This window comes from Bufo gargarizans, chromosome 6, assembly GCF_014858855.1.
Source record: "Bufo gargarizans isolate SCDJY-AF-19 chromosome 6, ASM1485885v1, whole genome shotgun sequence".
Lineage (NCBI taxonomy): Eukaryota > Metazoa > Chordata > Amphibia > Anura > Bufonidae > Bufo > Bufo gargarizans.
In genome coordinates, this window is record NC_058085.1 from 237,698,153 (window position 1) to 237,842,331 (window position 144,179).

The 144,179-nt window shown below is 44.2% G+C and overlaps 1 protein-coding gene across 1 annotated transcript; it reads right to left on the minus strand.

The window, feature by feature from the left end:
- Window positions 1-18,494: 18,494 nt before the first annotated feature.
- On the minus strand, window positions 18,495-113,814 carry LOC122942102 (zinc finger protein 182-like). The gene is made up of 13 exons (XM_044299598.1): window positions 113,795-113,814; window positions 99,564-100,116; window positions 98,907-99,012; window positions 87,759-87,885; window positions 87,333-87,427; window positions 86,676-86,781; window positions 75,288-76,449; window positions 37,974-38,052; window positions 37,689-37,850; window positions 34,582-34,699; window positions 33,107-33,201; window positions 32,617-32,728; window positions 18,495-20,009 (listed from the first exon to the last, which is right to left on the minus strand). Exons 3-13 carry the CDS (start codon window positions 98,973-98,975, stop codon window positions 18,535-18,537), a joined length of 3,600 nt encoding a protein of 1,199 aa, XP_044155533.1. The 5' UTR covers window positions 98,976-99,012; window positions 99,564-100,116; window positions 113,795-113,814; the 3' UTR covers window positions 18,495-18,534.
- Between the last annotated feature and the right edge of the window lie 30,365 nt (window positions 113,815-144,179).

Consider the following 144,179-nt stretch of genomic DNA (forward strand, 5'->3'; position numbering starts at 1 on the left):
CTTGTTATCCAGTGCATGCACATGCATGCGATATCCTTTTGCAGCACAGCACTATCTGGCTCCCTCCTCAAGAGCGGCAGGTGTTTGAAAAAGGCGATTGTGCCGATACGTCACTCAAAGTGTTATTTTGCGCATTACAATAAATATCAAAGAACACCCAAGCAAATTTTGCTGGAGTTTGTCTTATCATATATACAGGGTGGGATCCTGACTCCACGCAGCACCACCTAGTGTGCCACACTGGTCTACTATATTATCAACCCATCCCTCTGCTGTCACCTGTACCACTACTACTCCCATCCTTCTGCTGTCACCAGTACCACTACTACTCCCAACCCTCTGCTGTCACCTGTATCACTACTACTCCCATCCCCCTGCTGTTACCTGTACACTACTACACCCATCCTGCTACTGTCACCTGTATCACTACTACTCCTACCCCCCTGATGTCACCTGTACCACTGCTACTCCCATCCCTGTGCTGTAACTACTACTCCCATCCCTCTGCTGTCATCTGTATCACTACTACTCCCATCCCCCGGATGTCACCAGTGTCACTACTACTCCCATCCCTCTGCTGTCACCTGTATCACTACTCCTCCCATCCCTCTGCTTTCACCTGTACCAATACTTCTACCATCCCATCATCCTTCTCACTCTTTTTCACAGACCTCTTCTGTCACCTGTACCACTACTACTCCCATCCCTCTGATGACACCTGTACCACTACTACTGCCATCCTTCAGCTGTCACCTGTACCACTACTACTGCCATCCCTCTGCTGCCACCTGTATTACTACTACTCCCATCCCCCTGCTGTCACCTGTACCACTACTACTCCCATCCGCCTGATGTAACCTGTACCACTACTACGCCCATCCCCCTGCTGTAACTACTCCTCCCATTTCTCTGCTGTCACCTGTGTCACTACTACTTCCATCCCTCTACTGTCATCTGTATCACTACTACTCCCATCCCTCTGATGTCACCTGTACAACTACTACTCCCATCCCTGTGCTGTAACTACTTCTCCCATTTCTCTGCTGTCACCTGTGTCACTACTACTCTCATCCCTCTGCTGTCATCTGTATCACTACTACTCTCATCCCCCTGATGTCACCTTTACCACTACACCTCGCATTCCTCTACTGTCACCTCTACCACTACTCCTCCCATCCCTCTTCTGTCACCTGTACCACTACTACTCCCATCCCTCTGCTATCACCTGTATCACTACTACTTCCATTCCCCTGCTGTCACTTGTACCACTACTCCTCTCATTCCTCTGCTGTCACCTGTACCACTACTTCTCCCATCCCCTTTCTGTCACCTGTACCACTACTACTCCCATCCTGCTACTGTCACCTGTATCACTACTATTCCCATCCCCCTGCTGTCACTACTCCTCCCATTCTTCTGCTGTCACCTGTACCACTACTTCTCCCATCCCTCTGCTGTCATCTGTATCAGGTAAGATGTAGGAAATGCCTCTGTCAGCGGGAAAGGGGTGGGAAGGAGAAAAGTGTTGCTGTCAGCGGTGGAGAAGTGGGAAGAAGGACAGTGCTGCTGTCAGTGTGGGAGGGGTGTGAGGGGGACAGTTCTGATGTCAGTGAGAAGGGGGTAAATTCTGATGTCAGTAGGGAAGGAGTGGGAAGGTAAAAAGATGCCAGTGGGAACAGGGAAATGGCCAATGGGAAGGGGAAAATGCTTCGGCCAATGGGGGAGGGGTGCAAAGGGTGAAATGCGCCGGATAATGGGGGAGGGGTGGGAAGGGTACACGCGCCGGCCAATTGGGGAGGGGTGGGAAAGGGGAAACGCGCCGGCCAATTGGGGAGGGGTGGGAAAGGGGAAACGCGCCGGCCAATTGGGGAGGGGTGAGAACGGTGAAACGCGCCGGCCAATTGGGGAGGGGTGGGAAGGGGGAAACGCGCCGGCCAATTGGGGAGGGGTGGGAAGGGGGAAACGCGCCGGCCAATTGGGGAGAGGAGGGAAGGGGGAAACGCGCCGGACAATGGGGGAGGGGTGGGAAGGGGGAAACGCGCCGGACAATGGGGGAGGGGTGGAAAGGGGGAAACGCGCCGGACAATGGGGGAGGGGTGGAAAGGGGGAAACGCTTCGGCCAATTGGGGAGGGGTGGGAAGGGGGAAACGCGCCGGACAATTGGGGAGAGGAGGGAAGGGGGAAACGCGCCGAACAATTGGGGAGAGGAGGGAAGGGGGAAACGCGCCGAACAATAGGGGAGAGGAGGGAAGGGGGAAACGCGCCGAACAATTGGGGAGAGGAGGGAAGGGGGAAACGCGCCGGACAATTGGGGAGAGGTGGGAAGGGGGAAACGCGCCGGACAATGGGGGAGGGGTGGAAAGGGGGAAACGCGCCGGACAATGGGGGAGGGGTGGAAAGGGGGAAACGCTTCGGCCAATGGGGGAGGGGTGGGAAGGTTGAAATGCTTCGACCAATGGGGGAGGGGTGGGAAGGGGGAAATGCTTCGGCCAATTGGGGAGGGGTGGGAAGGGGGAAATGCTTCGGCCAATTGGGGAGGGGTGGGAAGGGGGAAATGCTTCGGCCAATTGGGGAGGGGTGGGAAGGGGGAAATGCTTCGGCCAATTGGGGAGGGGTGGGAAGGGGGAAATGCTTCGGCCAATTGGGGAGGGGTGGGAAGGGGGAAATGCTTCGGCCAATTGGGGAGGGGTGGGAAGGGGGAAATGCGCCGGACAATGGGGGAGGGGTGGAAAGGGGGAAATGCTTTGGCCAATGGGGGAGGGGTGGGATGGGTGAAATGCTTCGGCCAATGGGGGAGGGGTGGGAAGGGGAAAATGCTTTGGCCAAAGCGGGAGGGGTGGGAAGGGGGAAATGCTTCAGCCAATGGGGGAGGGGTGGGAAGGGGGAAATGCTTCAGCCAATGGGGAGGGGTGGGAAATGCTTCGGCCAGTGGTGGACGGGTGGAAAGCGAGTAGCACTGCAGCTATCGATTTGTTTCATAATAAATTATTCTCAAGTCAGTCCACCACGCCATCAGTCTCCCCATGCCATAAGTTGCTAGTGCCATCAGCCCCCATGTTATCAGTCCCCCCATGCCATCAACCGTGCCATCTGTCCCTCCATAACATCCATCCCCATTGGCATCAGCCTTCCCATTCCATCTGTCCCCAGTGCCATCAATTCCCCCCATACCATCTGACCCCAGTGCCATCAGTTCCCCCCAGCTCCATTAATTCCCTCCATGCCATTAGTTTTCTCCATTTCCATCACTTCCCCCCATGTCATTATTTTGTCACAACTATGTGTCTGGTTGTGACTCTTTGTGTCGCATGCAGTTGTTGGCTGCTTGGGCTATTTAGCTCCTGCTGGATGCCTGTAGCTGAGGGGTACTCCAGCCATGCTCTATGCTGGAGTCATCCTCCTGGTCTTATATGCCATCTATCCAGTGAGGGCCACCCTTGTGGTCATAAAAAATATATGTATGATGTTAAGAAGATGTTTTTATGCTCTCTATGTTGTTTTGCAGCTATAGGTGTCCTGGATACCTGTGTGAGTTGTGTGTGTGTGCTGTGTCCTTAATGTTTGTGTGGACATCAGTACTTGTGCACAGGTTCCAGTCAGCGTGTCTGTGGCAGGTACGTGTGGTACTGGTTTAACTCACCTGCCATATCTATATGCTGTATATGTTTCCCCTTTCCTTGCTCCTTGGCCAGTGAGACTCCTGTTCGTCCGTGTCTAGGAGGAACAGGTCGTCTTACCCTGCTCCTAGTCCAGGGATTTCCTGAGGGCTAGTAGGGACCCTACGTTACGGAGTATGAGCCCTCCTACCCTCTGGGTTGGCTCATACGGTTAGGAGTCAGGGTCAGAATTAGGGACGCGCTAGGAGGTGACCTGCTCCCTGATCCATTCGTCCTGGCCAAGCAACTACCCTTATCCTATTGACATTGCACGGTTGAGGGTTTTCTCCATCCTCAGCCATGACATATTTCCCCCGGTAGGGGAGGGGGGAAAAAGCTTCGGCAAATAGGGGAGGGTCTGGAGGGAGTACAATGTTGCTGCACTGTGGTGTTTGGCACTTCTGGGGAGATATTCTGTACTGTAATGTGGTGTTTGTCCGGCACCAATGGGCAAGAATGTTGTGTTGCACCGTGGTATGTGTGCCAGGGCTGCATTTCAAGCCCACTCGGGCCCTAGATGTAATATGTGTACAGTGCCAACATCAGGACATCCACATAGCCACCTCATCTCGACCAGCTGTTGAGCCAGCACTGCCAACCTCCTCCCCGGTCACAATAGTGAGACAGCTCTTCAGAAATGGCCAGTACCAGAACCTGATGGCCGGCCTCAGCAGGGACTTCATCTGTACCGTGTTACTACACCCGCAGGACCTGGTCAAGATCTGCTTTACAGGTACAACCACAATGCTTATATGATCCATTACTGCCTCTATGTAATGTTTATGTACATATATAATGGGTATGCTGTGGGTTGTAGTACCCCTAACAATTTAATTATACCAAATGTAGCTTTTAAATATGCTTTGTAGTGACGTTCCTCACCATTTTCAAGATCTCTGCTCCTGTTAGTAAATTAAGGCAGAGACTTAGGGGCTTACCCCAAATCTGTGAGGTGGGGCTTTACTTCTTGTAAGAGAACATTACATGAAAACACTGATTTCTTTATATTCTCATCTGGTTGGAGAAAGGCAGGGGCTTCTGTCACCCAACTCCCACCTCAAGACAGGACTGGACTGAAGATGTGGTGACCAGTCATTACCGTATATGCCGGCGTATAAGACGACCCCCAACTTTTACACTGAAAATATAGAGTTTGGGATATACTCGCGGTATAAGACTGCCCCTTTTTCAACACACAGCAGTACATTACTGCATCCCACCACCATCCCTGGGTACCTCTGCCATCCCTGAATGGGCATGTATAAAGTTATTGGTTTGAAGGGGTTAATAACTTTATACATGCCCATTGCCAAGGTGCTTCCATTAACCCCTCCAAACCGAAAACTTGTATAAAGTTATTGGTTTGGAGGGGTTAATGGAAGCACCTTGACAATGGGCATGTATAAATTTATTGGTTTGGAGGGGTTAATAACTTTATACATGCCCATTGCCAAGGTGCTTCCATTAACCCCTCCAAACCAATAACTTGTATAAAGTTATTGGTTTGGAGGGGTTAATGGAAGCACCTTGGCAATGGGCATGTATAAAGGTTTTGGTTTGGAGGGGTTAATGAAAGCACCTTGGAGGTGCCTTCATTAACCCCTCTCTAAACCAATAACTTTATACATGCCAAGGTGGTGCCTCCATTAACCACTCTCCATCTGCGTTTCAATATCAATATACAGTGAGTGCCCCCGATTCCCCACTCCCCTGGTGTGCCTCTAGTGCTGTTAACTTAAATTACCTAATGGCACTGGCACTAGTGAGGAGGGCGCAGCCGCAGACACATGGAGACCGTCTTCATCCCAGCCTGCACTGGGACCTTATGTGATGTCACAGACACATCGTTAGCCAGCGTGCTGACGACGTATGTGGCAACTGCGCATTATGCAAAGTCCTGCCTGTAGGGCGGTGCCATCTCTTTGAACTCCGGAGGACACGGAAGCGGTGAGTGAGACACTTAATTTCACTCCTGCTCCATGATCACGTGATGTAAACGATTCCTCGATGCAGGGAAACTGCATCAAGGATTTTTTTTACTCGATTTAATCAAATTATTCGAAGAATCGTTTCAGCCCTAGTCCCGGCACTGCAGCGCCCGCCATACCCGGCGTTTAAGACGACCTCCCACTCTAGAAAATATTTTCTAGGGCTCAAAAGTCGTCTTATACGCCGGTATATACGGTAGATATAAATCTGATCTGCTGTTTAATTTGGCGGCCATTGCTGTTCCTACAGTAGATGATACTCATCTTTCCAAGGCTTCTGAAGATAAACTCATTTAGTTATTCAGCAGTACCAGATGGGATGGTTTGCAACAGTGCATGATGGTGACAACCTTGCTGGGTGCTATAAAAGTGGTCACATTGATTGTCAGCCTGCTTTCCCTCCATTGTACTGTAGTCATACATTTTGTAGTGCTATTACTATAAGAATCCCAGTAAAATAATGGAATAAAGCTTAAAGGGGTATTTCCATCATATACATTTATGGTGCGGGATCCCACTTCTGGCACGGACGAGCCGTGCCCCATGTTCACTGGATCATGGAGTTGGTACTCTCCATAACCTGGAATGGCCACCTTTCCATTGCCAGCTGCCTCTCCATTGTAGGCTGTGGGGAGCCTAGCCTCTGTGATCCATAACGTGGGCTGCTATATTCACTAGAGCGCAGCACCCCCTGCATTGTGTATTCAGACCGAGCGCCATACATACAGGGTGAGTGTGCCTCTTACTGCGCTATTTTATGGGTCAAATCGGTTCCATTGATGTGAGTAGATGAATGGAAGATATAAGTCTATCATGTGCAACAAATCTGCCACATGTGAATATACCTCAGGAGAACATGATGCAGGTGTAGTCCTGGTCCAGTTTTCACCTACGGCCACAGGGCAACAAGGTACAAGTGTTAACCACTGCACCGCCATACTTACACTGTTTAGAACATAATTGTTGTTCCTTGTGAGACTCATTTCTTGCATCATTTCTTTCATGCAGATACCTTAACCCTTTTTTACTTGTCTTGTTCCTCAGTACAATGCTGGTGTTAACCCTTCATGATGACAATAAAAGGACATGTTCCATGCTCTTACTACAATGCATGGGCAGGAAGAAATTCCTGCACAAGGTAATCAGTGTCTCTATAATGTCCTACAATCATCATAGATGTCAGGCTTTACCATCAGTAACCTTCATGTCTTATATCTGTAGGGTTTGTACCAGGCCTGCTGGGAACATCAGATGGAGCCCTGTAGTTCATGGCCTACAAGAAACTGAAAATGGACTTTACAAGCATTTCCATAGACCCAGTGACACAAAACCGGTAATAACCTGCATTTCTTATTCAGATAGACCTCAATATCTATGTGTTAGGTCTGATGTACATAGAAGAGGCATGATGGTAAGGGTCAGCCTACACGGTCAGACTGATGTGCCAGAACCAGCAGAGAGGAATGGGTTTATGTGTCTTCTGTCTTATAGGAAAGAAGAGTTCCATGGAGTCTACTAGAGCAATGTCTTCAGCATTATCCCAGTGACCTCCGCCGGCGGAATCACCTTAGTAGCTTCAATTCTACTTTCATTTTCCTGGAAGTGACCACAGTGCAGAAGTTCTGTAATAAAAGGAATAGAAACCCCTAGACAAGCCTGGTTCTGATAATCATTTATTACATGGGTGTTGATTTACACTAACAGGGTTCTCTGAGCTTTTCTGAAAATCCAGCAGCTTTCTGACCTGTGTAGGCAAGATGGGTTCCTCAGTACTTACCTCTCTGTCGCACCGCTGACACCACCGTCTGTTAGACTCACGTGACCACCTGGAGTTTTCGAGCAGAGTTTTCCTGTTCAACTGCATACTGTAATTGTGAGCACATTAGTTGGCACTGATCTATATGGACACTGATTATTAGGGGGCACTGTCTGTGGCAGTGTTATATTCAGGGGGGCCCATTGTGCTCAGTATGTGATGAGCTTGGTTCTGGTTCTGGTACTGGATCTATGTCAGGGATCAGCAACCTTCTGCACTCCAGCTGCTGTGAAACTACAACTCCCAGCATGCAAACATGTTTGGCTGTTTTTCTAACTCCAACAGAAGTGAATAAAGCATTCTGGGAGTTGCAGTTTCTGAACAGCTGGAGTGCCTGAGACTGCTGACCCCTGATCTATGTGTTCCTGAATCTTCCTGTTTAGCTGCATACTGTGAATGGGGGCTCATTATGTGGCACTTATTTATATGGGCACTATGTGTGACACTGATTTATGGGGCCCAGTATGTGATGAGCTTGGTTCTGGTGCTATATTTACGTGACTTGAATTCAATATTGTATTGGTGCAAAGAACATTAATCCTTTGTATTTTAGAGGTAAAAAAGGCACTCTGCACGTAAAGTAGGGAATCTGCTTTAACCCCTTAAGGACTCGGCCCTATTTCACCTTACGGACTTGGCCATTTTTTGCAAATCTGACCAGTGTCACTTTAAGTGCTGATAACTTTAAAACGCTTTGACTTATCCAGGCCATTCTGAGAAAGTTTTTTCGTCACATATTGTACTTCATGACACTGGTAAAATAAATTTTAAAAAAATCATTTTTATTTGTAAAAAAATATCAAATTTACCAAAAGTTTCAATTTCTCTACTTCTATAATACATAGTAATACCTCCAAAAAATAGTTATTACTTTACATTCCCCATATGTCTACTTCATGTTTGGATCATTTTGGGAATGATATTTTATTTTTTGGGGATGTTGCAAGGCTTAGAAGTTTAGAAGCAAATCTTGAAATTTTCAAAAACCCAATTTTTAGGGACCAGTTCAGGTCTGAAGTCACTTTGCGAAGTTTACATAATAGAAACCACCCAAAAATTACCCCATTCTATAAACTACCCCCCTCAAGGTATTTCAAACTGATTTTACAAACTTTGTTAACCCTTTAGGTGTTCCACAAGAATTAATGGAAAATAGAGATACAATTTCAAAATTTCACTTTTTGGGCAGATTTTCCATTTTAATAATTTTTTTCCAGTTACAAAGCAAGGGTTAACAACCAAATCAAACTCAATATTTATGGCCCTGATTCTGTAGTTTACAGAAACACCCCATATGTGGTTGTAAAGTACTGTACGGGCACATGGCAGGGCGCAGAAGGAAAGGAATACCATATGGTTTTTGGAAGGCAGATTTTGCTGGACTGTTTTTTTGACACAATGTCACATTTGAAGCCCCCTTGATGCACCCCTAGAGTAGAAACTGCAAAAATGTGGCCCCATTTTAGAAACTACGGGATAGTGTGGCAGTATTGTTGGTACTAGTTTAGGGTATATATGATTTTTGGTTGCTCTATATTACACTTTTTGTGAGGCAAGATAACAAGAAATAGCTGTTTGGCACCGTTTTTAATTTTTGTTATTTACAACATTCATCTGACAGGTTAGATCATGTGATAGTTTTATAGACCAGGTTGTCACGGATGTGGCGATACCTAATATGTATACTTTTTTTTATTTATGTAAGTTTTACACCATGATTTCTTTTTTGAAGAAAAAAAAAAATCATGTTTTAGTGTTTCCATAGTCTGAGAGCCATAATTTTTTCAGTTTTCGGGCGATTACCTTGGGTAAGGTATGATTTTTGCGGGATGAGATGACGGTTTTATTGGCACTATTTTGGGGTGCATGTGACTTTTTGATAGCTTCCTATTACACTTTTTGTGATGTAAGGTGACAAAAAATGGTTTATTTAGCACAGTTTTTATTTTTTCACGGTGTTCTTCTGAGGGTTTAGGTCATGTGATGTCATGTTTATAGAGCCGGTCAATAGAGCCGGACATAGCGATACCTAATATGTATACTTTTTTCCCCCCAATTTTTTACCAATTTCTTTTAACTTTATTTGGGGAAGATGACGTTTTTGTTTATTTTTACTTAAAACTTTTAATTTTTTTGGGGGAAAACTTTATTTTTTCAACTTTTTTTCACTTTATTTTTTGTCCCACTTTGGGACTTGAACTTTTGGGGGGTCTAATCCTTTACAATGCATTCCAATAGTTCTGTATTGGAATACATTGGCTGTATAAGTAATACTGTGTGTATTACTCATACAGCTTCCGGCCTGTGAGATCCAGGGGGCTGGATCTCACAGGCTCGTCACCGGAAGGCAGCGCCATGCCTTCCTCAGACATTGCGCTGCCTTCCATGCCATCAGGTCCCCCCCACAGCAGCATGGGGACCCGATGGCACCGCCCGTCGCCGCAACCGCAGGTAAAAGCCACAAACCACAGGTCTGAATTGACCTACGGTTTGCGGCGATTGCCGATATGAGGGGGGGGGGGGGTCACATGGCCCCCCGGCGTTGTGACAGGATGCCCGCTGAATAATTTCAGCGGGCATCCTGTTCCTATTAAGCCCTGCCGTGCCGCAATCTACTTTTAAATTAGGACGTACTGGTACGTCCTGAGTCCTTAAGGACTCGGCAAACATGGTGTACCGGTACGTCCTAAGTCCCTAAGGGGTTAAAAAAATGTTGAATCTCTCTCTCCTCCTGTATCCAAAGAATTCTTCTCACAGACAATATCATCACTTTAACTAGACTGTAAAAACAGTATAAAACAATGGAGCATTCTCCTGCAAAGGTAGAATTATTCACTCATATGGGACTCTCTCATACTACAAGGTTAATGAGGGTAAATCTCATGCCCTTCCCTTATGGCTTTCGAGCAGATCCTTGACACATTTAAAGAAACTATTTACCTTATATTGGCAGGAGTCTGAAGTGCAATACTTGGGATTTAAAGTAACCGCTACTCCCCAGAGTTTATATTAAGCTAATTTCCCTCCTTTCCTTCGGTCACTGGAAGCAGAGCTAGACAATATGGCTAAGACTGAAATGTCATGGATGGGACGCGTTGCTGCTTTCCAACAGCATACGCTCCCGAAGCTGTTGTACTTATTTAGGACAATACCCATACCGATCCCTCCTTTTTTAACGCAACCAATAGGATGTTAAACTAATTTGTCTGAAACAAAGGCAGACCACGGATAGCTAAAATCATTATGTGTAAATGTAAAAGGAATGGTGGTCTGAGTCTACCCAATATTTTTGATGACTATTTAGCCTCAAGAATAAACCAACTGAGGGACTGGTGGGTGGGTGAGACGGGCAAACAGTGGGTACACATTGAGCAGTCACAAGCCCCAGTGCGGAACCTGCAGGCACTTCTCATGGCCTGAGAATTGTATACACTGTATAGGCTGTGGCTCTTCACAGATATCTGTAAAGTGCACGTGTTGCGTCCACAACTAATATTTTGATTCCACCTCCATCATCTACTTTCTATGACACATATTATTATATAGGCTATACAATTCGGACCTCTTAACCCTTTCTCTACCAGCACCGTACATGTACGGCGCTGGAGCAATGTGTAAACATGGCGCCCGCTCGCTCGTGCAGCAGGCGCCATGGCCGGCAGATCTAACAGCAGAGACCTGTGGCTAATTACCGTGACCGGCATTAAGTAATTAAATGCTTTAGATGCCATGACCAAGTGAGATCACGGCATCTAAATGAGCAAAAATGTGGCCAAATGGGGCATCGGTACTTGCGCTGAACACTTTCAACCTCGCTGATGAGGCTGAAAGTGTTCATGCTGCAATTCTTATTTTGGCCACTCGAGTCAAAAAAATCGAGTTTAAATGGCATTTTAAAAATCCCTGATAGACCAAAATTAAAAAACATAATTTATAGGCTCATATATAAGCCACAAAATCATCACAAATTTAAAAATAAAATAAAAAAATATAAGTTTAAATCACCCCCCTTTCCTTATAATTAAAAAATATAAAAAATAAATACCTAAATGACAATAAATATAAAACATCATGGGTATCACCGCGACTGAAAACGACCATACTATTAAAATAGAAAAAAAAATATTCAATGCGGCGAATGGCATGATGGAAAAAGGGTCAAAATGGCCGATTTGCAATTTTTTCATTGCTTCTCTTACCCAAAATTTTTTATAAAAATAAGATCAAAAAGTCATGCACACTCTAAAATGGTATCAATAAAAACTACAGATTGTTCAGCAAAAAAAACAACATAAGTATAAAAAAGTTATGAGGGTCAGAATATGGTGATGTAAAAATAAATAAATAATGTATCAAAGTTAAAATGTATTTTTACACTATTTAGGCATAAAGAACCTATATATATGGGGTATCGTTGTAATCATACTGACCCAGAGAATAAAAAGCATGGGTCAGTTTTGCCATAAACAAAACGCTGTGGGAACAAAACCCATAAAACTGTGGAGGAATTGCGTTTTTTTTTCCAATTCAGCCCCCATACAGCTATGTGAAAAATAAAAAGGTGGTCACTAGGGGGAGAAGGTGCCCCCCCCCCCCCAGAGAGTACTGCTCTGTAAGAAGACAAAAGTGAAAAAAAGGGGCAGTGATGTGTTAAAACCTAGAGTTTATTAGGACAATTAATATCTCTAAATGGGAAGAGAAAGCCCCTACCAGACAAACTGTACAAACATCGGCAAGGGACCTAAGTTGATAGGTCACCTTCAGGTCAAGTCCACTTGTACGCTTCAGGTGGTGCGGAAGTGTGACTGACCAAAAAACATACACTGTGTTGAGACCACGGCGGTGTGCCAAAGGTCTAGTATTATGCCAATAGGCGAAAGTAAAAGGGTAGATCTTACCGGTGATGGACGCCAGGACCGTGTAGTCCAATGCACAAGGGGAGGAGATTCTCGAACTTGAATACGTCCTCCAATAGGTTGTACCTTGGTGCCTGAGGGCCACAGGGAAAAGTCTGTCCCTGTTGATGCCCTACTTGGCCTATTGTACCCTAAGGTAACCTCCTAACACGGGGTCCTATCCCCGCAAGGGGTGGCCCTGTCCAGAACCTGACACCAAATAACAAACCCTAGATGACCCCGTAAGGACAGGGGAAGTGGCCCTGTTAGGGGCTTGAACTACCAGGGTGTAAGGAACTACCGTATTTTCCGGCGTATAAGACGACTGAGCGTATAAGACAACCCCCAACTTTTCCAGTTGAAATATAGGGTTTGGGCTATACTCACCGTATAAGACTACCCCTCCAACAACATTTACTTTGGCATCAGGATCTGCAGGTAATTGTTGTGCAATTTTCGTCTTTTGCCTCAGTACCATACTATGCCTTTCCAAGAATCTAGTACACCAGGATGCAGTGGCCTTAAATCTGTTGCTGTGATCTGGGTTAGATTTGGCTCACTGAAGTGCAAACAAACTTATTTTATTTTGTGTCACTACATAACCGTTTTGGCGATGCTCATTCACCATGTCTGCTACATGTTTTTCGAGTTCTGGCCAATGTGGGGTGCCTCTCCTTAATGCACACTTACCCCTTGGCATACTCTTTAATGCTTTTAATTTGCTTTCCAGTCGCAAACCATCTTTTCTGTTACTCCATATTGTCTTGCAGCAGCGCAGTTATTATGTTACATGGCAAAGTTTACAACTTTAAGTTTGAAACTGGCTTCATATTTCTTTCTTCTTGCTGGTAGAGCCATGATGGGGTCTTGACCGTTAGCCATTTGTATACTGTACTGTATGTACTGGCGCTATACTGTATGAACCGATGCAGATACTGGTGCTGTACTGTATGTACAGGTACAGATACTGGTGTTGTACTGTATTCACCACCACATGTATCTGCTCCCCAGATAGACTCAGTTTTTTCACCACAGATAAGATGCACACCAAACTTCATTAGAGATCCGCCAACATTAGAATTGGTTGAAGTGCAGATGCTCCTGCTCCCCCCCTGCCTTCCCTCAGAATTGCCAATCCAACCCAGTATACAACAACCAGCCAATCACAGCAAGCGATGTACCGGTATTTTCTGTGCACACTGCATACAAAGCCTGCTTGGATTGGGTGGGTCAGCTCTCCCTGCCTGCCCAGCCCTCCCTGTCTTCAAGACGATCTGAGCGGTAGTACGCAATGTGATACTGCCGGCATGAGAAAACCACTGAGAGCAGGAAGAGGGGGCTGCTTCAGGAGCGGCTGGCCGGGATGCAGCACACGGTGGCTCAGCTAGAGGGCGCCTGTCCCTGAAGCTGGAGAAGGACAGCTTCTCCAGTCTTGCTAGGAAGTAAGTTTCAGCACGCTGTATACCGGCATATAAGACGACCCCCGACTTTTGAGAAAAAGTAGTCTTATACGCAGGAATATACCCCAAATCGAGGCGCAACGTTGCACAGAGCATAAATACAGTGGGATGCGAAAGTTTGGGCAACCTTGTTAATCGTCATGATTTTCCTGGATAAATCGTTGGTTGTTACAATAAAAAATGTCAGTTAAATATATTATATAGGAGACACACACAGTTATATTTGAGAAGTGAAATGAAGTTTATTGGATTTACAGAAAGTGAGCTATAATTGTTTAAACACAATTAGGCAGGTGCATAAATTTGGGCACCACAAAAAAGAAATGAAATCAATATTTAGTAGATCCTCCTTTTGCAGAAATTACAGCCTCTAAACCAGGGGTGCACAACCTGCGGCCCGGGGGCCACATGCGGCCCTTGATACCATTCTGTGCGGCCCCCAACCATCTGGTAACAGACATGTATGCCTGTGTCTTGTGGCTGCTTACATGTAATTTTCATTTATTTCTCCCATTAGATGGGAGTCCTGGAAGTGTAACTAGACATTAATGGTATATAATGTGTGTTCAATATGCCATAAGTACAAAATTTCAGTTGTTAATACACCTTTAAATTTTAATTTCGGCCCTCGTCATTGGTTCAGTCAGGCAATGTGGCCCCCAACCAGGAAACGTTGTGCACCCCTGCTCTAAACGCTTCCTGTAGGTTCCAATGAGAGTCTGGATTCTGGTTGAAGGTATTTTGGACCATTCCTCTTTACAAAACATCTTTATTTCATTCAGGATTGATGGCTTCCGAGCATGGATAGCTCTCTTTAAGTCACATCACAGATTTTTAATTACATTCAGGTCTGGGGACTGAGATGGCCATTCCAGAACGTTGTACTTCTTCTACATAAATGCCTTAGTGGATTTTGAGCAGTGTTTAGGGTCGTTATCTTGTTGAAAGATCCAGCCCCGGCGCAGCTTCAGCTTTGTTACCGATTATTGGACATCGGTCTCCAGAATCTGCTGATACTGAGTGGAATCCATGCGTTCCTCAACTTTGACAAGATTTCCAGTCCCTGCACTGGCCACACAGCCCCACAGCATGATGGAACTACCACCATATTTTACTGTAGGTAGCAGGTGTTTTTCTTGGAATGCAGTGTTCTTTTTCCTCCATGCATAACGTCCCTTGTAATGGCCAAATAACTCAATTTTAGCTTCATCAGTCCACAGCACCTTATTCCAAAACGAAGCTGGCTTGTCCAAATGTGCTTTAGCCCACCTCAAGCGGCACTTTTTGTGCTGTGGGCGGAGAAAAGGCTTCCTCTGCATCACTCTCGCATACAGCATCTCTTTGTGTAAAGTGCGCCGAATGGTTGAACGATGCACAGTGACTCCATCTGCAGCAAGATGATGTTGTAGGTCTTTGGTGCTGGTCTGTGGGTTGACTCTGACTGTTGTCACCATTTGTCGCTTCTGTCTATCCAAGATTTTTCTTGGTCTGCCACTTCGAGCCTTAACTTGAACTGAGCCTGTGGTCTTCCATTTCCTCAATATGTTCCTAACTGTGGAAACAGACAGCTGAAATCTCTGAGACAGCTTTCTGTATCCTTCACCTAAACCATGATGGTGAACAATCTTTGTCTTCAGGTCATTTGAGTTGTTTTGAGACCGCCATGTTGATACTCTTCAGAGAAAATAAAAAGAGGAGGGAAACTTACAATTGACCCCCTTAAACACTCTTTCTCATAATTGGATTCACCTGTGCATGTAGGTCAGGGTCCACTGAGCTTACCAAGCCAATTTGAGTTCCAATAATTAGTTCTAAAGGTTTTGGAATCAATAAAATGGCAACAGTGCCCAAATGTATGCACCTGCCTGTGTTTAAACAATTATAGCACACTTTCTGTAAATCCAATAAACTTCATTTCACTTCTCAAATATCACTGTGTGTGTCTCCTATATGATATATTTAACTGACATTTTTTATCGTAACAACCAACGATTTATACGAGAAAATCATGATGATTAACAAGGTTGCCCAAACTTTCGCATCCCACTGTAATAACATGAGGGGCTGAGAGGCATATGGTATGGAATCAATATCATATATTGGTTAGATTATTAAAAATATGAATGGACAAACTGGAATAGGGGCCAGTGGGACATTTGAAACAGAGGGTGTGTGTATAGAAAGAGGATAATATAAACGGGAGTCAAGGATATAGTAACCAAAAACCCGCGAATCCTCATAGATAACAACAAAACGCACAGGACCTATTTTGGTCTGATGAAAACGGCAGATAAATATGCGTGGATAAATATAAGAGGCAGGATAAATTAAACACTTAAGTAGTTACGCAGAGGTGTGTTCTCAGAGAAAGCAGGCGAAAGATATCTGTTCATTTAGGCCAGAGGGAGACACCGTTTTGAAACGGTGGATCCATTGAGCCTCTTTACGTAGAATTTGTTTGTCCCAGTCACCGCCGCGGGCGGATTTACGAACAACGAAAAACAATAGCTCTAGGGTCTCCCTGATGGAATTCAGTAACATGTCGAGCAATGGATTTATCCCATTTATGATTGATGTCACTCAAATGGTCGCCCACCTTTCATCGAAGTTCCCTTTTGGTCTTCCCAACATAGTTAAGGGGAAAAGTACATGTGCAGAGATAGACAACACCCTGTGTCTTACAATTTGCAAAGTCCCTAATTTGATAAATTTTATTGGTAGAGACACTGCAAAAAGTAGATGATTTGTGGATAAAAAGGACAGCAAATGCACCCTTTGCCACATTAAAAGGTGCTAATGGTTTTGCGGTCCAACCAAGTACCACTTGGGCGTGGTCTCACATAGTGGCTGTCCATGAGACAGTCACCAATCGATCTCCCTCTCCTGTATGTAATCAGTGGTCGTTGAGGGATGAGATCTCCAATATCAGGGTCCGATAGTAGAATCCCCCAATATCGTTTCAAAATGCCCTGTACCCGACAGTTTTGCTCATCAAATGTACCAATGATACATAAGTTATCATCCTCACATTTTACACTCGGGATGTTGTGCAACAGGGTGTGTTTATCTCTGTCCAGTGAAGGTTGAAAAGCGTCCCTAAGGGTTTCTGATGGATAACCACGTTGGGAAAAACGAGTCCGAAGGTCCCCTGCTTGTGTCTTAAAGGTTTGCAGAGAAGAACAATTCCTTCGTATACGAAGGTATTGTCCCTTCGGTAAGCCTTTTTTCAAACTCGGGGGGTGATAACTATCCCACCTTAAGAGGCTGTTAGTGGATGTCGGTTTTCGGTAAGTCTCAGTACATAATTCTCAATTTTTCTTAGTAATAAGAATATCAAGGAAGGCGATACATTGATTATTGATCTCGTGGGTGAACCTAAGGCCTATGTCATTGATATTAAGTTTCTCAAAAAATGCCTTAAGCAATTCGGCAGACCCATCCCACAAGATCAAAATATCATTGATGTATTTCTCCAAAAAAAGGATATGGGAAGTCCATTGTTCACACGGTTCATTGAAAACAATAGTGTCTTCCCACCAGCCCAGGAGGAGATTCGCATAGCTGGGCGCACAGGGGCTACCTATTGCGGTCCCCCTGAGCTGGTGGAAGAAACGGCCGTCGAACATGAAATAGTTATGTGATAATATGAATTCAAGAATTTCCAGTACATATTGGTTATGTGTTCTATGTTGAACACCTGTCTCCTCCTATTTATCCAAATGTATCTCTATGTATCCGGTTATTATTGTTAGAGGTACTTTTGGATTGATTACTAAATCACGCCTATCTAGGATTTTTCTTTATATCTGTAGTACAATGTAACTGCAACGCAGAACAGCAAATAATACAAACTTTTTATACTATTTAAAACACCCCAATAAAGTGTGTAGTACAATGTAACTTGATCGCAGAACGGCAAATAAGATGTACTTGTTTTTACACTTATACACCCCAAAAAAGGCCATAGTACAATGTAACTGCAAATAATGCGTACTTTTTAGACTATTAAAACACCCCCCAAAAAGTGTGTAGTACAATGTAACTGCACCACAGAGTTGCAAATAAGCAGTCCTTGTTTTTACACTAATACACCCCAAAATAAACTGTAGAACAATTTAAATGCACTGCAGAACGGTTAATATGATGTACTTATATTTCCTATAAATACACCCTGCAACACAGCACTTGCACCCCAATAACAAACAAGGTTTGCTGGAATTAGAGGTATCATCTAGTGCAAACCTAAAAGCAGCAGTATAATAGCAATTTGGATCCCCAATTAGTGCAGCAAGATGTAATAGAATCGCTCCTATTACCTATGCTGTACACTCTCCTATTGCACCCTGTTCTCCTTTTATAGCCTGGATGATACCTCCCTATGCTTTCCCTACACCTTGAATAATCTTTCCCTGAACTTGTAAATAGTTTTTTTCCTATCAGTGTCCCTAGCTCCTGCTGACGTCTCTCCCTGCATTAAGTACACTGGAAAATTGCAGAATCCAAAATGGCTCAGGGTATTTATAGAGCTGTGACATCACAGGGGCTGGCTGCTGATTAGCTGCATGCATGGCATTGTGGGTGATCCCTCGTCCCCAGAGTTCTTTGCTCCATGTCCTAACATGTGCAGCAGCCATTTGAAAAACTTGTGATAAACAAAAAGAAAAGAACTAATGATTTTTTTATTATTATTTTTTTTACCCAACATATTTCTCCAGAGCACTACATTTGAGATAAATCATTTACAGTCTGAACATTTAAATGGCTCTGCTTCTTATGCTTAGCAAGAGCTGCTCTATACTTATAGCAATTACCGCAGTCTGAACATGAATATGGTTTCACTCCCGAGTGGATTAACTGATGATGAACAGCATCAGACTTTTGACGAAAACATTTTCCACACTCTGAACAAGAAAATGGTTTCTCCCCTGTGTGAGTTCTCAGATGGTCAACAAGATTAGCTTTCCTGGTGAAACATTTTCCACACTCAGAACACGAAAACGGCTTCTCCCCTGTGTGAGTTCTCTGATGTTTAACAAGATATGACTTCTGGAAAAAACATTTCCCACAGTCTGAACATAAAAATGGTTTTTCCCCTGTGTGAGATTTCTGATGTTTAACAGCAACTGATTTGTGCATAAAAGATTTATCACATTCAGAACAAGAAAATGGTTTCTTTCCGGTGTGAATTCTCTGATGTTCAATAAGACTTGATCTCCTTGTAAAACATTTTTCACATTGTGAGCATGAATATGGCTTCTCCCCTGTGTGAGTTCTCTGATGTATAATTAGTTGTGAATTATGGTAAAAACTGCTCTCACATTCTGGACATGAAAATGGCTTTACTCCTGTGTGAACTTTCTGATGTTTAATAGCATCCCATCTCTGGATAAAACATTGTCCACATTCTGGACATGAATACGACTTCTCTCCGGTGTGAGTTCTTTGATGTTCAGTAAGATTTGATTTTCTGGTGAAACCTTTTCCACACTCAGAACATGAAAATGGCTTCTCCCCTGTGTGAGTTTTCTGATGTTTAATAAGATTTGACTTTTGGCCAAAACATTTCCCACATTCTGGACACAAAAATGGCTTCTCCCCTGTGTGAGATTTCTGATGTTTAACAGCATCTGATTTTTGGATAAAACATTTCTTACATTCAGAACATGAAAATGGCTTCTCTCCTGTGTGAATTTTCTGATGTTCAACAAGATTTGCTTTCCTAGTAAAATTTTTACCACATTCTGAACATGAAAAAGCCTTCTCCCCTTTGTGACTTCTCTGATGTACAATAAAATGGGATTTATGAGAAAAACGTTTTTGACATTCTGGACAAGAAAATGGCTTTTCCCCTCTGGGCCCTTTTTGATTCTCATATCTATGAATTCTTTTGTGCATAGAAATATTGGATTTCATTTTGAAAAGATGCTTACTTTCAGAATATGGAAATAGTTTACCCCCTGTATCACCTGCACTTTGTTTAATAATCTGTGATTGACCAGAAGAAGGTTCCTTGCGACTGGTGGGATAAGTAGACAGATCTCTGCTGTGAAGGATAAACAGCATGTTTGCGGTGAGAAGTGCTGAGGAATGTTCTCTATGATTGTCTTCTTTGGTATTGTTATTTTGTAGTTCAAAATCTGGAGATAAAAGGACATTAGGGACACTTTGCACAAAATCTTGGGTGCATGGATCTGCTGTAAATAGAAACAGATATTAGTCTGTCAAAAAAAAAAAAAATACTCTGGCAGATTTAAAGAGGCTCTGTTACCAGGATCAACCCTATTAAACCAGACATACTGGCTGGTAGGGCTCATCATGCTGATTAAAACTGTACTCTTCTTTTGTCCATATGATAAATAGCTGTAGATATTTGCATTTTTATTCATATGCAAATGAGAATTTCAAGCACTTGGAGGCGGGGCTGAATTGTCTGAGCACTGCTTTGTAACACCCCCTGTGCTCTGCACCCTTCCCCTCTGATTGATTGACAGGACTATCCATCAGGCTGAGGGCAGAAGCCTGTCCAAGAGCTGTGTGCTAGCGAGTACTGCAAATATCATATATTCTATACATTATAGCGTCAACACATTTAGATATGCACAGAAAGCTAATCTACATATTACTGTTTTATTCACAAGCACAATATATGATCATAAAGACACCAGTAATGTGTGTTAGCTCAAAAGCATAGGAAAAAATTAGATTTTTTGTACTCACCATAAAATCCTTTTCTCGTAGTAGGCATTGGGGGACACAGCACCATGGGTATATGTCCAACTACCACTAGGAGGCGACACTAGACATAAAAGTGTTGGCTCCTCCCCGTTGGACTATACCCTCTCCACAGGCACTAGGCAGATCAGTTTGTACCAAAAGCAGTAGGAGAGAGAAGAAAGGCAAGGAACCAACAACTCCCGTACCGGGGAAGATCAAGAGACCAGCCCAGAGAAGCGGAAGTAAAAAACAGGGAGGGATCTGTGTCTCCCAATGCCTACTACGAGAAAAGGATTTTACGGCGAGTACAATAAATCCAATTTTCTTGTGCATGGCATTGGGGGACACAGCACCATGGGACGTCCCAAAGCAACCCCGAGGGTGGGAAAAGAACAGCCATGCCACCGGTTGGGCATACAGGTGCGGGAGAAGGCAAGAAGCCTCATAACAAGGGAGAAACCCCAAAGAAACCACAGTAAAGACTGCCAGCACCCCAGGACAAATGCCTTGGAGAACAACCCAAATGCAAGAAGAAGGCAAAGGGGAACACCCAGCTCAGCCGAAGGCTGGAGAGAGAGTAGGACAGCACCGCGTATTGGAGCTACCTAACATCCTAATTGTCTCAGACGAAAGAACAAACACCCTGAGGCCAAACGAGTGAGGGAAGCCATAGCAAGGCTCACTGTGGAGGGAGTAGGGCTCCCCTAACCGCAAAGCAGGTGAAAAAAAGTTAAGCTCCCTATTGAAAGGAAGAAAATCCCAAAGGCGCTAAGGGAAACTGCCAACCCTTGGAAGGGGAGGGGGTTGTAAGTAAAAACCAGGAAAAGAGAAAAGATACGACCTGCACCCCCAAACCAGGAGACAAGGAACGAGCCCCCGAAAACAAAATATCGCTGAGAAGCGCAAGACCTGAGAAACTCCGGCCAAACGAAGTATCAGGCAAAAAAGGGGACCAGATGCAGGCCCAGGAAATCTCAGCAGGGGCACACTGGAGTGAGGGAAGCCATAGCAAGGCTCACATATGAAGGGAGCAGGTCTCCCCCCCCACCGTGAAGCAGGTCATGAAGTTAAGCGTCCTATTGAAAGGTGAAAACCCCAAAGGCGCTAAGGGAAACCGCCAACCCTGGAAAGGGAGGGGGTTGTAAGTAAAGGCCAGGAAAAAAAGATAAGATAAGACCTGCATCCCAAAACCAGGAGATGAGGAACGAGCCTCTGAAAACAAAATATCGCTGAGAAGCGCAAGACCGGAGAAACTCCGGCCAAAGTATCAGGGAGATGCAGGCCCAGGAAATCTCAGCAGGAATACACTGGACTGAGGGACATGGGAGGAGAAGGAGAGTACTCCCAACAGTCTAAGGAGGAAGGTTCTACAAACAAGAGGAAGTCCCTCCCGAAGGAGACCATAAGGTGGAAATGCAAACCGTAGCACTAAACCACTCAACACCAGGTACTTGACGTGGGAGGATGGGAAGATAGACACGAATCCCAAGAGGTCCACATGGCAATTGGAACCCACAAGGGGAACAATCAACCCAGGCCCCTCCCAAACAACGATTATCATACAGAATCTGTGTGGTCAAATGAACAGGGACAAGGAATCCAGAGAGGAGTACCCGCTATGGGCTCACAAGGAACCAGGAACTGAACCACCAGAGGAAAACAAAAAACAGAATATCCTCACCACAGGGGAAGGAATTGGCCAAGGACAACTAGCCATTCTAAGAATAGTGGCTAGCAATCTGCATACATTGTCCCGGGGAGGACAAGTACAGCGGCTTGGGTTGTACCACTAAAACAACAGACACCCATATTGTCATGCAAAAATATATAATCGTTTACTATATAAATTACCAAGAATATAAAACAATACAACTGCAAAACAAACGATGAAGTTACAAAGTAACACCCAAAATGTACCCCACGGTGTGCTAATACACCCCTATCTGATCAACACAGTATGATTTAATGATTTATGACAACCAGTGTCATACTTTTAACAAACTGACTCATATACCAAGAGAAACTTAGGATCTTCTGTTATCAAACAGGCTATAAATATAAAACACGGATTTACAGGAAAATGACTGTTATCCCTTGACTCTGTTTTCCTATGACCAATCAAAAATATACGATATTAATATGATAAAATATTCAGCTCGGCAATCAGACTAAGGAAAATAACTTTCCAAGGGTTTAGTCCTCTTTTCATATAATGTCAGATCTTCCATTAACAATATGCATCTTTGCTAAGAGAATAATCAGCATTATGGAGGCGCCTAAGACTATATATTCCCACAGTATGGGAACTCTTGGCTATATACCAAGAGAAATATCTTATTAATATCATGAGTAGTAAACAAAATATATGTTACCGGGTCAAAGGTAGACAGAGTTCAGATGGGACCAGTTCTGAAGAACTTTCCTAGTAATCCAAAAATAATAATCCAAGTTTCTTCTGATAAAGTTTTTTCTTTTTGATTGAATGAATGGATCAATGGATATATGGATCTTTTTTCCTCTCTCTTTAGCTCCTTTTGCTACCCCACACACGAGTAATTATTTCCCCCCTTATCTAAGAATCATCCCCTTTAGATTAGGGATTCCCAATCAGGTAAGGTGGGTGTACTTGCATGCTAATAACACCATGATGTCATATCAACTCCTAATATGGTATAGAACAAATAATGAAATAATATAATATTGTCCATCTGCCTCCAGATGGCACTGTGGTATTGTAAATGAACATCACAACTTTAAGCATTAAAATTAAATATCTAATAATACGTTCTCAGGACCTCGTTGACCTTTCTATATAAATCATTTACGAAGGTCTTTCCCTGACACTTTTAATTACCTATATCCTGGACTTGTTGGAGTTGACTGTCTTCTCCTATCTTTTTGAAATATAGGTTGACTTGATGAAAATTTTATATAGCGGTTTTGATGCTTGGCATCGGAACTTGTACATTTCACTTATCTACATCCATGAATAACTATTGTTTTGAAATGGCATTTACTCTTCCCAGAAATCCAATTAACATAAACGTACTTGTTTCTATACCTTCTACAATACCTTCTAAATGGTAAATACATGGTATGACATATATATAAATCGATACATTGCTACACATAGATAATACATTATATGAATTATTGATTAACATATGTTGTAAACTAAATATACCATGCAGAGATATATATATAATATAATTATGAATATATAAATTGAACCTCATACAGGTGTGCCTCAAGGATATGAGACCTTATCAAGTAACCTTGTTCCCTCCAGACAGACATGTCTTAGGGAGTTGACTTTCTCCTTACAGATGGTCCCATATCTTTAGCAATAACTTTTAAACACAATGTCCGTTTATGTTCACAATTATTTTTTTTAAAACTGAACTTGCCATGAACTCATGCCATGAACTCATCTTGGCTTCCTCAGCCACATAATAGAACTTTGGTTCAGGCTGATTTTATTCTTAAAGGCAATGAGATGAGCATACATTTTGATCATAATGTCCTTAGATAATATTGTATACGTATGAAAATGCACAACAATATGCATAAGGAATGGCGAAGTCGCTATAAAAGAAACGGATGTGACTACACGAAATGTAGAAACCAGCTGCAACTGACATATAGAAGACTCCCAGGGGGAGAAAGTACCTGACAGGCGCAGACAATAGCAAGGTCCAAGGGGACTGCCCTCTGTTAGATTGTATAGCTAAGCAGAGAATATAAGGGAACACCCGGACCCAGAAGGAACTACGGAACCCTGTCCAATGCCAGAGCAATCAGCAGAAAATACACCTGCCAGGCAGTTGTGTGGCGCTCAGTGGTTCTGTCCCTGACTCCTCAGGGAGGACGTCCAGCGAGGATAATGTCGGGGACCCCAGAAGGATTCCGTGTGGCGGAGGACATCCAGTGATGGCCGAAAACTGCTGCAGCTGCCGATGCTCACCAAGCTACGTACCCCAACAAGGAGAAGATCTAGTGGAGATCACTGTACTCCACCAGGAATGGTCCGCCCTGTAATAGAAAACAACGCGGATACTCCTTTATAATATGGTGAAAGCGGAGTGCAGCAGACAGCAGTATTTTATAGGGATGTAAATAGCAACCCTAGCACAAAAGCCAACAACCACCTGGCCATGGTGTAGGGAGTGTGGTTGTAAGTGGACCACCCATCAGATCAGAACAGATCAGCCATATACTGGGTACACCAGAAGTAGCACTACACAGACAGGGTGGAGGTGGGGGTTGGTCTGGCCCACCCTTGCCGGATATGGTTACCATGTACATGCTGAACCAGGGTGGCCGTTGTCGACAGTGCCTTGAGAAAGTACAAGGCGCACGACAGTAACGGAGTGGCAGATGTATGGAAGAACCAAAAAAGGGAAGTAACCAACATCCGCAGCACAGATTAGAGCCCGGGGAAGGAAGCACCCAGTAATACAGAAACTGTATGGGCCACAGATTGCACCATAGGGCCCAGCACGTGGGTACTAAAAATACACGCCTAAAACCGAGGTAAAGTGGCTGCATGTTGCACTCGAAGGAGAGTGGAAACAAAGCCACAGCATCCGGGAATGCGACCGCATTTGGAGGGAGCAGGTCCTTAACCTGTAAAGTAGAAATACGGCTGTGTAGGGTAGAGATACGACCAGACAGGTGCAATGGGTACAGCATCTGGAGATGGTAGCGGTACTAGATTTAATATTAGAGCGATGTGGCCGCATGGTGCACCCTAGGACCAGAGAAGTGCAATGGCTGCCACGTTAGCAATGGTACCTATATTCCGCTCAGGAAGGGGAAAATAGGGCTGCATGGTACCACAAGGAACGACAGGTGCACACCACAATTAAGTAAGTGCAATGGCAACTGAAGGAGGCCCTCTATTTTACCTGAAAAGAGGGAAACGGGTCCGCATAGTACACCATAGAGCCAGACAGGTGTAACGGCTGCAGCATCAGAGACGGTGCAGGAATTCTACTTAAGAAGGTAGTAAGATGGCTGGCTGTTTGGTGCACACTATGATGAGGTAGGTACAGTGGCCACGGCAATACAAGGTGGCCTCAATATCTCGTCCGGTAAGGGAGAAATAGTGCCGCAAGGTACACCATAAGGCCAGAGAGGAGCAACGACAACAGCCTCTGGAGATAGTGAAGGTACTCTACCTATGAAGGGAGCAAGGTGGCAGCCTGGTGCCCACTAGAACCAAACAGAGGCAATTGCTACAGCGATTGAGAGTGGCCTCTATATCTCGCCGGAAAGGGAGAAATAGTGCCGCACGGAACACAATAGAGACCGCCAGGGATATTGGGTACAGCATCAGGAGATGGTGTAGGTACTCTACCCATGAAGGGAGCAAGGTGGCTGGAAACAGACAGGTGCAATTGCTACGGCAATTGAAGGCGGCCTCTATATCTCGCCCGGTAGAGGGAAATAGTGCCGCATGGAACACCATAGAGCCAGCCAGGAGTAATGTCTACAGCATCTGGAGTAGGTGTAGGAACTCTACCTATGAAAGTAACAAGGCGGCTGGAAAAAAACTGATGTAATCGCCACAGCAATAAAAGCCGGCCTGTATTCTCTGGTGCAGGCACTACAAAAAAAACTTTAGAGGCCAAGAAGGGTTACCAACCCTACAAGAAGCGTTTGCCTAAATTATCAGCTTGCCTAGAACATAATCCCTGGATAGGGGAACCAGGAAGGTCTGTCGTGTACAGTCTACGAGGGTGTACGTACCAGAGACACCGTGTAGGTGTCCCAGTTGCTAAGCACGGTGACGGCTGCCTCACTTGTGCGGTAATTAGCTGTGCAGGCAGGAGAGCGCCATCCGAAAGTCCACTAGAGGGCACCAAACCTGGGTAGGGTAGGTACCACCATGCACGTTTGACTTGACCACACAGAGGGATTCTGCATGGTGGAAGATCGCCTGATGCTCTGTTCTGAGGGAATCGGTGCAGAGGTGTCCCCAGAGACAACTGACAGAGAAGGCTTCTTCACCAGCCTCAGGCCTATCCTGGGGCAACCTAAGGATGCCGAGGAGGGGTGGAAGCTCATTGAGACCAACCGAGGTTGGTCCGTGGGCTACTCCTTGAGTGACCCTGTATCTGAGCGTGAGCGTGGCCCATCTGCAGGGAGGAAGAGGAGACCGCAATTGGTAGGTAGCGCTCCAGCGACTCTGCCAGGGATTGGGAGAGTCAGGCAAGGTTCCCATGGTTCGATAGGGAGGGAGCACCTACACAAAATGGTGGGGGGGGGGGGACAAGGCTACCACATGGAAACCTCCGTAGACAACGGACGCACGTGAAATACGTGGCGATCCGATAGGGAGGCTGGGAGAGGAGGCCCTCATAGAGCAGCAGGGCTGTCCTATCTGTCCCCGATGCCACGTTCCCAAGAGGTGCTGCAGCAGCTATAGATCAGGTAGATGCAGGCCCAGGAAGGCAGGGCTGCAGGAGAATGCAGCAATTGAGAAGGGAGGGGGGGAAAAGGAGCCTGCAGAGCAATTCAGCCAGAGGCTGCCTACCAGACCCCAGGAGCTGTGCAGTGCGCCCCAAGCAGCAGAGCAGAAGATGGCGACCGGAGAGAGCAGGAGCCGACAGCCGGAGGAAGAACCGCCCCTCCGAGATCAGAGCAGGGAACCTGGAGCTGGATTGGCAGGCAGGAGAGGCCCCTCCCAGGCTCCCCCCACGGAGGGGAGGTGACGGAGCAAGCCCGGGAAAGTCAGAAAGTGGGCGGGGAGTTGCGGCCTAGTAGGCCCAAAAAGCCGGGGCCTAAATTAGTGGAGCGCGGCTGGGGACAAACGGCGGAAGTACGGGGGCCGGGTGGGGGAGAGACCTGAAGAAGTGACCCCCAGAGAGGGAAAACGGAAGGCCAGGGGGCCTCTGGGACCAGGATACAGCTGAGAGATGTAGTTATCCGGGAAGGAAGGAGAGGGGCGAACGCGCCTGTGCCCGGGGGGGGGGGTGACTGGGTGGCTGCCAGGTACCTGAGTACGCGCCCGCAGGGGGGCAACTGATGTGGAACACGATGGAGCCACCCCTGCCGCAGGCCGGAACCTGCAGAGAAGAAAAAAGAAAAAATTATTGAAGAAAAAAGAAAAAAGTAGCAGGATGACCTGCGCAAAAAGGGCAGGTCAGGTCTGCCTCTTAGGGACACTAGAACAAGACTGATCTGCCTAGTGGCTGTGGAGAGGGTATAGTCCAACGGGGAGGAGCCAACACTTTTTTATGTCTAGTGTCGCCTCCTAGTGGTAGTTGGACATATACCCATGGTGCTGTGTCCCCATGCCATGCCATGCCCAAGAAACATAAATCTCTATGAGGTAATATTATAGCTTGGTGGCTAAATGATTACAGCGATCCCAGGTTTGAATTTTGGGAGAGTAAAAAAAATAAAAATTTCTTCAGATATACAGTGGGATGCGAAAGTTTGGGCAACCTTGTTAATCGTCATGATTTTCCTGTATAAATCGTTGGTTGTTACGATAAAAAATGTCAGTTAAATATATCATATAGGAGACACACACAGTGATATTTGAGAAGTGAAATGAAGTTTATTGGATTTACAGAAAGTGTGCTATAATTGTTTAAACAAAATTAGGCAGGTGCATAAATTTGGGCACCACAAAAAAGAAATGTTATTTATTAGATCCTAAATCAATATTTAGTAGATCCTCCTTTGGCCGAAATTACAGCCTCTAAACGCTTCCTGTAGGTTCCAATGAGAGTCTGGATTCTGGTTGAAGGTATTTTGGACCATTCCTCTTTACAAAACATCTTTAGTTCATTCGGGTTTGATGGCTTCCAAGCATGGACAGCTCTCTTTAAGTCACACCACAGATTTTCAATTATATTTAGGTCTGGGGACTGAGATGGCCATTCCAGAACGTTATACTTGTTCCTCTGCATAAATGCCTTAGTGGATTTTGAGCAGTGTTTAGGGTCGTTATCTTGTTGAAAGATCCAGCGCCGGCGCAGCTTCAGCTTTGTCACTGATTCCTGGACATTGGTCTCCGGAATCTGCTGATACTGAGTGGAATCCATGCGTCCCTCAACTTTGACAAGATTCCCAGTCCCTGCACTGGCCACACAGCCCCACAGCATGATGGAACCACCACCATATTTTACTGAAGGTAGCAGGTGTTTTTCTTGGAATGCTGTGTTCTTTTTCCTCCATACATAACGCCCCTTGTTAGGGCCAAATAACTCAATTTTAGTTTCATCAGTCCACAGCACCGTATTCCAAAATGAAGCTGGCTTGTCCAAATGTGCTTTAGCCCACCTCAAGCGGCACTGTTTGTGCTGTGGGCGGAGAAAAGGCTTCCTCCGCATCACTCTCGCATACAGCATCTCCTTGTGTAAAGTGCGCTGAATGGTTGAACGATGCACAGTGATTCCATCTGCAGCAAGATGATGTTGTAGGTTTTTGGTGCTGGTCTGATGGTTGACACTGACTGTTCTCACCATTCGTCGCTTTTGTCTAGCCGAGATGTTTCTTGGTCTGCCACTTCGAGCCTTAACTTGAACTGAGCCTGTGGTCTTCCATTTCCTCAATATGTTCCTAACTGTGGAAATCTCTGAGACAGCTTTCTGTATCCTTCCCCTAAACCATGATGGTGAACAATCTTTGTCTTCAGGTCATTTGAGAGTTGTTTTGAGACCCCCATGTTGCTACTCTTCAGAGAAAATTAAAAGAGGAGGGAAACTTACAATTGACCCCCTTAAATACTCTTTCTCATAATTGGATTCACCTGTGTATGTAGGTCAGGGGTCACTGAGCTTACCAAGCCAATTTGAGTTCCAATAATTAGTTCTAAAGGTTTTGGAATCAATAAAATGACAACAGTGCCCAAATGTATGCACCTGCCTAATTTTGTTTAAACAATTATAGCACACTTTCTGTAAATCCAATAAACTTAATTTCACTTCTCAAATATCACTGTGTGTGTCTCCTGTATGATATATTTAACTGACATTTTTTATCGTAACAACCAACGATTTATACAGGAAAATCATAACAATTAACAAGGTTGCCCAAACTTTCGCATCCCACTGTATATATATTGCGATAAATACCCGTTTTAAAGAAAAAAACACAAGGAGACGTTATACTGTATGGGGGCAGCCACAAGGAGACGTTATACTGTATGGGGGCAGCCACAAGGAGACGTTATACTGTATGGGGGCAGCCACAAGGAGACGTTACACTGTATGGGGGGACCACAAGGAGACGTTACACTGTATGGGACACACACAAGGGGACGTTATACTGTATGGGACACACACAAGGGGACGTTATACTGTATGGGACACACACAAGGGGACGTTATACTGTATGGGACACACACAAGGGGACGTTATACTGTATGGGGGGGACACACAAGGGGACATACTGTATGGGTGGGGACACACAAGGGGACATACTGTATGGGTGGGGACACACAAGGGGACATACTGTATGGGGGGGACACACAAGGAGACGTTATAATGGACTATGGGGCAGCAGCCAGCAGGAGACATGATGATGAGAGCAGCAGCCACAAGGAGACATGATGATGAGAGCAGCAGCCACAAGGAGACACTACAGTATGGGGGCAGCAGCGCAGCCACAAGGAGACATTACAGTATGGGGTCAGCTGGCAGCAGCCACAAAAGGAGACATTACATACAGTATGGGGCTTGTGGGGGGCAGCAGCTGCCCCCATGTCTTATGGACACCTGTGTGACTGTGACTTGCCACCTGCCTGCCAGGCTGCCACCACCACCATAATTCCTCCTTGTTCATCATGTCATGGGGGAGGTACTGGAGGGACTCATGATGACTCACTGCGATTAGCATTGAGGCAGCAGCAGGCAGTGTAATAGGAGCCTACAGTGGAAGCTAGCCCCGCACCTCCCCGCCCTCCAACCAATCAGTCCCTGCCAGACTTCCTGCTCTGCGGCTCCCTGTCTCCCGACAAGTCCGTCCGGGGGAGTGTGTACAGGGTGCATGCAGCAGTGTAGCATGTAGCAGAGCAGGAAGTCTGGCAGGGACTCGGTGACACGTGTCTGACTTATTCGATTCTTTTAACTAATAAACTCTCAGACAATTCTCTGAGTCCCTGCAATAACTATACATTGTAAGTCCCTCCTGAACTTCGGTTCACTGGAGACTGAGCTGACTCAGCAGTCGCTGCTGTACTGCGCTGCTCAACTCAGCCTGGGGGCGTCACCTGATTCCGACGTGAGACGTCGGTCGGTGGGCGGAGACAGCACATTCGGAGCAAGCAGGAGGAGCCGCTGCTGGAAGAAACTGGTAGATAATGACGGGGGAGGGGGAGTTTTTAAAGCGATGACGTCACAAAATATACCGCGGTATTTAGGAAACAGCGATATCGCCGTTTTTTTAATGCCTCGGTATATCGTGATACCGGTATATCGCCCAACCCTAGTCTATGTCCTTATCACATTGAGAATATTGTTTTTTTTTTTCTTTAGAAAGCTAATAAATATTACTGGTTTCTATATAATCATTGTGTCTGTGAATAAACCAGTAATAGGTTTTAGCCTGAAAAAAAACACAAAATACTCAATATAGTAAGGCCTTTTTATTATCATATGTTATTTATTATAGTATAGCATTTCAATATGGTTTTGAATAAGAGAAAGAAAAAAGAAAAATAAGAACATTTACATCTCTTCTGAGACTTGAACCAAGGATACATACATACATTGTAAACCACTATACCACTAAGCTTTAGCATTACCACATAGATCTAGATGTATCCGTTTTTTCTATGCTTATAAGCTAACACATTACTGGTGTCTGTGTGATCATATATTACACAGCTCTGCCCTCAGCATGTCTAGCGCTGTCAATAAATGGGAGGGGGTGGATGTTGCCAACTATTTAGCTCAGAATATATGGAGAGGGTAATTTAAAATATACAGACTATGCAGTATTTTACCTATTATTATTCCCAAACAAGTCAGAGATGATTAGGTCAGCCATTTTCTGAAATTTTAGCTTTTCGCTACATTAATGTGATTACCTTAATAAAATATAGCCCAAAACTCATTTGTGATGTGCGTATAAGACCTGGGAGCAGGTATTCCAATCTGTTCACTACTATTTTGGACAAAACCTTCATATTAAAGTAAATCAAAGTTAAAAGTTTAATGTGAAGGCCATTCAGTAGAATATGTAATTCCTTTTAATATTTAGAAATAAATAAATAAATAAATCATTGACTTGGGAGAATATCATGAGTATGCTGTTTGTCTCATTTCAGCAAATAGCATTTATCATGTAGATAAAGTTAATACAAGGCACTTACTAATATATTGTGGTTGTTCACATTGTCTCCTTTACTGGTTTAATTCATTTTCCATCCCATTAGGCCTAGTTCACACTTCAGTGTTTGGTCAGTGATTTCCATCAGTGATTTGTGAGCCAAAACCAGAAGTGGAGCCTCCATAGACATTAGGTAGAAGGGAAAGATCTGCTCCTGTTCTATGTTTAGAGCTGCACCTGGTTTTGGCTCACAAATCACTGATGGAAATCACTGACCAAACACTGAAGTGTGAACGAGGCCTTATACACATCTTGTTTCCATGGTTACGACCACCCTGCAATCCAGCAGTGGTGGCCCTGCTTGCACACTATGTGTTAAGCATCGGCCACCTCGTATTTGCACTGCAGCGGTGGCCATAACCCCTGGATTCGAGCCGTGTATAATGTAATAGAAAAGTGAATCAAAGCAAAGAAGGGAATATGGACAAATGAGATCACTGTTAAGCTTGGCCCAACATACTGTACATAACAGAAGCCGAAACGTGACCAGTGTCACATATCCTTTTTAATTGGGTAAGGGGGTGAAAACACAAACAAAAGTTCCTGTATCACACCCAACGTCACAGCGAGAGATCACACTAACTAAATCAAACTATTAGGACTGTTCTGCCCAGAATATTAGCTCTAATATGATCACAGGATGATAACTTATATTCTGGGCTTCATGGCATTTTACATATGCACGTCACAGTGAAAGGATTATACAATGTTTTCCGATTCCCTTTAATGCTTATCACTCACCGATGCCAAATTCTTCAGATATTTCTTCCTCCTTGCACATCTGGGTCACAGTCGCACATCTCTCTTCCTGTTCTGTTATATCTTCAGGTTTTATATCGCTCACATTTGCAACCTAATTTACCATATATGGAACAAATAAATTACAACTAAGAAGATGAAAAAAAAAATAAAATGACCAACTATTATAAACTATTTGATGGCAGCAGTATATTTCTACACCAAGTATTATATAATAAATATATCTATCTCTATATATATATATATATATATATATATATATATATATATAGATACATACACACACACACACATACAGAATAATACTATAAATAAAATAATTTTCAAGGCTTCAGCTCATTTTAAAGTGCAATAGCTGGTCCTGGAAGTACTGTCCTGTGGGTAAGTTATCAATATCAGGAGCCCGACAAGACCCTTTGCTGACCTGAAATCTGACACCATATCATAGACAGTATTTGGTAATTCCATCTACCTGATCAAGCTTGGAGAGTTTCTGATTTCCCTCTGGATAAACCTCAGAATATAGATTGGGAGATATATGTGGTGTTTCTTCCTTACTGGATTCATCTGTAAAAGACACACCTATAGTGACTGAAACTATGGAGGGGATAGATCATGAGGGTAATATTTGAAGTCAGTTTTTGCATGGGTCAAAATGTATCAAACGTTGCCCGTTACACTTGGCACACTTTTGTCTAGAAATGCTACTCCATTTTTCCATGCTACCCCCCCATAGGAGTGAAATTGCCACTTTTAAGAAATGGTCAGTGGGGGAGATATATCAAGACAGGCGGATGGATCTCCCTGGGCTGGCGTGAGATGGGAGAAGCCTTTTAACAAATCAGGCTCATCTCAGCCCTGCCATGCGGCAGAAAGTGAAGTCTACGCCATGCGTAGACTTCAGCTGTGACTTCCACTACTTTCTGGCGAAAGTTATAGCAAATGCGGTGGCGACGCAAAGCCATGCTTCCTTTCCATAAGCCACACCCCCTTTTCTCGGCACTTGTGAAAAGTGTTGAGAAGCTCAAAAAGTTGCAAATTATGGTGCACATATGCCGTGCGCCATAATGTGTGACCTTTTTACGCCACAATTGTGGCATATAGGGCTTGATAAATGTCTCTGACTGTGATACATCTGGAGGCAAACTAATTAACTCTTTTCCTGCCAAAGGTGTGTCTCATATGTCATATGCAGGGTGGCAATTCGGTAGCCAGAGAAGGCATTTCCTTGCATCTGATGCCTGGATCTCAGGCTGTTTAACAAAACCTGACAATCATTTGAAACAAGCCCAAGATCGCAGGACTAGCTGCAATACTGCAATAAATCAGAGTTAGAGCCCTTAGTAAAGAGTCTCAGTAAAAGCTGCATATAGCTACAGCTTTCATTCCCATTCTGAGTTCTAAGAGATTGTCAGCTTTAAAACAAAACCAGAATGTTACTCAGCCCGAGACATGTCAGAAGAAAGAAATGGCTGAGATGTGAGCCAGCCAAGGAGGAGAGGAGGGCCAGTGGGGAGTGTGGTGAGAGGCTGCACAGTGAAGAGACATAGCTGGTCTCTCCCTGTGTACCTGTACCTGTCCCCAGGAGGAGGATAACATGGACTTCTGTGCAGGTTATAAACCCCCTTCACCAATCAGAGCGCATACTTGCTCTTTGCAGTACAGGCTGGTTCTAGCTTTGTTAGAAAGTATTGTCATGTATTATATCATGTCTGATTTTAATTTTTTACATCAATCATGGCATAACCCCTTCAAGCATCTATGAGACACTGAACAAGTGTCACGCACTGGTCATCTGCAAAATAACAGGACTCATGCACAGTACTTTCAGAGCATTGTACAACTGCCATGGAAACCACCCAAGGAGCAGCACTATCTGTCCCTGTGGGCCGCATATCAGAACTGGAGGTACACAGTATTTTAAGAACAAGGAAGGTCTCTTCTTACCTGGTGAAGCAAGGTGATTCCCCATCATAATATCCTTGTACAGACCTTTGTGTTCTTGTAAATACTCCCACTCCTCCATGGAGAAATAGACAGCGACATCCTGACACCTTATGGAAATCTGAAACATTACAGAGTGGAAAAAATGACACCCATAGTTTAGTGGTTTACTTCACACTGTTTTGTTAGGCCATATACTGTAAATACTACTGATCTACAAATGTACTGATAATACAATCAACTTCTGAATTACAGTTGCAAGGGATTATAGGAAGTAATCCTCTATCCACAGGATGGGGGAAAACTATTAGATCAGTGGGGGTATGACCACTGGGACCCCCACAATCACGAGAACAGTCTCTACTGCAGGGTGCATGCTCGACCAGCTACTCCATTCAGTTGACTGTTCTTGCAATCATGGAAGCAGGGGCGTACATACAGGGGTCGCAGGGGTCGCAGTTGCGACCGGGCCCGGCACTCCAGGGGGCCCGGCCGCCTGTGGACCCCTGGCCCCGCCCTGCAGAAGTGCTGTGCCTGCCTGTTTAACCCGGGCGGCCGACCCGGGGCCCGCCGCCCAGTGTTGCGTTTCTGCGCTGCAGTCAGTACCAGGCCAGCCCTACCCTCCTTGAGTCTCCACCCCCTGATTCTCCTCCCCGTGTGGGTGCGGCAAGCCTCTTCATTTCCTGTTACCGGACAAGACGCCGAGACGCAGCAGGGAGAAGGCACTTTCGGGAGAGCGCGAAGAAGCCGGTGCCAGTGCCTGTCCGGAAGTTAAGATAAGATTAGATATGTAAAAAAAAAAAAAAGGTCTTCCTAATTGCTCACCACATTTATGAGTGAGTGAGTTCAGAGTAGGGTCTGCTGCTGTAGCCTAACTCTGCTATATTTCTGTAGCCTGCAACCTCTAACTGCCCAGTTGGGCTGAAACTACTACACCCAACATGTTTTGGCAGTAATAGTAAATGGATACTGGTGCAATTCTGAGCTACTAGTCTATATAATACATATGTATTATATAGACTAATAGCTCAGAATTGCACCAATATCCATTTACTATTACTGCCAAAACATGTTGGGTGTAGTAGTTTCAGCCCAACTGGGCAGTTAGAGGTTGCAGGCTACAGAAATATAGCAGAGTTAGGCTACTTTCACACCTGCGTTAGGTGCGGATCCGTCTGGTACCTGCACAGACGGATCCGCACCTATAATGCAAATGCTTGTATCCGTTCAGAACGGATCCGTTTGGCTGCAAGCAGCGTTTTGGTGTCCGCCTCCAGAGCGGAATGGAGGCTGAACGGAGGCAAACTGATGCATTCTGAACGGATCCTTATCCATTCAGAATGCATTGGGGCTGAACTGATCCGTTTTGCACTGTTTGTGAGAGCCCTGAAACGGATCTCACAAGCGGACCCAGAAACGCCAGTCAAGCAGCCAAGCGGATCCGTTCTGAACGGATACAAGCATTTGCGGATCCGGTGCGGATCCGTCTGTGCAGATTCGTTTTGGTGTCCGCCTGGCGATGCAGAGCCAAACGGATCCGTCCTGACTTACAATGTAAGTCAATGGGGACGGATCCGTTTTCACTGACACAATATGGTGCAATTGAAAACGGATCTGCCTCCCATTGACTTTTAGTGTAAGTCAAAACGTTTGCATTATCTTTTTTTTTTTTTTTCGTGGTAATGCAAACGGATCCGTTCAGAACGGATACAAGCGTTTGCATTATAGGTGCGGATCCGTCTGTGCAGATGCCAGACGGATCCGCACCTAACGCAGGTGTGAAAGTAGCCTAACTCTGCTGCTGGTGGAGGGAGGTTGGGGGGGCGGCGACGGGGAGGGGGGCCCCATGATTCAGTTTTGCACCGGGGCCCCATGGAATGTGTGTACGCCACCGCCATGTCCTAGTGGTCGGACTGCATCCAATCTAGTTTATTCCCTATCCTGTGGCTAGGGGATAACTTCATATAATGCAATACCCCTTTATGGCTTCCTTCAAACATAGGTAGAGATTTACTAAGCCCGTAGATGACTTAAGCTTAGACAGGCTGTCTAGATCTGCACCAGATTTATCATAATGGCCCAGGCTGGATGGTAAATCTGGTGCAGGTATAGAGACTTTAAAAAAAAAACTCTTTGCCAGCTACTATATTGGCTTAATCAGAGACTGATGGTACAGAGAGTCAAATTTTAGGTCATGCCCCCTCCCTGTGAATTGCTTCTCCCCTTCCACCAAGCTGCACACCCTTTTCGAGCAAGTCAAAGTGTAGAAACCTCATTTGTGCTAAGTTGCTCTACTTTTTAGACAGATTCTAGGCGCAGACACATTCGTAAATCTGGGCCATAGTCTTTTTTGTGGCATTCTTTGGACTTGTGAAAAAAAATAAAAAATTTGTTACAAGTGATTTTTTTTGTCATACATTTTGACATGCCTTTCTTTTTCTTTTTGAGAAATCTATGGGAAATGCCTGAAAAAACACCATACCCAGGGACATGAAAAGCCATTGAATAAAATAAAACTATGGGTCCAAAAAAAAGGTAATGCAAGTGAAGAAAAATATCCCAAAAAAAGCCTGCACTGTTTGTACTGCATTTCATTATTTCCTATTGACCACACCTGTCCATGGGTTATGATTAGGGATGAGCAAATCGACTTTGGATGAAACATCCAAAGTCGATTCGCATAAAACTTCGGTCCAATACTGGAACCGAACCCAAGTTCGGGAATAGTTTATTTTTACAGTAAAAATTAATTGGTGAAGTTACACAAGACTTTGTGAAGTAATAATTTCTGCTCATCTGAGCCAATATATTCTAATTCTATACAGTATTGGACCGAAGTTTTATGCAAATCGACTTTGGATGTTTCATCTGAAGTCGATTCACTCATCCCTAGTTATGATGTTTGGTATTGCAGCTCAGCTCCACTGAAGTGAATGAGGCTCAGCTGCAATACCAAACACATCCTGTGGACAGATGCAACACTTTCCCTAATCTTGGCCCACCCTTTTAGGATGAGATAATCTCATGGCTTAGATAGGAAAAGCTCTTTAACTACCTCCACACGCACACAAAAAAAAAAAAAAAATAATCACTGTCCCAGAATTGCTCACCTCTCCAGTCAGCAGCTCTGTGATCTTGTTGGTGAGGTCCAGGATCTCCTGATAGTTGTTTCTCTTATGCATCAATAAAGGAGGTGGAGACATCATGATAGGATCCTGGTTCCTGCTCCATTCTTCACCCTCTTCAGTTACATTCTTTACTACTATGTAATCCTGCGCATGGAGAGAGACAATGATATCACTGTATACATTCACTTCACCTCTCCAGATATGTCCTTGGTTTATCTAGAAATACAAGACATTATATATGACATAATTTCCACCAGAATCCCTCACCTCTCCAGTCAGCAGGTAGATGATCTCTAGGGTGAGGTTTAATATTCTCTCAGACATCTGTTTTCTGTCCTTGTCCATCCTTCAACTAGAAAATATCTATTTTTGGCTTTAGAAAGCTGTAGGGCGAAGAAATAGAGTGAAAATAACACTTGGAGAAACATCCTATATGAATTAGAATATCCCACCAATCTTATAGAAGAACACATGCATAATAACTTGTACAAACTGGCGAAAAATAGAGCACCCCACCAAACATATTTGCAATGACATAATCTATGTTCAATGCTCCTCTTGAAAAAAACAAACAAAAACAAAAAACTAATTCTGTCCAGTGACCACCCTATATGAACAAGAGATCCTCCAGCTGTGCTTCGGCCCAATTGCAGCGGAGCGCATCACAGCGAGGGAGAAAAAAATGCTAATTTTCTCCCTAGCTGTGACATGCTCCACTGCAATTGGACCGTGGCACAGCCAGGGAGGAGATACCCAATGAGAAACCCTGGCATCTCCTCCTCCCTGTATCAATGCGCGAAAACTGCACAGCTGGTCAGGAGATTGGTATTTTGAAAAAAAAAAAACAAGGATGGCAGCATCAGCGGAGGGTACCCCACAAGTAAAGGTACTTAATTAAACAAAAAAAATTCCATGAAAGTTCCTCTTTACAGAGGGGAGACACTAAAATCTATGCCCAATTATTATTTATTATGACCTGATTTCAGTGCCGAAATTCATAGTCACCAATAAGGCTTTCATCTTTAAAGATGATTCTGTTCCATGCCACTGGTGACGCGGCTCCAACTCCTCATTTCTCCTTCTTCTCATTGGATGCTTATTTTCAGCTGCCTTTGAATTTAGGAAATATACTAGTATGAAAGGTTCTCATGTTATTTTCTATGTTTATTATAGGGTTTTCTGATCACTTGTGAATTCACATACTTTTAATAGCTTAAGGGCTTATTCAGACGGATTGTATTCCGCATTTTTACAGACCCATAGACTTTAATGGGGCCACATCCTGATTTTCACAGACAAGTATAAGACATGTTTTATTTGTTTTGTGGAGCCGTAAAACATGCCCCATCAAAGTGAATAGGTCTGCATCTGATCCGCAAAAAAAACAGATCCGCATTTTTGCGGACAGCATACGGCCATCTGAATGAGCTCTTAATGTGGAAGATTTATCAAAATGGATGCAAAGGTAAAGTGGGGTAGTTGCCCATGACAACCAAGATTCCATCTCTCATTTTTGAAGGTCCTTTGGAAAATAAAAGCAGCGCACTGATTGGTTACTATGGGCAACTCTGCTTTTTGCTTTGCACTAGGTTTGCTACATCTTATTAGGTCATATGGTCTGCAATGTAAATGCTGTTAGTCGAGTATACCCTTGTTCAGATGGACCTTTGGGTCTGCAGTAATGTTTGCTGGACACTTTACCTTATACCACCTTGTGGACGCCATACTTTATAAAAAATATTTTGCATCAAAAATATGTTTTACAACCCCTCCTAGTTAGTTCCCTTCTCTTAGAAAATGGTCAAAATTTGCAATGTAAAAGCATATCTTTTTGCATTCCTGTATACACCCACAAGCCAAATGTCTGAAGTATAATTCATTTTACTTCTCCACCCAAAACTGACTCCACAGCCCTGCCCATAAATACTGTACATTATCATATATCTTCAGTAAATACAGATAACTCACTAACATTTGATATAGCTATAGATATTCACAGTGTATGCATCTCTGGGCAGATACATATAATACACAGACACAGATATCTGAATTCCTAATATTAAACACCACCCTGTACTTTGTATGCACGCACACACTATACATCCACAAGATATATATACACCTACATTTTATAGGCATAGATGGGTATATTCTGTGCTATATACTACACATACCTCATTCACAGCTATTACCATATATGCCCAATAAGCCCAGTATATATTTACAATGAAAACAAGGAACACTTACCCGACCACTAATTCCGAGTGACTGCAGGACCTTTCATGATGTCACAGTCATGTGATCTACATGGGAGGAGTCAGGCGCAGGGTTGTGTGGCTCTTGTAGTTCTATGGTTTGTGCTTGTAGCAGTGCTATATACATGATGGCTGCGTTCAGAGAGCTATAATGCAGACACATTTTAGCATCCATATAACTGCTGCAAGACTCATGCCTTATTCACACAGTCAGTGTTTGGTCAGTGATTTCCAGAACCAGGTGTGGCTCTAAACACAGAACACTTGCAGATCTTTCCCTTAGGCCTCATGCACACAACCGTATGTATTTTGCGGTCCACAAAAAAACGGATCTGCAAAAAATATGGATGACGTCAGTGTGCATTCCGTATTTTGCAGAACAGTTGGCCCCTAATAGAACAGTCCTATCCTTGTCCGTAATGCGGAACGGACATACGGAAACGGACTACACTTGGAGTAACTTCAGGTTTTTTTTGCGGACCCATTGAAATGAATGGTTCTGTATATGGTCCACACAAAAAATTGACGCGGAAAGAAAATATGTTCGTGTGCATGAGGCCTTATACCTGATTTCTGTGTAGGCTTCAATCCTGGTTTTGGCAGCTTTCACACAAGCGTATTTAAATCCATCTGGATCTGGGTTAGGGCTCATTCACACGAAATGATACATCCATGTGAATAGCCCTATTAACAGTGGATTCCAGTACATTAAATCTGGCCCATAAACGAATTGCAAATACATTCGTGTGGAAGCCTTTGGCTGACAATCACGGATGTAAATTACTGACCCAACACTTACATGTGAATTAGGGCTCATGCACACAAACATTTTTGACTCCATGTGCATTCCATTTCCGTATGTCCGCATGGCCGTTCCACAAAAAAGATAGAACATATCCTATCCTTGTCCGTTTTGCAGACGAGGATAGGCATCATTACAATGAGTCCAAAAAACAAACAAACAGATGCAATCCAGATGTCACACGGACGTCATCTGCATTTTTTGCAGATCTGTGTTTTGTGGACTGCAATATCCATATAGGACTCCCTGTAGTTCAATTAAAGGGGTTGTCCGGGTTCAGAGCTGAACCCGGACATACCCTTATTTTCACCCCAGCAGCCCTCCTGAGCCTGGCATCGGAGCATCTCATGCTCCGATGCGCTCCCGTGCCCTGCGCTAGATCGCGCAGGGCACAGGCTCTTGTGTTTTCAATAACACACTGCCGGGCGGTAACTTCCGCCCAGCGGTGTGTTCGGTGACGTCACCGGCTCTGAGGGGCGGGCTTTAGCTCTGCCCTAGCCGTTTTACTGGCTAGGGCAGAGCCAAATCCCGCCCATCAGTGCCGGTGACGTCACCGGGCTGCCTGTCAGCCCTATAGAGAGCCCCGGTACGTCACCGGAACTCAGAAAAATGCCTTTGCCCTGCGCGATTTAGCGCAGGGCAAAGGAGAGCATCGGAGCATGAACTGCTCCGATGCTCATGTCAGGGGGGCTGCCGGGGTGAAAATGGAGGTATGTCCAGGTTCAGCTCTGAACCTGGACAACCCCTTTAATTGAACCTAGGACACCGTAGAATCTATGGTTTTTACACATTTTCTTATTCAAATGTTTTATTGGGTTTTGATATAGTTTTTTGACAAATAAAACAATCAGTTAATGATTAAGAAACCAGGCAGAGAGCCCGAATGGGTAAAGACTGCACCACATAATACACAATAATAGTAAAAGCAGTGGAGAAAGAGAGCGGAGAAAAAAAGGGGGGATAGAGAAGCGCAGGAAAAGGGAAGGGAGGGTGGGCAAAAGGTTAACAACTACAAAAACGAAACTTCTCAGAGGAACGAAAAGAGTTCTCAGAAATTGAGAAGAATCTGGGGGGGGGGGGGGGGGGGAGAACAATTAGTTCTTCCATCTGCTGGCATAGAGTGACCTCTTCAAACCATTCATCCAGTGTAGGTAGGGTATTTCCAATGTTGTGGAATGACTGCTTTTGCCGCTTGAATTAAATACTCAATAAGCAAGTTCTTATAGGCGGGGATGTTGAGATCAAACACATACAGTAGAAGAGATTCCAGAGTGTTTGGGATAGGGATGCCCATCACTTCACAAATTATCTTGTGCACAGAATCCCAAAAAGGGCGTAAAGCAGTACATTGCCACCAAGCATGTAGCAGTGTGCCTTCTTCCGTATTACATCTCCAACATCTGGAAACCACTTGTGGAGAAGTGATGGCACTTCGTGAGACAATCGTGCAACAGGTTTCTTGAAATTTAGTGGAGATCAAAGCTTTATGAGATAAAAAAAAAAACACTAGTTCCATTGAGATGGTGTAAGGTAGAGACCCAGGTCACGCTCCCAGGCCTAACAGAAGGAAGGGGGGAATGAGGAGCGTTGATGCAAGAGCAATTTATAAATGGATGATATGTCTAGAAACACAGCCAATAGAGCCAAACAAAACTGTTTAAAGGGAGACAAAGCTTGAGAGAAGGAATGGGTCAAGTGCAGAGAAGAGTAAATATGCTGAAGCTGCAAGTATTCGAAGGAGTGTTGTGCTGAAGGGTTAGTGATCCCTAACAACAAAGGAAAGAGTTTCAAGGAGGATTCCAAAAGGATGTGAAAGAACCTGAGTAGGTGCATTTTTGTGCCCTGAAGAAAAAAAAGGAAGAGGAGTTGATTGTTTTTTTACACTTTTTATCAGTATTTTTCATTAGCACAAGCCCAAAACAGAAATTGATGCAAAACACAGAAGAGACTCAGATATATATTCATACGTAGTCTGTTATCGTGAGATTTGAATAGCTAATTTTCTCCCTGGCTGTGAAATGGTCCGCTGCGGTACAATTCGCAATAATGCCCAATTATATTGTTTGCATGTATAACAGTGTGCCATATACTGTTTGTTTGTTGTCTGCATGTTAGCTTTAGAGCTCATGTGCACGTGGTTTTTGTCTCCATCCAAACCTCATTTTTTGCTGTTTGGATGCGGACTCATTCACCATGTGCTGTCCATCTGTATCTCTATTTCACGGCACCCGCAAAAAAATAGAATATGTCCTATTCTGTCTTTACAACAAAGGAAAGGACAGATCCATTATAGGGCATACAGCTGGTGTCCATGTTTTGCAGAATGCAAAACTGGAAAAGTCTGTGTTAGGGCTTGTAACGGACCGTTTCAGCAGACAAGGGGTTAAAATCAGTTTAGGCGATATGCCCCTTTCCGAGAGACAGGCACAGCTACTGCAGAACACCAACCTCCCGAACTGGATACAAAATAGCACTCCAAACTGGAACCTCGCAAATAGCTGTCAGCAGACGAACAGGAAAAGCGTACAGTCAGCTTACACTCCTGGCAATCAGTCTCTAACAGCATATAGGGAATCCCCTCAATAACGAGACAAGGCTCCGTCTTGAGGGTCAGCAGTGGTCTGACTGTACTTCAGGTACAGCCCCTTTTATTCATAAAAAACAAACATAGTACTGCCCACAGGGTTTTGAAATCCCACCAATCAATATCTTACAACACACAATGCAAGTACAGCAACCAATCGTTCCCGCCCCCTAGAGGACCAGAAGGGAGACTGCGACACAGAACAGATACAACACATCCCCACAATGCATCATGGTTTCCTCCTCTCTGTCCCAGAGACAACTGAAGGCAAACCAATTATCTCTCAGGACAAAGGGAGATCACCAATACACATGTGGAGACAACAGGACAGACCTCACCATTTAAACACACAATGGCACACCCCCACAGCAAACACAGACATTTAACATATCCCCAGATAGCTCAAGTCTGAGTGCATATCATTAGGTGAATGGCACTCAGAATACACGAATACAATAATATTAGCTATCTGGGTGCCCTCACATAACATACAATTTAACCGAACGCATAATAACATAAAATACAATTCTACAGACAGATTTAAGCTATGTGGCCGGTCTGTCTTCTCCTTTAAAGTTACTATGGGCCATAATCCTGAGGCAAGAGGCCTTCAAACAGCCCCCTCCAAAACCCAGTGGCGAGGTTGGTTTCGCCACACATCCCCCCCCCCCCCCCCCCCCCAGGGAAGACTAACCAGATACCTGACCTCACGCCGGTCGGTACCTGAGTTAGTCTGGCAGCCCACCCACAACCCAATACTGGACCTGTTGAATTTTTGGGCCTGGCTCTGTTCTGTAGGTCCCCAGCTGTTGAGTGTGCATCTGCTACTCCTTGCTTTGTGGTTCTCCAGCTTGGAGCTGTAGGTACTTGGTGGGCAGAGGCAGACTGTGCTCTGCCCAGATGCCAGCTCTTCCGCTGGGGTGAGGGGGGTACAAGCCAGTCCTGTAACAAGGGGGTTGGTGGAGCAGAGGCTAGCGGCTCTCTGCCCTAAAGCCAGCTCTTCCGCTGGGAAGGGATCAGTGGGTATTGCAGGCTCATTCCCTGCCACCAGAACTCGGTTGGGAAGTAGCTGGGAAGGGGAGGGCTTGCTTACCTCCTCCTCCTGGTATCCCTGCGGAGATGGCTGGAGATCTGGTTGTTTGAGGGGGATACCGACTGTCTCCTCTTTGGCTAAACAGCCCTGTTGCTGGGGGACAGGACCGACTGTCCCTACCCCCTGTGCTGTAAGTGCAGAGACCACGGTCCCATCTGCACAGTTGTGGGGCTTACTGTCTCCCCCTGGTGCGTTAAGCTGCCGCTGGGGAATGGAGACTCGGCTCCCAATTCCCTGTACATCACACAGCCGCTGGGGAATGGAGACTAGGCTCCCAATTCCCAAAAATCATGCTGCTGCTGGGGGGCAGGAACAACTACCTCTGCCCCCTGTAACTCAGCCTGCCGCTGGGGAGGGAGGCCGCTGCTCTCCCCTCCCTGCACTACACACTGCCGCTGGGGAATGGAGACTGGGCTCCCTCTGTCCCGCAACTGTAACTTCTGATGGAGGTCCACCCAACGTGGCAGCTGACCGTCACCTTCTGCCCGGTATAGTAGGGTCTTGAACACTAGACTCCTCACGAACTTCACGTATTTCTCAGCTGGATTGGGTCCGAAGAAGTTCAGCCGCAACCACATCATACGGTCAAATTCCTCCACAGAGTATCTGTACTCCACTGCTGGTTCCATCCTGGTGCTTTTAGGGTCGCTGTACTGAGACATGCGTTGCCCTTAAATTGTAGAATCCACAGAAATGGTGTCTCCTGTAGCTGTCTTCTGGCTGTAGGAACGATCCCGCTGCTTGCCACCAATGTAACGGACCGTTTCAGCAGACAAGGGGTTAAGATCCGTTTAGGCGATATGCCCCTTTCCGAGAGACAGGCACAGCTACTGCAGAACACCAACCTCCCGAACTGGATACAAAATAGCACTCCAAACTGGAACCTCGCAAATAGCTGTCAGCAGACGAACAGGAAAAGCGTACAGTCAGCAACCAATCATTCCCGCCCCCTAGAGGACCAGAAGGGAGACTGCGACACAGAACAGATACAACACATCCCCACAATGCATCATGGTTTCCTCCTCTCTGTCCCAGAGACAACTGAAGGCAATCCATTTATCTCTCAGGACAAAGGGAGATCACCAATACACATGTGGAGACAACAGGACAGACATCACCATTTAAACACACAATGGCACACCCCCCACAGCAAACACAGACATTTAACATATCCCCAGATAGCTCAAGTCTGAGTGCATATCATTAGGTGAATGGCACTCAGAATACACGAATACAATAATATTAGCTATCTGGGTGCCCTCACATAACATACAATTTAACCGAACGCATAATAACATAAAATACAATTCTACAGACAGATTTAAGCTGTGCGGCCGGTCTGTCTTCTCCTTTAAAGTTACTATGGGCCATAATCCTGAGGCAAGAGGCCTTCAAACAGCCCCCTCCAAAACCCAGTGGCGAGGTTGGTTTCGCCACAGGGCTTGTTCACATGAACGTGCCGTGTTTTGTTAGATATATTGAGCCGAAAAGGAATCAATATTAAGAAAAGCCTCTATACAGATTATATTTAAAGATGGGTATATGGACATTCTGGTAGCCATCTTGTCTGTTTTCTGAAAGGGCAGTATGATTTCAAGCTTTCTCAAGACAGAGAATCACTAATTAAAAAGATTAGGAATGCTTATATAAACAATTCTCAGGTCATAAATTGAATGGGGGAGGTAAGGATGTACCATAAAACATGCAGGCCCCTGCAAAACAATGGTCTAATTAATAGAAGGGGATCCATTTTATATTCATTGTATGGAGTATATAGCTATAAAGTGATTGTATTGTGTATTATATATTTTATCCTATATATATTGTACAAACCGGATTCCAAAAAAGTTGGGACACTAAACAAATTGTGAATAAAAACTGAATGCAATGATGTGGAGATGGCAAATGTCAATATTTTATTTGTAATAGAACGTAGATGACAGATCAAACGTTTAATCCGAGTAAATGTATCATTTTAAAGGAAAAATACGTTGATTCAAATTTTCACGGTGTCAACAAATCCCAAAAAAGTAGGCACAAGTAGCAATAAGAGGCTGGAAAAAGTAAATTTGAGCATAACGAAGAGCTGGAAGACCAATTAACACTAACTAGGTCAATTGGCAACATGATTGGGTATAAAAAGAGCTTCTCAGAGTGGCAGTGTCTCTCAGAAGCCAAGATGGGTAGAGGATCACCAATTCCCACAATGTTGCGCAGAAAGATAGTGGAGCAATATCAGAAAGGTGTTACCCAGCGAAAAATTGCAAAGACTTTGCATCTATCATCATCAACTGCGCATAACATCATCCGAAGATTCAGAGAATCTGGAACAATCTCTGTGCGTAAGGGTCAAGGCCGTAAAACCATACTGGATGCCCGTGATCTCCGGGCCCTTAAACGACACTGCACCACAAACAGGAATGCTACTGTAAAGGAAATCACAGAATGGGCTCAGGAATACTTCCAGAAACCATTGTCAGTGAACACAATCCACCGTGCCATCCGCCGTTGCCAGCTGAAACTCTACAGTGTAAAGAAGAAGCCATTTCTAAGCAAGATCCACAAGCTCAGGCGTTTTCACTGGGCCAGGGATCATTTAAAATGGAGTGTGGCAAAATGGAAGACTGTTCTGTGGTCAGACGATTCGAAGTTCTTTTTGGAAATCTGGGACGCCATGTCATCCGGACCAAAGAGGACAAGGACAACCCAAGTTGTTATCAACGCTCAGTTCAGAAGCCTGCATCTCTGATGGTATGGGGTTGCATGTGGCATGGGCAGCTTGCATGTCTGGAAAGGCACCATCAATGCAGAAAAATATATTCAGGTTCTAGAGCAACATATGTTCCCATCCAGACGTCATCTCTTTCAGGGAAGACAGTTAGAGGCCTGTATTAGACAAGAATGGGAGAGCATTCCTATTTCTAAACTTGAAAAACTGGTCTCCTCAGTCCCCAGACGTCTGTTGAGTGTTGTAAGAAGAAGGGGAGATGCCACACATTGGTGAAAATGGCCTTGTGCCAACTTTTTGGGGATTTGTTGACACTATGAAATTCTGATTCAACATATTTTTCCCTTAAAATTGTATATTTTCGCAGTTTAAACTTTTGTTCCGTGATTTATGTTCTATTCTGAATAAAATATTAGAAGTTGGCACCTCCACATCATTGAATTCAGTTTTTATTCACGATTTGTATAGTGTCCCAACTTTTTTGGAGTCCGGTTTGTATTCTAAGAAACTGAAATCAATTAGAATTAATTATTGGTAATCAAAATATATTCATGGAGTATAGAATTAGGTGAGGTTTCCAATGTAGACTTGTTATGTATGTGAACAGAATGGTTGAAGTTAATTACCACATGTCTGAAGAATGCACAGATAAGGAGATAAGTGCCCTGTGAAAGAGTTGTTTCAAATCGTATCTCGTTCTAGTAGACTGGCTGTCTGACAGTAGTAAGTCTAAATGCCATTCTTATCTATACTTATAACATGGTCCTAGATTTAGGTCAGAGGTTATCTTTAATGAAATTAGAAGAAAATAGAAGATTTGATTTGTAATTACACCAACTCTTACATAGAACGCAAGTGCCCTCTGGTGGTGGTAATAAGTGAGAAACAGCATTGAAAAAAAAAATACAGATGATGTCAATGGTCACGTGAAAATTCAGGTCAAGCCCCCTGTGACAGACCGCTTGGCCTCCACCAATCGATGCTTTCTAGTGCTCAACAAGTACTTCCAAGCACTCCACCGGACACCATCAGCACTGTTGTCCCCACTTCAAGTGTTACAGCTTGGCTTGGGTCTCGCTGTCCTCCACCCACCCTGGGCCCAAGACCAGGATCCAGCTTCCAGTGGGTATGACCATGTTGTAATCCCAGGGGAGTATAATACCGATAGCAATCCCCAGAGTAAATATAGCTGTTCCCCCCCACACATGAGACAAGGCTCTATATTGAGGGTAAAACAAGAACTGACTTTATTGAAGACCAACATAGTATATATACAGTTTAAGAAGTCTAACAACATAAATCAATCAACCATGAACAACATGCAAACAGACATTTCCCCCCCTCCCCCCAGTATCTTAATGAATGAATAGGGAGAGAGGAGACACATGTGATGGGATTATCTCCTGAGTGTATTATAGGGTAAGATACTCATCTATCTTAATCCCATCACTAACACAATCAGTGGGAGTCTCCGTGCAGAGTTGCTGGATTCACACACTGCACCTTTAGTGGGCAATAGGAAATATGTGGCATATAAATTCCACACATAAATCAGGGTTCATAGTTCCTTGTAACCCCAAAAGGTCTGAGGGGGTCTACATAGTTCTGGGTCCATAGTCTGTAGGAAGGAGGCTAGCCCTCAGGCCTCTCCAGCAGCCCCAGTGATGATTCATTCCATCATATTTCTCCCCTCCCAACAGTAGACTAACTAGGTACCTGACTTCCTGTTGGTCAGTGCTTGAGTTAGTCGAGTAGCCCATCCATAAACAAACACTGGTCCTGTTGAACTCTGGGGCCTGGCTCTGTTCTGTATGTCCCCAGCTGTTGAGTGGGCGTCTGCTACTCCTCGCTGCATTGTTGTTCTCTAGCTTGGCGCTGTGGGTACATGGTGGGCATAGGACAACTGCTCTCTGCCCGGATGCTAGCTTTTCCACTGGGATGGGGGTCAGTGGGTATTGCTGTCTCCTCCAATACCCCCAGGACCCAGTTGAGCAGCTGGTGCTGAGGTGTAGGACCAACTGTCCACCCTCCTAATACTTCCAGCTGCAGTTGGGTATCTGGGCCGGCTGCCCAGCATCCCTGAAGGGCCGGTAGGGAGACCTCGGTCCAATCTCCACCTGCCAGTTGGGGTTCTGTCCAGGACCAGTCTAGGAGGTTCCTCTGTAATTGAGAACAGGAATGAGCTGTCTCCTCTTCCGTGATTTCAGGCTGCCGCTGGGGAGTCAGACCGACTGTCTCACTCTCACTGATGCTTGTTGCTGTGGAGACGAGAGACCTACAATCTCCTCTCCCTGTGACGCTGACTGCCGCTGGGGAGAGAGACCGGTTGTCTGCTCTCCCAATAACATACTTGGCTGCTGGGGAGTAGTTACGACTGTCCCTACTCTCGGGAACTCTGGCTGTAGTTGGGGATCTGGGCCGGCTGCCCAGCATCCCTGAAGGGCTGGTAGAGAGACCTCGGTTTCATCTCCACCTGCTGACTGGGGACCAGTCTATGATGTCCCTGACCTCCGCAGCTGTTAGTGAAGCAGGGAATACCGCAGTCTGGTCTTCCCAGCTATAGGGTTTGTAGGTCTGGGATTGCCACCCAGCTCTCCTGCTGTGAATATTGGGCCGAATTGAGGTGAGGACGCATCGGTAATCCTGCTCCAGCTACCACTCCATTGTCACTAAAGATGCCAGGTCTTGTCTCACCTCTCTCGCTGTAGCCCAATCATGCATACCCTCCCTGTAGTCACTGATATCCCAGAACCGGGACTCTCCAGCATCTCCGAACTCTGGTTCTGCAAAGGCCTCAAACAACAGGCCAGGGCCGTCGTAATCCTCACCAGTGTTGGATTGGGGTGCCTAGGGCCCACCAGTAAAATTTATTTTGGGGGCCCGCCGTACAGATACATACAAATATTACCTGCTAACACAGCTTCAAGATGCTACCAGATGATTGAATATGGAGGTTCCTGCAGCAAATTTGAGAAGGTAGGTCCTGGGGATAAGAGAACACTGGTAGCTTTCCTCTATTCCTAGTAGTCATCTCAGCTCTGATTGTGTCTATAATAATAAACTGGGGAGTTTCTTGAATAATCTATCAAGTTTTTTATATGCACATAGGCTGGTTGAGGTACCATACATTATCTATATGTATGTAGTGCAGTAAGTCTACTATGTTTTGTGCCACTTGTGCAGGGGGTGGGAGACGAGGGGCCCTCTTTGCTTAAGGGCCCACCAGGGATTCACCTGTACCCCTGTGGTCCAGTCCGATCCTCACCTATCAGGCCTGTTGTGCTCAGCCATCCAGGGGGAGTGCCGAATCGAGTACCAGCAGAGTGCCTGGTTGGCGTTGTCTAGCCAAAGCTCCTTCCATACCAGGCTCTCAAGTTCTGTCACCCCCTCATCCAGGGGCTGCTCTCCCAGAAGGGGCATTCGCAGGGCCACTCACATCTGCAACAGATGCTTTTCACTGGGGAGACTCTCACCCCGCCGACGCTGTACATCTTCCAGGGCCTCGTGCCAGATGCCTTTCCGGACTGCATCCCTCCAGTCCGGGTCATCCTCCTCCTCGTAGTAAAACGCTGTTCGGGAACTAGCTGATTCCATACTGCTGTAGCCAGGGGCCCTGTACGGGTACTAGCATTGCCCCAAATATAAATCCATGAACAGTGTCTCCAGGATGCTTCTATACTCCTAGGAAGCCATTCCACTGCTGCTACCAATGTAACAGTCCGCTTGGCACCCGACTGGGTGCCTCCGCCAATCAATGCTTCCTAGTGCTCACCGAGTACTTCCAAGCACTCCACAGGACACCATCAGCACTGTAGTCCCCACTTACAGTGTTACAGCTTGGCTGGGGTCTCTCTGTCCTCCACCCACCCTGGACCCAAGACCAGGATCCAGGATCCAGATTCCAGTAGGTAAACCCGTGTTGTAAGCCCAGGGTAGTATAATACTGATAGCAATCCCCAGAGTAAATATAGCTTTTCCCCCCACACATGAGACAAAGCCTAATGTTGAGGGTAAAACAGGAACTGACTTTATTGAAGACTAACTCAGTATATATACAGTTCAAGAAGTCTAACAACATAAACCAATCAACCATAAACAACATGCAAATAGACATCACACCCCCTCCCCCCAGTATCTTAATGAATGAAAAGGGAGAGAGGAGACACATGTGATGGGATTATCTCCTGAGTGTATCATAGGGTGAGCTATTCATCTACACCGGAGTCACTAACACAATCAGTGGGAGTCTTAGTGCAGAGTTAACCCTTTTTGTGTTGCTGGATTCATACACTGCACCTTTAGTGGACAATAGGAAATATGTGGCATATAAATTCCACACATAAATCAGGGTTCATAGTTCCTTGTAACCCCAAAAGGTCTGAGGAGGTCTCCATAGTTCTGGGTCCATAGTCCATAGGAAAGAAGCTAGCCCTCAGGCCTCTCCAGCAGCCCCAGTGACGATGCAGTACATCACAGGGATAAAAGTTGGTAGGAGCCAGCAGACATCATCATATCAGATCGATCTATCCCTCAGATCAATCCAGGAAAGCCACAACCTTGAACTTTGAATTTATACATTGACACTGATTTAATCCAGACAGATTATCTGGTATAGTATACATTTTTGACTGTATATTAGACAACTAATTTCCATATGCATATTTATGCATATTGTTCATTGTAAGAGCTAGTAAATGATTTTCTAGAGGAACAAATTTCTTCTCCTTATAAAGCTTATGATGAAGATTATTGTCCTCTACTCCCATGTGTATAAATTGATGGTTGTGCCTATCACACCACCATAGGAGATGAAAGAAAACTAGTGGCAGGTATCAAAATTACTTGGACAGGTGAATTCCCAAATGTTTCTGTAGGTTACAGTATTGGTGCTAAAAGTAGCCAAGTGGCGGAATTAGCCGCTATATACAAAACACAATATTAAAGCATTTGTCATAGTCACGGATTCCAATTATGTACTGAACAGTTTTGTTGAGTTCATGCCTACTTGGAAACAAAATAACATGTTGCGGTCTAATAATAAACCTGTGAAACATGCCAAATTACTTTGTGCCATAGATGAGTTAGTCCAAGGTTTGACCATTTCTTGGAAGAAGACTAAAGGTCATTCTAAAACCCTGAACATGGATAAAGAAGGTAATGATCTAGTCTATAAGCTTGCCAGACAAGGTGCCATAAATGGTGATCATGTAAACATAGATCATTTACTAGAGATGATACCAATTGAAGCTGTCACTAGACGCCAAGCCAGGGAACAGTCTGCAAAGAATGTGGCTCAATGGAGTAAAAAAATCGACAAGTGAGGATCTAATTAAGAGCAAAAAGGAAGATCCTATACTTGGAATATTTTATAAACACATTGAAGATCCTAGTAGCAATCCCATATCGGAGGATGATGATACCCAAAGAGAAGACCTCCGATTACTAATGAAATCTAAATCTTAATTTAGTATTTGAGATGGTTTATTGATGAGGACCTCAAAGAATGGAATTCAACAATGGGTAGTTCCCACTACATTTAGAGGCCTAATGTTGCAACATGCTCATGATGCGCCTACAGCTGGTCACCGTGGGGAGAAAATTACCTATGAATCACTATGTGATTATGCTTATTGGCCTCATATGTTGAAAGATGTCCAAATTTACTGTCAAGATTGTCTGGTATGTGCTCAGTTCCAACTTCAAGGTCCCACACATCATGCCACACTTCAGAAAAAGGGTTTCTCATTGCCATGGTCTGATATACAAATTGACTTAGGTCCTGTCACAAGGTCATCCAGGGGAAACAAATACATGTTAACAGTCACATGTGTTTACCAAGTGGGTAGAGTGTTTACCGACTCGTAATAACACAGCCGAAACATGTGCCGCTTTACTTATTAACCATGTATTTTCCAGATTTGGGTTACCACTAAGGATCGATTCAGACCATGGATGGCACTTCATAAGTGAAGTAATTTCTAAAATGTGGAAGATCTTGGGTGTAAAACGAAAATTACATATTGCTTATCGTCCAGCATCTAGTGGATCCGTTGAGAGCTATAACCAGTCCATTGTCAACATCCTTAAGAAGTATGTTAAGGAATCAGGTAAAGACTGGGACATGAAGTTGACATTAGTGCTTATGGCTATTAGAGCCACTCCAGGTGCTGCTACTAAGATGTCACCCTTTGAGCTGACGACCAGTAGGAAAATGGTACTTCCACAACATCTGTTGTATTGCACATCAGATCATAATCTGATCAATGCAGCCACGACACATTAGTATGCGGAGAACCTTCGTCAGCATCTTCAACTGGCGTTTGCTTTCGCGCAAAAGAATCTCGAGAAAGCAGCTGTAAGTAATAAAACTTATTATGATCTGAAAACCACTAAGAAGGAGTATGAGATCGGTGATAAAGTGTATCTTTACAATTTTGCCCAGGATCGGGTAAAAGAAAATAAGTTTCTTCCATCATGGAAAGGTCCTTATGACATCATCGACAAAATCTCACCTAAGGTTTACAAAGTAAAAATTTATAAAAATGATGGCTTTGTAGAGAAATTGGTTCATATTAATCAGTTGCGTGTCTGTCATCCTACGTCACCATTGAGAATAGTGGCAGGTGAAGTCGAAGAAGAGACTTAATAAGTAACTTAAAATAATGTGACAAGGATTGAAATGATGATTTTTCTCTCACCTTACAGATATTCAAAATGAGTGCTTCTTTGCAAAATCATCTTAGGAATCGTGGCATCGTGGACGCTCGGGGTTGCTCCTGCTGTCTGCAATGCCATCATGTGTTGTAGCAGCAACTGGTTAGTCTCCTGCTGCTGTTTATTAGCCTCGCATTGCTGCAGGTTTGTTTCTCGCTGCTGAAGATTAGCCTCCATGAGGGCCTTCACAACAGCTTCCATTTTGTTGTAGTGCACTGGTTGTAATACAGCTGGTTTAATGTACGACATACACCTGTGCCTGAAAAATGCAGAAACCCAAATTATTGGCATTTCACACCAGCCTCACTGCTCATACCCAAATCCTCCACCAATTGTGGGGACTCGCCCTGGGAGACAGGATTAGCAGATGCAGTATAGAGGTAACAACAAGTTCTTTGGATCAAAAAGTTCAGTGTTTTATTAACACTTTAGGCAAGTGACAAAACAAGCAGTCGTATTTAATAAAAAGACACCTTGCAGTGTTGGTGGTAATTCACACCATGCAGCAATTCTGCCTCAAAGAGTCTTTGCTGATAGCAGCACAAACCTGTTTTCAAGCCAAATAGATAGCAAGCCTTAATCCATACACAAGACTCCCCGATCCCAACACAGAGACTTCGCTTTTGAGCCCAGCTGCCTATTTAGGACAGCCAGGTGCTGCCAAAACCCAGATCGGCACTTAAAATCCAGTCTGGTATTTGACCTCACCTGGTTGTAAATCAGCCCAGCAGCACATGCTGGGAGGAAAATGCCTGATTTCCCAGACCAAACCTCTCACTGTGTCACAGCCCCCACAGCAGTTTACCACTACATATGTGGTGTTGTTATATTCAGGAGAAAAAGGGTAACAAATTATAGGGTGCTCTTTCTCCTGTTACCCCTGGAGAAAATGAAAAATTTGGGGCTAAAGCAACATTTTATTGGAAGAAATGAAACTTCATTTTTGCAGCCAAGTGTTTCCAAATTCCGTGAAGCTCTCAGGGGGTTAAAGTGCTCAGGACACCCTTTAATATATTCTTTGAGGGGTGTAGTTTCCAAAATGGGATCAGGGTCTCTTCAAATACAAAATGATCCCCAAAAACCATTCTTGCAAAATCTGCCTCCAAAAACCATATGGCGCTCCTTTCCATCTGACCACTGCCATGTGCCTCGACAGCAGTTTACTACCACATATGAGGTATTTCTGTGAACTGCAGAATCAGAGTAATGTATATTGAGGTTTATTTTGCTGTTAATTCTTCCTGTGTTTCTGTGGAACACCTCAAAGGTTGACAAAGTTTGTAACATTAGTTTTGAATAATTTGAGGGGTGTAGTTTCTAAAATGGGGTTATTTATGGGTGGTTTCCATTATGTAAGCCCCTCAAAATCATTTTATAACTGAATTGGTGCTTAAAAAATAAAATGACATTTAAAAAATGATATACAGAAACAAAAAAAAAGACAAAAAACAGCTTCTCATGTGCAGTGTGCCTGAACTAAAAAAAATAGGAAATGGTGCGTATTGGCTTACCGGATCCTGTTGTGAGAGTCACAACAGCTATAGAAGCTATGCTGGTGTTTGCCCTCACCGGCTTAAGGGGATGCCTTGCTGCTGCCTGGTCCCATTCTGTCTCATCGCCACGGGCTTCAGGGGTAGTCGATTAGAAGGTTGAAGAAAATTAGGAACACTTTCCGGCGCTCTAGGCATATAGATTGATCCGCGCGATGGCTTGGATGTTTTTTCTTTTTATTTAATGATAATATAGCTGTCTGTCCTGAGGAAGAGGGCTGTAGGGGAATTTTGAAAACTGGCAGAATCCCCAGAAATTGAAACCCCCCCTTGAACCTGTGCATAGATGATAAGTTGTAATTGGACAACTCCTTTAAAGAAGTTAACAACACAGCATTTCAGGGAAGGAACGTGCGGTTCTTGTGGGGAGGTCAAACACTGAGAAGGTGTGGGGCCTGAGTAGGTAGGGAAGGTTATCTGACTCTTTAGGGTGCCTGCACACTCTGCAGATTTTGTTGCAGAATTTCCCTCAACTAAAAATCTGTTTCATTCACTGAATGTGGCTTGCAGAAATCCATGTGTCTGCTGCCCCATTCAAATGAATAGAGATGATTTTTCAGTCATGGATAATTCTGCAACAAAATCCGCCGTGTGTGGTGGCACCCTTATAACTGATGACCTATCCTCATGATAGGGTATCAGCATTTGATCGGTGGGGGTCGATCAAATATTACGAATATTCGAAAAAAGCGAAGTTATAGCAATATAGCGAATATTCGAAAAAAAAAACAAATATAGAGCAATTTAGCTAATATAGTGCTATAATATTCTTTGTCTAAAATTCACATTACGAAAATTTGCATATTACACGATCATTACCTTGCCGATTTTCCGAGTAAAAAAATTGTAGAATATAACGAATATTCAAATTTGCGAATATTCGACTAATATTCTACAAAATATTCGCGAAATATTGCGAATTCGAATATGACCCCTGCCGCTCATCCCTATTGAACACTAGATGTTTCCAAAAGGGACGTGGGCTAGGATGACATCATCAGTAGTAAACAAATCAGTCTTGTGTAACATCTTACACAGATGCTTTAAACACTAGATGTTTCCATACATAGCAGTTCAGATGTAAGTAAGGCAAGCTTATGGGAATCATATTGTCACAACCAGACAGCTGAGAAGCTCTGACAGAAGCCTTTCAGAACCTCCTCCTTGAGTTTTCTTTGTTTTGAATTTCAGTTCCTCATCTCGTTAGCCTCTCTCAGCTTTCATGTAGTTGGACTGATTGCATCCCTTTAAATTCCTCCCCATAATGCATTATTGTGCGGCTTATATAACTTCCTGGAGTGTGTGTGCATGCTGATCCTATTTTCCAGTCTTCTACAAGATAAGTGCTGTACATTTATTTGTGATTTTCTGTTTGCTGGATCCCAGGTGACCCTGACTCCCTCCGTGTCTAGTGTAGGGAGCCGGTGGTCGTGTACCCTCACTATTGTAGGGTGTTCAGGTGGTATATAGTCGAGGTATGAGGATATGCGATCATCTACCATTGGGATTTTTGCATAGGCTGAGCAGTCAGGGAGAGTGCCAGGTCTTATGCAGAGGTCTCCCTTTTGTTCCTTAGTTTTGGATCCAGTGAGTCATATATTCATTTTGCATTGTCTTGTTTCCTGTACACCTTCCGTGACATTATAAGCCTCCAAAACCGTCTCAAGCATGGATCCGGTTTCACTTTTGACTGAACGCTTCCAGGGTCTTTCATTGGAGGTAGCTGATCTCCGTAAGACTCTTTCTCAGTTTCTAGTGACCGGTTCAGCTTGCGTTCATGGAGTTTGTTCTGAGCCTAAGATCTCGCTCCCGGATACGTTCTCCGGGGGTAGTGAGAATTTTGTGCGTTTCAGAGAGGCTTGCAAACTCAATTTTCGCCTTCTTCCCCATTCCTCTGGTGATGAGGAACGGAGGGTGGGGATCATTATATCGCTGCTCAGGGGTAACGCTCAGTCGTGGGCCTTTTCGCTGCCGGTGGGGGCACGGCCCCTCTGTTCAGTGGATGATTTCTTTTTAGCCCTGGGTCAGATATATGATGATCCGGATCGTGTTGCTTTGGCTGAGTCTAGACTACGTCTGTTATGCCAGGGTAAACAATCCGCAGAGATATACTGCTCAGAATTTCGGAGATGGGCAGCTGATACTGGTTGGAATGATGCTGCACTCCGAAGTCAATTTTGCCATGGTCTTTCAGAGGGATTGAAAGATGCATTTGCCTTTCATGAGAGGCCTATCTCCTTGGACTGTGCTATGTCTCAGGCCGTTCGTATTGACAAGCGTCTTAGAGAGAGAGGAGAGCTCTCTCCTTCCTGTCATACTCAGTCCCAGGACAGTGCAGCGGTCTCATTCTGTGCGCAGGGGTCTCAGTCGCTGTCAGCCCCTTCTGAGCAGGAGCCCATGCAGCTAGGGTTGATTGCCTCTGACAATAGAAGATTCAGCCCGCATGGGAAGGTTTGTTTTTGTTGTGGAGGTATAAATCATTTGGCAAATGTTTGTCCCTCTAGGAGATTCAGGCAGTTTTCTGGGAGTAATAAAGAAACAAAAAGGAAAAAATCTTTTAAAAATGTTCCATCTGTTACTATTGGCAGGGTTGAGGCGGAAATTGAAGGTTTTCCGTTTGCTTGTAGTTCCTGTTTTGTCCTGCCTGAGACGCTAGAGAGCAAGAACATTTTTTGTGAGATTTTTGTAGATAGTGGAGCAGCTGTCAATCTCATTGATAATCATTTTGCGATAACTCATGGTTTCCAGGTGTGCACTTTGGGAAAGGATATTCCTGTTTTTGCTATTGATTCTGCTCCACTTTCTCAGAAATCATTAAAGGGCATAGTTCACAATATTCGTTTAATTGTGAGTGATGCTCATGTTGAGGATGTGTCATGTTTCGTCCTTAGCGGATTACCTACTCCTCTTGTGTTGGGGCTACCCTGGCTCACTAAACATAACCCCACCATTGATTGGCAAGTGAGGCAAATAAATGGTTGGAGTGACTTTTGCAGAGAGAATTGCCTCACGACATCTGTTTCTGAGGTTTCTACTAAGACTGTACCACCTTTTCTCTCTGGATTTTTGGATGTCTTCTCTGAGAGTGGAGTTCAGGATTTGCCCCCGCACAGGGAGTACGATTGCCCTATTAATCTCATCCCAGGCGCCAAGCTCCCTAAATCTCGTTTATACAATCTTTCCCAACCTGAAAGGGTCGCTATGCGTGCTTATATCTCGGAGAGTCTGAGAAAAGGACACATACGACCCTCGAAGTCACCTGTTGCCGCTGGTTTTTTCTTTGTTAAGAAAAAAGATGGTTCTTTAAGACCTTGTCTGGATTTCAGGGAGCTGAACAGTATCACTATTCGTGACCCTTATCCGCTTCCTCTGATCCCGTACCTGTTTAACCAGATTGTTGGGGCTAAAGTATTTTCCAAATTAGATCTAAGAGGGGCATACAACCTGGTCAGGGTCAGAGAAGGAGACGAATGGAAGACGGCCTTCAATACCCCTGAGGGCCATTTTGAGAATTTGGTTATGCCTTTTGGTTTGATGAATGCCCCATCTGTTTTTCAACATTTCGTGAACAGCATTTTTTATCATTTAATGGGAAAATTTGTATTAGTGTATTTGGATGACATTTAGATTTTTTTCTCCTGATTTCAAAACTCATAAGGAACACTTACGTCAGGTCTTGCTCATGCTGCGGGAGAATAAATTAGATGCGAAACTGGAAAAATGTGTGTTTGCAGTTCCAGAAATTCAATTTCTGGGGTTTCTTCTCTCCGCTTCTGGTTTTCGCATGGACCCCGAGAAGGTCCGCGCTGTGCTTGAGTGGGAGCTTCCTGAGAATCAGAAGGTGCTGATGCGTTTTTTGGGCTTTGCCAATTATTACAGGAAGTTTATTTTGAATTATTCCTCTATTGTTAAACCAGTCACTGATATGACCAGAAAGGGGCTAGATTTTTCTTCCTGGTCGGTAGAGGCGCGTAAGGCCTTTTCTAATATCAAGGAGAGTTTTGCTTCCGCTCCCATCTTGGTACAACCTGATATTTCTCTACCCTTCATAGTTGAGGTTGATGCTTCTGAGGTGGGTGCGGTCTTGTCTCAGGGTTCCTCTTCTGCCAAATGGCGACCGTGTGCCTTTTTCTCGAAGAAACTCTCCTCCGCAGAGAGAAATTATGATGTGGGAGATAGGGAATTGTTGGCCATCAAGTTGGCTTTTGAGGAATGGCGCCATTGGCTAGAGGGAGCCAGACACCCTATTACCGTGTTTACTGACTATAAAAATCTGGCCTACTTGGAGTCAGCCAAGCGTCTGAACCCGAGACAGGCCAGATGGTCTTTGTTCTTTTCAAGGTTTAATTTTGTTGTCATGTTCCGCCCTGGGGTTAAGAATGTGAAGGCAGATGCCCTGTCATGTTGTTTTCCGGGAGGTGGGAATTTTGAAGACCCGGGTCCCATTTTGGCTGAAGGTGTGGTGATCTCTGCTCTTTTTCCTGAATTGGAGGCAGAGGTGCAGGCAGCCCAGTCAGAGGCTCCTGATCTTTGTCCTCCTGGGAGGTTGTTTGTGCCTCTCGCTTTAAGACACAAGAGTTTTAAGGAACACCACGATACGGTCCTTGCTGGGCACCCGGGGGCAAGAGCCACAGTGGATCTCATCGCTCGGAGATTCTGGTGGCCTGCGCTTCGTAAGTCGGTTGAGGGTTTTGTGGCAGCCTGCGAGACTTGCGCTCGTGCCAAAGTCCCTCATTCAAGGCCATCAGGTCCTCTCCTTCCCTTACCCATTCCTTCCCGTCCTTGGACACATCTGTCCATGGACTTCATAACGGACCTGCCTCGTTCCTCGGGGAAGACTGTGATTCTGGTGGTGGTGGTGGACCGTTTTAGCAAAATGGTGCATTTCATCCCTTTTCCTGGTTTGCCCAATGCTAAGACGCTGGCGCATATTGTCAAATTGCATGGTATTCCTTCAGACATAGTCTCTGATAGGGGCACGCAGATTCTGGAAGGCTTTCTGTTCTCGCTTGGGGGTTCGGTTGTCATTTTCTTCTGCTTTCCACCCGCAGTCGAATGGCCAGACAGAGCGCGTCAATCAGAATCTGGAGACATATCTGCGCTGTTTTGTGGCGGAGAATCAGGAGGATTGGTGTTCTTTTTTGTCCCTTGCTGAGTTTGCTTTAAATAACCGTCGTCAGGAGTCCTCTGATAAGTCACCATTTTTTGGTGCATATGGGTTTCATCCGCAGTTTGGGACTTTCTCGGGAGAGGGGTCTTCTGGTTTACCTGATGAGGACAGATTCTCCTCGTCTTTGTCTTCTATTTGGCAAAAGATTCAGGATAATCTAAAGAGCATGAGTGAGAGATATAAGCGTGTGGCATATAAGAGACGCGTGCCTGGCCCGGACCTGAATGTTGGTGATCTGGTGTGGTTGTCTACCAAGAATATCAAATTGAAGGTTCCCTCCTGGAAGTTGGGTCCTAGGTTTATTGGGCCTTACAAAATCCTGTCTTTCATCAATCCTGTTGCCTACCATCTTGATCTTCCTCAGACTTGGAAGATCCATAATGTTTTTCATAAGTCCTTATTGAAACCTTATGTTCAACCCATTGTACCCTCGCCTTTGCCTCCTCCTCCGAATATGGTTGATGGGAATCTTGAATTTCAGGTCTCTAGAATTGTGCAGGGGTCTCCCTTTTGTTCCTTAGTTTTGGATCCAGTGAGTCATATATTCATTTTGCACTGTCTTGTTTCCTGTACACCTTCCGTGACACATATATTGTAAAGGAGCAAAGACTAATAGCAGTGCTCGGGTTTAAGCAATCAGTGGAGGCGCCCTCACTTAAGGGGAGAGATGTCATGATGACAAGGGAGCTTTTATGAAGGAAAAGATCTAAAATGAGGAAAAACTTTATAAAAAGGAGATCCAGTTACATAGTGAGGAGCGCTTCTAGTCGCAGCTAGAGGTGCTCAGAATAGAGGCATTTCTCCCTAAGCTAGGAAGTTGCCTAGGAGACGGAGATGCCGTGGCTTAGAGCGGGAGCGCTTGGTTGCAGAGCACTTCTGTTGGGGTTGTTAAGGATACGGGGGGGAGGGCAGCTATGGATGGGAGCGTTCGGTGGCTGAGCGCTTCTGTGTGGTTGTTGTCTATGAGATAGGGATGCTTGTGATTTGCATCACTTGTGATTCCTGCTTCAGTGGGGCAGTGTCTAGTTTCCGCCCCACTCGCCGAGTGTCTGTTTGTATGAGCATTGCCTGGTATACAGCTCCACTTTCTGAATACATCGATATACAGCTACAGAAATTCGTCATCACCCTACCTCATCATACCTAAAGGACTCTTCAAGCCTAATCATTTCTTTACACAATATCGTTAGGGCACCCATACCACTGGGCCAGCCTAGACTTCAGTGCCCTCTACTCCAATATACTGCAATCTTCAAAATGTATAACTGCAGTCCAATATTATCTAGATCTGGACACAGCGTCAAAATGTTTTATCTTAAATAGCATTGAATTAATTTAGAAACATAACTGTGACAAATACCACACCTCGTGCCCACTTGACGTCACCTACGTCGAGTTAACAAGATGCGGTAAAGTGACGGGTTACCAAAAACGTGCAGTCACGCCCTCCAGAGGAGCAGGTAAAGTCAGGTTGGTACAGTTTACACAGACACCTCCTGTCCACGCGGGCACAGAGAGGCAACAAGCTGAGAGAGCCTTTTTTTTTTACTGCCGCAGTGAAAGCAGCGCTGTCTCAGCCTGGGAAATCTACCACCAGCCTCTCATTTCATATAAGCCCGGTCTGCTAAAAGGATTATATAGGGTGAGAAACGAACCTGCGGTAGCTTATAGTTAGGCTTATAACACAAACGTGGGGATTACAGATACGGGTTATATGGATACAACAGGGTTAAGCAGAGTAAAAGTCAGTTACCGGGTAAATGGAAGTTCCTTTGGGTCATAAGGGTGGAATAGCCCTTGGCTGCAGTCACGTGGGGGCAGTGAGGTCAGTTGGCTCCTGGTCTCTCCAAACACATTGAAAAGTCCCGACGACGGAACTCTATGCCGGATCCGGACAACACAAGTGTGAAAGTATACCGCTCCCCCGCTCCCCGCTCCTACTATGGCAACCAGGACATTAATAGCATCCTGGGTGCCGTAGTAACACTGAACGCATTTTGAAGACGGCTCCGTCTTCAAATGCTTTCAGTACGCTTGCGTTTTTCCGGATCCGGCGTGTAATTCCGGCAAGTGGAGTACACGCCGGATCCAGACAACGCAAGTGTGAAAGGGCCCTAAGCTGGAATTGTTCATTCCAGCTTAGCTTCCCCTCTGTGGAGGTGTGGACAAGGAAGTTAGGGTGGAGTGTAGGGTGTGTGTGTTAGGAGCTCCCCGATATAGGGAACAAAGCCAGGATCTTGTCTCGGCTGAAACATTGATCACAACCCCCAGCCTGAGCTGACAAGACAGCAGACAATCTCCAGAGTTCTAGGACGACAGCATTCCCTGAGAATATATCTGTGAGTAAAGTTAAGAGACCCAGGAGAAGCCATATTCCTCCTCAGCTAGTCTGTCCCCATAAAGCAGAAGATAGGAAGAAAGTGCAGAAGCCAAATTCCTGCCACAGTTATAGAGCTACTAAGTAGACGTTCTTTCTTGCAAGCTCCAGATTTATAGAGCAGAAGATTCATTCCTGCCAACCATTGCCAAAGCCTGCTGGGACCCAAGACCATAGCTGTAAATTGCTTGGATGAAAGTTATCTTCAGTAAAGACAAGTTTGAACCTCACCTAAAGGTCTGGACATCAATTTCTGCTGCAAAATCCCTCTATTACTCCTATCACTACACTCACTTTATTGCAAGTGAGCCAGGAGCCAGGAGTCCATCCGTACCCAGGTAGGAGACACCGTTGACACCATTCTCATCACCATACAGAGACATTACATGTATAGGCCATTACACCACTCTGGCATTTCTAACCTGGAACGTGTGTTATAACACCTTGGGAGGACCCTGTGATAGTACCCTGCGCACGCTGCAATTGGCGTCACGAACAACTACAGATCATAGACTATCATCTATACCTGACCCAGTCATTGTATAATTTGGCATCAGCATGTATACCTGTATCCTGCTCATTGCACATAGGGAGTCTGCTGTGGTAGTGAAACAATACTGCGAGTCCGTATGACATGCAGATGACAGGCGTCACTCTTAGAATCACTGCATACTTCATTTATTTGGGCAGTCATGGGGCCAAAACTGACCAAATAAGTAAAGTATCAACTTAGCCTTACAGGTCAATGTTAGCATAAAAAAAATATGCAATCCTTTTACACCCACGTCAGCTGATTCCACATAGATGTTTACAGAACCCTATCTATTAAACGCTTATACAAGTAGAGCCCCCCTGACAGAGTGGAGAGGGTGTTAGCAGTAAGTTTGTGTTGACGTCACTGATTAATTTGCCCTTCCTCTGATCCGGCAGAACAATAACCCACATAAAATGGATCCTGCCTGTGGAGCATACGTCTTCACTCAGTCAGCATTTGCTAATGCCCAAAAAACACAAGAGTGAATCTAAAACAGAGATGACATGTGAATGGAATATTTGCATGTTTTCTGTGTTTTGTACTCACTCCTGCTTTTGGCTACCAAATCATAAGCCAATTCTGATGGGACCATACAGGCCTTACAGCTGCTACACAGACAGGATCCGTTGTGCGTCTAATTTTTCCTTCCTTCTGAAAGATAAGAAGAAAGGTAAAATAAATGATCATGTCAGCCAGGCCGAAAGCCAAAATAGTGGACCAGTCATGAAGTGGGGAGGGTGGCAGCAGCATGAGGAGGCCACAGAGTAGCACGAATACGAGAGATTGTGGAGGTGGCAGCAGCATGAGGAGGCCACAGAGTGGCATGACCACTAGAGATTGTGGAGGTGGCAGCAGCATGAGGAGGCGCCAGAGTAGAACGACGACAAGAGATTGTGGAGGTGGCAGCAGCTTGAGGAGGCCACAGAGTGGCACGACGAGAGATTGTGGAGGTGTCAGCAGCATGAGCAGACCACTTCAGCTCCGCATGATTTAATAATACACGTTCTCCGGCACAAAAGGCTTGGCAAATTGATTGTCGACAAGAGACTGTGAAGGTGGCAGCAGCATGAGGAGGCCAGAGTAGCATGACGACGAGAGGTTGTGGAGGTGTCAGCAGCATGAGGAGGCCACAGAGTGGCACAACGACAAGAGATTGTGGAGGTGTCAGCAGCATGAGGAGGCCACAAAGTAGCACAACGACGAAAGATTGTGCTAGTGGCAGCAGCATGAGGAGGCCACAGAGTGGCATGATAACGAGAGATTGTGGAGGTGGCAGCAGCATGAGGAGGCCACAGAGTGGCACAACAATGAGAGATTGTGGAGGTGTCAGCAGCATGAGGAGGCCACAAAGTAGCACAACGACGAAAGATTGTGCTAGTGGCAGCAGCATGAGGAGGCCACAGAGTGGCATGATGACGAGAGATTGTGGAGGTGGCAGCAGCATGAGGAGGCCACAGAGTAGCACGACGACGAGAGACTGTGAAGGTGGCAGCAGCATGAGGAGGCCAGAGTAGCATGACGACGAGAGGTTGTGGAGGTGTCAGCAGCATGAGGAGGCCACAGAGTGGCACGACGACGAGAGATTGTGGAGGTGGCAGCAGCATGAGGAGGCGACAGAGTAGAACGACAACAAGAGATTGTGGAGGTGGCAGCAGCATGAGGAGGCCACAGAGTAGCACAACGACGAGAGATTGTGGAGGTGGCAGCAGCATGAGGAGGCCACTTCAGCTCTGCATGATTTAATAATACACGTTCTCCGGCACAAAAGACTTGGCAAATTGATTTCCAGGAATTTCCATCGAAGATTGGGATAATATATTGGCGAATTTACATTTAGTTTCTTATAATTTTAATCAAATTTTGGTTCCATTTAATAATAAATATTTAATAAATGTAATAAAAAAAATTAAGTGTTGCCTAAGACAGGAGAGAATTGGCCTCTTAACGACTAGAGACTGTGAAGGTGGCAGCAGCATGAGGAGGCCAGAGTAGCATGACGACGAGAGGTTGTGGAGGTGTCAGCAGCATGAGGAGGCCACAGAGTGGCACAACGACGAGAGATTGTGGAGGTGGCAGCAGCATGAGGAGGCCAGAGTAGCATGACGATGAGAGATTGTAGAGGTGGCAGCAGCATGAGGAGGCCAGAGTAGCATGACGACGAGAGATTGTGGAGGTGTCAGCAGCATGAGGAGGCCACTTCAGCTCTGAACGATTTAAAAATGCACGTTCTCTGGCACAAAAGGCTTGGCAAATTGATTGTCCGGGAATTTCCATCGGAGATTGGGATAATATATTGGCGAATTTACATTTTGTTTCTTATATGTTTAATCAAGTTTTGGTTCCATTTAAGATTAAATATTTAATACATTTAATTAAAAAAGTGAAGTGTTGCTTAAGACAGAAGAGAATCGTCCAGTCTTCTAGTTATTCGACAACGTGGTTGCAATGGAGAAAACATTTCCAAAAACAATCTCTCTCCACCTGGTGACGAATCCTGTCAAGATTGATGCAAGTGCGGTATCGGCTGCTAATGGAGCCAGATACTTCAAGGGGAACCTGCCTGGCATGAAAAGGCCTCTAGTAGCTACAGACAATGAGAAGACAAAGCTTCAAGATTGCTTGGTGCCCGGATGATACACGAAGTTCATCAAGAGTCAAACCATAACTACCAGCCCCTTGTCTCTTCGTCAGGGAAAACATCACGAGTTCCCAGTAATCATGGATGGGAAGGAGGATATCCTGTGGTGCACGGAGATGGAGAGGTTCTTCGGATTCCCCACGCACTATATGGACGTCTCAGAAATGAACCGCTGCTCCCGACAGAAGCTCCTAGAAAGGTCATGGAGCGTCCCCGTCATCCGGCATCTATTCGCCCCGCTGAAGGATTATTTTGAAAGTGTGTAGAAGCCACACAGGGCCCCCACTCTGCAGATTTATCATGGAGACACCGGATTTTATAATATTACATTATTATATTAAGAACAAAATTTAAAAAATCAAGCCCCTTCGTCAATCGGCTCTCCCAAGTGCGATCAGCTACATCATCATCATAGAGTACTGTCTGCACGTCACTGATGTCCTCCTCAACTGTCTCTGGGTCAGGAGCCTTACAGCTCGCAACACCAGCTCCCACACCGCTCTCCTCATCACTACTTGGCCGCCTAGTGGAGGAAAAGACAGAGGCAGGTTGAGGACAGGTGAGGGCACAGGGCGGCTCCCAGGCCATTTCAACTAAGGGTTGTGTCTGACGAACCCACCATCTGTTGGCTGGGGGTGTCTGATGTCACTTGGGATGAAGTGGATCACAGAGTTAACCAGTCAAGAACCGCTGCTGGGTTGCAGGTCAAGACTGGACCGCTAAATTACACCGGGAGTCTGCCTGCGCCAGAAACATTTAGGCCTCTGCCACTTCTCTGTGCATGGCCTGGCACTTCTCTGTCTGACATACTTTTACCTGAACTAAATGAATTAAAAGCAAATGAAAACACCCCCTAAAAGTGACAAATATATTTTTCTTTCTGTACTGAAATAGGCCACTAAATGCTTTTGCCACAAAAAACTGCAACAGTGCAGCGTATATATATTTTTCTTTCTGTACTGAAATAGGCCACTAAACGCTTTCAACATAAATAACTGCATTAAGTGAACTGAGAATATATTTTTATTTTTGTACTAAAATAGGCCACTAAACGCTTTCACTACAAATAACTGCAACAGTGAAGTGCGTATATATTTTTCTTTCTGTACTGAAATAGGCTACTAAACGCTTTCAACACATATAACTGCAGAAGTGAACTGCGTACATATTTTTCTTTTTCTACTGAAATACGCCACTAAACGCTTTCAACACAAATAGCTGCAGAAGTGAACTGAGAATATATTTTTATTTTTGTACAGAAATACGCCACTAGGCACTTTCACCACATATAGCCGCAGAAGTGAACTGTGTATATATTTTTCTTTTTGTACTGAAATACAGAACCTAAATGCTTTTCAACATAGCTCTTGCACCCCAAGAACAAATTGCTGGAATGACAGAGCTGTGTAATGGATCCCCAAATAATCTTTCCCTGCACTTGTAAATCGCTTTTCTAGCACTGTCCCTAGTGTCTTCTGATGTCTCCCCCTGCACTAAGATGCTGTGATGATTTCTCCCTATCCTTTCCCTTTCATTTTTTATTTATTTTTGTCACAATGATGTTTTTCCTATTGCTGTCCCTAGTGCCTTCTCACGTCTGTCCCTGCACTCCGAACATTGGAAAATGTCTGAATCCAAGATGCCCACCGTATTTATAGGGCTGTGACATCACAAGGCTGGCTGGCTGCTGATTGGCTGTATGCATGGTATTATGGGTCATCCTGCCTTACCAGAGTTCCTTGCCCCATGTCCTCACATGTAGCTGCCATTTTAGCCGCCATTTTAAGAAAATATGTGATTCGTTACTGCATTCGTTGCAAATCGAATTTTTCCTGAAATTCGGATCGAATTCCACTTCGTCAGCTTCGATTTGCTCATCTCTAATTATAATAATTCCCATTCAAACATCCGAGGTATTCTGAACTGCCATTGGCATGTCCTATGCAATGACCCCACTCTAGCCAAATCACTACCAGTCAGACCAACACCAATATCAACCTAGAGAAGTGCAAAGAAATTTAAAAATATTTTAGCCAAGCATAGATCAAATGTCCGAAAGGCTTCCTGAAATATAGCATCTCAAGACATGCCGCCACCTCACATAACAAGGACTTCACCGGTTTTTCAGTAACACGAATAGAACATATTCCAGAAACTGAACACAGACGTTTAGAAAAATGAAAACGCTAACAAATGTACTGGATATACAAAATGAATACCCTTTATCCCATAGGTCTCAACAAGGCTCTCGAAAATGTATATGAGGTATTCTGAACTGCCATTGGCATTTCCTACTCAATGACCCTACTCTAGCGAAATCACTACCAGTCAGACTAACACCAATATCAACTAGAGAAGGGCTAAGAAATAGAAAAATATTTTAGCCCCAAGCAGACTACGTCAACCCAAAAGAGAACCAAAACGTCCTAACATTGAAGACACTGGCAGTCACAGATGCCAGAATAACCGCTGCAAATGCTGGGATACTATTACCCATAAAGGGAAAACTTTCAAAAGCCAATCAACACAAGAATGCTTCACAATCACCTCCTATATGAACTGTGCCACAACGCATGTAATTTACCTATTGGAATGTGGCCCATGTGGCATGCAATACGTGGGTCGACCCATCACCACATTGCACGAATGCCTAACCAAACATAGATCAAATGTCCAAAAGGCTTCCTGAAACATAGCATCTCAAGACATGCAGCCACCTCAAATAACAAGGACTTCACCGCTGACAAATGTACTAGATATACAAAATCAACACCCTTTATCCCATCGGTCTTAACAAGGCTCTCGAAAATGTATATGACTATGCCTTGCAAGGTCTCCATCTCACTAACAGTATGGTGACCACGTGTCCCGGATCGCCCACGACAGTCCTGCATTTGGAGAGTCTGTCCCGGGTCCCGGTCACCCTCATTCTGGGACAATGCAGTGTTCCGGAATGACCTGAGCCGCCGACCGCTGCTGTTGTGACAGTCACTTCTTTATACTATGCGATTTCCGAATCAGATCGGCATTGCATACTACTGTTCTGTGTGTGTGTGTCTCCTCCCTTGCCTTGCTGTGCGGCCGAGTAGCGTGACTGCGACATGATCTTAGACTCACGTGACGTCAGCCTGGCCGGGATCTCTACTGTGCCTGTAACTGTGCGGCCGTTATCAGCATTAAAGAGGAAAAAATGTAAGTTTAACTTTGCAATGAATAATGATGTCTGCCTCTTCTTTGGGTTTAGGGCAGCAAATATATATTTCTTAGAAAGTTGGATTGGATGTTGTGTGACTTGTAAAACGTGTAGTAAGTTAGTTACTACATGGAATTAGAGGCAGGAAATGGAATGTAAGTGCAAATTAAAAGATAAATGGAGAGGGGCTCAGGCAACATATACGCAATGGATAAATGTAGATGTTAGGGCATGCAAGTCTGGAATATTGTTTTTGACATTAGGAAAAAATAAAAGGTACTATGAACTGGACTCCTCCAGTGAAAATTTGTTTATCTAATGATTAAAATAACTGTTGTGGATGTGTATTTAATATATTGTGTATTGTCATCATGTCTCTCAGTGTCAGGGTAAACCATTGGCATGGATATCTTCCCGTGTGTTTCCTGTCACAGCTGCTGGGCGCAGAGGTCTCCGTCGGTGAATGGTCCATGTGCTAAGCACTGGGCTGTGGGCCGGGGGAGACTGATGTGTTCAGCAGAGCAGTGTTTTGTTGGCTCCTGTATGGACGCCGGCTAGGGCCCCCGCGCAAGACGCAGATTTATTGGCTTGGCGTGGATGCATTTGTTAAGAGAACAATATAATGAAAGGAACGTGCGTTTGTTGTCTCTGGTGCGCCTGATCAGCCGCTGGAGATAATGACGTTGTCCTGTAAATAAACATGCATGAGGATCATAGTAATTTTATCTGACATTGATCAATGAGCAAGGCTAAAATTAGCTCCAGTGGTAATGCATACATGTGTTTGTTGGCTAGGTTATTCTAAATGATGGTGTCTTGTCTTCCTATGTCATCACTTCCTGCATACTTGTTATGGGCCAGCCCCTTTTACACCTTTTGTGAGTAAATAAAAGAAACAGACTGGGCAGGGGGAAGGGAAGCTGCTCAGCAGAACTTAACATGAAAACACATTTGGTTGACTGCGGTTGAGATTTTTACCTTTCCGTACACAAAGTTTGATGCAAGCGGATTACAACTATTAATATTTATACAACATAACAAACATAAAAATACCACAGATTGGACATTTGACACACTGCCACCCCTACTATTTGTCTGATAATTCATTGATAGCTGTGATTTCCCACTCCCTGTAGCATGTAAGCTTATTGAGCAAGGCCCTCTATTCCTGTGCATCCATTTGTCTGGTTACAATTACATGTCTGTTAGTTGACCCATTGTACAGCGCTACGGAATTTGCTGGCGCTATATAAATAATAAAATAATAATAATTTTGCTGGCAGGGTACATGGCTGTAGTGTGTCTGGCTACAGTTTTTGGGGACAGACAGTTCCTTGGTTCCAAAAGCAGGACACCAGGGAACAAGTTCGGGATGATGGGACAGGAGCCTAAAATCTGGACTAGGATGTATGATGTTAGAGAGCCGGAAGTTCCTAAAGTATCTCTTCTGTTGTCTTTGTCTTCTGATCAGAAGTTCAGAACCAACTGCTACGTGAATCACGCAACTGGTGCTAAACCATTCCAAAATGGGTAGCAGCAGTGATGACCAGGGGCCTTCGACTTCTTCAGAAGCAGCAAAATCAAAAAAGATAAAAGCAAATGTGCCGATTCCGAGACTCATGGAAAACAACTTACACTTGCATAACCGCAGTGACTGGTAACAATCATAGAGCATATTGTACTCTGTGTAGGCAAGAGTTTGGAATCGGTCATGGTGGTGAAGGTGACATAAAAATTCACATGTCTAGTGAAAGTCACAAAAATGCTGATCGGGCTGCAAAACAAAGTGACATGCTTATCAAATTTATGATTCCCTCTAAGGATATGGCACTGCAAGAGGAAATAATAGTGGTTGAAATATCAATGGTTTACCATTCCGTGCACCGCAGTCACTCGTATAAATCTTTGGACTGCACCATGAAACTTCTCCCTGTTCTCTTTAAGGATTCTACAAAAGCCACAAAGATGTCATGTGGCCATACTAAAGCTGAAGCTATTGTAACAAATGTGCTGGCTCCTTACAGTGTAGAAATGATAGTTAATGACTTGAAAAACAGCTATGCTTATTTTAGTGTTGGATCAGATGCATCTAACCATGGAAACACCAAACTTTTCCCCTTAGTTCTGTGTTACTTTAAGCCCTCCAAAGGTGTGGTAAGAAGTTTGTTGGATTTTTATGAAGGTGATGAAAGCGCTGCTGCAATTTCAGAGTAATTTTACATGTGATAAGATCAAATGGCCTATCTGTGGATATGATGTCTGCATATTCTGCTGACAATGTGAGTGTGAACTTTGGTAAGCATAATGGTGTGTACCAGAAGCTTCATGCTATCAATGGTCTGATATTGCCAGCTGGCTGTCCAGCTCATATACTTCATAATACAGCTAAAAATGCTTCAGATGTCTTAAACTGTGACGTGGAAAGTCTAATTTTGAAGTTATATAATTACTTCTCAATATTAGCTAAGAGAGTTGCCACACTGAAAGAAATGTTTGACTTTGTTGACCTCGAATGGTCAGAACTTCTTCGACACGTACCAACAAGATGGTTGTCTCTTTATCCAGCAATCGAGAGAGTTTTAAAAAATTGGCCAGCTTATTGTGGATCAAGACGGCGAGACCACAGAACTGGACCTGTCATCAGTTCCTGAGTTATATCTTCAGTTTTTACACAACTGCCTGCCTATTTTTCAGACAGCCATATTAAAACTGGAGAAAAATAATCTGATTGCAGTTGATGTCTATGAGATCATGACGTCAGTGAGAGGCAAACCAATTATGACCTGCAAATGGTCTGAACCAGAATAATCCACTATAATATAAATTTCTTTATTTCTTTCTGTAATATCATATTATTTTATTTTTAATTTTGCATTGTTTTGTCACAATCTAACATTGTATTGATGTATTGAATTGCCATTTCATTCCATTTTCCCCAGTATTATCAGGGTTAATCAACCCTCTAGAGGCCCCTCCACTACCTATAATATATCCTCCTAGTTGCGCTTGTAGAACACATCCACTTACCACAAACCCACCAACCTGGCATCCTGTATCCCAGCCAATGCTCATACAACCAGACACTCTCCGCGTGTAGCGCGAACTCCCTTACTCAAGCGGGAATCACAAGAGACGCGAATCACAAGCGTCCCTATCTCCTATCCAGCAACCTCACAGAAGCATTCAGCCACTGAGCGCTACTGCCAGGACACCCCTGTCTCCTAAACAACCCCAACAGAAGCGCTCTGCAACCAAGTGCTCCCACACTAAGCCACGGCACCGCCATCTCCTAGGCAACTCCTTAGCCTAGTGAGAAACACCTCTATTCTGAGCTGTGGCTAGAAGCGCTCCTTACTATGTAACTGGATCGCCATTAAAAAAATGCTTCCTCCTTTTAAGGCTTTTCCTTCATAAAAGCTCCCTTGCCATCAGGACATCTCTTCCCCTAAGTGAGCCCCCCCGATCACTCAAACCCTGAGCAATGCTATAAGTTATTACTCCTTCAAAATATATAACACCTATAAACTTGCCTTACTGACATCTGAACTGTTATGCATGGAAACATCTAGGGAGTCATGTATGAAACAGAAATACGCCTAAATTAGGCGTATTTCTGGCGCAGATTGGTGCGCAAAGGTCCTTTGTGCCGCAATCTGCAACTTCTCCCTGCTCACGCCAAGTGGGCGTGGCATGGGAGGGGAAGGGTAAACACTGGAAATATTGAGACTTTGCATAAACGTGATGTACTTGTCAATACAAATAAAAAAAAATTATGAAATGCTTATAATTGTACTTCAGTATACCATAGAAACATCTGACAAAAAGATTTAAAAACACTGAAGCAGCAAGCTTTAAAAAACAAAATTTGTGTCAGTTTCAAAACTTCAGACTAAGTTCTCATGCACACAGCCATATATTTGGTCCGCATCAGATCCGCATTTTCTGCCGATCCGGTGCGGACCTATTCATTTCATTGTGACCACAAAAGATGCGGACAGCTGTCTGCATTGATATGTCCTTTCCGCTACCCAGCCAAAAAGACAGAACATGTCCTATTCTTGCCCGTTTTGCAGACAAGGAAATTTCTATAAGGGTACTTTCACACTTGCGGCAGGATGGATCCGACAGGCTGTTCACCATGTCAGATCCATCCTGCGGCTGATTCGCCGTGCCGCCGGACCGCTGCTCCGTCCCCATTGACTATAATGGGGATGGGGCGGAGCTCCGGCGCAGCACGGCGGTGCACGGAGAAAGCCCGCCGGACTAAAATTACTGCATGTCAGGCTTTTTAGTCCGGCAGCTTTCTCTGTGCACTGCCGTGCTGCGCCGGAGCTCCGCCCCGTCCCCATTACGGAGCGGCGGTCCGCGGGCACAGCGAAATAGCCGCAGGACGGATGCGACATGGTGAACAGCCTGTCGGATCCGTCCTGCCGCAAGTGTGAAAGTAGCCTAAGAGTATAAATAAAACAACTGTTGGCATGCACATGGCCAGGATCTGTGGTTTGCGGATGTGCGATTTGGGGACTGCAAAACGGTCGTATGGTCGTGTGCATGAGGCCTAACACACATGCTGCTAATACAGAGTTTCCCTATTGCACCGATGACAACATTTCCAGCATGAGTGCAACATTACTGATAACCTGAGTAACTGCACCCAGCAAAAAGAGTGGGAACCCTAGAGCAGCCATGTGGATGAACACCTGGTGGTCCTGGTCCTAAAGCAGAAGGCAGTGGTAAAGAGCCTGAGAAGTAACTGGAGTAGCAATAAGGCTCCTTTAACACAAGCAAGTTTTCTGTTCGGGTACAATGTGTGACGTGAACGCATAGCACCCGCACTGAATCCTGACCCACTCATTTCAATGGGCCTTTGCCCATAGAAGTGAATGGGGCTTCAGTGAAAAATTCAGGTGGCTGTTTCTTATACAAGAGCTCTCCAAGGAGAAGTTTAAAATGCTCACTCCACCCCTTGATACCCCACAAGGAATTTTTTCTAAATTGGGTTACTTATTGGGGATCTCCCCTGTACAGTTATCACAGGGTCTCTGCAAATGTGATGTAGTGCCGATTCCAGCAAAAGCCATGCTCCAAAAGCCAAATGGTGCTTATTCCTTTCTGAACCCTACTATGTGCCCATACAACAGCTTACGTCCACATTTCTGTATACAGTAGAACCCTCCTAACTATTCAAGTAGAGTGGTTCAAGTTTCAGATGGCACATATTGGGCACTAAAACGCCATTAATCTGGAAAAACTGCAATTTTCATTTTGCATGGTCCGCTGCACATTCATTTCTGCAAAATACCTGTGGCATCAAAATTCTCACTCCACCCCTTAAGAAATACCTTGAGGGGCACAGTTTCCAAAATGGGGTCACTTGGGAGTTCCATTCATTATTTCACCCAAGAGCCTTTATAGTTGTCAGCACAAGCAGTGTAAGTCACCACATTGGGCCTCAAAATGTACATTGTGCACTTTTAATCCTGAGCCCTCTCATACTTTCAGGTAAAAGATTAGGGCCACATGTCGGGTGTTTCTAAAACCAGGAAGCACAGTATAATAAGACTGACTTTTCACACTGGCACACACTGTAATCAACATAGCAGGCACTGAAATGGCATATCTGTGAAACAATTAAAATTTTCACTTTGCACCATCGGCTGTAGATTAACTTTTTCAAACCTGTGCGGTATAAATTTGGTCAATTCTGTGAGGGGTGTGGTTTCTAAAATGGAGTCACTTATTGGGGATTTCTTTTTTCATTTTTTATCTCATGTCAACTACTGCTATATAAATCACCAAATTAGGTTCAGTTTTGTTGGAGATATATCACAGACACTGAGGTAAAAATATTCTGCAAGCTATTTTGAGAAAATAAAACATGATAAAAAATAAAGTTACAATGATAAATGTGTTTAATCTCATCAATTTCTCTGGAGGGCTACATGTGAGGTAAAGCATTTGATATAATCGGAACATTAAAATGGCTTCGCTTCTGATGCTGAGCAAGAGCTGATCTATGATTATAACGTTTTCCACATTCTGAACATGAAAATGGCTTCTCCCCTGTATGGATTAACTGATGGTTAACAAGATCAGACTTCTGGCTAAAGCGTTTTCCACATTCTGAACATGAGAACAGTTTTTCTCCTGTGTGAATTCTTTGATGTGTAATAAGAGCTGATTTCTGTTTAAAGGATTTCCCACATTCAGAACATGAATATGGTTTCTCTCCAGTGTGACTTCTCTGATGTTTAACCAGATCAGACTTCTGGCTAAAACATTTCTGACATTCTGGACACGAAAAGGGCTTCTCTCCTGTGTGAGTTCTCAGATGTTCAGTAACGCTTGATTTCCTTGTGAAGCATTTCCCACACTCAGAGCATGAAAATGGCCTGTCCCTTGTGTGAGTTTTTAGATGTTTAAGAAGATTTGACTTTTGGCTGAAGCATTTTCCACATTCAGAACATGAATATGGCTTTTCTCCTGTGTGGCATTTCTGATGCTTAACAGCATCTGATTTCTGGATAAAACTTTTCCCACATTCTAAACATGAAAATGGTTTCTCCCCTGTGTGAATTCTATGATGTTCAATAAGATTTGCTTTTCTGGTGAAACATTTCCCACATTCAGAACATAAAAAAGGTTTCTCCCCTGTGTGAGTTCTTTGATGTACAATAAGATGTGATTTATGGTTAAAACTTTTCTCACATTCTGGACATGAAAATGTTTTTTTCCCTTTATGCCTTTTTTGATGTTTAAAAAAATCAGATTTCTGGTAAAAACATTTTCCACATTCTGGACATAAAAATAAATTCTTATCTCTGTAAATACTTTCATTCACATAACGAATAGATTTATTTTTAAAATGTTCACATTCATAATATGGAAATATTTTACCCCCTGTATCTCCTGTACTTTGATTAACAATCTGTGACTGATCAGATAAAGGTTCCTTGTGATTAGTGGGATCAGTAGATAGATTTCTGCTCTGAAGGACTGAGGGTACATTTGTGGTAAGAAAAATTGTGGAATCTTCTCCATGACTGTCTTTTGTGATATTGAATTTCATTTCATAATGTTCTGGAAAGTTTTGTGTGCAGTTACCTGTTAGAAATAGAAACAGAAAATATTTTAATATTTGCAAAAACACAATAACGTGGAACTTTTAAACCATTTGTACTTGTAGCTTTATCCATACAATAACTAAACATATATTAACATATTTCTGATTTTCTACACAAAATTCTTTCAGTTCATAAACTGTGCACTCCGTACACCGTTGACAAGTCAGCGTTGTACTGAAAAGTCGATTTTAAGCGCACATTTAAACATGCGATTTAGGGGGCAAAAGTGTATTAAAAATACAAAATCATCCGGGCCATTTGCCCCCTTCCTGACAGAGCCTAATTTTGCAAATCTGACATGTGTCACTTTATGTGGTAATAACTTTGGAATACTTTTACTTATCCAAGCAATTCTAAGACTGTTTTCTCATGACACATTGTACTTCATGACAGTGGTAAATTTGAGTCGATATATTTCACCTTTATTTATAAAATAATCCAAAATCTACCAAAAATTTGGAAAAAATAAAATCTGAATTTTCTAAATTTACATTTCTCGACAGCATCATTAACAAGAATCGGCGGAGGCGAGGCTTTCGATGGTACAACAGGTTCAAAATATTTTTTAAGTTGAGATTTATGAAACACATTGTGAATTTGGAACGACTCGGGCAGCTCCAACCTAAAAGATACCGGATTAATCACCGTCCGTAATCTTATACGGTCCAATAAAATGAGGAGCACATTTTCTAGAAGCTACCTTGAGCGAGAGATTCTTGGAGGACAACCACACCTTATCCCCAACCTGAAAGTTCACCCCCTTAGAACGTCTCCTATCTGCCTTCACTTTCTGAGTACTTTGAGACTTTTCTAGGTTCGATTGAACCTGAGCCCAATCTGTGCACAGTTCAGCGGAGACCTTATCCGCCTTGGGGTTAGAGGAGGAGATGGATGACCCCAGCAGAAGACTTAACATGGTTATTCAGAGCAAATTCGGCCAACGGAAGGTATTTAACCCATAATTACTGGTCATCAGCAACATACGACCTCAGGAATTGTTCCACAGACTGATTGAGGCGTTCAGCCTGCCCATTACTCTAAGGGTGGTAGGCGGACGAAAAAGACAACGAAATCTGGCATTTTTGACAGAAAGCCCTCCAAAACTTGGACACAAAGTGCACACCCCTGTCAGATACAATATTCTCCGGAATACCATGTAATCGTACAATCTCTTTCACAAAAATAGATGCCAGGGTTTTGGCATTCATGAGTTTAGACAGGGGAGTAAAATAAACCATCTTGCTAAACCTATTGACCACTCCCCAAACCACAGTCTTACCCTCCGCCGGGGGCAGGTCAGTAATAAAGTCCATTGAGATATGGGACCAGGGTCTACTGGGAATGGGTTGGGATCGTCGGTCACCAGCAGGGAGAGTCCTAGGTGTCTTAGACCTAGCACAAACCTCACAGGCCAACACATAGGACTTGACATCCCTAGTTAGAGTGGGCCACCAATATGATCTAGAAACCAGTTCCTTAGTGCCCTCAATACCAGGATGTCCACAAAAGGCAGAATCATGACACTCACCCAACAGCTGGAGATTAAATTGTATGGGAACAAACAACTTATCTGCTGGGGTGGATGCCGATGCCAGATGTTGTTCAGCCTCAATGAGAGCCGAGATATCCTGGGTTAAGGCTTCTACGAAAATATATGCTGGTAGAATGGATTCAGGTGGTGCCTCTGTAGGCTGAAAAGCATGGAAGCTCCGAGACAATGCGTCAGCCTTCACGTTTTTACTTCCAGGCCTGAAAGTAATAGAGAAATCAAAACGAGAGAAAAACAGTGCCCATCTGGCCTGATGGGGAGTCAACCTCTTAGCAGACTTGAGAAACATTAGGTTCTTATGGTCAGTGACAACAGTAACACAATGTCTTTCCCCCTCCAGAAAATGCCTCCACTCCTCAAATGCCCATTTAATGGCCAGCAACTCCCGATTCCCTATGTTGTAGTTTCTCTCGGTAAAAAAAAGGCACAAGGACCTTGTGAAACGACCGCTCCTGCAACGTCCTCGGACGCATCCACCTCCACAATAAAAGGTCTCTCCTGATCTGGCTGGATCAGAACGGGAGCGCTACTAAATGCCTTCTTTAGGGTTTCAAATGAAGTAATGGCCTCAGTAGACCAATCTTCCAAATCTGCCCCTATCTTAGTGAGGGGTCAGAATACCAGGAGAACAGCGCCGTACAGGGGGAGCAGGCAGAGGATCGTCAGGGAACACAGGAACAGGTAAGTATGCCAGGTAACAAAATCACAAATGAACCTAAATTAACAGGCAACCTGTGGCCAGCAGGCTGCCTGTTAAATACTGACTAGCTGGGGTCATGTGACGTGGCCAGCGCCACATGACCCACTCTAGTGAATACAGCTGAGCGCAGAGTGCCCAGCTCGGTGCTCAGAACTCCTCTGGTTGCCGGGGGAACTGAGGACGCCAGCAGCGCGGAGGAGACGTGCGCTGACAGTCCGTCCCGTCCCCTATCACCTAGGATACGAGGACGCTGTGCGAGTCCTCGCTCCTACACAGAGGCGGGATGCCGACAGTGCTGAGGAGAGCGAGCGCCTCGTCGGCATCCCGTGACAGTGGGGCTTACATAGTGGAAACAACCCATAAATGACCCCATTGTAGAAACTACACCCCTCAAGTTACTCAAAACTGATTTTACAAACATTGTTAACTTTAAAGAATTAAAGGAAAATGGAGATAACATTTCTAAATTTCACTTTTTTGGCAGAGTGATGAATCATGTGACGGACCATGTGATGAGCGCAGTGACGTCACCACAGGTCCTTTTCCTCAAAGAAGAAGACAGAAGAGAAGCCGGGCTGCACGAACAAGAGGATTAACGCAAGTTAAATTTTTTTGATTTTTTTTTTAACCCCTCCATCACTATTTTTACTTAGCATTCTGTATTAAGAATGCTATTATTTTCCCTTATAACCATGTTATAAGGGAAAATAATAAAATCTACACAACACCTAACCCAAACCCGAACTTCTGTGAAGAAGTCTGGGTTCAGGTTTGGGTACCAAACATGCCGATTGTTCTCACGCGCATGCAAAATGCATTAAAACGCTTTGCACTTGCGGGGAAAAAATATAAAAATTGCACATGTTCCCGCAACACACCCGCATCTTTTCCCGCAACGCACCTGCAATGCCTGTGTGAAACCAGCCTTAGAAGTTTCCATCCCAGATTCTGGCCCAAAAAAAGCAGGATAAAATAACACTGCACCACAGCTGTATTTTGTCCAGCAGAATGACAGAGACCAGAGGGGGAACCCCAAAACCCTATTATAGTCAATGGCATCTGTTCAGCACCGTTTCTGTCCATCATATGCCAGATTCAGCACTACTATTTTTTTTATTTCTGATTTTCTGTTCCTATACCAGAACAGAAAAATTGAAAATTGATGGTGATGTGAACCTAGCCTTATTTATTTTACTATTTAAAAAGTAAACAAATCAAACTCTGATTCATTGACGTGAATGGGAGACTGTTATGAAGATGCTCTTTAACCCCTTCAGGTCCCTGCGATTTTCAGTTTTTTACTCCCTGCCTTCCCAGAGCCATAACTTTATTATTTTTCTTTCATATAACCGTATGAGGTCTGTTTTTTGGAAGGACAAGTTGCAGTTTTTAACAGCACCATTTAATATTGCATACAATGTAATGGGAAGCTGAAAAAACACAATTGCACCACAGCTTTATGAGTTTTGTTTTTACAGCGATCCCTATGCAGTAAAACTGATCTGTTTCCTTCATTCTCCAGGTCAGTACGATTATTTTGATACCACATTTAAATACCTTTTATTGTGTTTTAACACCTTCCTGACACATGACGTACTAATACGTCATGGAAGCCACTGTGTTCCCGCAATTTGATGTAATAGTACGTCATGGTGATCGGGCGGGCACTGGAGCGGTGCACGCCCAATCACTGCAGGGGCCCAGCAGTCCCTGGTAGCCAGGCCCTTGCTGTATCCGCCGGCATTGCTGTAAAAGCCTATGCCAGTGGATTAACCCCTTCTATCCCGCGGTCCGCGCTGACCGCAACATAGAAGGCGTTTTTGTCGGGTGAGGGAGCGCATAGAGTCCCCGCGCTGCTGTAGTGGGGACTGGATGTGTCAGAAAGCAGCCCAATGTCATGCAGAGGCTGCCCAATGCCCTGCACAGCATCGGGATCTGCCTTCTACGGGAGCCCAGGAGATCCAGCCTCAGGCTGGGTCTCCTAGGCAACCTATTAGTGTATGACTCAGTGTCATACACTAACAGGCAATGCATTACAATATTGATGTAGAAGGAAAAAGGAGACAATCTCTTAATTGTGTTCTAAGGGAATAGATTTGAGTGTCTCTCTCTAGGGAGAAAGAGAACTTAAGGACTCTAGAAAGCAGTTAATTGGAATAGTATAGTGTGCATTTCCTGTTCCCTATGTTTTTTTGCTCGGTGCCCCAGTTTGATAAATATCCCTCTGACATAAGCTTTGTGAGCATTCCACAGACAGTAAGGATTAGAAACTGAATTAAAGGGTTTCTGTCATCAGAAAAATCGTACTGTATCTGGTTGACATTAGCGATGCGCTAATGTCAGCAGTACATAACAGTATGATTTTTATCTCCCTGCCTGTCGCTGTTCCCTCAAAATGAAGACTTTTATCATATGCTAATGAGCCTCTAGGTGCTAGTGGGGCATGGCTACAGCACCTAGAGGCTCCGTCTTCTCACCCTTTGGCACGCCCATGTCCAGTTGATTGACTTCCTAGTTCTCCTCTGTGCCCGTTTAGTATTCGGCACAGGCGCAGTGAGTGAAGGAGGCTCTCCTGATGTCGGCTTCACTCACTGCGCCTGCGCCAAATACTAAACGGGATGGCGCAGGCACAGGATTTTATGGGATTTTTCTGATGAAAGAAACCCTTTAACGTTGAGTCTAAAATATTCTTCTAATTCGTCACTTAGTTCTGCTCTCTGTGTCGGGTTAGTGATTATATATGGGCTACAGCGCCAGAGTATCCCTGACATTATAGGTTTCCTGGATTGAAATGGAGATGACGGTGTGATCGGACCATGTAACCATCCCTACGGTGGAGTTTGTGGCCAGCTGAAGAAGCAATCTACTAACAAGGAATAAATCAATTTGTGAATAAGTTTTATGCACTGGTGAGAAAAAGGAGTAGTCACGCTCAGATGCATCAGTAGTCACGCTCAATGTCCAAATATCATACAGCTCCTTCCGATGCAGCAGAGGGTTGAGAGTAGGATACAGCCCTCTAGTGCTGGCTGTGGAGTCTACTTCAGCGTCAGGCACTAGGTTAAAATCTCCACAACCGATAAGGTGGCCTTTTCGTACCTTTGCTACCTTCGCCATTACTTTGTTAAAGGGGTTGTCCAAGTTATATTTATTGACGACCTATCCCCAGGATAGGTCATCAATATCAGATCGGAGGGGGTCCGACACCCGGCACCCCCTCCGATCAGCTGTTTGAAGAGGAGACTCGCACGGTGTCAGCGCTGCCTCCTCTTCACTGTTTACCTTCTAGCCGTTGCATCTGCAGTGGTGAGCAGGTGTAATTACACCCAAGCCTTCCCATTCAATTCAATAGGAAGGCTTGGGTGTAATTACACCTTGCAGCCTAGGTGGGCAAAGGGGCACACATTCCAAAGAGCACCTTTCGGAGTTCACCGGTCATTTTTTACAGATTTTGATTTCAAACTACTTCTCACGCATCTGGGCCCCTAGAAGGCCATGGCAGTATAACTACCCCACAAGTGACCCCATTTTGGAAAGAAGACACCCCAAGGTATTTTGTGATGGGCATAGTGAGTTCATGGAAGTTTTTATTTTTTGTCACAAGTTAGTGGAATATGAGACTTTGTAAGGAAAAAAACCAAAAAAAACCCCCATCATTTTCCGCTAACTTGTGACAAAAAATAAAAAGTTCTATGAACTCACTATGCCCATCAGCGAATACCTTAGGGTGTCTACTTTCCGAAATGGGGTCATTTGTGGGGTTTTTCTACTGTTTGGGCATTGCAGAACCTCAGGAATCATGACAGGTGCTCAGAAAATCAGAGCTGTTTCAAAAAGCGGAAATTCACATTTTTGTACCATAGTTTGTAAACACTATAACTTTTACCCAAACCATTATTTTTTTTTGCCCAAACATTTTTTTTTTATCAAAGACATGTAGAACAATAAATTTGGTGAAAGTAAAAATGTCAGCAGCAATAAAATACCACCAAATGAAAGCTCCATTAGTGAGAAGAAAAGGAGGTAAAATTCATTTGGGTGGTAATTTGCATGACCGAGCGATAAACGGTGAAAGTAGTGTAGTGCCGAAGTGTAAAAAGTGGCCTGGTCATGAAGGGGGTTTCAGCTAGCGGGGTTGAAGTGGTTAAAAGGAGTCTGTCACCAGGATATTCACGTTAAACTAGGGACACAATCTTGTGGGGTTAGCTCAACCGATCGTAACGTTACCTTCGCGATCTGTTCCTTTATTCTGGATAAAAAGTACTTTTAGGGCATGGCTTGGCAGCTGAGCGTGATAGCCACATGATTCTGTAGCTCCTGCACAAAGCGACCGGCATAGCGTAGTTCCGCTCAAATCTTCTATCTCGGGCCTGGAAAACAGGGTCCTTCATGTGGAGACGAAGATGGGAGAATTTGCTAATTCTCACAATCAGCTTATTAACCATGAGGAACTAACAGTTGATATTAACCGCATAAAGGTGAAACTGAATGATTTAGAGGGTTGCTCGAGGCGAAATAACAACATTTTGGGGGATACCGGAGGAAATTGGGTGCTCAGATCTTACAGATTATCTGAAGACCCTTATGCAGAAACTTCTACCCTCCTGTCCTGTCCAGGACTTAATAATAGATCGAGCCCATCGGATCCCTAGACCTCGTCGCCTACCAGAGACCACACCTAGAGACACTGTAGCCTGTAGTTAAAGGTAGTTATACTGCCCTGGCAATTTAGGGGCCCATATGCGTGAGAAGTAGTTTGAAATCAAAATCTGTAAAAAATGGCTGGTGAAATCCTAAAGGTGCTCTTTGGAATGTGTGCCCCTTTGCCCACCTAGGCTTCAAAAAAGTGTCACACATCTGGTATCGCCATACTCAGGAGAAGTTGGGGAATGTGTTTTGGGGTGTCATTTTACATATACCCATGCTGGGTGAGAGAAATATCTTGGCAAAAGACAAATTTTCCAATTTTTTTATACAAAGTTGGCATTTGACCAAGATATTTATCTCACCCAGCATGGGTATATGTAAAATGACACCCCAAAACACATTGCCCAACTTCTCCTGAGTACGGCGATACAAGATGTGTGACACTTTTTTGCAGCCTAGGTGGGCAAAGGGGCACACATTCCAAAGAGCACCTTTAGGATTTCACCAGCCATTTTTTACAGATTTTGATTTCAAACTACTTCTCACGCATATGGGCCTCTAAATTGCCAGAGCAGTATAACTACCCCACAAGTGACCCCATTTTGGAAAGAAGACACCCCAAGGTATTCCTTGAGGGGCATGGCAAGTTCCTAGAATTTTAAATTTTTTGTCACAAGTTAGTGGAATATGAGACTGTGTAAGAAATAAAAATAAAAAAATATAAAATCATATTCCGCTAACTTGTGACAAAAAATAAAAAATTCTAGGAACTCGCCATGCCCCTCACGGAATACCTTGGGGTGTCTTCTTTCCAAAATGGGGTCACTTGTGGGGTAGTTATACTGCCCTGGCATTCTAGGGGCCCTAATGTGTGGTAAGTAGTTTGAAATCAAAATGTGTAAAAAATGACCTGTGAAATCCTAAAGGTGCTCTTTGGAATGTGTGCCCCTTTGCCCACCTAGGCGGCAAAAAAGTGTCACACATGTGGTATCGCCGTACTCAGGAGAAGTTGGGGAATGTGTTTTGGGGTGTCATTTTACATATACCCATGCTGGGTGAGAGAAATATCTTGGCAAAAGACAACTTTCCCCATTTTTTTTATACAAAGTTGGCATTTGACCAAGATATTTATCTCACCCAGCATGGGTATATGTAAAATGACACCCCAAAACACATTGCCCAACTTCTCCTGAGTACGGTGATACCACATGTGTGACACCTTTTTGCAGCCTAGATGCGCAAAGCGGCCCAAATTCCTTTTAGGAGGGCATTTTTAGACATTTGGATCCCAGACTTCTTCTCACGCTTTCGGGTCCCTAAAATGCCAGGGCAGTATAAATACCCCACATGTGACCCCATTTTGGAAAGAAGACACCCCAAGGTATTTAATGAGGGGCATGGCGAATTCATAGAAATTTATTTTTTTGGGCACAAGTTAGCGGAAATTGATTTATTTTTTGTATTTTCTCACAAAGTCTCCCTTTCCGCTAACTTGGGACAAAAAATTCAATCTTTCATGGACTCAATATGCCCCTCACGGAATACCTTGGGGTGTCTTCTTTTCCGAAATGGGGTCACATGTGGGGTATTTATACTGCCCTGGCATTTTAGGGGCCCTAAAGCGTGAGAAGAAGTCTGGAATATAAATGTCTAAAAAGTTTTATGCATTTGGATTCCGTGAGGGGTATGGTGAGTTCATGTGAGATTTTATTTTTTCACACAAGTTAGTGGAATATGAGACTTTGTAAGAAAAATAAAATAAAAATAAAATATCTATTTCCGTTAACTTGTGCCCAAAAAAATGTCTAAATGGAGCCTTACAGGGGGTGATCAATGACAGGGGGGAGATCAGGGAGTCTGTATGGGGTGATCACCCCTCTGTCATTGATCACCCCCCTGTAAGGCTCCATTCAGACGTCCGTATGTGTTTTGCGGATCCGATCCATGTATCCGTGGATCCGTAAAAAACATACGGACGTCTGAATGGAGCCTTACAGGGGGGTGATCAATGACAGGGGGGTGATCAGGGAGTCTATATGGGTGATCACCCCCCTGTCATTGATCACCCCCCTGTAAGGCTCCATTCAGACGTCTGTATGTGTTTTGCGGATCCGATCCATGTATCCGTGGATCCGTAAAAAAACATACGGACGTCTGAATGGAGCCTTACAGGGGGGTGATCAATGACAGGGGGGTGATCAGGGAATCTATATGGGTGATCACCCCCCTGTCATTGATCACCCCCCTGTAAGGCTCCATTCAGACGTCCGTATGTGTTTTGCGGATCCGATCCATGTATCCGTGGATCCGTAAAAATCATATGGACGTCTGAATGGAGCCTTACAGGGGGGTGATCAATGACAGGGGGCGATCAGGGAGTCTATATGGGGTGATCAGGGGTTCATAAGGGGTTAATAAGTGACAGGGGGGGGTGTAGTGTAGTGGTGTTTTGTGGTACTTTACACAGCTACCTGTGTCCTCTGGTGGTCGATCCAAACAAAAGGGACCACCAGAGGACCAGGTAGCAGGTATATTAGACGCTGTTATCAAAACAGCATCTAATATACCTGTTAGGGGTTAATCTCCAGCCTGCCAGCGAACGATCGCCGCTGGCAGGCTGGAGATCCTGTCTCTTACCTTCCGTTCCTGTGAACGCGCGCGCCTGTGTGCGCGCGTTCACAGGAAGTCACGGCTCTCGCGAGATGACGCGTATATGCGTCACTCTGCACAGAGCTGCCGCCTCCGGACCGCAGATCTGCGTTAGGCGGTCCGGAGGCTGTTAAAGAGCATCTGTCAGCATGATCATCCCTAGTAAACCAGGCATACTGCCAGATAGGGTTTAGTGCTGATTGCAGCAACTCCTGTCTTGCAGCAATCTGTTATGTCCTTTTAGCGAAAGTATGACTTTTATTTTTATGCTAATGATTGGGGTTCGGAGCACCAACGGGCGGGTCCAGACCCTATCTGCACCGCTTCACCACCGCCTTACCGCTTTAGCCACTCTCTCTCTCCCACTGATTGACAGGGCCAGGCATCATTACTGTCCCTGAAATGTTGCCTATTCGTTGGCAAGAGTTCAACTGCAGAATGCGCAGTTCTGATCCCAGGAGCAGGGAAAAGCCAAATAAAGTCTACTGTGCATATCTACTACGCATACGCCAATTCTTGCTATCTGATAATAAATGATAATAATAAATTATAGTAAGATGACTATTAAATGTGTCCCCATGAGCCATAATTTGAAATGAATTGAATAGTGGAAAGTAAAAAAATAATAGGTCATTTTCTGCCCTTAGTGCGCATCACTCACCAGTGCAGATATCTGTAGGCAATTCTTTCTCCTTACCCTGCTGGGTTCCATTCGAATGTGTCTGTTCATTTATGTCTTCAACTTTTATGTCATTCACATTTGTAACCTAAATTACCACATACAGAAAAAAAGTAACTATAATTAAAAGGGTTTTTCCAGGATATTAATATTGATGACCTATCCTCAGGATCAGCAGGGGTGATGGGTGTCAAAGTAGGTGAAGTGTATAGGAAGGCACCATCCCTTTGAAGTGAATGGGACATGTTGTAATTATACCTGCTCACCGCATCAATGTTGATGGTGAGCAGGTAAACAATGAAGGTAAGGCTGCGCTCGCACAAAGTGAGGCCTTCTCTTCAACCATTTGATTGGGGGGGGGGGGGGTGCCAGGTGTTGGACCCCCCACTGATCTGATATCGATGACCCATCCTGAGGATAGGTCATCAATATTAAAATCCCGGAAACCCCTTTAAGAAAAATGAAAAGTTTAGAGACCTAAAAATGTATTTTCTAAAATTCTAACAAAATATTTGATGACAGCATACCAAGGAAAAATTTCAGTGCATCACCTTCCTAGATACTTCAAGTAGAATACAGTTTAAATTATTGGCCTGCAATTGAACACTATGATATAAGTCATTGGTCAGCTCCATCTACCTGATGAGCCTGTGGGATATTCTGATCTTCTTTTAGATAACTTTCGGAATATAGACTGATGCATCTCTCTGGTGTTTCTTCCTTACTGGATTCATCTATGGAAGACACATAAATTGTGGATGAATACATTGTTTATATGGGATGTTCCAGTGATGCATATTACCTGATAATCGTAGATCCTCTGCCTTGTTGACACAGTGCTTTGTTCTTTGGCAGGTCTGGGTCCCAAATTAAAGTGTAAATATTTTATAAGAGCCATTGCTTGAGGCTGCATTCATATGTGCAATTTTTATAAAAAAAATTCAAAATGTATTAGAAATTATAGCACAAAAATATGACGAAAAGCTAAATGTGTATACAACCTAACAAAACAAATTGCCATTTGTTAAAATTTTGATGTCAAAGACCAGAAAGGTCTCCTCTTACCCGGTGGTGTGGTGTGAGTCTGGTGATTCTGTGTAATAATGTCCTCATACTGATCCTTGTGTTCTTCTAAATACTCCCACTCCTCCATGGAGAAATAGACAGTGACATCCTGACATCTGATAGGAACCTGATACAAAGATACAAACTTAGTGAGGTAAAAAGAGAAACCATGTCAACTTTGTCAGAAGGGTATATTCTGACACTATAGATGCTTCATTAGCATATTATAAAAGTCTGTTTTTTAAGAAAACGGCAGCAGACAGGGAGTTAACAAATATACTGTTATGTACTGCTGACATTAGCACATCACTAATGTCAGTCAGCTACATAACGATTTTTCCCATGACAAAAACTCTTTAAGGACTAGGCAATTTTTTTTACAAATCTGACATGTGCCACTTTATGTGGTGATATCTTTAAAACGCTTTTACTTATCCAGGCCATTCTGAAATTGTTTTTTCGTCACATATTGTACTTTATGACAGTGGTAAACTTGAGTCAAAACATTTCATTTTTATTTATAAAAAATACCCAAATTTACCCAAAATTTTGAAAAATTAACAAATTTCCAAATTTCTATTTCTCTACTTTTATAATAGATAGTAATACCTCCAAAAATAGTTATTACTTTACATTTCCCATATGTCTACTTCATGTTTGGATCATTTTTGTGAATGCCATTTTATTTTTTGGGGACGTTAGAAGGCTTAGAAGTTTAGAAGCAAATCTTGAAATTTTTCAGAAAATTTCCAAAACCCACTTTTTAAGACCAGTTCAGGTCTAAAGTCACTTTGTGAGGCTTACATAATAATACAGATAAAAAGTTTAAAACCACTTGAAAAATGGCAAAAAAAATAATATATTTTACATTGGATCTTAACAAGGTTCCAAGTAGAGCTTCAACATGCAACAAGAAGAAATGAGAGTGAGACAAAACATTCTTTGAGCATTCAATTAATTGAAAATAACGATTAAACTGAAACAGGCTTTTTTTTGGAGGGGGCGCCATAATGGTCTGGGGTGCTTTTTCCTTCAGTGGAACAATGGAGCTTCAGGAAGTGCAGGGGCGTCAAACGGCTGCTGGCTATGTCCAGATGTTGCAGAGAGCATTCCTCATGACTGAGGGCCCTTGTCTGTGTGGTAACGACTGGGTTTTTCAACAGGACAACGCTAAAGTACACAATGCCCGCAGGACAAAGGACTTCTTCCAGGAGAATAACATCACTCTTTTGGCCCATCCTGCGTGTTCCCCTGTTCCAAATCCAATTGAGAACCTTTGGGGATGGATGGCAAGGGAAGTTTACAAAAATGGACAACAGTTCCAGACAGTAGATGGCCTTCGTGCGGCCGTGTTCACCACTTGGAGAAATGTTCCCACTCACCTCATGGAAACGCTTGCATCAAGCTTGCCGAAACAGATTTTTATTACTGATTTCATGTTTGGAAGTTGGATTTCTGTTTCGGGGGAGTTTCTTTTTTTTTTTTGGAGGTGTGGTCCTAAATGTTTAATCAGCTGAAAAACAGCCTGTTTCAGTTTATTCATTGTTTTCATTAAATTGAATGCTCAAAAAATGTTTTGTCTCACTCCCATTTCTTCTTAAAGCTCTACTTAGAACCTTGTTAAGATCCAGTCATGCTAAATATGATTTTTTGCAATTTTTCAAGTGGTATTAAACTTGACTGTAGAAACCACCCAAAAAAGACCCTATTTTAGAAACTACACCCCTCAAGTTATTCAAAACTGATTTTAGAAACTTTGTTAACACTTTAGGTATTCCACAAGAATTAATGAAAAATGGAGATGAAATTTCAGAATTTCACTTTTTTGACAGATTTTCCATTTTAATACATTTTTTCCAGTAACAAAGCAAGGGTTAACAGCCAAAAAACCCTCAATATTTATTGCCCTGATTCTGTAGTTTACAGAAATACCCCATATGTGGTCATAAAAGGCTGTACGGGCACACGGCAGGGGCGCAGAAATTAAGGAACGCCATATGGTTTTTGGAAGGCAGATATCACTGGGATAATTTTAAGCTGCCATGTCACATTTGAAGACCCCCTGATGCACCCCTAGAGTAGAAACTCCAAAAAAGTTACCTCATTTTAGAAACTACACCCCTCAAGGTATTTAAAACTTTTTTTTACAAACTTATAGAGAGCTTGCTGCGATTTTCACGCAACACACAAGTGACTCATGTACACAGCCCCATTGAAGTGAATGGGTCCGGATTCAGTGCGGGTGCAATGTGTTCACCTCACGCATTGCACCCGCGCGGAATTCTCGCCAGTGTGAAAGGGGCCTAATGATTCCATTTCATGTAAGAATATGTTTTCCAATGATAGATCAGGTTAGCATTTTAATTTCAAAAGTGACATTTTTCATTTATACATTTCTTTTTGTGGTTTGGCTCATTATTTTGTTCCACCCCTTCTCCTTTTCTCTTTGGAGTAAATGGCATACACCTGCTATAGAGGATTTATACGGAGTCCACACACCATTCCCTTAAGTCCTACCAGCAGCACAGATGGGGTTAACCACCCCCCCCATGGACTGGTAGGACCAGCGGAATGTTTAATGAGCCCATGCATAATAACCCAATTAACCAATTAAGTATCTCCTTAAAAGGAGGGAGTCAACCCCCAGCCCATTGTGTTTTTTTTCTGTCCTCCCGAACAGGTGGAGTGGTCTTTACATCCGGAGATATTCAAGCAGATAATCCTCAAGTAGGGTATGCCAGAGGTGGATCTCATGGCAACAAGGTTCAATGCCAAGGTTGAGAGGTTTTGCTCCCTTTACAGGGAGGACAACCCCCTGGCGATAGAAGCTCTGTCAATATCCTGGAGGTTCAGGCTGGCTTACGTCTTCCCTCTGTTTTCCATGATTCCGAGGGTATTGATGAAAATCTGTCAGGATCAGGCCTTGGTTATTGCCATCATACCATTTTGGCTGAAGAGATCCTGGTTTACCCAGCTCACCCAGATGAGTTGAGGACAATATTGGAGGCTCCCCCCGCAGCAAACCCTGGTGTCGTGGGACACTCACCTCTGCTCAGATTCAACCTGACAGCCTGGAGGTTGATCAGTCCCTTCCAGGAGTAGAAGGGTTTCAGACTCGGTCCTGAGAATGCTGTCTTATTCTAGAGCGGACTCTACCAAGATAGCCTACTGTCGTATTATGAGGATATTCTCATCCTGGTGTACCTCAAAGGAGGTGGCGTCTGCAGATCCGCCCCTCTCTGCTATCCTTCAGTTCCTGCAAGACGGCCTTGATAGAGGCCTTGCCCCTTCTACTCTGAGGGTTCAAGTTTCAGCTATCTCAGCTTTCCCCAACAGGTCTTTTTCTCAGGACCCGCTCACCAAATGGTTCCTTAAAGGAGCTGAAAGATTAAAGCCTACAGTACTGAGACCCATTCCTTAATGGGATTTATCAGTAGTTCTCAGGGGGTTAGCATCTCCCCCCTTTGAACCGTTAGAGGAGGTGGATTTCAAGTTCATTACTTGGAAGCTTGTGTTTCTCCTTGCAGCGACTTCGACCAAGAGGGCCTCTGAGCTTCAAGCTCTCTCAGCACATGAGCCCTATACTATCTTCTTACATGACCGGGTCCTTCTTAGATTCCTCCCGTATTTTAGGCCCAAAGTTCCTTCCTTCCAGAACATCAACCGGGTGATATCCCTCCCGGTTCTATCAACATCTTCCACCTCCTTTGAGGAACCTGCTAGACATCCTCTGGACGTCTCAAGATGTCTCCGGGTCTATATGGATAGATCAAAGGAGTTCAGGAAAGATGAAAATCTTCTAATCCGGTTTGCCGGTAAGTTTAAAGGGCTTCTGTCACCCCCCAAACAGCAATTTTCAGTATTGGATTTAATATAATTGCTAATGTACGCAGAGTCCATATATACCCCTCTTACCTCTGGCTGTGCTTTAAATTCTTTAAAAATAGTACTTGTGATATGCAAATGTCTTCACTACCAGCAAGTTGGGCGGTTACTTGCTGTTAGCCGCCGCATCCTCCATCTAAAAAAAGCCCCCTCCTCCACTTGATTGACAGGGCCAGCGAGCGCTCTCCTCCTCCCGCTGGCCCTGTCTGCAGCGGAAATCCCACGCCTGCGCCGTACCGGTCCTCATTCGGCGCAGGCACTCTGAGAGAAGGACGCTCGCTTGGCTGCTCCTAAACAGGAGTAACGGAGATTCTGTCCCCACACATGTATGTATTGATTTGATTTTATGATCTGTGCTGGATCTCTCTACATATGTTAAATGGTCCAGACTCTGGATTTTCGTGTTTTGTCAGTGGAGTCCTCTCAGTCTTCACTGCCCCTACCTAGTGGGACGCCTCCCTTTTTCCTAAGAAGTAGTAAGAAAACCTCACCACGCCCTACGGACTGTCAAGACAGTCTCCCTGTTGTCGACTGTGTGAAAGCAGTCAGCACTTGTACTGGCCTAAGGAGGGGGTGGAGGCTTCAGACCCCAGGCATAGCTGTGTTGGTGGTGGTAGTAGTGACATCGTAGTAGTGGTATCCGTAGCTGCAGTACTGACGTTGGTGGCAGCAACAGTGGCAGTCAGGGTAGAGTAGTGGAGGGGGACTGCTGATGCTGTGGGCAGGTTAGGCCCAAAACGTGTCAGAGATAAGCTGACCTCAGCTACATCTACCTCTGCAGTGTGAGTATTTTCTGTCTTCCATTTTTTCTCAAAGCTGCTGGGAAACAAAAGTATTGCCTTGTGCAAACTGTGCAAGAGCAAAATAAGATGTGGGCAGGCAAACAGAAACGTAGCCATTAAAGCTCTATCGAACCACATGAAGCAGCTTTACCCAATCCCATGGGCAGAAGTGGTAGCCAGCTACCAGAACAGGTGTTCCTTCATACTCCCGGTCCCCCTTGCGGTAGCCAAGCCACATCTATGGGCAGTACAGTGTCTTTTACATCGTCATCATCCCTTTCCCCTTCTCCCGTTCAGACTCTTCCTTTGCTCCATTGTCAGCCATCGATAATGGAATACGTGGCCAGGAAACAACTTTGCATGCCAAGCAATCAGATGGTGCGCAAGCTTAATTGCCACCTGGCCACCTGCAGTTGCTTATATACCATTTAGTCGAGTCTGGCTTGTACTCTCACGTGGTGCAGAACATGGGCTGCTCCCTGCGATTCTTACTGTGCGGCAAGGTTCATGCCATCATAGACACCTGAAGCAGCTCGTACAGGCAGGGACAGTACATGTCTTTCATGGCCCACTGGGTCAATGTTTTTTCTGGCAGCGACGAGGCAACACCCCAGCAAGACGGTCAGGTCCTTTTGAGCCCCAAATGATTGTGTTGGCCTGACTCCCACACCATGCACTTCTCTGGCTCCTCCTCCATGGATACAGGTTTGTTCCCAACTGCAGCAGGGTACAGGGTCGCTCGCACTACCCCTTCTCCCTATCACATGTGTCACGCCATGTTGGAGCTGATCGGCCTGGGTGAAAGTAGCCACACTGGTGAGTGGTTGCTAAAATACATCAAGCAGCAAACATCCCACTAGCTGTCACCCCGCCGACTACACATGGGCAAGGTGGTCAGCGACAATGGGCTCAACTTCCTGGCCACCCTGAACCTGGGCAAAATAACACATGCTCCCTGCATGGTACATGACATCACCCCAGTGATGCAACGCTTTCTAAATAAGTACACTGATTTGCGCAAGGGGCTGTCAGTGAGAGAACAGACTGCTGCTTCCCACTCTTACCCGTGACGTGCCGACTCCCTGGAATTCAACATCGTACATGCTCAAGCGTCTGTACGAGCAATGGAAAGCCGTGAATGATCAAGCAGTCTGATGATTACTCATGCTTTTAGACCCCAAAATGGGGGAATGTTTTCCTCTCGCAGAAAGGGAAATAAAATGATGTTATTATAAGCAAACACTGTGTATGCAGCTTGCTGCCGCTTAAGGCAAACAAACTCCTGCCACCAACATGTTTGAAAGAGAGCCCCCTTTAAGCCCCCACAGAGTCAACACCCCCAGGCCTACCTAAAATCTGACCAGTCTCTGGCTCATACCATGTTACCTGACCCCATGGATTTCAGGGCAGGCGACTGGAACAGAGGCTCGAACTGGCACAGCAAGCTCTTGTTCTTCCTTCTTGCCCAGCCTCCAGTGTCATCTCTGAGAAGGTTTTCAGTGCTGTGGGAGGCATGATATCATCCCATGAATAAGTCTGTCCTTGCTGGCAGTGCCCCATCTTGCCACTGTTGATGCCTGACAAACATCATGTTCTGTATGGCTGCCTGCCTGCCCCCAACATGCCACTGCTGCAACCTGCCAACCATTAAGTTCTCTATGGCTGCTGCGACCTCCATCATGCCATCGCCACCATTATGCCACTACTGCAGTCTTCCGACCATCATCTTCCCCGAGTCTGCTGTTGCCTCCATTGTTTGAAGAGGAGACTCGCACGGTGTCAGCGCTGCCTCCTCTTCACTGTTTACCTTCTAGCCGTTGCATCTGCAGTGGTGAGCAGGTGTAATTACACCCAAGCCTTCCCATTCAATTCAATAGGAAGGCTTGGGTGTAATTACACCTTGCAGCCTAGGTGGGCAAAGGGGGACACATTCCAAAGAGCACCTTTCGGAGTTCACCGGTCATTTTTTACAGATTTTGATTTCAAACTACTTCTCACGCATCTGGGCCCCTAGAAGGCCATGGCAGTATAACTACCCCACAAGTGACCCCATTTTGGAAAGAAGACACCCCAAGGTATTTTGTGATGGGCATAGTGAGTTCATGGAAGTTTTTATTTTTTGTCACAAGTTAGTGGAATATGAGACTTTGTAAGGAAAAAAACCAAAAAAAAACCCCATCATTTTCCGCTAACTTGTGACAAAAAATAAAAAGTTCTATGAACTCACTATGCCCATCAGCGAATACCTTAGGGTGTCTACTTTCCGAAATGGGGTCATTTGTGGGGTTTTTCTACTGTTTGGGCATTGCAGAACCTCAGGAATCATGACAGGTGCTCAGAAAATCAGAGCTGTTTCAAAAAGCGGAAATTCACATTTTTGTACCATAGTTTGTAAACACTATAACTTTTACCCAAACCATTATTTTTTTTTGCCCAAACATTTTTTTTTATCAAAGACATGTAGAACAATAAATTTGGTGAAAGTAAAAATGTCAGCAGCAATAAAATACCACCAAATGAAAGCTCCATTAGTGAGAAGAAAAGGAGGTAAAATTCATTTGGGTGGTAATTTGCATGACCGAGCGATAAACGGTGAAAGTAGTGTAGTGCCGAAGTGTAAAAAGTGGCCTGGTCATGAAGGGGGTTTCAGCTAGCGGGGTTGAAGTGGTTAAAAGGAGTCTGTCACCAGGATATTCACGTTAAACTAGGGACACAATCTTGTGGGGTTAGCTCAACCGATCGTAACGTTACCTTCGCGATCTGTTCCTTTATTCTGGATAAAAAGTACTTTTAGGGCATGGCTTGGCAGCTGAGCGTGATAGCCACATGATTCTGTAGCTCCTGCACAAAGCGACCGGCATAGCGTAGTTCCGCTCAAATCTTCTATCTCGGGCCTGGAAAACAGGGTCCTTCATGTGGAGACGAAGATGGGAGAATTTGCTAATTCTCACAATCAGCTTATTAACCATGAGGAACTAACAGTTGATATTAACCGCATAAAGGTGAAACTGAATGATTTAGAGGGTTGCTCGAGGCGAAATAACAACATTTTGGGGGATACCGGAGGAAATTGGGTGCTCAGATCTTACAGATTATCTGAAGACCCTTATGCAGAAACTTCTACCCTCCTGTCCTGTCCAGGACTTAATAATAGATCGAGCCCATCGGATCCCTAGACCTCGTCGCCTACCAGAGACCACACCTAGAGACACTGTAGCCTGTAGTTAAAGGTAGTTATACTGCCCTGGCAATTTAGGGGCCCATATGCGTGAGAAGTAGTTTGAAATCAAAATCTGTAAAAAATGGCTGGTGAAATCCTAAAGGTGCTCTTTGGAATGTGTGCCCCTTTGCCCACCTAGGCTGCAAAAAAGTGTCACACATCTGGTATCGCCATACTCAGGAGAAGTTGGGGAATGTGTTTTGGGGTGTCATTTTACATATACCCATGCTGGGTGAGAGAAATATCTTGGCAAAAGACAAATTTTCCAATTTTTTTATACAAAGTTGGCATTTGACCAAGATATTTATCTCACCCAGCATGGGTATATGTAAAATGACACCCCAAAACACATTGCCCAACTTCTCCTGAGTACGGCGATACAAGATGTGTGACACTTTTTTGCAGCCTAGGTGGGCAAAGGGGCACACATTCCAAAGAGCACCTTTAGGATTTCACCAGCCATTTTTTACAGATTTTGATTTCAAACTACTTCTCACGCATATGGGCCTCTAAATTGCCAGAGCAGTATAACTACCCCACAAGTGACCCCATTTTGGAAAGAAGACACCCCAAGGTATTCCTTGAGGGGCATGGCAAGTTCCTAGAATTTTAAATTTTTTGTCACAAGTTAGTGGAATATGAGACTGTGTAAGAAATAAAAATAAAAAAATATAAAATCATATTACGCTAACTTGTGACAAAAAATAAAAAATTCTAGGAACTCGCCATGCCCCTCACGGAATACCTTGGGGTGTCTTCTTTCCAAAATGGGGTCACTTGTGGGGTAGTTATACTGCCCTGGCATTCTAGGGGCCCTAATGTGTGGTAAGTAGTTTGAAATCAAAATGTGTAAAAAATGACCTGTGAAATCCTAAAGGTGCTCTTTGGAATGTGTGCCCCTTTGCCCACCTAGGCGGCAAAAAAGTGTCACACATGTGGTATCGCCGTACTCAGGAGAAGTTGGGGAATGTGTTTTGGGGTGTCATTTTACATATACCCATGCTGGGTGAGAGAAATATCTTGGCAAAAGACAACTTTTCCCATTTTTTTTATACAAAGTTGGCATTTGACCAAGATATTTATCTCACCCAGCATGGGTATATGTAAAATGACACCCCAAAACACATTGCCCAACTTCTCCTGAGTACGGTGATACCACATGTGTGACACCTTTTTGCAGCCTAGATGCGCAAAGCGGCCCAAATTCCTTTTAGGAGGGCATTTTTAGACAGTTGGATCCCAGACTTCTTCTCACGCTTTCGGGTCCCTAAAATGCCAGGGCAGTATAAATACCCCACATGTGACCCCATTTTGGAAAGAAGACACCCCAAGGTATTTAATGAGGGGCATGGCGAATTCATAGAAATTTATTTTTTTGGGCACAAGTTAGCGGAAATTGATTTATTTTTTGTATTTTCTCACAAAGTCTCCCTTTCCGCTAACTTGGGACAAAAAATTCAATCTTTCATGGACTCAATATGCCCCTCACGGAATACCTTGGGGTGTCTTCTTTTCCGAAATGGGGTCACATGTGGGGTATTTATACTGCCCTGGCATTTTAGGGGCCCTAAAGCGTGAGAAGAAGTCTGGAATATAAATGTCTAAAAAGTTTTATGCATTTGGATTCCGTGAGGGGTATGGTGAGTTCATGTGAGATTTTATTTTTTCACACAAGTTAGTGGAATATGAGACTTTGTAAGAAAAATAAAATAAAAATAAAATATCTATTTCCGTTTACTTGTGCCCAAAAAAATGTCTAAATGGAGCCTTACAGGGGGTGATCAATGACAGGGGGGAGATCAGGGAGTCTGTATGGGGTGATCACCCCTCTGTCATTGATCACCCCCCTGTAAGGCTCCATTCAGACGTCCGTATGTGTTTTGCGGATCCGATCCATGTATCCGTGGATCCGTAAAAAACATACGGACATCTGAATGGAGCCTTACAGGGGGGTGATCAATGACAGGGGGGTGATCAGGGAGTCTATATGGGTGATCACCCCCCTGTCATTGATCACCCCCCTGTAAGGCTCCATTCAGACGTCTGTATGTGTTTTGCGGATCCGATCCATGTATCCGTGGATCCGTAAAAAAACATACGGACGTCTGAATGGAGCCTTACAGGGGGGTGATCAATGACAGGGGGGTGATCAGGGAATCTATATGGGTGATCACCCCCCTGTCATTGATCACCCCCCTGTAAGGCTCCATTCAGACGTCCGTATGTGTTTTGCGGATCCGATCCATGTATCCGTGGATCCGTAAAAATCATATGGACGTCTGAATGGAGCCTTACAGGGGGGTGATCAATGACAGGGGGCGATCAGGGAGTCTATATGGGGTGATCAGGGGTTCATAAGGGGTTAATAAGTGACAGGGGGGGGTGTAGTGTAGTGGTGTTTTGTGGTACTTTACACAGCTACCTGTGTCCTCTGGTGGTCGATCCAAACAAAAGGGACCACCAGAGGACCAGGTAGCAGGTATATTAGACGCTGTTATCAAAACAGCATCTAATATACCTGTTAGGGGTTAATCTCCAGCCTGCCAGCGAACGATCGCCGCTGGCAGGCTGGAGATCCTGTCTCTTACCTTCCGTTCCTGTGAACGCGCGCGCCTGTGTGCGCGCGTTCACAGGAAGTCACGGCTCTCGCGAGATGACGCGTATATGCGTCACTCTGCACAGAGCTGCCGCCTCCGGACCGCAGATCTGCGTTAGGCGGTCCGGAGGCTGTTAAAGAGCATCTGTCAGCATGATCATCCCTAGTAAACCAGGCATACTGCCAGATAGGGTTTAGTGCTGATTGCAGCAACTCCTGTCTTGCAGCAATCTGTTATGTCCTTTTAGCGAAAGTATGACTTTTATTTTTATGCTAATGATTGGGGTTCGGAGCACCAACGGGCGGGTCCAGACCCTATCTGCACCGCTTCACCACCGCCTTACCGCTTTAGCCACTCTCTCTCTCCCACTGATTGACAGGGCCAGGCATCATTACTGTCCCTGAAATGTTGCCTATTCGTTGGCAAGAGTTCAACTGCAGAATGCGCAGTTCTGATCCCAGGAGCAGGGAAAAGCCAAATAAAGTCTACTGTGCATATCTACTACGCATACGCCAATTCTTGCTATCTGATAATAAATGATAATAATAAATTATAGTAAGATGACTATTAAATGTGTCCCCATGAGCCATAATTTGAAATGAATTGAATAGTGGAAAGTAAAAAAATAATAGGTCATTTTCTGCCCTTAGTGCGCATCACTCACCAGTGCAGATATCTGTAGGCAATTCTTTCTCCTTACCCTGCTGGGTTCCATTCGAATGTGTCTGTTCATTTATGTCTTCAACTTTTATGTCATTCACATTTGTAACCTAAATTACCACATACAGAAAAAAAGTAACTATAATTAAAAGGGTTTTTCCAGGATATTAATATTGATGACCTATCCTCAGGATCAGCAGGGGTGATGGGTGTCAAAGTAGGTGAAGTGTATAGGAAGGCACCATCCCTTTGAAGTGAATGGGACATGTTGTAATTATACCTGCTCACCGCATCAATGTTGATGGTGAGCAGGTAAACAATGAAGGTAAGGCTGCGCTCGCACAAAGTGAGGCCTTCTCTTCAACCATTTGATTGGGGGGGGGGGGGGTGCCAGGTGTTGGACCCCCCACTGATCTGATATCGATGACCCATCCTGAGGATAGGTCATCAATATTAAAATCCCGGAAACCCCTTTAAGAAAAATGAAAAGTTTAGAGACCTAAAAATGTATTTTCTAAAATTCTAACAAAATATTTGATGACAGCATACCAAGGAAAAATTTCAGTGCATCACCTTCCTAGATACTTCAAGTAGAATACAGTTTAAATTATTGGCCTGCAATTGAACACTATGATATAAGTCATTGGTCAGCTCCATCTACCTGATGAGCCTGTGGGATATTCTGATCTTCTTTTAGATAACTTTCGGAATATAGACTGATGCATCTCTCTGGTGTTTCTTCCTTACTGGATTCATCTATGGAAGACACATAAATTGTGGATGAATACATTGTTTATATGGGATGTTCCAGTGATGCATATTACCTGATAATCGTAGATCCTCTGCCTTGTTGACACAGTGCTTTGTTCTTTGGCAGGTCTGGGTCCCAAATTAAAGTGTAAATATTTTATAAGAGCCATTGCTTGAGGCTGCATTCATATGTGCAATTTTTATAAAAAAAATTCAAAATGTATTAGAAATTATAGCACAAAAATATGACGAAAAGCTAAATGTGTATACAACCTAACAAAACAAATTGCCATTTGTTAAAATTTTGATGTCAAAGACCAGAAAGGTCTCCTCTTACCCGGTGGTGTGGTGTGAGTCTGGTGATTCTGTGTAATAATGTCCTCATACTGATCCTTGTGTTCTTCTAAATACTCCCACTCCTCCATGGAGAAATAGACAGTGACATCCTGACATCTGATAGGAACCTGATACAAAGATACAAACTTAGTGAGGTAAAAAGAGAAACCATGTCAACTTTGTCAGAAGGGTATATTCTGACACTATAGATGCTTCATTAGCATATTATAAAAGTCTGTTTTTTAAGAAAACGGCAGCAGACAGGGAGTTAACAAATATACTGTTATGTACTGCTGACATTAGCACATCACTAATGTCAGTCAGCTACATAACGATTTTTCCCATGACAAAAACTCTTTAAGGACTAGGCAATTTTTTTTACAAATCTGACATGTGCCACTTTATGTGGTGATATCTTTAAAACGCTTTTACTTATCCAGGCCATTCTGAAATTGTTTTTTCGTCACATATTGTACTTTATGACAGTGGTAAACTTGAGTCAAAACATTTCATTTTTATTTATAAAAAATACCCAAATTTACCCAAAATTTTGAAAAATTAACAAATTTCCAAATTTCTATTTCTCTACTTTTATAATAGATAGTAATACCTCCAAAAATAGTTATTACTTTACATTTCCCATATGTCTACTTCATGTTTGGATCATTTTTGTGAATGCCATTTTATTTTTTGGGGACGTTAGAAGGCTTAGAAGTTTAGAAGCAAATCTTGAAATTTTTCAGAAAATTTCCAAAACCCACTTTTTAAGACCAGTTCAGGTCTAAAGTCACTTTGTGAGGCTTACATAATAATACAGATAAAAAGTTTAAAACCACTTGAAAAATGGCAAAAAAAATAATATATTTTACATTGGATCTTAACAAGGTTCCAAGTAGAGCTTCAACATGCAACAAGAAGAAATGAGAGTGAGACAAAACATTCTTTGAGCATTCAATTAATTGAAAATAACGATTAAACTGAAACAGGCTTTTTTTTGGAGGGGGCGCCATAATGGTCTGGGGTGCTTTTTCCTTCAGTGGAACAATGGAGCTTCAGGAAGTGCAGGGGCGTCAAACGGCTGCTGGCTATGTCCAGATGTTGCAGAGAGCATTCCTCATGACTGAGGGCCCTTGTCTGTGTGGTAACGACTGGGTTTTTCAACAGGACAACGCTAAAGTACACAATGCCCGCAGGACAAAGGACTTCTTCCAGGAGAATAACATCACTCTTTTGGCCCATCCTGCGTGTTCCCCTGTTCCAAATCCAATTGAGAACCTTTGGGGATGGATGGCAAGGGAAGTTTACAAAAATGGACAACAGTTCCAGACAGTAGATGGCCTTCGTGCGGCCGTGTTCACCACTTGGAGAAATGTTCCCACTCACCTCATGGAAACGCTTGCATCAAGCTTGCCGAAACAGATTTTTATTACTGATTTCATGTTTGGAAGTTGGATTTCTGTTTCGGGGGAGTTTCTTTTTTTTTTTTGGAGGTGTGGTCCTAAATGTTTAATCAGCTGAAAAACAGCCTGTTTCAGTTTATTCATTGTTTTCATTAAATTGAATGCTCAAAAAATGTTTTGTCTCACTCCCATTTCTTCTTAAAGCTCTACTTAGAACCTTGTTAAGATCCAGTCATGCTAAATATGATTTTTTGCAATTTTTCAAGTGGTATTAAACTTGACTGTAGAAACCACCCAAAAAAGACCCTATTTTAGAAACTACACCCCTCAAGTTATTCAAAACTGATTTTAGAAACTTTGTTAACACTTTAGGTATTCCACAAGAATTAATGAAAAATGGAGATGAAATTTCAGAATTTCACTTTTTTGACAGATTTTCCATTTTAATACATTTTTTCCAGTAACAAAGCAAGGGTTAACAGCCAAAAAACCCTCAATATTTATTGCCCTGATTCTGTAGTTTACAGAAATACCCCATATGTGGTCATAAAAGGCTGTACGGGCACACGGCAGGGGCGCAGAAATTAAGGAACGCCATATGGTTTTTGGAAGGCAGATATCACTGGGATAATTTTAAGCTGCCATGTCACATTTGAAGACCCCCTGATGCACCCCTAGAGTAGAAACTCCAAAAAAGTTACCTCATTTTAGAAACTACACCCCTCAAGGTATTTAAAACTTTTTTTTACAAACTTATAGAGAGCTTGCTGCGATTTTCACGCAACACACAAGTGACTCATGTACACAGCCCCATTGAAGTGAATGGGTCCGGATTCAGTGCGGGTGCAATGTGTTCACCTCACGCATTGCACCCGCGCGGAATTCTCGCCAGTGTGAAAGGGGCCTAATGATTCCATTTCATGTAAGAATATGTTTTCCAATGATAGATCAGGTTAGCATTTTAATTTCAAAAGTGACATTTTTCATTTATACATTTCTTTTTGTGGTTTGGCTCATTATTTTGTTCCACCCCTTCTCCTTTTCTCTTTGGAGTAAATGGCATACACCTGCTATAGAGGATTTATACGGAGTCCACACACCATTCCCTTAAGTCCTACCAGCAGCACAGATGGGGTTAACCACCCCCCCCATGGACTGGTAGGACCAGCGGAATGTTTAATGAGCCCATGCATAATAACCCAATTAACCAATTAAGTATCTCCTTAAAAGGAGGGAGTCAACCCCCAGCCCATTGTGTTTTTTTTCTGTCCTCCCGAACAGGTGGAGTGGTCTTTACATCCGGAGATATTCAAGCAGATAATCCTCAAGTAGGGTATGCCAGAGGTGGATCTCATGGCAACAAGGTTCAATGCCAAGGTTGAGAGGTTTTGCTCCCTTTACAGGGAGGACAACCCCCTGGCGATAGAAGCTCTGTCAATATCCTGGAGGTTCAGGCTGGCTTACGTCTTCCCTCTGTTTTCCATGATTCCGAGGGTATTGATGAAAATCTGTCAGGATCAGGCCTTGGTTATTGCCATCATACCATTTTGGCCGAAGAGATCCTGGTTTACCCAGCTCACCCAGATGAGTTGAGGACAATATTGGAGGCTCCCCCCGCAGCAAACCCTGGTGTCGTGGGACACTCACCTCTGCTCAGATTCAACCTGACAGCCTGGAGGTTGATCAGTCCCTTCCAGGAGTAGAAGGGTTTCAGACTCGGTCCTGAGAATGCTGTCTTATTCTAGAGCGGACTCTACCAAGATAGCCTACTGTCGTATTATGAGGATATTCTCATCCTGGTGTACCTCAAAGGAGGTGGCGTCTGCAGATCCGCCCCTCTCTGCTATCCTTCAGTTCCTGCAAGACGGCCTTGATAGAGGCCTTGCCCCTTCTACTCTGAGGGTTCAAGTTTCAGCTATCTCAGCTTTCCCCAACAGGTCTTTTTCTCAGGACCCGCTCACCAAATGGTTCCTTAAAGGAGCTGAAAGATTAAAGCCTACAGTACTGAGACCCATTCCTTAATGGGATTTATCAGTAGTTCTCAGGGGGTTAGCATCTCCCCCCTTTGAACCGTTAGAGGAGGTGGATTTCAAGTTCATTACTTGGAAGCTTGTGTTTCTCCTTGCAGCGACTTCGACCAAGAGGGCCTCTGAGCTTCAAGCTCTCTCAGCACATGAGCCCTATACTATCTTCTTACATGACCGGGTCCTTCTTAGATTCCTCCCGTATTTTAGGCCCAAAGTTCCTTCCTTCCAGAACATCAACCGGGTGATATCCCTCCCGGTTCTATCAACATCTTCCACCTCCTTTGAGGAACCTGCTAGACATCCTCTGGACGTCTCAAGATGTCTCCGGGTCTATATGGATAGATCAAAGGAGTTCAGGAAAGATGAAAATCTTCTAATCCGGTTTGCCGGTAAGTTTAAAGGGCTTCTGTCACCCCCCAAACAGCAATTTTCAGTATTGGATTTAATATAATTGCTAATGTACGCAGAGTCCATATATACCCCTCTTACCTCTGGCTGTGCTTTAAATTCTTTAAAAATAGTACTTGTGATATGCAAATGTCTTCACTACCAGCAAGTTGGGCGGTTACTTGCTGTTAGCCGCCGCATCCTCCATCTAAAAAAAGCCCCCTCCTCCACTTGATTGACAGGGCCAGCGAGCGCTCTCCTCCTCCCGCTGGCCCTGTCTGCAGCGGAAATCCCACGCCTGCGCCGTACCGGTCCTCATTCGGCGCAGGCACTCTGAGAGAAGGACGCTCGCTTGGCTGCTCCTAAACAGGAGTAACGGAGATTCTGTCCCCACACATGTATGTATTGATTTGATTTTATGATCTGTGCTGGATCTCTCTACATATGTTAAATGGTCCAGACTCTGGATTTTCGTGTTTTGTCAGTGGAGTCCTCTCAGTCTTCACTGCCCCTACCTAGTGGGACGCCTCCCTTTTTCCTAAGAAGTAGTAAGAAAACCTCACCACGCCCTACGGACTGTCAAGACAGTCTCCCTGTTGTCGACTGTGTGAAAGCAGTCAGCACTTGTACTGGCCTAAGGAGGGGGTGGAGGCTTCAGACCCCAGGCATAGCTGTGTTGGTGGTGGTAGTAGTGACATCGTAGTAGTGGTATCCGTAGCTGCAGTACTGACGTTGGTGGCAGCAACAGTGGCAGTCAGGGTAGAGTAGTGGAGGGGGACTGCTGATGCTGTGGGCAGGTTAGGCCCAAAACGTGTCAGAGATAAGCTGACCTCAGCTACATCTACCTCTGCAGTGTGAGTATTTTCTGTCTTCCATTTTTTCTCAAAGCTGCTGGGAAACAAAAGTATTGCCTTGTGCAAACTGTGCAAGAGCAAAATAAGATGTGGGCAGGCAAACAGAAACGTAGCCATTAAAGCTCTATCGAACCACATGAAGCAGCTTTACCCAATCCCATGGGCAGAAGTGGTAGCCAGCTACCAGAACAGGTGTTCCTTCATACTCCCGGTCCCCCTTGCGGTAGCCAAGCCACATCTATGGGCAGTACAGTGTCTTTTACATCGTCATCATCCCTTTCCCCTTCTCCCGTTCAGACTCTTCCTTTGCTCCATTGTCAGCCATCGATAATGGAATACGTGGCCAGGAAACAACTTTGCATGCCAAGCAATCAGATGGTGCGCAAGCTTAATTGCCACCTGGCCACCTGCAGTTGCTTATATACCATTTAGTCGAGTCTGGCTTGTACTCTCACGTGGTGCAGAACATGGGCTGCTCCCTGCGATTCTTACTGTGCGGCAAGGTTCATGCCATCATAGACACCTGAAGCAGCTCGTACAGGCAGGGACAGTACATGTCTTTCATGGCCCACTGGGTCAATGTTTTTTCTGGCAGCGACGAGGCAACACCCCAGCAAGACGGTCAGGTCCTTTTGAGCCCCAAATGATTGTGTTGGCCTGACTCCCACACCATGCACTTCTCTGGCTCCTCCTCCATGGATACAGGTTTGTTCCCAACTGCAGCAGGGTACAGGGTCGCTCGCACTACCCCTTCTCCCTATCACATGTGTCACGCCATGTTGGAGCTGATCGGCCTGGGTGAAAGTAGCCACACTGGTGAGTGGTTGCTAAAATACATCAAGCAGCAAACATCCCACTAGCTGTCACCCCGCCGACTACACATGGGCAAGGTGGTCAGCGACAATGGGCTCAACTTCCTGGCCACCCTGAACCTGGGCAAAATAACACATGCTCCCTGCATGGTACATGACATCACCCCAGTGATGCAACGCTTTCTAAATAAGTACACTGATTTGCGCAAGGGGCTGTCAGTGAGAGAACAGACTGCTGCTTCCCAGTCTTACCCGTGACGTGCCGACTCCCTGGAATTCAACATCGTACATGCTCAAGCGTCTGTACGAGCAATGGAAAGCCGTGAATGATCAAGCAGTCTGATGATTACTCATGCTTTTAGACCCCAAAATGGGGGAATGTTTTCCTCTCGCAGAAAGGGAAATAAAATGATGTTATTATAAGCAAACACTGTGTATGCAGCTTGCTGCCGCTTAAGGCAAACAAACTCCTGCCACCAACATGTTTGAAAGAGAGCCCCCTTTAAGCCCCCACAGAGTCAACACCCCCAGGCCTACCTAAAATCTGACCAGTCTCTGGCTCATACCATGTTACCTGACCCCATGGATTTCAGGGCAGGCGACTGGAACAGAGGCTCGAACTGGCACAGCAAGCTCTTGTTCTTCCTTCTTGCCCAGCCTCCAGTGTCATCTCTGAGAAGGTTTTCAGTGCTGTGGGAGGCATGATATCATCCCATGAATAAGTCTGTCCTTGCTGGCAGTGCCCCATCTTGCCACTGTTGATGCCTGACAAACATCATGTTCTGTATGGCTGCCTGCCTGCCCCCAACATGCCACTGCTGCAACCTGCCAACCATTAAGTTCTCTATGGCTGCTGCGACCTCCATCATGCCATCGCCACCATTATGCCACTACTGCAGTCTTCCGACCATCATCTTCCCCGAGTCTGCTGTTGCCTCCATTATGCGACTGCTGCGACCTGCCAACCATCATGTTCTCTACAGCTGCTGCTGCCTCCATCCTGCCATCATGTTCTGTAATGATTAAATGGCCAAAGAGAAAAGGGGAGAAGGCGCTCATAGGTGGTGGTTGACAAGAAATTTAGTTATTTGTTCCTAGCCAGGGTGAGTGGTTGCTACACTACAGTTCTGGTGGAGGTAAAATCGTGGGGTGATGTGGGTTGGTGCAGCCGATTGACGTCCAAGTTGACCATGGGTGGGAGCCAAGCCGCCACTTTGGTGCGAATTGTGGTGTATGGGGAGGGAACCCAGTGTAGACGAGCCCTCTCCCCATACACCATCATGTTCTGTAAGGCTGCTGCTGCTACACTCCATCATGCCACCGCCGTCATCATGCAACTGGCGGTGATGGCAGATGTAGGCAGCTGCGGCCTACCGACCAACATGTACCATATGGATGCTGCTGCCGCTGCCTCAGCTACTGCTGCTCCTACTGCTACCACTATTAATGCAAAGTATCTGCCTGCTACTACTATTGCTATTATTATACTATTTTACTATATATTACTGCTACTACCCATATACAGCCGTTCTTCTGCCTTGTATGTTCCATGCTATGCTGCCGCTACTATTGCAACCACATTTCACTATATATACCCTTTCCACATCCACACTGCACTGCTGCTACTCCTAATTAAATTAGCTACTTTTTCTTTTGACAATCAACACTTGTGTGTGTCTTAGGGTACTTCCACACTTGCGTTAAAGATTTCCAGTATTGAGTTCCATCCTAGGGGCTCAATACTGGAAAAAAAAACGCTTCAGTTTTATCCTAATGCATTCTGAATGGAGAGCAATCCATTCAGTATGCATCAGGATGTCTTAAGTTCAGTCACTCTTACGGTATTTGGCCGGAGAAAATACTGCACCATGCTGCTGTATTTCCTCCAGCCAAAATTCCGGAACACTTGATGGAATTCTAGCTGGTCAGCTAAGACCTGTGCTAGGTTGCTAATATAGCTTGTGTGTTTACACAGCTAGACCTGCCAATAACCATAATACAGTTCATACGTTTGTGTGTTAAAGACAAACGCAGAGCTATTTACAGTGTCTTCATGTTTGGATGTCATAAAACTGTTATATATTGTGTTCACAGAAGCAGAAAAGATAATAGGCCTTTAAGATTCATTATATAATGTAAGGTAAGCTCAATGACACAGCAGAAACAACAGAAAGCATAGAGTTAAACTGTTGTTGCTGGGCAGGAGTCTTGACCAATAACAGCCAGCCTCACACACAGCCTGTATGGGAAATTCCCCTAGCAGGAGTAGAGACATTCACTATACTAAGAGCTGTGTTTTATGGAAGCAGAGAGGCCAAAATAGGTATTTAAAACAGTTATATAATGTTCCTACTGTTAATATAGTGATTAGAACTGTATACTAAACTGGTTATATGTATGTTTACTTACAGTTCTACAATACAAACAAATTACTGAGAAATACAATCATACAATCCAAACAAATTACATACAAATGCGAACTGCTCATACCAGATCATAAGCAATTGTATAGAGCAAACTGCAAACCAAGTAGAGCAAGTGAACTATTGATTAACCTCAGCTATACCTCTCAGAAATATCGTAAAGTGCTTAAAGAGTTTCAGTCATCACAAAAATGCTGCAGCACCTAGAGGCTCCATCCTCTCACTCTCACCTTTTGGCACGCCCTTGTAAAGGTGATTGACATCCTCGGTCTCCTCCGTGCCCTGCAAATCCTGCGCCGTACATTTTAGCATTAGGCGCAGGCGCAGTAAGTGAAGGACGGCAGCAGGCTTTATAGAGCAGGTTGTTACGGACATGACAATACCACATATGACTACTTTTTTGGGTTGTTTGTTTCAGTTTTACATAATAAAGCATTTTTGAAAAAAAAGATTTTTTTGTGTCTCCATATTCTGAAAGCCATTGTTTTTTTTTAATCTTTGGGCGACTGTCTTATGTAGGGTCTCATTTTTCGCGAGATGATATGATGGTTTTATTGGCACAATTTTGGAGTGTGTATGACTTTTTGATCGCTTGGTATTACACTTTCTGTGGTGTAAGGTGACCAAAAAAATAGCTTTTTTGACACCATTTTTTTTTTTTACGGTGTTCACCAGAGGGGTTAGGTCATGTGATATTTTTATACAGCAGGTGATTACGGATGCGGCAATACCTAATATGTATACTTTTTTTTTTTTTTTTTATAAAAGTTTTACACAATAACAGCATTTTTGAAACAAAGACATGTTTTAGTGTCTCCATATTCTGAGAGCCATATTTTGCAATTTTTTTTTGCTGATTGTCTTAGGTAGAGTCTCATTTTTTGCGGGTTGAGGTGACGGTTAGATTGGTACTATTTTGGGGGGCATACGCCCTTTTGATCGCTTGGTGTTGCACTTTTAGTGATAAGAAGTGACAAAAAAATGGTTTTGTTTTACCTTTTTTGACAGTGTTCACCTGAGAGGTTACCGTAGGTCATGTTATATTTTCATAGTGTCGGTCTATACGGATGCGGCAATACGTAATATGTCTACTATTTTTTACAATTTAATTTTTTACATTTTATTGGAAAAAGGACACTTTTTTACTTGAAACTTTTTTAAATAAAATTTTATGATAAAAAAATTTAACTTTTTTTCCCACTTTATTTTACTTTTTATATTTGTCCCACTGTGGGACTTTATCTTTTCAGGGTTTGATTCCTGTTTCAATTCAGTACAATACATTCAGACGCTGACAGTTGCCTAGGAGACCCAGCGCTCAGGCTGGATCTCCTAGGCTTCCATAGGCTGGCAGCTCTGATGCCAGCACAGCGCAGGAGGGGGGGGGGGCGATAGAGTTAGAGCCCCAATGTCACAGCTGTAAGTGAGCAACAAGAGCCTACACAGTGAAAAGCAACTGACCGGGCCCAAACTAGGGAGGATAAAGGGTGACCCCTGTCAGACCCTAAAAGCTCTCCCTAAGCTGCTCAGCCTATGCGAACACCCCAATGGTGGATGATCGCATATCCTCGTACCTCGACTATATAACACCTGAACACCCTACAATAGTGAGGGGACACGACCACTGGCTCCCTACACTAGACACGGAGGGAGTCAGGGTCACCTGGGATCCAGCAAACAGAAAATCACAAATGAATGTACACTTAACTGAAGGAGCTGCAGCTGCAGTGAAAACAGATCCAAAGTCAGCAGACAATATCCGAAGTACTTGCTTCAGCAGAACACAGATCCAGTGAAAAGATATCACACAGGTGAAGATACTCAAGAGAGAGATACAGCTCAAATGAAAAGTATAATCCGCACCTCTACAAAGGAGCTACCTCCCGGTGAGGAGGTAGCTCCTGAACACCGCTCTCGGAAAACACGTCTGAGAAATCAGAGAGAAATGATGGCACTGTTTTAGTAGACACCTCTGCAAAAATCGCTGTGAGACAATTCTCTTTACAAAACTCACTCCACTCATTTATTTGCCTTCCTTGCCAATCAATAGTGGGGTTATGTCTAGTGAGCCAGGGTAACCCCAAAACTAGAGGAGAAGGCAATCCGTTAAGGACAAAACAAGATTTATCCTCCACATGAGTGTCACCTACCGCTAACCGGATATTGTGAACAATGCCCTTTAGGGATCTCTGTGAGAGTGGAGCAGAGTCAATAGCAAAAACAGGTATATCCTTTTCTAATGTGCAAACCTGAAAACCATGCATGGCTACAAATTGAGTATCAATAAGATTGACGGCCGCTCCACTATCAACAAAAATTTCACAAGAAATGACTTTGCTCCCTAGCGCTACCCTGGCAGAAAGAAGAAAACGGGAACTGCAGGTCAGAGGAAAAGCATCAATTCCTACATCAACTTTGCCCAAAGTAGAAGATGAAGCAGAGTTTGATGATTTACCTTTTGAGGTTTTCCTTATTATAACTCTTTGTACAGTTCAAGAATTTCCTAGACGGACAAACATTTGCCAAATGACCTATGCCCCCACAACAAAAACACACCATTCTCTAAGGACTAAATCCTCCTTTATCAGGGGCAAGTCGACCTAGCTGCACGGGCTCCTCCACAGAGGGAACCGAGAGAGGATGAGGCCCCTGCACACTGAATGAGTCCGCACCACTGCCCCAAGACTGAAAATGACTGGACAGAGAGGTCTCGTTTCTTTCTCTTAGACGCCTGTCAAGGCGTACCGCCAATGACATGGCAGACTCTAAGGACGTTGGTCTCTCATGGAAAGCAAACGCATCTTTCAATCTCTCTGAGAGACCATGAGAGAACTGACTCCGGAGTGCAGCATCATTCCAACCTGAATCAGCTGCCCATGTCCGAAATTCAGAACAATAAAGCTCCGCAGACAGTTTGTTCTGGCACAAAAAACGTAAGTTAGATTCGGCCAGAGCAACACGATCCGGGTCATCATATATCTGCCCCAGGGCCACAAAAAATCTTTCCACGGATCGAAGGGAGGGATCCCCCGATGGCAACGAAAAAGCCCAAGTCTGAGCACTACCCCTGAGCAGGGAGATGACAATCCTCACCCTCTGTTCCTCATTACCAGAGGAATGGGGACACAAGCAAAAATGGAGTTTGCATGCCTCTCTGAAACAAACAAAATTCTCACTGCCCCCGGAGAACGTTTCCGGAAGTGAGACCTTTGGCTCGCAACAGACTCCATGGGCCGGAGCAGAGCCCAATGCTTGAAGCTGAGTCATAGATTGACGGAGATCCGCTACCTCCAAAGAAAGACCCTGCATGCGGTCAACCAGGTCAGAAAGCGGATCCATGTCAAAAAAGGACGGTTTGGCGGATTATAATGTCACGGCTGTAAGTGAGCAACAAGAGCCTACACAGTGAAAAGCAACTGACCGGGCCCCAACTAGGGAGGATAAAGGGTGACTCCTGTCAGACCCTAAAAGCTCTCCCTAAGCTGCTCAGCCTATGCAGACACCCCAATGGTGGATGATCGCATATCCTCGTACCTCGACTATATAACACCTGAACACCCTACAATAGTGAGGGGACACGACCACCGGCTCCCTACACTAGACACGGAGGGAGTCAGGGTCACCTGGGATCCAGCAAACAGAAAATCACAAATGAATGTACACTTAACTGAAGGAGCTGCAGCTGCAGTGAAAACAGATCCAAAGTCAGCAGACAATATCCGAAGTACTTGCTTCAGCAGAACACAGATCCAGTGAAAAGATATCACACAGGTGAAGATACTCAAGCGAGAGATACAGCTCAAATGAAAAGTATAATCCGCACCTCTACAAAGGAGGAGGGGTGATTTAAAGACAACAAAATCAAACACAGGAGGGACAGCTGGGAGGAAGGAAACAGAAAGTAAAGACCTCATCACAGGGGCGGAGAAACAGGGCAGAGGGAACTCCTCCAAGCTCTAGTAGTGACATCATCACAGGGGTGGAGAAACAGATCTGTGAGAACGTCTCAAAGCTCTGGTAGTGACACCCCTCCCTCTGTATACCCTGCACGTGCCGCGGTCAGGTATGACCGCCGTATGTGAAAGGGTTAATACGCTGGCATCAACGCACACACCAATCCCGGCGGATGCAGCAGGGGATCGGCTATCAGTAACATCCGGGCCTGTGCTGCGGATCGGGCGGGTGTAGCTCCTGCACCCGATCCCATGACTTACATGCACGTGAGGATGCGGCAAGGAGCCGCATTCGCTCATGTACATGTACGTGATAATGCGGGAAGAGGTTAAAGAGAACCTTTCACCAAATTTTATTCATTGAGATAAGTACCTGTACTTGCGGAGTACACCCCACTGATGCTGCTACCCTGCATGTTTTGTTAAAATAGCGCTCCTACACCGCACTGTGCCCCCCGGTATTTTCCCCGCTCAGGAGCAATGGGGAGGAGACGCAGTCTTTTCTGTGGGCGTCTCCTTCTTCCCTGGCTGTGACGCTCTCCTATGCGATTGGACAGGGCTACAGCCAGGGGAGAAGGAGACGCCCACAGAGAAAGACTGCGTTTCCTCCCCATTGCTCCGATGCTCAGTATTTGCATACTAAGCAGGGAAAATACCGGGGGGCACAGCGCGGTGTAGGAGCGCCATTTTAACAAATCAGGCAGGGTGGCAGCATCAGCGGGGGGTAACCCGCAAGTTCAGGTACTTATCTCAATAATAAAATCCGGTGAAAGGTCCTCTTTAACTACTTCGAAAATTGCTGATAATTGAATATATCTAAGCAAGCTTAAATTATCATTACCTAAATTACCTAATAAATCTACCCCAGACTTTAATTCCCCTTCCTTATATACCTTTTTAGATCCAATACTTAGCCTCCCCTACAAAAGTACTATCCTGCAGTGTTTTATTAAAGCAAAAAGGAGTAAAACGTGTAATACCCTCCAAACCCAAGTATCACTTCATCATAGACCAAATCACCACTAAAATTTTCACCATAGGTATCCTATATACCTCTTTGTTATGTAGTTGTTCTGATTTAAGCAATGCAAACATATTAGGCAAACAACCTTCACTATTACCCATCAAGTATTGTAAGAAATCCACCTGTTCCCATTTCATTATCAGTGCGATATTAAATGCTAAATAATAAAGCTTCATATCCGGTACCTCCAAACCTCCTTGATCATAGGCCCTAGTAAATCAGTTTTTTCCTGACTCTCTTGCCCACCCATAGCAAAGCATTAAATAATTTCTCCATTTCTATAAAGATGGGTTCACCCAAGAAGATGGGACAATTCCTAATGATATATAATATTTGGGGTAGTAAAAACATTTTAATCCTGTCTGCTTTGTTTATGGGGAGTTTGTTCCATATCCTAATCCTTTCTTTAATCTTCCGAAACAACGGCAAAAGATTAGGATCTGTAAATCTACTGGGGTCCTTTGTTATTTCTAATCCCAAATATCTAAAGCTATCATGGGGGTCCAGCATTATTAATTGTTTATCTGTTACCTCCACCTTCTCACTCAGCGGGAGAAAAATGTATTTATTCCAATTTATGACAATTTATGACAATACCCGAAAGAATACAAAACTCACTCATTATTGTCATAACATGATCAAAGTCTTTGTTAGTATCCCTCAAAAAGAAAAGAATTTTAGCTGCTACTGGTTCAACAGCAAAGAGTAAGGGGGAGCGAGGAGCAAAGTGCATGTTTAACCACTACTTCATTTAAACTAAGGAGTAAAAGAGGCCTGGGACTCTTGTTCTAGTGATTTGTGGGGGGTCTCAGTGATCAGACATTTATCACAGTCCATTGTGAGAAACCCCTTTTTAACTACATCTGCACACTAGGCTACAGTCTTCATCCAGAAACCTCCCTACCAGCAATCCCAGCAGCGCTCACCTTTCCAGTCAGCAGCTCAGTGATCTTGTTGGCGAGTTGTAGGATCTTCTGCACTTTGCTTTTCTCATTCGTAAGTGATTGGGGAGGAGACATCATGATAGAATCCTGGTTCCTGCTCCATTTTTCACCTTCCTCAGTCATCTTCACTACTATATAATCCTGTGCATGGAGAAGACAATGATAGCACTTTATTCATTCCCTTCACCTCTCCAGTCATGTCCTTGCTTTATTAAAGAACCACTCCCATTGGTTTTTTTTCAGACTTTGAGGCATTTTAAATAGATATTAAACCTCCCTTACTAATAAAATTAAGTTTTTAGATGCTTAGTTTATATAGATGCAGCAGAGTTAGCAGTCAAAGTCATAACGTGTTAACTACATATGATAACTTACCAAGTGTGTCTGTTAACTCTGCTACATTCCTACAGAAATTCACATATTTATGTGATAGGACTAACCATTCTATCATGTGTTTCCCAGGAAGCCAGTTTCTGTCCTTCCTGTGCAGATGGCAACTACAAGCAGAGTCTGAAGGAAGATAGTCTTCTGCTGTATCTCCACCCCTCAGCAGCTCTTCTTTCTGCCCATTACAGCCTCCACCTCCTCTTCCACACTAAGATGCAAGGTCATGTGACCAGATCAAGTCACTTACTATAGTCATATATACCATCAGTGATGATTATGCAGAATGAGATGTGCAGCAATTAGGTTTACTAAAAGATACACTTACCTACCATATATGTGATGATTATGCAGGAATATGCAGGATCCCACACAAACATTCGTTACAATTAGCAGATAATGATGAGAATGCAGACTGCCAGGATGCAGTCACAATGGAGGAAACGTCCACCCTCATTTACGCTCTCCTCCTTTGGTAGGGTGGCCACTCAGACTTTAGAGCCCAGTACCCGACTCCACTAAGCCACACCCCAATCCATTTAGGTCACACACCCCAGCCTACTTAGATTTAAAAATTTAATGCAGAACCAATTTTAGGTTAGGGGAAGGGGTGACTTTTCTGTTAAAAAAGACATCCTTGCATCCGTCCAGGCCCTGTGCCAGACAGAGGACAGGGGGTCAGAAATCCGGACTGTCTGGCCTAAAACCGGACCTCTGGCCACCCTACACTTTCGAGATCCGTATTATGGGACTTGTAGGCAAGACTGCTCCAACATGGGAAAGAATTTTGACACAGCAGCAGCCATTTTTTATGAATATAGTACAGAGTAAAATGAAAAAAATGGCAGACCAGCACAGGAAAACCAGAAAGCAGAAAGGAGATTTGTAGCATGTAGGATGAAGCAACAATAAGAACTGATTTGACACACTTGTAGACATATCTTTAGGTTTAGAGAAAAAAAACAATGGGAGTGCTTCTTTAAGGGATACAAGAGATGACACAAGGTGATTTCCAGAAGCTCTCACCTCTCCAGTCAGCAGGTAGATGATCTCTAGAGTGAGCTTTAATATTCTCTCAGCCATGTGTTTTCTGTTCTTGTCCATCTTCTAGTAAAGTCAGAAAAAGATCTATTTTATTGCTTAAAAAGACTGAGAAAAAGCACAGAGCAAGCTGCATCTCAGCACAATTCACTTGCATGTGACAGAACTATAATACCATGTAGTACTACACACTAGATATAGTGGATGGGCAAGAGGAGCACTACTTTTTCAGGAGAAAAAAAAACTAATTACGGGGCATACTAAAAGGAATGACAGAGTGGAATGCCCATAGACTTTAACATGAAAGTGCCTATAGAGAATAATGGACCAGAGTGGAATACCCATAGAGAATAATGGAAATGTAATATTTGAATTCGAGACAAAACCATTTGACATATCTAATAATTATTTAGCAGACATACTCTCCAAATTCAATGGGATTATTTAATGTTCAGATTAAGTGAAATTATGACTGTTTTCTGCAGAATGACGATGGTAAATGATACAATGGAAAGCCCATAAACTACAATTGGAAGTAAAATATGAGTTTATTTGCAGGTAAATCTGTGTTATGTAGGAAATACCGCAAGTGTTCCCTGGGTAGAGTAGAATATTGTAAAATGAAAATTACCTTGGATTATAACCGTTTTCCATAGAATGCAAAGGTGAGTGACATAATGGAATGCCCATAGACTATAATGGGAAGCAAAATTTGATTTGGAGCCTGAACCCTTTAACATATCAAGTAAATCTTTAGCAGGCTTACTCTTCAAATTCAGTGGGATTATTTAAAATTGAGATTAAGTGGGATTATCATTGGTTTCTATGAAATGACAAAGGGAATGACACAATGGAATGGCCATAGACTATAATGGGAAGTAAAATATGAGTTTATTTGCAGGTAAATCTGTGTTAGGAAATTAACCTTTACCCTGGGTAGAGTAGCATATTGTAAAATGAAAATTACCTTGGATCACTGGTGTACATACAGTGGTCGCAGTTGCGACCAGGCCCGGCACTTCAGGGGGACCGGCCGCCTGTGGACCCCCCCCCCCCCCAAGCTGCCCTAAAGCATGTTAAAAACGTCCGCTGGCAGGGGCCTTGCTGTACTCACATGTAATGGAGAGTTCTGATGGGGCCCCGGCATGAAGTACAGTGGCAATTTCGGGTCCCATCAGAGCGCTCCATGCCTCCGTTACATGTATAATATGGGGGGGAAAGTGTGCACACATTCACAGACACCCGGCCAGGCAGTTCGTTTCAGTGAAGCAAGGAAACCTCTCTGCTCCCTGCTCTACTGATCTTCAGAGCCAGGGGAGCTCCCCCTGCTGGCCTTACATCGCGCTGCTGGCTGTGTGAGGAGAGCTGAAAGCCCGGGAATCTGCCTTCAGCACAGCCAGCAGAGCGATGAGTGTGAGAGCCTGTCATCAGGGAAGAAGGTATGTTTTTTTTTTCTAATGCTACAGACTGGGGGCAAGGGGGGGGGGGGGTTTGATGGGCACAACTAGAGTGAGGGGGCACAAAAGTGGGCATCTCTACTGAGGGGCACCTAATCTGCCATAACTAATGTGAGGGGTCATATATAAAGGCATAACTACTGTGAGGGGCACATAATCTAGCATAACCACTGTGAGGGGCACATATGTGGGCATATCTAATGTGAGGGGAACATAATCTTGCATAACCACTCTGAGGGGGCACATATCTGGGCATAACCACTGTGAGGGGCACATATGTGGGCATATCTAATGTGAGGGGAACATAATCTTGCATAACGACTCTGAGGGGGCACATATCTGGGCATATGTACTTTGAGGGGCACATAACTGGGCATAAGTACTGTGAAGGGGCACATAATCTGGCATAACTACTGTGAGGGGCACATAATTTGGCATAACTACTGTGAGGGGGCACATAATCTGGCATGACTACTGTGAGGGGATACATAATCTGGCATGACTACTGTGAGGGGATACATAATCTGGCATAACTACTGTAAAGGGACACATATTTGGCATAACTACTGTGAGAGGGCACAGATCTGGGCATAACTACTGTGACAGGAACAAAGGTGGGCATAACTACTGTGAGGGGCCACAAGGTGGGCATTAGTACTTAGGGGAAATATCCTAGATTACCCTGCTATACATTGGCATGGCTCAGTCTTACAGGCCAGCACAGCGCCCCCTGCTGGTGATTTCACAGGGGCAGTCACCATCCCTTCCTTATGTGATTTTCTCACCACAGGGACCTTGTTCTAGATCCGGCAGACATCACGCCGACGCCAGTGACACCCTGGATGAGGTGGGACCAGATTTTATTAGGACTGGGTGAGTGTAGCCATGCATTGGGCTTAGGGCTCTTTAACACGAGCATATCCCGTGCGGGTAATCCGCTACGTGAAAGAGAGCCAAGCCCTGTTCCGGACAGCAGAGACACGGAGCATTAAGCGTTGGGGGGGGGGAGCAACAGGGAGGGGGCCCCATGGACCAGTTTCTCACCGGGCCCCCATGGATTGGGTGTACACAAATGCCTTGGATTAAAACAGTTTTCTATAGAATGCAAAAGTGAATGACATAATGGAATGCCTATAGACTACAATGGGATGCAAAATTTGATTGAAAGTCTGAACCATTTAACATATCAAGTAAATCTTTAGCAGGCTTACTCTTCAAATTCAGTGGATTATTTAAAATTTATATTAAGTGGGATTATCATTGGTTTCTATGAAATGACCAGGGGAATGACACTATGGAATGCTCATAGACTATAATGGGAAGTAAACTATGAGCAGGTAACTCTGTGTTATGTAGGACATTAACCTTTACCGCAAGTGTTCCCTGGGTAGAGGAGCACATTATAAAATGAAAATTACCTTGGATTATAACTGGTTTTTATAGAATGACTGAACACGACTTCAAATCTACAGCATCAAATATGTGCAGGATACAGTACGTTTAAATACACCCTTAGGGTAGGGTCACACTGAGCGCATACGCAGCGTATTTGAGGCTGCGAGAAATGTGCCAGACAGTGGGAAATACACTGCGTATGCGCCAGGAGCAGACACACAGGGCTTTCCCTCTGCGGCCCTGTGTGTGCAGTAAGGTTCGGAGGCGGGCCGAGCGCACCGACGTAACTGTGATGCACGGGGCCACCTCCAAACCTCACTGCAGACACAGCAGAGAAAAGCCCTGTGTGTCTGCTCCTAGCGCGTACACAGCGTATTTTCTACTGCTTGGCACATTTCTCGCAGCGTCAGATGCATTTGCCCTCAGTGTGACCCTACCCTTAATTTGTAAAAAAAAAAGACTCTGAAAAATTAACAATCTGTTTGGTTGCTATGGGCAACTGTCAGCTGTTCCTCTGTACAGATTTTGATAAATCTCCCCCTATGTTTTTAGGTTTATCAGTTTGTTGTAACATTGTTCTTGGTTCGTTCACCCTTTTCTCTGACCATGTCCTTTGCTACTTCATACACTCCCCTATGGCACTGCCATTGTTTACCACGGCGTTCATTTTTGTCTCGGAGTCTCATGTTTTTCCTGCTGGGATAGAAATGTCGATGTTCATTTGTATACCTTTTTTTTGACCCCTCCACACTTCCCATCCCTTCTTTGTTTTTGTCTCCCTCCTATTTTTCATTCTTGTTCTACAAAAAAGAACTTTCAATAAAAGTTCTGTTGAGTGCAAAAAAAATTAAAGAAGGTTATTCAGGAATAAAAAAAGGGCTTATTTCTTCCAAAAACAGCACCACACCTGTCCTCAGGTTGTGGGTGGTATTCACTTGGCAGAGCTGCAATACCACACACAACCTGAGGACAGGTGTGGTGCTGTTTTTGGAAGAAAACTGTAGTTTTTCTAATTCTGGATAATCCCTTTTAAATAAAATAAGTATTTACACATTTTCTATAAACTTGTCAGTTTTTATTCTCAGTATTGCCAACATGCTAAAGGAGTTGATTCAGTTCCCCCCTACATTTTACCATTTTCCGAGTACAATTCTGCTCAGGAATTACAGTTGGAAATTTTGATGCAGCAGAGTCCTATTGCAATCAATGGGATTCCGCTGCACAGTGCACACTACAGAATTCCAGCGGTGAAGCTTTCCACTGAAATATCTCTGTCGAAAGAAGGAACATGTTCTTTCTTTCCACGGAATATTGAGCGGAATGCACTGCCAGCTATAGGGAACGGCAATGGCTGCGCTGCCTAAGCACCGACGAAATCAGTTGGGGCGGGACGCATTTGGAATTTACAAACTGAATTTCTCCGCTTGGAAATTCCATAGTGTGCATGGACCCGTGGTTGCCCCCATGTATCCCCCACCCCAAAATCAGAGCCCATTCCTAGTCCTGGGCCTGTAGTTGGTGAGGGGGAGGAAAGATGTGTGTCTTTAGTTCAAAAATTTAATTTCCATTATTCTCTAGGGTTATTCCACCTCCCATTATACCCTTTGAATTCCCTTTCATCTCCACTTTATTATTTGCCACTGAACTTGGAGATAATGTCTGCTAAAGATTTATTTGATATGTTGAATGGTTCACACTCCAAATCACATTTTACTTCCCATTATACTGTATGGGCATTCCATTCACATGTTATTCCATAGAAAACAGCTTTAATCCCAGATAGTTTTAAATTTACAATGTGCTACTCTACCCAGGGAACACTTGCGGTAAAGGTTAATTTCCTACATAACACAGATTTACCTGCAAATGAGCTCATAGTTTACTTCCCATTATAGTCTATGGGCATTTCATTATGTCACTCACCTTTGCATTCTAAAGAAAACAGTTATAATCCAAGGTAAATTTTGTTTTACAATATGCTACCTTACCCAGAGAACACTTGCGGTAAAGGTTAATGTCCTACATAACACAGATTTACCTGCAAATGAGCTCATATTTTCCTTCCCATTATAGTCTATGGGCTTTCCATTGTGTCATTCCCCTTGTGATTTCATAGAAACCAATGATAATCCTACTTAATCTAAATTTTAAATATTCCCTCAGAATTTGAAGAGTATGTCTGCTAAAGATTTATTTGATATGTTGAATGGTTCAGACACCAAGTCACGTTTTACTTCCCATTATAGTCTATAGGCATAATATTGCTAAATAACACAGATTAACCTACAAATAAAATCGTATTTTACTTCCCATTATAGTCTACAGGCATTCCATTATTTCAATTGTAAAAGATGTTACTATACACAGGGAAGATCTGTGGTAAAGGATAAATTGATATTTTTTTCAGATTTGCCTACAAATTATCTGATACTATTTAGTTTGGCTTCATTATAGTCTAGGGGCATTCTTGGGGTCATTCACACTTGTCATTCCATAGAAAATAATGATAATCCCACCTAATCTTAATTTAGATCAATGCTACTGTGTTCGTATAGCATGCCTGCTAAAGATTTATTTGATGTGTCATATGTAGTATTGAGCGAACTTCTGTTTTAAGTTTGGCGTCTAAAGTTCGGGTTCGGGTTATCGAAGTATCCCGTTATGGATTCCGCTACCATGGACCATAACGGAATTTTGAATCCATAACGTGATACTTCGATAACCGGAACTCGAACTTTAGACGCCGAACTTAAAACACAAGTTCGCTCAACACTAGTCATATGGTTCTCGACTCCCATTATACTCTATGGGCATTCCATTGTGCTATTCACCTGTCATTCCATAGAAAACATGAAAAATCAAAAAAAAAAAATCTATTGTAAAATGTTACTATACACAGGGAAGATCTGTGGTAAAGGATAAATTGATATTTTTTTTTGCAGATTTGCCTACAAATTATCTGATACTTTGCTTCCCATTATACTCTATAGCCATTCCCTTTGGCTTCATTATAGTCTATGGGCATTCTCTTCCCCTGTCAAAGTCTATGGGCATTCCATTCTGTCATTCCTTTTAGTATGCCCCCAAATTACTGTATATTTTTAAACCTTATACTAGTTTAATTCTATATCTACATGCTACAATACTACAGATATGGTTCAGCTGTTTCTTGGTGGCACTGGCAGTATTCTTTCTTAAAGGGGTAGTCCGATAAGCCTTCACTTTTTCACACGACAGTACACTGTATATAATAAACACGCACACACATATTACATAGCTATAATACAACCCAGCACTATATAAACAAACTATATACACATTGTATATCTTCTATATCTGTAGACACACAGATATAGAATATACTAACATTATGTAAATACCTGACACACAATAACAATGAGTACAAGTTACACTTACCCTGACCACTAAGATATATACATATGTTACATCTCTGGTGCTGCAGGACCTATGATGATGTCACAGTCATGTGATCAGTTACATCTATGGCTTGGTAGTAGAGTACAGGACCTTTGATGATGTCATAATCATGTGATAAGCCAAAGGCGGAGTCAGGAACAGGGTTTTAAAGGGAACCTGTCACCGGGATTTTGGGTATAGAGCTGAGGACATGGGTTGCTAGATGGCCGCTAGCACATCCGCAATATCCAGTCCCTATAGCTGCGTGTGCTTTTATTGTGTATAAAAACCGATTTGATACATATGCAAATTAACCTGAGATGAGTCAGAGCTTGAAAATATGACTTTTCTCTGGTCACACAAGTAAGATCTGACTCTTTTATGTTAGTTTGCATATGTATGAAATCGTTTTTTTTTTACACAATAAAAGCACACAGAGCTATGGGGACTGGGTATTGCGGATGTGCTAGCGGCCATCTAGCAACCCATGTCCTCAGCTCTATACCCAAAATCCCAGTGACAGGTTCCCTTTAATGGTGTTGATGTGTGCTCTTCTCTCCAGTGTGAGTGTGCAGTGTGAATTGTAAGCCTTGTACATGTAGAAGAGCTGTGTGTGTAATGACTCAGGTTACAGGTGATGTGAATTGTAAGCTGTAATTGCTGCCGACACATGTTTCAAGAGAGGACTCATGCAGTTCTAGTAATCCTGTAGTCCTGACCAAGTCACTTGCCCTTGTCAACAGCAGCCGTCCACCGCCCAAGAGGAGTAGAAGGCCTCTTTCAGACTGGCGTTGCGGGAAAAGGTGCGTTGCGGGAACATGCGTGATTTTTCTGCGCGAGTGCAAAAAATTGTAATGCGTTTTGCACTCGTGTGAAAAAAATCGGCATGTTTGGTACCCAAACCTGAACTTCTTCACAGAAGTTCGGGCTTAGGTTGTATTATTTTCCCTTATAACACAGTTATAAGTGAAAATAATAGCATTCTGAATACAGAATGCATATTAAAATAGCGCTGAAGGGGTTAAAAAATAATAAAAAATAATTTAACTCGCCTTAATCCACTTGATCGCGCAGCCGGCATTTCTTCTGTCTTCTTTCTTTGCTGTGTGCAGAAACAGGACCTGTGGTGACGTCACTTCGGTCATCACATGGTCCATAACATGATCCATCACCATGGTAAAAGATCAAGTGATGACCGAAGTGACGTCACCACAGGTCCTGTTTCTGCACACAGCAAAGAAAGAAGACAGAAGAGATGCCGGCTGTGCGATCAAGTGGATTAAGGTGAGTTAAATTTTAATTATTTTTTTTTAACCCCTCCAGCGCTATTTTACTATGCATTCTGTATTCAGAATGCTATTATTTTCCCTTATAACCATGTTATAAGGGAAAATAATAATAATCGGGTCTCCATCCCGATCGTCTCCTAGCAACCGTGCGTGAAAATCGCACCGCATCCGCACTTGCTTGCGGATGCTTGCGATTTTCACGCAACCCCAATCATTTCTATGGGGCCTGCGTTACGTGAAAAAATAAATGTACAAAATAGAGTATTCACACAACGCACAAGTGATGCGTCAAAATCCCCGCTCATGTACACAGCCCAATTGAAATGAATGGGTCCGGATTCAGTGCGGGTGCAATGCGTTCAACTCACGATTCGCATCGGAATACTCGCCCGTGTGAAAGGGGCCGAAAACAGCTTCCATACTGGGAGTTAAAGGGACTGTCCAGTAATTTATAAGTCATGGCCTCTGGGCAGGATAGACCATTACTATCTGGTTGGTGCAGGGGGCAAACACGCTGCACCCCTGCAGATAAGGCTCCTTTCACACTAGCGTTCGGGTGTCCGCTCGTGAGCTCCGTTTGAAGGAGCTCACGAGCGGACCCGAACGCAGCCGTCCAGCCCTGATGCAGTCTGAATGGAGCGGATCCGCTCAGACTGCATCAGTCTGGCGGCGTTCAGCCTCCGCACGCAGCAGTGATGGCCAGTTTGCATTGTTCGCTCGCGAACACATGCGGGCTGCCATCTTTTCTCACAAGTCCGGCGAGGCGCAGGTAAGTCCTTACCTGTGCCTGTGCGCGAGCAGGTCTGAAATCAAATGCGGTCATCGGGAGCAGGCAGTTCTGAGAACAGCCATTGAGGGCCTTCATCGGGCTATTCTCGGAACTGCCTGCTTCCAGTGACCACATTTGATTTCAGACCGGCTCACGCACAGGCACAGGTAAGGACTTACCTGCGCCTCGCCGGACTTGTGAGAAAAGATGGCAGCCCACATGTGTTCGCGGGCGAACAATGCGAACTGGCCATCACTGGTTACCAGCTCCAACCAGTACATGGTGGAGAGAGCTACTGATCGGCGAGGTTTCCGAGCATTGCTGATCAGATAGTGATGGCCTATCCTAACAGTAGGTTTACTCTGTATACTCTGATCAGTTTTATCCTAATGCATTCTGAATGGAGAGCAATCCGTTCAGTATGCATCCTCTTATGTTTTTTGGCCGGAGAAAATACCACAGCATGCTGCAGTTTTCTCTCTGGCCAAAAATCCTGAACACTTGTTGGAATGCTGGATCCAGCATTAATTTCCATTGAAATGTATTAGTGCCGGATCCGGCATTACGTGTTCTGCAAAACGGTCTGTGCATGCGCAAAGAAAATAAAAAAAATAACAGGATCCGTTTTCCAGATGACACCGAAGAGACGGATCCGGTATTTCAATGCATTTGTGAGACGGATCCGTTTGAGTCAGGTTTTCCGGATCCTCTGCCACAAGTGTGAAAGTACCCTAAAACTGTAGATACGAATTAACTTAATTACTTGGGGTAGGGCATTCCAGAAAACTGGTGCAGCTCAAGAGAAGTCTTGGAGATGGAAGTGAAAGTGTCAGAATAAGGCCGCATGCACACGACCGCAAGTTGCGGATCCGCAAAACACAGATGGCGTGTGTGCCCGTGCCGCAATTTTTGCGGAATGGCACGGACAGCCTTTACATATAGCTGCCTATTCTTGTCCGCAAAGCACGGACAAGAATAGGTCATGTTATTATTTTTTTTGCGGGGCCACGGAACGGAGCAACGGATGCAGACAGCACACTGAGTGCTGTCCACATATTTTGCGGCCCCATTAAAGTAAATGGGTCTGCATCCGAGATGCCAAAATGGCGGCTTGGATGCGGACCAAAACACGGCCGTGTGCATGAGGCCTAAGGTGGATGTCAGTCGTAAGTCATTGGCTAAACAGAGAGCACGGATAGGATGGGATGGATTTTAAATTGAATCCTATACTGTATGGGTAACCAGGCCAATGACTGGCACAGGGCAGAGGCATCGGAGTAGTGATTAAACAGATAGGTGACCCTGGCTGCTGCATAATGATAAATTGGAGAGGGGGAAGTCTGGTGAGGGGGAAGTCAATTAGTAATGAGTTACAGTAATTCAGATGGGAATGGATCAGAGCAACAATGAGAGTTTTTGTTGTTTCCATAGTGAGAAAGGGGCAGATTCTAGAGATGTTTTTGAGATGCAGGCAGCATGAGCAGGCACGGGATTGAATTTAGGGGGCAAAGGAAATATTAGTGTCATAAATAACATTGAGACAGCGGGCATGCTGCCTAGGCATGATGGTACTGTCGCACACTGAGATGGAGATATCAGGTTTAGTTAGGTAAGTAGATGGAGATAACACAAGAAGTTCCGTTTTTGAAAGATTCATTTTCAGATAGAGAGAGGACATGAAGTTAGAGACAGTGGATATATGGTCACTGGTGTTCTGGAGTATAGAGAAAAGAGGAGACGACCAAGGGTTGAGCCCTAAGGAACCACAACAGCAAGAGGGAGAGGAGATGAAGTAGGGCCAGCAAATGACAAACTGAAGGAATGTCCAGACAGATAGGAATTAAACGAAAAAAGAAGGGTGTCCTTAAGGCAGATAGATTGGAGCATGGTGAGGAAGAGATGGTAGTCTAAAGTGTCACATGCTGCAGAGAGACTGAGGAGAATTAGTAAAGAGTAGTCTCCATCAGTGATGGTCAGTTCGCAGTGTTCGCCAGCAAACACATAGCTGCCATCTTTAGTAAGGTAGACTCGCCCATCCGGCAATGCACAGGTAAGCCCTTTCCCTGTGTCGGGAGCCGGTCTGAAATCAAATGCAGTCACAGGGAGCAGGCAGTTCCAAGATCAGCCCGATGAAGGCCCCCGCGGCTGTTCTCAGAACTGCCTGCTCCCGGTGACTGCCTTTGATTTCAGACCAACTCCTGGAACAGGTAAGGGCTTACCTGTGCATCGCCGGACGGGTGAGTCTACCTTACTAAAGATGGCAGCCCCCATGTGTTTGCTGGCGAACACTGCGAACTGACCATCAATGGTCTCCATTGCATTTAGCTGTCAGGAGTTAATTTGTCACTTTGGTGAGGGCAGATTCTGTAGAATGTAAGAAAACCAGATTGTAATGGTTCGAAGAGAGTGTTAGCGGAGAGATGCATGAAGAGTGTAGCTGGGCAGCTAAGACCTGTCCTAGGTTGCTAATATAGCTTGAGTGTTTATACAGCTGGACCTGCCAATATCCTTAATACAGTTTCTATGTTTGTGTGTTAAAGACAAAAGCAGAGTTATTTACAGAGACTTCATGTTTGGATGTCATATAACTATAGCAGAAAAGATAATATGCCTTTAAGATTCATTATATTAATGTGAGGTAAGCTCAATGACACAGCAGAAACAACAGAAAGCTTAGGGTTAAACTGTTGTTGCTGGGCAGGAGTCTTGACCAATCCTAGCCAGCCTCACATAGCTCAGGAGTTTTGACCAATCACAGCCAGCCTCACACACAGCCTTGTGGGAAACCCCCCTAGAAGGAGCTGCTAGAATCATTACACCAGAGGAGAGAAGCCAAAATAGGTATTTAGAACAGTTATATAATGTTACTATTGTTAGTATTGTGATTAGAACTGTATACTGAACCAGTTATATGTGTGTTTACTTACAGTTCCACCAAATTGCTAGCATACAATTTCAAATACCATACAATTGCATACAAACGAACTACTGAGCCATACAATCATACAATCCAAACAAATTGCATACAAATGCGAACTGCTCATACCAGATCATTAGCAATTGTATAGAGCAAACTGCAAACCAAGTAGAGCAAGTGAACTATTGGTTAACCTCAGATATACCTCTCAGAGAGATCATAAAGTGCTTAAATAACTTAAAGTGAGAGAACAAATACACAAGAGAAAAATATATCCACCATTTTATGTTGAATGACGAGATTGAACAGTCGAACCACCATCTTATGCATACCGCCATTTTGAGATATCTTTTCAACATGTGTTATGTACATGGGCTATCTGCTGCGGAGGCGGCAGTATTATATATGAAGAAAAGTTGAAGTTAATAAAGAAGTTATTTCAAGCATTTGGTGTGCTCTTTTAACCTAGTGTTTCCATAGAACAGCGCTAGAGGGATTACAGAGTAACAGACAGTCTGGTTAGACTAAAAAGTCAGAGATATCAGAATTCTTCTAATGCCACAGCGCAAAAGGCACTTCATAGTGCTGCGCCTGCCACAAAGAGAGCACCAGACACTCCAAGAGTTTAGAGATGAAGGGGAGACGGGTCTATAGTTATTTGCAAAGGATGGGTCATGAGAAGGTTTTTTTAAAATAATGAGATTATAGCCATCACTATCATAGCGCCGGACATCCCGCCATGACCAGGGTGACGGCGTTTTTGTCTTATCCCTGCACACTTTGCTCCTGATGTATCTAGCTTCTACTAGGTGAAAAGCGTTGAGTTACCAATTATTTGAGCAGGGCTTGTACTTTATACTGAGCTACACATCAGTTGCCGACTCAGCCCTGTGCACTACAAACCTCTGCATCCTGTTAACAGTTGTCACACTCATTCTAGCAGGGCCCTAATAAGTGCGCCAAGCTTTTTTTACACCGTAGCCAGTGTAGCCCTGGGCCTACTCATCAGAGGCTTCATCTTAGCCTTAATTGCGACCGATATTGGCTAGCCATGGGGGTAGGGGCACTGTAATGTAGGGCGGTGTACACATACACTTGCCCCTCTACCCCCAATTATATTGAACCATTCTATATAGCTAAGCAGGGCTCGATCTTTACACTGCGCCACATACATAGTCGACTGCCCAGCTCTGTGTGCATTTGTTTGCCGTATGGCAGTTGATACAGGCTCTGCAGTGGGGCCATACATGGGTATCAAGCGTGATACATATAAGCCAGTGTAGCTCAGAGCTTAATTATCAGAGTTCATACTTTTGCCTACACTGACGGTCTTTATCAAGTAAGCTGTGTGGTTAGGGGCTTTTTGGATACAGCTGCATTAACCGCTACACAGTAGCGGCGTATACTTAGACTTGCCCTTCTACCATCAGTTATACTCATGTCCAGTGGGGTGATTGATCCTTTATCCCTTTTCAATCATTGCCTTACCTGGCTACACCAGTCTGTAGGTTTTCCCACCTCTTTATTTCTGTTTTTACAACAGTGATACCTAATAAAGACTTTTTTGTTTTGTTTTTAGCGTTTTCCCTAGGCAGTGATTGGTTTGTAATTCGAAAACGCCTAATACCCTATCATTTGGCCGTGATAATGAGATTGTGACAGAATGTTTTGAAAGAAGAGGGGAAGACACCAAAACAGTGAGAGAAGTTGAAGATTTTAGTTAGGTGAGTGGTGACAGCTGGGGAGAGAGACTGTAGGAGGTGTGAGGGGATAGCGTCAGTAGTTCATATGTTGGGATGAGAAGAGAGGAGCCGGGAGATCTCTTCTTCTTTGACTGGGTCGAATGTGGAGAGTAAGTCAGAGGAGATGTGAGGGGAAAAGGAATCAATGACACTTAGAGGCTGGGAGCTGATTTTCTTCCATATATTTTCCATTTTCTCTTTGAAGTAGAGGGCCAGATTTTCAGCACGGAGGTCTGTACTAGGGGCCTGCACTTTTGGACTAAGGAGAGAGTGAAAAGTGCCAGAGTTTTTTGGGATTACTGGATAGTAAAGATCAGGGTGGTGAAGTAGGTCTATTTGGAGAGATGAAGGGCACAGTTATAAGTTGCCAACATGAATTTATAATGGAAGAAATCTTGTAGTGTGCAAGTTTTTCTACATAGGTATTTGATGCTTCTGGAGCAACGCTGGAGTAAGTGAGTTTGAGAACCTTTCGTCTCTGTTTGAAGATCTTGAGAGTAAGGGCTGTTTCACACGAGCGGATGCAGTGCGTGACATCCGCTGCGTGAATGACAGCTAAGACCCGCTGCGGACAGCAGAAGCACAGAGCATTAACATGATTGATAATGCTCCGTGCCTCTCTGTGATCTCTTTATTACAAAATCACGGTGACAACTTTATTTCACTGTCATTTTGTAGTAAAGAGATCATAGAGAGACACAGAGCATTATCAATCATGTTAATGCTCCGTGCTTCTTCTGTCCGCATCGGGTCTTGGCTGTCATTCACGCAGCGGATGTCACGCACTGTATCCGCTCATGTGAAACAGCCCTTAAGAGGCGCTAGTTCATCCAGGCTGCTTCTGATTGTGTCATCATAATGTTTTGCAGCCTGCTCTGGACAGAAGTGGTACCCAAGGTCATATATACAGATTACATTGTAACAGTCTGATCACATGACTGTGACATCATCCAAGGTCCTATACACACACTACACTACGTGCAGAATTATTAGGCAAATTAGTATTTTGACCACATCATCCTCTTTATGCATGTTGTCTTACTCCAAGCTGTATAGGCTCGAAAGCCTACTACCAATTAAGCATATTAGGTGATGTGCATCTCTGTAATGAGAAGGGGCATGGTCTAATGACATCAACACCCTATATCAGGTGTGCATAATTATTAGGCAACTTCCTTTCCTTTGGCAAAATGGGTCAAAAGAAGGACTTGACAGGCTCAGAAAAGTCAAAAATAGTGAGATATCTTGCAGAGGGATGCAGCACTCTTAAAATTGTAAAGCTTCTGAAGCGTGATCATCGAACAATCAAGCGTTTCATTCAAAATAGTCAACAGGGTCGCAAGAAGCGTGTGGAAAAACCAAGGCGCAAAATAACTGCCCATGAACTGAGAAAAGTCAAGCGTGCAGCTGCCAAGATGCCACTTGCCACCAGTTTGGCCATATTTCAGAGCTGCAACAAGGTGTGCAATACTCAGAGACATGGCCAAGGTAAGAAAGGCTGAAAGACGACCACCACTGAACAAGACACACAAGCTGAAACGTCAAGACTGGGCCAAGAAATATCTCAAGACTGATTTTTCTAAGGTTTTATGGACTGATGAAATGAGAGTGAGTCTTGATGGGCCAGATGGCTGGATTGGTAAAGGGCAGAGAGCTCCAGTCCGACTCAGACGCCAGCAAGATGGAGGTGGAGTACTGGTTTGGGTTGGTATCATCAAAGATGAGCTTGTGGGGCCTTTTTGGGTTGAGGATGGAGTCAAGCTCAACTCCCAGTCCTACTGCCAGTTTCTGGAAGACACCTTCTTCAAGCAGTGGTACAGAAAGAAGTCTGCAAGGTAAGAAAAAACATGATTTTCATGCAGGACAATGCTCCATCACACGCGTCCAAGTACTCCACAACGTGGCTGGCAAGAAAGGGTATAAAAGAAGAAAATCTAATGACATGGCCTCCTTGTTCACCTGATCTGAACCCCATTGAGAACCTGTGGTCCATCATCAAATGTGAGATTTACAAGGAGGGAAAACAGTACACCTCTCTGAACAGTGTCTGGGAGGCTGTGGTTGCTGCTGCATGCAATGTTGATGGTGAACAGATCAAAACACTGACAGAATCCATGGATGGCAGGCTTTTGAGTGTCCTTGCAAAGAAAGGTGGCTATATTGGTCACTGATTTGTTTTTGTTTTGTTTTTGAATGTCAGAAATGTATATTTGTGAATGTTGAGATGTTATATTGGTTTCACTGGTAAAAATAAATAATTGAAATGGGCATATATTTGTTTTTTGTTAAGTTGCCTAATAATTATGTACAGTAATAGTCACCTGCACACACAGATATCCCCCTAAAATAGCTAAAACTAAAAACAAACTAAAAACTACTTCCAAAAATATTCAGCTTTGATATTAATGAGTTTTTTGGGTTCATTGAGAACATGGTTGTTGTTCAATAATAAAATTAATCCTCAAAAATACAACTTGCCTAATAATTCTGCACTCCCTGTATATTACATATCCATGTATAGAAATTATAGATATATACCTTATATCATTCACACATCTATATCACATATTAGTGTATACAAACTAATTATAGTCACTATATATAATTCACATAAACTTATTACATAGCAAATTATATAGACTACAGATATAGGGGGACATTTATTAAGATCGGCATTTTAGAAAGAGGACCTTTCACCACTCCTGACATGCCTGTTTTAATAGCTTCATAGAAATAATACAGGAACGGTGTGTTGTCTTCCTGACGCTCAAGTTAAACACATCATGGATTGGGTTGACAGATTACTAGGAGGGGCTGGAGAAGATCCAGCAGTCATGGTCCATATTAAAATCAATGACAAAGTTAGAGGTAAGTGGACCGTCCTTAAAAATTATTTTAGGGATTTAGGTCACAAGCTTAGGGCAAGGACCTCAAAGGTAGTGTTTCTGGAAATACAGAAGTTTAAGACCACTTGAAAAATGGCAAAAAAATCATATTTTACATTGTTGGATCTTAACAAGGTTCCAAGTAGAGCTTCAACATGCAACAAGAAGAAATGAGAGTGAGACAAAACATTATATTTGAACATTCAATTAATTGAAAATAACGATTAAACTGAAACAGGCTGTTTTTCAGCTGAGCCAAATCTTAGGACCACATGCCTTTAAAAGGCCAAATCTGTGCAAAGATGTGGATTTATTGTCATTTTCTGTCAGGTAGTCACACGTTGTGATGACGAAGGCAAAAAAACTCTTCCCTTTTCAACGTGGTTGGGTTGTTGAACTGCATAAGCAGGGTCTCTCACAGCGCGCCATCGCTGGTGAGGTGGGACGCAGTAAGACAGTCATTTGGAATTTCTTAAATGATCCTGAGGGTTTTGGAGCAAAAAAGTCAAGTGGAAGACCCAAGCACTGAGCCGGAGGATCCAATTGGCTGTCCGTCAAGACACTGGACGATCCTCGACCCAAATTATGGCCCTTACTGGTGCTGACTGCAGCCCCAAAACCATCAGATGACATCTGAGACTGAAGGGCTTCAAAAACAAAAAATGTCTTCAAAGACCTCCTCTCCTTGAATGCCACAGAACTGCTCGTTTGGACTTTGCAAGAGAGCACCAAACATGGGACATTCAAAGGTGGAAGAAAGTTTTATTCTCGGATGAGAAAAATTTAACCTTGATGGTCCTGATGGTTTCCAATGTTACTGGCATGATAAGCAGATCCCACCTGAGATGTTTTCTACACGCCACAGTGGAGGGGGCACCATAATGGTCTGGGGTGCTTTTTCATTCAGTGGAACAATGGAGCTTCAGGAAGTGCAGGGGCGTCAAACGGCCGCTGGCTATATCCAGATGTTGCAGAGAGCATTCCTCATGACTGAGGGCCCTCGTCTGTGCGGTAACGACTGGGTTTTTCAACAGGACAACGCTACAGTACACAATGCCCACAGGACAAGCGACTTCTTCCAGGAGAATAACATCACTCTTTTGGCCCACCCTGCGTGTTCCCCTGATCTAAATCCAATTGAGAACCTTTGGGGATGGATGGCAAGGGAAGTTTACAAAAATGGACAGCAGATGCCCTTCATGCGGCCGTCTTCACCACTCAGAGAAATGTTCCCACTCACCTCATGGAAACGCTTGCATCAAGCATGCCAAAACAAATTTTGGAAGTCATAAACAATAACGGCGGAGCTACTCATTACTGAGTTCATGTTTGGAAGTTGGATTTCTGTTTTGGGGGGGTTTATTTTTTTATTTTTGGAGGTGTGGTCCTAAACTTTTGATCAGCTGAAAAACAGCCTGTTTCAGTTTATTCGTTGTTTTCATTAAATTGAATGCTCAAAAAATGTTTTGTCTCACTTCCATTTCTTCTTGTTGCATGTTGAAGCGCTACTTGGAACCTTGTTAAGATCCAGCTATGCTAAATATGATTTTTTGCCATTTTTCAAGTGGTCTTGAACTTTTGATCAGGACTGTACTACCTGTACCATGAGCCATACAAGAAAGGCAGCAGGAGATTAGGGAGGTAAACAAATGGCTAAAGAACTGGTGTAGGAAGGAGGGGTTTGGGTTCCTGGAGAACTGGGCCGACTTCTCTGGGGAAGGGGCAGCTGTGTTGGGGGAGAAGATGGCTAGAAGGTTGGAGGAGTGTTTAAACTGGAGATTGGGGGGGGGGTTACATTATAGAAGGGGAAGATAGTGCAGATAGAGAACTGGGGCAAGGTAATGGAACTGGGGGAGGAATGGAAGGAGGGACTAGAACAGTTCATAAGGAAAGGTGTACGGTAAAAATATACATAAACCTCTTAATTGTATGTATACTAATGCCAGAAGCCTGACTAATAAAACTGATGAACTGGAATTAGTGATGTGTGAGGAGGACTATGACATAGTGGGAATAACTGAGACATGGCTGGATGATATTTATGACTGGCCACTACACCAGTGGTGCCCAACCATTTTTCATCTGAGGGCCGCACTAGACATGGTATAAATCTCGTGGCCCAGAACCATGCAGCTTTGCCAGAAAGAAATGCAAACACTGTGAGGGGGCACGTGTGGGCATTACTAAAATACAAAATATGTAGGCCTTCAAATCTGTGTTGGAGGCTGCGTTTGGAGCCTCTGTTGCAGATTCTGTCGAAAGACCCAAAAAAAGCCTTATATGCAGCACTTTTGTGTCCGGTAAAAAGACAGGATCCCGAACGGAAACTGAACGGATCCCATCATAGTCGGTGGAGTCTGTTCAGCTTCTTCCCTGTGGGGTGACAGGAGGAGGATGATACTTTGTATAGATAAGACGTGGCACACGTATCTCTTGAGGTTGTGGTGCTGGTTGTGTTGGCTTCCCAGCCACACTAACACATAGACAGAATAACAACCGCACTCAAATTGAATTCTTATGTGTTCGTTTTTATTTTGGGCAACTTCACCAATTTGTGACGTTTCGGTCATACGACCTTTATCAAACACTGTGATAATGAGAGAATATTTCAGTAAATATACAGTATAAAGGCAATATCAAAATTTATCATTGCACCCTATTTTGACATATGATATTGGCACTTTATAACATCGAAGATACTCAGATGAAAGTATCAAAAAGTCAAAACAGTCAGAACAATCCAGAAAAAAATAATAAAAGTAAGGAATACAAAATTAAAACTAAAAATTCAGAAATAATACAAAAACCGCTAATACGGCAATGCGGTCATATTCATTTACATGAATTATCAAAAGCATCAAAAACATAGCACTCCGTATATAGTAGATCGACGTTAAGGATAATTATTCTATTAATAAATAGATATATATTCTAAATATATTGGTATGCACAGATGAGTAAATGAATAAATCTGCGATCCTTTGATATAGCTAGCTTGAACTACAATTTAGAAACGACCTCTGTCCCAGACTGAGATTGACAGAGTGAAAATACACATTGTAAATACAAACAGATGCAATTGAGGCTAATTCTTATAGAACCGGGTGCCCCCATTTAGACAAAACAACACTTACCAAGTTGCCATAAGAAGGAGGAGAGACCATAGGAGAAGTGGAGCTGATGGTGTATCCACACCCATATAAACGCTATGGCTAGGTGGTGCATGTGTTCTAATATAGCCGGCCCGGGAGGAAATGACCGAAACCGGAAGTGCCCATGCGTTCCAAGCTGGAACGCATATCGCCCCATCTATTCAGGTGAATATAATCTTTATGTATGTCCGGGGGAGGTACTAGGTAATAGCGCTTGTGGTATAAAGAGAAGGAATGTTATTATGTGGGGTGTGACTATAAGTATTATACTATCCTAGGGAGATCGCGAACCGGAAGTGCGTTCCGGCCCTGACCGGAAATAACCAATGCGTTCCAGCTTGGAACGCATCGGATGCGATCATAGTTTTGAACCTAGGCCAGTGTCTGTAATCTAAGATGAGCATGAGATGGAATGGATGATGTGGAATATATAAGTTTGGGATATACAGTCTACACCTATAACAGAATAAATATGAGAAAAATCTTTATTTATAGTTGAAAGTGAAGATAATAAGCTAGTGAGGGAAGAAAAAATGAAAAATTTGAAAAGTAGAGAAAGAAGGGAGGTATAAAACAAAGAAAAAGGAAAGAAAAAAGAAAAAAAGAAAAAAGAGAGAAAAAAAGAGAAAAAAAGGGAAGAAAAAGAAGGAATAGAAGAGAAATGACGATCAGAGAAAAAGGTGGGGGGGGGGGGGGAAAGATCAGAAAGAAATAAAAGAACCAACACCTAGAAAAGGATATAGATAAAGATGGCAAACATTGGTGGGGGTCCGGTTCTTAGTGCATCTGAAAAAAACAAAAGGTAGATAATTAGTCATAATATCCACTATATGACACCTATACCAATGACATTACATTTATTTAAATAAACGAGGACAATTCATAATCTCTGTTGAGCCCCTTAGGTTCTAAACTCTGTAGCCTGTGTATCCAATATGCCTCACGTTTTTTAAGCATTTGCTGTCTATTACCTCCTCTTCTAGGTAATTAAATTTTTTCTATTACCTGAAATTTCAATTGGGATACGCTGTGTTTCATTTTGTGAAAATGGTGAGGGACCGGGAGCAATAAGTTCTCGCATCTGATAGTAGACTTATGTTGGCAGATACGATCCCTCACATTTTGGGTAGTTTCCCCTACATATATCAGGCCACATGGGCATTTCAGAAGATAAATTACATAATTGGATTGGCAAGTATGAAACCCCTTAATTTGGATGGACTCACCAGTCTGTGGATGATAAATTTTGTCTAGAGTTGAGCGAACACCTGGATGTTCGGGTTCGAGAAGTTCGGCCGAACATCCCGGAAATGTTCGGGTTCGGGATCCGAACCCGATCCGAACTTCGTCCCGAACCCGAACCCCATTGAAGTCAATGGGGACCCGAACTTTTCGGCACTAAAAAGGCTGTAAAACAGCCCAGGAAAGAGCTAGAGGGCTGCAAAAGGCAGCAACATGTAGGTAAATCCCCTGCAAACAAATGTGGATAGGGAAATGAATTAAAATAAAAATTAAATAAATAAAAATTAACCAAAATCAATTGGAGAGAGGTTCCATAGCAGAGAATCTGGCTTCCCGTCACCCACCACTGGAACAGTCCATTCTCAGATATTTAGGCCCCGGCACCCAGGCAGAGGAGAGAGGTCCCGTAACAGAGAATCTGTCTTCATGTCAGCAGAGAATTAGTCTGCATGTCATAGCAGAGAATGAGGCTTCACGTCAGCCACCACTGCAACAGTCCATTGGCATATATTTAGGCCCAGCACACACACAGGCAGAGGAGAGAGGTCCCGTAACAGACAATCTGGCTTCATGTCAGCAGAGAATCAGTCTGCATGTCATAGCAGAGAATCAGGCTTCACGTCAGCCACCACTGCAACAGTCCATTGGCATATATTTAGGCCCAGCACACACACAGGCAGAGGAGAGAGGTCCCGTAACAGAGAATCTGGCTTCATGTCAGCAGAGAATCAGTCTGCATGTCATAGCAGAGAATGAGGCTTCACGTCACCCACCACTGCAACAGTCCATTGGCATATATTTAGGCCTAGCACACAGGCAGAGCAGAGAGGTCCCGTAACAGACAATCTGGCTTCATGTCAGCAGAGAATCAGTCTGCATGTCATAGCAGAGAATCAGGCTTCACGTCAGCCACCACTGCAACAGTCCATTGGCATATATTTAGGCCTAGCACACAGGCAGAGCAGAGAGGTCCCGTAACAGACAATCTGGCTTCATGTCAGCAGAGAATCAGTCTGCATGTCATAGCAGAGAATGAGGCTTCACGTCAGCCACCACTGCAACAGTCCATTGGCATATATTTAGGCCTAGCACACAGGCAGAGCAGAGAGGTCCCGTAACAGACAATCTGGCTTCATGTCAGCAGAGAATCAGTCTGCATGTCATAGCAGAGAATCAGGCTTCACGTCAGCCACCACTGCAACAGTCCATTGGCATATATTTAGGCCTAGCACACAGGCAGAGCAGAGAGGTCCCGTAACAGACAATCTGGCTTCATGTCAGCAGAGAATCAGTCTGCATGTCATAGCAGAGAATGAGGCTTCACGTCAGCCACCACTGCAACAGTCCATTGGCATATATTTAGGCCTAGCACACAGGCAGAGCAGAGAGGTCCCGTAACAGACAATCTGGCTTCATGTCAGCAGAGAATCAGTCTGCATGTCATAGCAGAGAATCAGGCTTCACGTCAGCCACCACTGCAACAGTCCATTGTCATAAATTTAGGCCCAGCACCCAGGCAGAGGAGAGAGGTCCCGTAACAGACAATCTGGCTTCATGTCAGCAGAGAATTAGTCTGCATGTCATAGCAGAGAATCAGGCTTCATGTCAGCCACCACTGCAACAGTCCATTGGCATATATTTAGGCCCAGCACCCAGGCAGAGGAGGGAGGTCCCGTAACAGAGAATCTGTCTTCATGTCAGCAGAGAATCAGTCTGCATGTCATAGCAGAGAATGAGGCTTCACGTCAGCCACCACTGCAACAGTCCATTGGCATATATTTAGGCCTAGCACACAGGCAGAGGAGAGGTTCATTCAACTTTGGGTAGCCTCGCAATATAATGGTAAAATGAAAATAAAAATAGGATTGAATGAGGAAGTGCCCTGGAGTCCAATAATATATGGTTATGGGGAGGTAGTTAATGTCTAATCTGGACAAGGGACGGACAGGTCCTGTGGGATCCATGCCTGGTTCATTTTTATGAACGTCAGCTTGTCCACATTGGCTGTAGACAGGCGGCTGCGTTTGTCTGTAATGACGCCCCCTGCCGTGCTGAATACACGTTCAGACAAAACGCTGGCTGCCGGGCAGGCCAGCACCTCCAAGGCATAAAAGGCTAGCTCTGGCCACGTGGACAATTTAGAGACCCAGAAGTTGAATGGGGCCGAACCATCAGTCAGTTACGTGGAGGGGTGTGCACACGTACTGTTCCACCATGTTAGTGAAATGTTGCCTCCTGCTAACACGTTGCGTATCAGGTGGTGGTGCAGTTAGCTGTGGCGTGTTGACAAAAGTTTTCCACATCTCTGCCATGCTAACCCTGCCCTCAGAGGAGCTGGCCGTGACACAGCTGCCTTGGCGACCTCTTGCTCCTCCTCTGCCTTGGCCTTGGGCTTCCACTTGTTCCCCTGTGACATTTGGGAATGCTCTCAGTAGCGCGTCTACCAACGTGCGCTTGTACTCGCGCATCTTCCTATCACGCTCCAGTGCAGGAAGTAAGGTGGGCACATTGTCTTTGTAGCGTGGATCCAGCAGGGTGGCAACCCAGTAGTCCGCACAGGTTAAAATGTGGGCAACTCTGCTGTCGTTGCGCAGGCACTGCAGCATGTAGTCGCTCATGTGTGCCAGGCTGCCCAGGGGTAAGGACAAGCTGTCCTCTGTGGGAGGCGTATCGTCATCGTCCTGCCTTTCCCCCCAGCCACGCACCAGTGATGGACCCGAGCTGCGTTGGGTGCCACCCCGCTGTGACCATGCTTCATCCTCATCCTCATCCTCCTCCACCTCCTCCTCATCCTCGTCCTCCTCGTCCTCCAGTAGTGGGCCCTGGCTGGCCACATTTGTACCTGGCCTCTGCTGTTGCCAAAAACCTCCCTCTGAGTCACTTCGAAGAGACTGGCCTGAAAGTGCTAAAAATGACCCCTCTTCCTCCTCCTCCTGGGCCACCTCCTCTTCCATTATCGCCCTAAGTGTTTTCTCAAGGAGACATAGAAGTGGTATTGTAACGCTGATAACGGTGTCATCGCCACTGGCCATGTTGGTGGAGTACTCGAAACAGCGCAACAGGGCACACAGGTCTCGCATGGAGGCCCAGTCATTGGTGGTGAAGTGGTGCTGTTCTGTAGTGCGACTGACCCGTGCGTGCTGCAGCTGAAACTCCACTATGGCCTGCTGCTGCTCGCACAGTCTGTCCAGCATGTGCAAGGTGGAGTTCCACCTGGTGGGCACGTCGCATATGAGGCGGTGAGCGGGAAGGCCGAAGTTACGCTGTAGCGCAGACAGGCGAGCAGCAGCAGGATGTGAACGCCGGAAGCGCGAACAGACGGCCCGCACTTTATGCAGCAGCTCTGACATGTCGGGGTAGTTGTGAATGAACTTCTGCACCACCAAATTCAGCACATGCGCCAAGCAAGGGATGTGCGTCAAATTGGCTAGTCCCAGAGCTGCAACGAGATTTCGCCCATTATCACACACCACCAGGCCGGGCTTGAGGCTCACCGGCAGCAACCACTCGTCGGTCTGTTGTTCTATACCCCGCCACAACTCCTGTGCGGTGTGGGGCCTGTCCCCCAAACATATGAGTTTCAGAATGGCCTGCTGACGTTTACCCCGGGCTGTGCTGAAGTTGGTGGTGAAGGTGTGTGGCTGACTGGATGAGCAGGTGGAAGAAGAGGAGGAGGAAGCCGAGAAGGAGGAGGTGGCAACAGGAGGCAAAGAATGTTGCCCTGCGATCCTTGGCGGCGGAAGGACGTGCGCCAAACAGCTCTCCGCCTGGGGCCCAGCTGCCACTACATTTACCCAGTGTGCAGTTAGGGAGATATAGCGTCCCTGGCCGTGCTTACTGGTCCACGTATCTGTGGTTAGGTGGACCTTGCCACAGATGGCGTTGCGCAGTGCACACTTGATTTTATCGGATACTTGGTTGTGCAGGGAAGGCACGGCTCTCTTGGAGAAGTAGTGCCGGCTGGGAACAACATACTGTGGGACAGCAAGCGACATGAGCTGTTTGAAGCTGTCTGTGTCCACCAGCCTAAATGACAGCATTTCATAGGCCAGTAGTTTAGAAATGCTGGCATTCAGGGCCAGGGATCGAGGGTGGCTAGGTGGGAATTTACGCTTTCTATCAAATGTTTGTGAGATGGAGAGCTGAACGCTGGCGTGTGACATGGTTGAGACGCTTGGTGACGGAGGTGGTGGTGGTGGTGTTGGTGGTACATCCCCTGTTTGCTGGGCGGCAGGTGCCAACGTTCCTCCAGAGGCGGAGGAAGAGGCCGAGGCGGCAGCAGCAGAATAGGCCGAGGCGGCAGCAGCAGAAGAGGTAGCAGGGGGAGCCTGAGTGACTTCCTTGGTTTTAAGGTGTTTACTCCACTGCAGTTCATGCTTTGCATGCAGGTGCCTGGTCATGCAGGTTGTGCTCAGGTTCAGAACGTTAATGCCTCGCTTCAGGCTCTGATGGCACAGCGTGCAAACCACTCGGGTCTTGTCGTCAGCACATTGTTTGAAGAAGTGCCATGCCAGGGAACTCCTTGAAGCTGCCTTTGGGGTGCTCGGTCCCAGATGGCGGCGGTCAGTAGCAGGCGGAGTCTCTTGGCGGCGGGTGTTCTGCTTTTGCCCACTGCTCCCTCTTTTGCTACGCTGTTGGCTCGGTCTCACCACTGCCTCTTCCTCCGAACTGTGAAAGTCAGTGGCACGACCTTCATTCCATGTGGGGTCTAGGACCTCATCGTCCCCTGCATCGTCTTCCACCCAGTCTTGATCCCTGACCTCCTGTTCAGTCTGCACACTGCAGAAAGACGCAGCAGTTGGCACCTGTGTTTCGTCATCATCAGAGACATGCTGAGGTGGTATTCCCATGTCCTCATCATCAGGAAACATAAGTGGTTGTGCGTCAGTGCATTCTATGTCTTTCACCGCTGGGGAAGGGCTAGGTGGATGCCCTTGGGAAACCCTGCCAGCGGAGTCTTCAAACAGCATAAGAGACTGCTGCATAACTTGAGGCTGAGACAGTTTCCCTGGTATGCATGGGGGTGATGTGACAGACTGATGGGGTTGGTTTTCAGGCGCCATCTGTGCGCTTTCTGCAGAAGACTGGGTGGGAGATAATGTGAACGTGCTGGATCCACTGTCGGCCACCCAATTGACTAATGCCTGTACCTGCTCAGGCCTTACCATCCTTAGAACGGCATTGGGCCCCACCATATATCGCTGTAAATTCTGGCGGCTACTGGGACCTGAGGTAGTTGGTACACTAGGACGTGTGGATGTGGCAGAACGGCCACGTCCTCTCCCAGCACCAGAGGGTCCACTAACACCACCACGACCATGTCCACGTCCGCGTCCCTTACTAGATGTTTTTCTCATTGTTATGGTTCACCACAACAACAAATATATTATTTGGCCCAATGTATTGTATTCAAATTCAGCGGGATATAAATTTGAGGCCTAGTATTTAGGCGCTGGGTGACCGGTATGGATTTAGTGACAGAATTAGACTTGGAAATGCACAGAAGCGTGTGTGTGAAGTTATTCTGAATGACCCTATGTGCACCTTCAATATGATCTACCCTTTTAGGGATAGATTTCAAATAGCTCTGATATAGCAGAAACGACTAAATTATGAAATTGCTAAATTGGGAATTGTATTTCAACCCAGAACAAAAAATGTGCTTTGACGGACACTAAATAACTTTCCCAGCCACAACAGGACAGCGGTAACGAGAGATTTAGCGGGATATAAATTTGAGGCCTAGTATTTAGGCGCTGGGTGACAGGTATGGGTTTAGTGACAGAATTAGATTTGGAAATGCACAGTAGCGGGTGTGTGAAGTTATTCTGAATGACCCTATGTGCACCTTGAATATTATATACCCTTTTAGGGATAGATTTCAAATAGCTCTGATATAGCAGAAACCACTAAATTATGAAATTGCTAAATTGGGAATTGTATTTCAACCCAGAACAAGAAATGTGCTTGAACGGACACTAAATAACTCGCCCAGCTACAGCACTAGGGACAGATTTAGCGGGATATAAATTTGAGGCCTAGTATTTAGGCGCTGGGTGACAGGTATGGGTTTAGTGCCAGAATTAGACTTGGAAATACACAGTAGCGGGTGTGTGTGAAGTTATTCTGAATGACCCAATGTGCACCTTGAATATTATATACCCTTTTAGGGATAGATTTCAAATAGCTCTGATATAGCAGAAACCACTAAATTATGAAATTGCTAAATTGGGAATTGTATTTCAACCCAGAACAAGAAATGTGCTTGAACGGACACTAAATAACTCGCCCAGCTACAGCACTAAGGACAGATTTAGCGGGATATAAATTTGAGGCCTAGTATTTAGGCGCTGGGTGACAGGTATGGGTTTAGTGCCAGAATTAGACTTGGAAATACACAGTAGCGGGTGTGTGTGAAGTTATTCTGAATGACCCAATGTGCACCTTGAATATTATATACCCTTTTAGGGATAGATTTCAAATAGCTCTGATATAGCAGAAACCACTAAATTATGAAATTGCTAAATTGGGAATTGTATTTCAACCCAGAACAAGAAATGTGCTTGAACGGACACTAAATAACTCGCCCAGCTACAGCACTAGGGACAGATTTAGCTGGATATAAATTTGAGGCCTAGTATTTAGGCGCTGGGTGACAGGTATGGGTTTAGTGCCAGAATTAGACTTGGAAATACACAGTAGCGGGTGTGTGTGAAGTTATTCTGAATGACCCAATGTGCACCTTGAATATTATATACCCTTTTAGGGATAGATTTCAAATAGCTCTGATATAGCAGAAACCACTAAATTATGAAATTGCTAAATTGGGAATTGTATTTCAACCCAGAACAAGAAATGTGCTTGAACGGACACTAAATAACTCGCCCAGCTACAGCACTAAGGACAGATTTAGCGGGATATAAATTTGAGGCCTAGTATTTAGGCGCTGGGTGACAGGTATGGGTTTAGTGCCAGAATTAGACTTGGAAATACACAGTAGCGGGTGTGTGTGAAGTTATTCTGAATGACCCAATGTGCACCTTGAATATTATATACCCTTTTAGGGATAGATTTCAAATAGCTCTGATATAGCAGAAACCACTAAATTATGAAATTGCTAAATTGGGAATTGTATTTCAACCCAGAACAAGAAATGTGCTTGAACGGACACTAAATAACTCGCCCAGCTACAGCACTAAGGACAGATTTAGCGGGATATAAATTTGAGGCCTAGTATTTAGGCGCTGGGTGACAGGTATGGGTTTAGTGCCAGAATTAGACTTGGAAATACACAGTAGCGGGTGTGTGTGAAGTTATTCTGAATGACCCAATGTGCACCTTGAATATTATATACCCTTTTAGGGATAGATTTCAAATAGCTCTGATATAGCAGAAACCACTAAATTATGAAATTGCTAAATTGGGAATTGTATTTCAACCCAGAACAAGAAATGTGCTTGAACGGACACTAAATAACTCGCCCAGCTACAGCACTAAGGACAGATTTAGCGGGATATAAATTTGAGGCCTAGTATTTAGGCGCTGGGTGACAGGTATGGGTTTAGTGCCAGAATTAGACTTGGAAATACACAGTAGCGGGTGTGTGTGAAGTTATTCTGAATGACCCAATGTGCACCTTGAATATTATATACCCTTTTAGGGATAGATTTCAAATAGCTCTGATATAGCAGAAACCACTAAATTATGAAATTGCTAAATTGGGAATTGTATTTCAACCCAGAACAAGAAATGTGCTTGAACGGACACTAAATAACTCGCCCAGCTACAGCACTAGGGACAGATTTAGCTGGATATAAATTTGAGGCCTAGTATTTAGGCGCTGGGTGACAGGTATGGGTTTAGTGCCAGAATTAGACTTGGAAATACACAGTAGCGGGTGTGTGTGAAGTTATTCTGAATGACCCAATGTGCACCTTGAATATTATATACCCTTTTAGGGATAGATTTCAAATAGCTCTGATATAGCAGAAACCACTAAATTATGAAATTGCTAAATTGGGAATTGTATTTCAACCCAGAACAAGAAATGTGCTTGAACGGACACTAAATAACTCGCCCAGCTACAGCACCTTAGGACAGATTTAGCGGGATATAAATTTGAGGCCTAGTATTTAGGCGCTGGGTGACAGGTATGGGTTTAGTGCCAGAATTAGACTTGGAAATACACAGTAGCGGGTGTGTGTGAAGTTATTCTGAATGACCCAATGTGCACCTTGAATATTATATACCCTTTTAGGGATAGATTTCAAATAGCTCTGATATAGCAGAAACCACTAAATTATGAAATTGCTAAATTGGGAATTGTATTTCAACCCAGAACAAGAAATGTGCTTGAACGGACACTAAATAACTCGCCCAGCTACAGCACTAAGGACAGATTTAGCGGGATATAAATTTGAGGCCTAGTATTTAGGCGCTGGGTGACAGGTATGGGTTTAGTGCCAGAATTAGACTTGGAAATACACAGTAGCGGGTGTGTGTGAAGTTATTCTGAATGACCCAATGTGCACCTTGAATATTATATACCCTTTTAGGGATAGATTTCAAATAGCTCTGATATAGCAGAAACCACTAAATTATGAAATTGCTAAATTGGGAATTGTATTTCAACCCAGAACAAGAAATGTGCTTGAACGGACACTAAATAACTCGCCCA

Excerpts from the sequence above, each read along its gene's own strand:
- LOC122942102 (XM_044299598.1), bottom strand. The coding sequence starts at position 98,975 with ATGAACAGACACATTCGAATGGAACCCAGCAGGGTAAGGAGAAAGAAT. Across the intron at positions 76,450-86,675 it reads GCCTACAGATATCTGCACTG|GTAACTGCACACAAAACTTT; the intron begins GTGAGTGATGCG and ends TATTTCTAACAG. Across the intron at positions 20,010-32,616 it reads ATCTGAAGAATTTGGCATCG|CAGATCCATGCACCCAAGAT; the intron begins GTGAGTGATAAG and ends TTCTATTTACAG.